Source organism: Saccostrea echinata, unplaced genomic scaffold (assembly GCF_033153115.1).
Source record: "Saccostrea echinata isolate AGI-Se365-2 ecotype Australia unplaced genomic scaffold, CSIRO_AGI_Sech_v1 ptg000030l, whole genome shotgun sequence".
Classification (NCBI taxonomy): Eukaryota; Metazoa; Mollusca; class Bivalvia; order Ostreida; family Ostreidae; genus Saccostrea; species Saccostrea echinata.
The window spans coordinates 10,049,526-10,177,524 of record NW_026889779.1 but is presented as its reverse complement, the minus strand read 5'-3'; the positions used below and the strand labels follow the sequence as shown (position 1 = coordinate 10,177,524).

The window sequence follows — 127,999 nt, the reverse complement described above, 5'->3', positions numbered from 1 at the left end:
TCAGTATTCATGGCAAAAAGTGATGTCTCTGTTATCCTATATATATTCCGATTAGTTTTGATTGGCGAATACATACCATGGTGTAAAAGCATGGATGTGCGGTGAAAGAATTTTTTTTTTTTCGTCGTCAATTTATTCAAAAAGCACTTTAATTTCGTAGTTTGACAAGCAGCTCTATTTACTTTCATTAAACATATAACAGCCTTTTGCAGAACGCATACTATATGAGAACTTGACATTTATATGCAAAATGTCCGTTGTCAGTACATATTAAGTTGATATGGTCCGGTGTCACTTATCTTAAGGGGGCTCTCTACAACGTCACAACATGGCGTACTTCCATTCGAAACGCCATTTTGGTCCGAAATGAACTGATTCTATCCTAAACAAATTCACTAAACACCGATAAATCACTGGGTAAAACACAACCTCGATATGTTTACTAGCTCTATTGTAAATGGAATCTATCCCTCGAGGCGACGAGAGTGGTCAATGTAGCCTTTCATTAAACATGAATTGATTGTCAATATATTCAATTTCGAATTATTTATTCACAAACAATATGATTTATTAAAATAAAATATGATTATAAGTAATAAAAAGTTTATATGATAAACCAAGGCCTTGTCACCATGATATTTGATCATTGCGTGTCAAATCCACTAATACGTTTCCATAAAGTCCTAAATTGATGCCTCTCTACAAAAGCATATGCTTTCCAGCGAAATATATCCAATATATATAAAGCATACTGGTATGTATCACATTCCCCTGTTCCCAACAAGTATACACCCCACAAACTTAGGGTTTCTACAAAATAAATTAAATATTTTAAATATTTCCAAAAAATAAAGTTAAATACTTTGGAGCTTTATTTTATTGGATATTGAGTCTATTATTAGAAAAAAAATGCATGAAACAAAAATCATTTATACTTCATAGGTGTAGAGATCCTCCTTAACATGTAAGTCTGTCTATGAAATGGTGCGGAAATGATCAGATTTATTTATTCTTAAGGCACATAATATCGGGGAGGGGGTGGTCCCCAACTTAAACTTATACCGTTTATTTAATAAGTATGAAAGTATTCTTTGAAAGGTCGGTTGCCCCAACCCCCCTCCCCTCGCTTTTTGTTTCAGTAGAGTCAATGCTCTCGTCCAAGAAGTTGGAAATTAAGCCACCCCCTAAATAGGATTTTTTTTATCTTTATGTAGTTTGTCAAAGAAATTTCAGGTAAATTACCAATTACTGTCCTAGCCCCTCTCCCACCTTTCAAAAGCGATGCTATATGCATGAAGAGTTAACAGATTCAAGCAAATATCATGATGATTGTAGTAATAATTTTAAATTTTCTTGGTTGGCTGAAAGCAGTTCAAAGTTCAACAATTTGAAATTAAAAGAAATGCAATAAATTAATTTCAATTCCAATTCTACTAGGTACGTGCATGTATTTTGGTGTGCATATCACCAGTACAAAAAAAATTATAATAGACATACTGAATAGTATGCGTTTTATTTTACTATTTGTGAAAAGTAAAGATAATTTTATGAGTTACAAAGTGAAATATTGAAGGATGCTTTAGATCTGTTCTCGGCACTTGTGGACATAGAACAGAAAAATATTTATTTCTTACCAACATCTGAGTACTATGATACGGGACTTATACCGGTCTCGACGTCCGCGTTGAAATTCGAACCAGTGACATGCTCCTCCACACTAGACTGAAATGCTCTAACCACTGCATGCGCTTCGTGCTGCTAAGGCGTTCACCTTTAAAAGTGTAACTTTGAAGCTCAGTAAATCTTAAATTCCTTTGTCATTAAATCGTCCACGCATTGATATATTCAATTATTTTTGTTTTATAATGAGATTGGTCCTTTGAATTTAATTTAAATTATTAAGGTTTTCTCATAGAAACAATTATAGAAGAATCAGTGCCATGTTATCGATGAAACATGCTTTTAATTTTTCTATTAATAGCACTTGTTCGAAACCTACGGCGTCGTTGGAGGGCCAGATAAAAAATATTTATTTGTTCGGACAAATAAGATATTTGTTGGGACAAATTAGAAATTTGTTTGGACAAATTACATATTCGTTCGGCGAAATGATACATACATATATGACCGGTTTTCCTTTCCAACATCTCTCCCCTCCATTTTCAGATATAATCGATAAATAGAATGCATTAAACTTGAACTTGAACTTGAACTTTATTCTCATAACTGACAAAACAGTGAAGAGAAGATATGTACAGTATAATAAACAGAAAATATTACATGCCTGAAGAAGGGGTAACAGAGTATGTCAACCAAGAGAGCCAACTCTCTCAATTATAATATCTAACAATTTACAAATTTTGCTAAGTTGATTAGTATTGGTTACATTAAAAAGCATTTCAAATTTCAAAACATTTGGATTCAAATGAAAATACTTTGACAAATACATAACTCTTGAGTTCTTTATAGACACATCAGTACATTTAAATAAATAATGAAATTCATCCCCAATTTCGTTGCTGTTACATAATTTACAAATTCTATTTTCTCTAGGGATGTTAAACCATCTACCAGTCTCAATTGGTAATTTTGTATTCCCAGTTCTAAATAAACAATATTTCTTGGATTGTTTAGGAGGCAAATTCAACAAATAGTCTTCAAAGATTAATGATTTTTTAAAAATTCTATAGTTCAAACCTTTAGGGGAAGTTTGTACATCACTAAACCATGTTTGCTTAAACTGATCTAAGAGAGTGGTATATACCTTATTTTTTAGCCAAGATATATTAATTGAATTTTCATACCACACATAAGTCAATCCACATTCATTTAAAATTTTCTGAACAAAATCACACCATGGATTCTTACATATTTTCAATGCACATAAAAGTTTTGCAGACAATTTAGAGCTCTGAGCATTAATAAGTTTACCCCAAAATGAGATCATTCTAACTTTGATATCAATTAATAAAGGGTGTCTACCAAGTTCTCCGTACACCATAAAGTTTGGTGTTGATGTTTTCAAGCTTAGAATATGTTTACAAAATTTTAGGTGTAATTTCTCTATTAGTTTAGTATTGTGAAAACCCCACATTTCACATCCATATAGAAGTAATGGTTTGATAATTTTATCAAACATGTCTAATTTACAATCCATTGATAAGTTATGTTTTCTACATCTACCAATAACACTATACATTGCTTTAGTAGCTTTGTCATATAATTCTTTGGTATTTAAATTGAAAGAATTACTTTTACAAAATGTAACACCTAAATATTTAAAGTTGTCAACTATATCAAGCTTGGAGCCTTCAAATGTAAAAGAGCTATTATTTTTACCTTTACCAAATATTACAACTTTTGTTTTCTTACTATTAACCTTAAGGTGCCATGTCTTGCAATATTTAGAAAACGTATTTAGCATGTACTGAAAATCATCTGCGTTTTCTGATAACAAAATAGTATCATCTGCATATAATAAAACAAAAAGCTGTAAGTAGAGATTTAGTTCTCTTTCGAGTTTTTCTGACAAACAAGGTAAACCCTTAGCTTTGTTTCCAGATAAAAATTCCTCAAGGTCATTCAAGTACAATGAAAATAAAAATGGTGACAAATTCTCCCCTTGCCGAACTCTTATACTACATTCAAACATTTCTGAACTTATTCCATTAACTACTACTTTTGATTTAATACCTTTATACATGTTGGTTATAATCTTAAAGCATTTTCCATCAATATTATTTTGTAAAACTTTATTCCATAGTCCGACATGCCAAACCGAATCAAATGCTTTCTCAAAATCTATAAATGCACAGTACAATTTCATTTTATGTCTTCTAAAAAGTTCTACAAGAGAATATAATGAAAAAATATGATCTATTGTACCCATACCTCTACGAAAGCCTGCTTGATTTTCTAAAATGAGTTGTACATTATCCGCATATGAGTTTAATCTTTCATTAATAATTGCAGTAAATAATTTTCCTAGACAACTCAGCAGTGTGATAGGTCTATAATTCTTAGGATCAGTATTGTCCCCTTTATTTTTGTATACTGGGATTATGTTTCCACAAGCCCACTGAGTGGGTATTACACCAGAGTCAAAAATTTTGTTGAACAATTCAGTGTATAAATTCAGCATGCAGTCACATGAATTTTTAATATATTCATTAAAGATTCTATCATCACCACAAGCCTTGTTATTTTTCAACATATTAATACTGTTGCGCACTTCATCATGTGTTATTTGTTGGTTAATTTCATGATTGAGCTGAACATCAGCTACAATATCAAGCTCTTCTTGTGTTAATACTGTGGGCTCTGACTCTTGTTCATTAAAATTTTCGTTACAGCATTCTTTATAATATGTAAAAAGGTCATTCAAATCAGCATTACATCTTTGCTTATTGCAGTTTGTGTTCAGGATTTTCCAGTACTCTTTGGGGTTTTTTGTTCTTAAATTAGTGAGTTTCTTTTTCATTTCTACTCTATGTTTAATATTAGTATTTTTTAAAATATTCTTATATATTTTTTCTTTTTCATACAAGTCAGCTTTAAAAATTCCCCCTCCAAATTTTTTATACAGTCTTTTTGCTTTCCTAAAGTTTTGTCGAGCATTTTTACAATCTTTTGTGAACCAAGGTTTCTTATATTTAAAATTTGTTTTCTTACATGTATTTGTATAAAATGTTTTCTTGCCAAAGGTCTCTTTAGCACTTGATACCAATATGTCACTTATTCTTTCGACAACGTTATCTATAAAATCTGATGTGACTTTTCCTGCTATAGTGTTCCTGATTTCATGTTCTAATAGTGTGATAGCATTTATTTTGTCTTTTATAAAGTAATGAAATGTTTCTTGCTTCTCAGGAATCCAATTTTTAGCAATCTCTTGTGTTTGTTTTTGTGGGTTATTTAATTTAGAAGCGTGTTCTTTTTCAAAGGCTAGTAAAACCTCCACAGGATTATGAACATCAGATAATAGGGTAGAGAATGTTAATATTCTAAAATCAGTAACATATCTTAAAAATTCAAAATTTGCAATACAATAGTCTACAACACTAGTTTGTTTACATGTACATTCACCATTTGGGTCACCCTTGGATCTACCATTGAGAATAAAAATGTTACAATGTTTGCAAATATCAATAAGTTTTTTCCCATACTGATTTACAATCATATCTCTTGAATTTCTTACCATTGAAAAACCATATTTTTCAAGACATCTTATATCGATTTGATCAACAGCCCAATTAAAATCAGTATCAGACACACGATCATGGGTTTGAACAAAAGGTTCATCACAATCATTAAATTCTTTCAGATTTGAGACTCTACTGTTAAAGTCACCAAGTAAGCAAATACATTTATTCTCTGTAGATAGATTAAAAATTTCATTTTCAATCTCTTCAAATATTTCATTAGATGAAAATCTGGAGTTTACAGGTGGTATATAGACTGTACCTATTAATAAATGATCATCGATCCCAAATGTTTTACCTTCTATTCGGACCCAAAGTACATTGTCACATTCATTATTAATAATATTACAGGTTTTAGCAATTGAATTTCTAATATACACAACTATTCCACCAGATTTCCGAAATGACAAATTTGTTCTATGCTTACAAAATGCACTAAAATTAGGAATGTCGATTATGTCAGCTTTATCTGTTCTTGTTTCTGTAAGGCACACTATATCATATTTATTTATAAAATCAAGAAAATCAGGAGATTGGAGTTTTGAATTTAACCCACATACATTAATGGATATCAATCTTACTCTAGATGCGTCTTCTGGTTTGAGAGAGTTACTTGAAAAGTTTTTAATTTCATTTTCTATTATTTGTTGTTGCTCTCCGTGGTTTACCTACATCGGAACGGTATCGGAACCTGGATCAGCCACAAATCTACCTGCTGGTGGAAAGATTTGTTTACCTTCTACGAAAAGTTTGTCCACAATCATCACAGCCTTCTTTCCAAGTTTTTTTGCTTTTTTGTAGTGAGGGTATAGGACTTTCCTGCGCTCGTTAATTTCCTTGGGGAATTGCTCATTCACTCCAAATGCTTTTCCCTCTAGGGTTGATGGGGCGGCCTTTCTTATTTTACCAATTTGTATACTGTACAATTCTGACAACGGACCAATGACAACGGACTGAATTTTCGTAACTTGTCATGACAACGGACATAATTTGAATTATAGCAAAAAATTTCAGTTTTACTTTGCTTTGATTTTTATTTCAGGGGCTAACAATACCTCATAATATTACCTGTACCTAGTGTTGGGTATTGTTTATTGTATAAAAGAAAAATACATGTGTATATTCATTTCAAAGAAAATTTAAACAAATCAAAATATGTTTTAAGCAGGGTGGTGTATCGCCAACGCAAACTACTGTAATATAACCTGTTAATATCTGACGTTATTGATGCACCAACCAATATATTGTCAGCTCTGTTCCCCATTGCAATTTGAAGAACTGTAATCAATTCACTTACTTGGAAGAGGAAATTAAACTAATTATTAGTTCACTGAAGTTATGACACCGGACAGATATCATCTTAACCTCACCTGTGAGGTCATGACAATTTACGTACCAATTTAAGTGCTAACTTTAAAGGTCTCTGACAACGGTACTGTAAAGGAACTTAACGTGTTCCTGGCCGTGAAAATGTACTTAAGTGTAGTGAAAAGAACGAGTGCACTTAAGGACCCCGGTAAAATGTGAAAAAATGAAGAATCAAATTAAGCATAATTTTTCATCTCAGGTCATTAATTGATATCTAAACCATAAGATTCAGCAAATTTTATCGCTGAAATTTATGAATATACAAAGAGCAAAGCCATACAATGTGGTAGGGGTCAGCCGACATTCGTGATTTTCTATAGTAAATCGAGGACGGTCATTCATTTCAAAGCTTTTGTTTACTGTCAGCCTAACGTTGTACAAACTTGTGCGGATGACAAAAAGCGCATTATACATTTATAAAACTTGTGTGAAAGTAGGAAATTTGTACAAGATTAGGCTTGTATTTAAAATATTAAAAATGTATGAAAAGTTCAATGTTTTTCCTATAGCAAGCGAAAGCTATTTACCTGTATGACCTGTGTTGAACCCACCCGTGGAATAAATTACATAAAATACCGGTAGTCACGTGAGTTCTACCCATGTAAACATTCCTCAAAGGTGCTCACTGTAAAAGATAGCCACGTTTTTTTATCATTATATCAAAGTCGTGCCGTATAGAAAAGTTTTAGGAACACGGGAGGGTAATGAGAGTTTAGTGTCGTTAAAATGTCATCATAAAAGCGTCAAACATTTTTAACATTCATGCAAGACAATGTTCCGGTATTGAAAGCCACCTAAATACACTTTTTTCATTTTGAAATTTAAAGGAACTAATGTTAATACTTATTGTATTATATCAAATGCAAGCGTGCACATTTCTTAGTTTGATCAATATGGCTACAGGCATCTATACAACTCCATTCGATTTTTTCTCAGGTAAAATACCGCAAGAAGTATCATTCGGCAAACGCGCCCGTCAATGATCCACCATCAGATTGTTCAAATGTCCGATTTAAATGTCTCCTCCCCTTGATTTAAATAAACGAAACTCAGATAGGTTCGGTACGACTTTTCCGGATTTGGGGTATCTATAGGCATTTAAAAATCTTCATTTGTTTCAAATCCGTGCTGATTTAGGTGATGTTTTAAAGTGATTTTAATTAGAAATATCCACTTGTGTTTAACTATTACCAAAAGAGAACTATTTGGTAATATATGCTAAAGTAATACGGCACTGAAATGGGCCCATTAAGCATTGCCCAAGTGCACTTGTCCTTTTAGAACACAGTGATGATTATTTTTCTCTCTAGACAACATGTCCACGATTTTTTACCGGACAACCCTCGTATATATAAAGGGCATGCGAAATATAAAAGTAATCAAAACCTCGATATATATTAAGGGATATGCGATATACTGTATAGGGTTATTTTTCGGCCCGTGTTATTTTCGCTTTTTCCCACTTGCAAATAATTTTTGTCCCATTTTAAATCCGCCCAATCTCACTTCTGTTTTGGAAATTATACAGCCTTTTTTGAATTCGCCCCGTTTTAAATTCGCCCGGCCTGTGATAAGGACAAAAAGGGCGAAAATAAAACGGGAGTGAAATTTTCCCTGTATTGAGTGTGTAAAGATAAAATTTTCCACTGGTGACCTCGCTGTATCGCTCAGCTGATATACAGACTAATTCCTGACAAGGGGAAACCATTGATAATACTTCTTATTGCGTTCTCAGAAATAGCAGAATTCTGTGTTTTTATATTTATACATCAATGAGTATTCATTTTTATATCGATGAAATTAGTGCAATATATTTTTGTATTTATTGGTTATATTTGTATTCAGATCAACTTTATTTTGACAAACTTTGTTCAGTTTTACAAAACCTTTGTCATATTTGGTCCCACAGCTGAGAAATTATGAAGAAATTTTCAAAATGGAGTCTCAACAAGTTCAGTTTTTCTTATGCCCAATATCATTCAAATTAACTTTGAAAAATAATTTAATTTAATTAAGTTGACTTAAATCAATATACGCCAATTGATAAACATTTATAATTACGCCAATTGATAAACATTTATAAGAAATTGGAATGGGAGAGAGGGGAGAGTTGATAAGGTTGCAAGTGCACGGGCTTCTCCCACGTACGTTTGAATTGAGAGAGGATCGGATTTTAAGTAGAAATAAACATGTAAATAGAAAAAAATGGACCCTCCTCCTAGCATCCTTTAGGATGTAAAGGATGAGGTCATTCTATGTAATGAGCCCAAGGCTCAAGAGGGTGTCATGTAGCATTATCCCCGAGTGCAGCGAGGTGTGTCTTAATGAAAAGAAGCTAAAAATTGACCCGTGTGACGTAAACACACCTGTGGTCTGTAGTATATAAAGTATATAAAGCACAGCTCCACGCGTCGAAGTCATTCTTTAAAGCTTGTTTGTGACAACCAACAAACATCATGTGAGTGGGTTATTTCATTCAAAATGAAATCAATTCGGGTTGGGTACATGATACCCTCTTTAGCCTCAGCCTCATCACATAGAATGACCGTCATCCTTTACATCCTAAACGATGCTTGGAAAAGGGTTCATTCCATTACATATCGCCTTTCGGCTCTACGAGTGTATCATCTTGCATATTTAAAGAGTTGGTCACAAACCAAAATTTACGAATAAAAACATATTTTCAAAGTATTCAAAAATAAGATCATTTTATTGAAATATAATGAAAAAAATAAAAACTCAAACGAAACTAAATTTTATTCAATGTCAAAGTTTATAGATAATATAACATGATAATGAGTAATTACATTTTATCAATTTAGGGATGCTCACTCCTCCATGGCACTTGATCCCACCTCTGATGTTTTGGAGGTCCGTGTTTGCTCTGCTCCTATTTTGTATTGTTTAATGGACATTTGAGCTTTAATACTTTTCGTTATATCCATATATTTCAACAGTGCTTATTGTTAAAAACAATTAATGTCACCAAACAATTTATTTTTTATCCATTTAACACTAAACGCACAAAAAGTCCATCCGTATCACACCCAGTTATATTCGACTCTTTGTAGTAAAACTTAAAAAAATTCTTTGAAGAGGACCAATTTTCTGCATCCATTATTTCTTTTATCGACACACCTGACGAATAGGCCACTGAAGCGGAAGTTTCTCGGAAAGAATGTGCAGTTAAGTTCCTGATTCCCCTGTTAGACCAAGTACTGTTTTACTCATTTTTGTAGAAGACATATCCATTCAAATCCAGAATTCCGGATTGCAAATTCCTTGGCTTCCTCAATAGGTTAAGGATCTTTGTTTCATACTACATGTAATCTTGTCTTTTCATTCAACAAACCCAACAGAAATCTAGATACTAAACCCTCTTATTTTGGAAAGGAAAGGAAAAAAAACATTTGGGTATGACAATAGTTCACCTAGGGCAGTACACAAGGCTTATGGGTAAACTCAACACTGAAGATCGTGGGGCTTTTTAAAACCATTTTAAGTATGGATTCCTCCTGAGTTAAAACTGCTCTACACTTACTCGAGGATCATGAAGCTCAAATCCATAAGTTCTGGTAGAGGCAAATGATATCATTAGTGATAATTGCCTTTTGCTGGCCAGTAAAATCCAAATAGAATACATCAGGGCCCAGCTACAACAGTGCCTTTGCAATGTAACATGGTTTCAATAAATAACAAAAGAACTTTATATAAATATTTGATTAATTATTTGGTAAACACAGGAGATATATCATTCTATAAATATTGAATAAATTTCCATATTTTTGAACGCATCTACTTGTACTAACTAATATTTCTCAAATAGAATATTTATCTGAAAAAAAACCCGTCCACTTGCATAAGGATTTTCAAAAAAGAGCGAGCTTTTTAAAATATATAAAGCAGTGACATCTGATTTTTCATTTCTCATTGGTTCTTCTTTGTATCAGTTCATATATGTTGATACCGATACAGTGTGACCTAGGCTTTTAATACATCTTGAATAATGATTTTGAACATATTTCTAAGGGCCCCTGACATTCTTTGAAGATCTCCATAGATCATTCTGCTTAAAGTATCAAACACGTTATTTTTTTATTCATGTTTATTGCTGACTCAACCTCTGTGTAAATATGATACCCTTCTATCGGTCAGTATTTTCAATGATTGATGGTCTTGATCTTGTCTTTGTATGAGACTTGCCTCTTCTATTACTGTGAGAATTTAAATGTAACTGGGCTTCTGTGACGTGTTTTGGGAGTGTGCTCTACATGTAGACGATACAGGACTTTTTGAAATAGGTTAATTGGGGAGATGATCTTCCTCGTTTTCTGTTAGGAATTCTTCATCACTTGAGTGCGTGTATTCATTGGGTTTAAGTTGTGTTATGACAATTTGATCATCCTGTGCTTCCTTTACTGTTTTATTTATTTCCATTTTATTCACCCCGATTCGTTCCTTATCTCTCGAGCCCAAAGCTACCTGACGTCGAGTAAACATGACCAGCTTTCTGTAGACCAAGTCCAGTTTGTCGACTTTTGAGCAGTTGGTGCTAGGGCTTTCATACTTCACATATGTAATCCTTGTAACAAGACCTTCCTTTGAAAACCAACAACTTTGACCCTTTGAACTTGACCTAAGAGTTTGACCTACTTTCAAAAACTTTAACCTTGGCCATAACTTTTGAACAGTTGGTGCTAGGGCTTTCATTCTTCATCTGTGTATTACTTTTGAGAAGACCTTCCTTTTGATTACCAACAATTATAGCCCATTGACCTTGGAGTTTGACCTACTTTTGGAAAACTTTAACATTGGCCATTACTTTTAAGCAGTTGGTGCTATGGCTTTCATACTTCACATATGTAATCTTTGTGACAAGACCTTCCTTTGGATACCAAAAACTTTGAAGTTTGATTACTTTTGGAAAAAAAAACCCTTTAACCTTGGCCATATCTTTTGAATGGTTGGTGCTAGGACTTTCATATTTCAAATGTGTATTTCTTGTGAAAATGCCTTTCCTTGGGCACCATTAATTTTGACATTGACCTTGACGTTTGACTTACTTTTGAAAAACTTAAACCTTTTCCATATCTTTTCAATGGTTGCTGCTAGGACTTTCATATTTCACTGGTATATTCCTCGGGACAAGACCATACTTTGGGTACCAACATATTTGATTTGCATTTGAGAAAGTTTTACATTCGCTATAAGTTGCCATACGGGGGAATCAGTGTTTCACAAACACATATTGTTTTATTTAAGAACTGTTTAAGCTCGTATATGTCACACTCTTTAAGTTATCTTGCCTTTCCTTTCTTTTTATCTTTATGCTGACTTATCGGATTGTGTCTCTGTCTGGGAACAACTGTAAAACTAGTAAATAAAGTGATTAGTATGTAAGTGTATATCTAAAATATTTTTCAAAGTACAGAGTTTTATTTATAAAAATACATATAAATTAAAACATCAAACAGTGGCAGACCGACAGCTGCTCCTCCGTGTAATGTGCTCTCATACAGTGTTTGTATTATGCTTATAAATGGGCAAAGTTGTTAGATTTAAAAGAGCTGAACTGATGAAGGGCAAAAGTGTCCAAAATGAAGGACAGTTGATGGAGAGGGAGGAGGCTTCTTTGGGGCGATTTCATGATTACATAGATTTAAACCAGTGCACCATCTAGCGTCAATTCTGACAACATTCGTTCTTTGCAAACCATCTAGCACCATGCAGTTCTGTTAATGATTGCCGGTGATCTTTTTTTTTTTTTTTTTTTTTAACAATTTTTAATTGAGTCTTGATTTTTAAGCTTGTTTATTTTGTACGTCAGTATGTTTTTTGAAATTAATTCTTGGATCGACATTAAGGTCTTTTTTTAAACACTTTCTGTCGTTTATACACTTGTATGTATAATATTTTCAATGATATTTCACACTAACATTTGTAAGAAAAAAGAGGGGGTTTACATCCCATTGCTCAACAGGTTGCATGCATCCCGGGTACAACATTCATTTTCGTCAATATCTACATACGAACTATTTTATTTCCAGACAATTTATACATAAATCAATATAGATAACATGCGTTTAACAGTAATATGAAAGTGATGCTATAGCGAATCTTTGTTCTGATATTTGAACATAAACCCAGTGTAACGTCAGTCTTGCTCTGATCTTCGGAATTGTGTTCAGGTGTTTAATTGAACTAGAAAGTGTACAGTAGATTCATAGATATCCATATACTCCTAAAATAATGCTTTCTTCCCTAAACATATGCTTTCTGGCGAAATATGTCCATAAATTGAGAAATGGTACAAAAAACGTACCCCCGCCCCCTTTTTATCGCTTCGAAATCATACACCCTGTGTATAACATAGTATACACCTCGCATGTTTGGATATACACGAAACATAGAGTGATTTATATCCATGCTTTTAGAACATTCCGGAAAGATATACTTTTGTTCAATATTGATGTAAAATTAATGCAAACGTTTCCGTGCCAACCACTGAAAAAAGATACAGTTCTATACTGTGCCAATTAGAAAATCATATATATAATTGATTCAAGTCAAACATAGGTACTTTAATTAAAGATTTAAATAGCACTAAGGAATTTCGAAAATGGAGAATATTTTGTGTTTTCATAAGAGACTGTTCAATTCATGGCGAGGTAGAGATGTGGGTTTAGCATTATTGGTTATCACGTTAAATGCAGAAACAGTGAGGCGAACTGTGTAGACGATCGGTACGTAGAACCAGGGTATGTACTAACACTGATAAACAGGGGAGAATTTGTAATTTATTAATCAAACTCTTACTAAATTGAATTTGTGATTGAATATTTCCAATTTTCTTACGTTATGTGAAAATGGGTGTTGATTCTCTAACGTTCATTTGAAAATCTCATTTGCCAAAGAGCTTATCTTATTTGGCTTTAAGCCATCATCGTTTGTTTAAACGTAAATTGGAGCCCTTTAAAATAACATAGTTAGCACAATCGTTAAATGCATATTTATTGTTGAAATATATTTGTTTTAGAGGAGAGTGCTGTACGAATTTCTATCTGAGCAATGGAGAATGTATTGGTAAGAGAGTCCTAAGACTTCACTTTTGTACCTATTTAGCGAATTACTTCATTGTACACTCTACCGTCACGGTAGCTCATTCGGTAGAGCGCTCGCTCTCTGTGATCGGGAGGTCGTGGGTTCGAGCCCCGGCCGCGACTGACCTAAGTCGATTAAAAATAGGTAGCAACTGTTCCTTTGCTAGGCGCTCAGCAATTTGAAGTGAAAGTTGCGGGTCCTTCAGATGAGACCTTAAAAACCAAGGCCCTGTGTTACGGTAGGTGTTGGCACGATAAAGAACCCTCACTCCTCAATGGCCCTGAGTGCTGAGTAAAGGTCTAAATTTGAAGCCCTTCACCGGTATATGGTGATCACGTCTCTATATGAGTGAAAAATTCCAAAACATGACGAAAAACAACATACAATCAATCAATCATTATATACTCAGAGAAAAGTACATTTCATGAAGTAAATTTAAGCAAATTCTTTGAATTGTCTGCTTGGGATCTAGAATGAATTTGAAAGCAAATCAATTACTTTGTTCTTCCAAAGCATTATCAAAACAAAGAATAAAATTAAATATACAACAGTTTTCTGCTTGATTATAGCCTGCCCCGTTGGTTCCTATGGGCACAACTGTTCGACAACTTGTCCATATCCGTCTTATGGAGAGAATTGTGGTCATCAGTGTGTTTGTAGTCCTGGGGAAGAATGTAACCCATTCAAAGGCTGTGTCAAGATAACCACTGGTAAACATAATTTATATTCTCCCTCATTCCGACCGAGTACAAGATAATTATATTCTTTGTAAAAACAACAAACACGTATTATAATATAAAGTTTCATTGATTATAAAGCTACAAAAAGTAATTTCTACGGCTGATAAAATATATACAAAACAAACTGCATCTTCATGTATATTAACTATATATAATTTGGACTCGTTAGTTCTTTTTTAACGAACCTAGACTTCTAGAAAACCCTCCCTTATACTTAGTACATTGTATGCCATGCAGAAACACCAGACCGAAAAATCTTTGACAATTTAATATCAAATAATTGTGAAAGTTTTCCTGATGAACTAAAGAAGTGATCCATCATAATACAATGTATTAAAACAAGTAAAATTTCACAATTCATATAGTAACATCAAGAAAAAGAGCTCAATCAACGGGAAAAACAGAAAAATGGACCGAAATTTCAGGTGAAGGTACATTGTAATTCATTATAAGTATCTGGAATTTTGAGAAAAATATCATGCAATCCCTTTAAAAGTGGCTAAGATTTTTTAGCATTGGAAAATTCACATAACTTTTGTATTTAATATTAGAACTGACCTTTTTCTGTAGTATTGCAGGTCACGAATGAAATTACTGACGAAAGAGATCGTTATACGCCAGGAGTGGTTAGTAGATGGATATACTCACAGACGACAAGTAAGACTTTTGGCATTGTCAAAACACCTTACAACATTTTGGCGTGCATGCTTTTTATTCAACAAAAGTAAGGCTTTATTTTCATCCACTGTCTCAATGAAGAGTTGTTCTACCAAATAATTTTATAGCTGCATTTCTACGTATACTGTTTTTTTTTTTTAATTTTGTTTTCTTTTGTTTGTTTGTTTGTTTGCTTGTTTGTTGCAGTTTTTGGTGTGTTTTTTTTTTTTTTTTTTTTTTTTTTTTTTTTTTTTTTTTGTTTGTTTGTTTGTTGTTGTTTTTTTTGCTGTTGTTCTGAACATTTTTCAAAAAATTCAAGTATTACATATATTACATCCCTTTGTTTTATCTGAACTGGGACAATGAATCAGTTGATATAGTGCAGTTTAATTCATTAATATATCGGTAAAATATGACGATAGCAGTCAGACTGCAAAATTAAGATTTCTTCATAGTTCCATGGCACGTTTAATATATTATTTAAACATTGTGAAAATATTTTGACTTATTTGGTGTTTTTGAAAAATAAAGAAAAATCAAAACAAACAAACAGGCAAACAAAACAAAAACAAATGAAATCTTATAATTAGGTTTGCTTTTCCATAATCTTTCAGAGATGTGCCGTGACCATTTTTTAAATACTGAAACTATGTAAATTCAATTGTTAAAATTGAGCATTTTGTTAGATTTTAACAAGAATTATTCCAAAATTTCATAAATTTTTACGTAAAGTTTATAGGAACCTGTCAGTGAAGCAGTGTTAAACATATGTAGTGTATTAAATATCTTCGCAAGCCAAGCACCTCTTTTCTCTGGAAAGAAGCCCTTGACTTGCAAAGATGTGTACTGACGCGTTAATGATTTTGAAACGTAAGTATTTAAACGCCACACAGGATCCGCGCCAGAATCTCGAATTGATTTCCGTTCCGTCATGTTTGTTTTAGAATTCATGGGAAAATTTTCAAAACATATTGAAAGACAAGCAAGATGTCAAAAATAAAGAATTGAATTTTATAAAAAGAACACATGGAAGACAAAGATTAATATCTCTCACGGCCTTATGTTGTGAATCCGTTTAAAACTTCCGCGTTGCGTCGACATTTGTAAACAATGCATGAGGAAGTTTTAATCTACCACTCTGCGACGGGAAATCCTGTGACATCCTAAGCTTTGGTAACAGATACTATAAAACAAAGCCATACAAACAGGTATGTTATTTACGTATTTTATTTTTTTTTTATATACACACAGTTCTCTGCTCTCTCCGCTAAGGAGACAAATAAGGGTCTTGAATACACAGTTTTAGTATAAACGATGTGAACATTCAGGTATAGTACATCGTTACGTACGTCGTTATTCGTTTTAGTAAGTTTTTGTTGCTTAGCCGAGTATTATATGATTGTATCGGAAATTATATTTATTAGGAAAACACGTCATCGATTTGAAACATTATTTATTTATTCGTGATATAAACCATGTTTTCTTCAATCAAATTACTAGCATTCATTTGATTATTGCAATATTATGAAGTTCTAAACTTGCTAGAGTCGTAAATGGGTTACCTCTCAAAAGGACGACCCTATTTCAGAAGAAAAGGGAACCACATTTATATATACAAGCAGAGGGTTACTAGGGACCAGGAATGATGCAAAATATCACTGTTGGAAAAAAGATATGAAAATTATCGAGGAATCTTAAGTGTAAAGTATATGGGAAACTAAGCATCAGAGCTTTCTTTTTAATCCGTGAATGACTATGGTCTGGCACTCACAGGTTATCTTATTGCAAACCAGTTATAATGGAATAAATCGTACTCAATTTAATGTATATTTAAGGCTAGCCGGTACATGAAGATCCTCGTATCATAAAGCTAAAGTAAATTAGAATCTTTTAACAAAGTAATTGATTGGGACTTTGTGAACTATGTGACAGTGGTAGCATGTCGACTCATGTCCACATGTCTGTATCTTTATTATTTTTAATGCCTTATATTTTTTTTTAGCCAGGAACACAACACCAATTAAGTCCCCAGATCTAGACTGTACAATTCAATTCTTTCCCTTCTCTCTCCCTTTTATCATAGATCACCTCGCTATATATAATTTAAATGCGCATAAACAGCAAAAGGAACAAGATGTGTTAGTGAAACACCGATGACCCCGTATATTAGCTTGTAGCGAAGGTTAAATTTCTTAAATGCAAGTCAAACTCCAGGTCAAGAGATAAAAAATGTTGGTACTGAAAGAAAGGTCTTGTCTAGAGGAATAAACCTGTAAAATATGAAGGTCCTAGCTCCAACCGTTGAAAAGTTAATGCAAAGGTTAAAGTTTTTCAAAAGTAAGTAAGACGTCAAGGTCAAATGGTGCCCAAGGGAAGGTCTTGTTACAAGTGATACACATGTGCGTAAAATGTGAAAGCAAAAGAACAAAACGTTCAGATGTTATCGTCAAAGTTAATTTTTTTCAAAAGTAGGTCAAACTCTAATGTCAAGATCAATGGACCAAATCTGTTGGTATTCAAAGGAAGGTCTTGTCACAAGGAATACACATGTGACGTATGAAAGCTCTAACACCAATTGTTCAAAAGTTATGGTTTTCAAAAGTAGGTCAAACTCCAAGATCAAGATCAAAGAAAGGTCTTGACTCAAAAATACACGTGAATATTGAAAGCCCTAGCACTAACTTCAAAAGTTATAGCCAAGGTTAACGTCTGATAAAATTTTGCAAAAGTAGGTAAAACTCCAAGGTCAAATATGATGGTACCCAAAGAAAGGTCTTGTCACAAGGAGTAAACATGTGAAATATGAAAGACATAGGGCCAACCAATCAAAAGTTATGGGTAAGGTTTTAACAGTTTTTGCGGACAAATAGGCAGACGGACGGACAGGGCAAAAACTATGTGCCCCCGAATCTTCGATTACGGGGGCATAAAAACTCCGTGTATTAAGTCAAATAAGAATGTTTCATAATTACAGTAATGTAATGTAAAAACAGTTTTTTTTCTAGTAGGTCCTGACAAAACAATTGATTCTGTTTATCCCTTCCTTGCTTTGACAAAGATCATTTGAATGTTTAAATGGATTCTGTTAACAGTTGACAATGCGGAAAAAATCGTTCCTTACTGTAACTTGTAGTAAAACACTTAAATTTCCTTGTATTTAAGATAAATTAATGTTTATACTTAAACATACAATAGTGTAAATAGGCCAACACTTACTGTTTAATGTTACACTTGTATATACCACTTTTTTAACACTTACATGTATCTCTAATATGAAATATTTTATTACTTCCTCAGTATTTTGTAGAGCGTCTTTTACTAGTATATTTTATATGAACAATATCTAACATTTGCACTTCCTTAGTACATGTATTTTATAGAGCGTCTTGTATAATTGTATTTTTTACAAAGTCAAAGCAGTAGTACTTATTTTTTTGCTCAGGTTCTAGTATTATAGAGTTAAAGATGGCTGCTGTTTCCACTGCAGGTGAGTATAAACTAATCTTTGTTTTCTGGGTAAACTTTCAATTAATTTCCAATTATTCTCTGTGCATATTAGTAAGTTGCAAGTATTAGAAATGTGCAATGGAATGTAAGACATCTGGTCCAAAAAATATAAAAAGAGTAATACTGCATACACTGAGAAAAACTTTCATTTGTCTCTTAGTCTGAGATTGTAATTATTTTTATAAAGTATGTATGTTAAAGATTTTAACAAGCATGTGCATAAAGATTTATGATTTTTAGGATAATCTTGAACAGCTCAATAAACTCATTTTCTTTTATCTAATAGAAAAAAGGTCTAACTTTTTTTTTCAAATTCTTCTAATAGCAAGTGTTGTCATAGATACAACTTGTCAAAAATGTGCTATCATAAATCGAATACGAAAAATTCAGGATAGGGTTTGATAAAGAAAGTTAACAATTTTTCCCAAGGAACTCTGTTTACACGAGTGATCTTCGGCCCACGCCTTTTTTTGGGGGGGGGGGAGGTATTGTGAAATACTGAAAACGCTGACTAGTTCCTAGTTATACCTGTTTCATAACATCTCGATCGGTCTTTTAATTTGTTATAACAAAATGGATGTGGACCAGCTTCGAAAAGCGTGCATATACTATATCCTTTAGCAAGTGCTGTTTACCAACAGTATCATAATTGGTGAGAATTTATAATTTGGTACCTTGAAATACCTGATATTCATTCTTTGAAATTTGTCACATTGCATTTTTTCCCCCAAAACTTAAATTACTCTTACATAACTTCATTATTGTACTTATGTATCGGCGATATTATTTCTAGAAGTAAAAGAAGGCTACTATAGAAACTGAAGCACACATTTGCCGGCTTCATTAGTTTTTCCTTGTTCAAAAATGGAGAGAGAAAAGTTATTTAAAAATTCTTGTTTAGATCAATTGAAAAAATACAGAGATACTGCAAATGTGTATTCTAAATTTGGACTGGATGGCAAAGCTGTTGCCATGGAGTCATCTGGATCTTCAGAAGAGGAGGAGGAGGCTGACCCCCCACCGCTTCCCAGGCGTAACATGAGAGTCAAGTTTCAAGAAGAGCCCCTCCCCGAGAAAGAAAAATCCAAACCTAAACAAAGAAAAGGTTTTTATCTGAAAAAAGTTCTCATTCCAGTATCACACAGTATTAGCGAAATTCCAATAAGCCATCAAACTTTTTTAAAACCCTAAATTTTTAAAGGGATTTTTTGTCATCTCATTGTACGTATGATAATTATTATCTTTTAAGAGCGAAGTATATTAAAGTGGAAAGGTAATACATGCCTAGCTTAAACTTGTAATCATAGAGCTCCGCTCGCGCGAGCTTAATACCATGATATATTACCTATTATAATTATAGGATTATTTTCATTATCAGTTTGATTCCTTTGACATCTCCTTTAAAAATAAGACAATAGCATGGAATTTTAAAAGAAAGCATGATTAGTATTATGTGTTGACGAATTTTGGTCTTTTTAAACAGTACAAGTCTTTCATTCCTGTTTCTTAATAATCTTTTTCTAACAAAAGGCTTGCATGAAAACTAATTTATTAATACTTACCAATCATTTTATATAAATTACATCCTTATTTCAACACAAAAGCCTTTTAATACGTACGTGTAAATTTAGTCCAAGAAATATTTCAGAACCAAATGGAGACTTTCGCGAATATTTACTTTCTAATGGGTTGAATGAAGCGACGGTGCAGAAATTACTGAATGAAGAAATTGAAGATTTTCAAACTTTAAAAATACTAAGCGAGGAGGACATTGAAAAGTTAGACCTAAAGACCGGACAGAAGGCAAGGGTACGAAGCCTGACCAGAAGTCAAGAAAGTACAACAGAACACCGACTGTCAGATAGGCGAAAACCTGTGAAGGTAAAAGGTCAAAGTTCAGATCACGAGGAAAAAGAGCCACAGTTTGTAAAGTGTTCACAAGATAAACGTTTTCCTGTCGAGAAATCATCCACACACTCAAAAACCAAGACGAATGTACAAGTGACTAAAAATACCACTGGTCTGGTATACGTCTCTTCTTCTTCTTCCGGTAGGTAATTTGCGCATGTTAGTGTTCATTTATAATGAGTCCCTTTGATAGTCAGTCCAAATATATATCTTTTTTCAATGAACTCGGGTGATGTAACATAAAAATCTCTTTTTATTTAACAGCGTTTATCTGTGTTGTAAGTAAACGTCTGGAACTAAATAAAAGTTATATGGCTGCTCAGTTGTTTGTATCATGTTCGATAATCCTGCAATTATATGGGAAAAAAATTACCAAGACACACAATTAATACGTATCATATTGAATATAACTGCTTTTTACCTGCCTTTCCAGTTCAAATGTAGAAACATTCACTTAAGCTTAAACTCTTTAAATATGTAAATAAAATTCTATTGCTTTATTCTGCCGATCATAATCATCAAGAGATATATTCCTTACCATCAGCAAATATTCTTTCACGACAAACTTTATCATCAATCAAAAGATATGTTTATCATTTAAGAAAATGTTAATTATATTTACACGAAAAAGAGTTTGTCGTATAAATTGAAAATAAATATTTTGACAATCGGATAATTAAACTGAGTTTTCTTCAGAGTCTGATGAGGACAAAGGAGAAGTCCATATGAAGAGGGACACACTTCGGGGGGATAGCGTGAGGGTAGCGAATAAGGGAGAAAGGGATGTGGAGCTGACTTACAAAGTGCTGCAGACAGAGGAAAAGGTATGCAATGCAAATCAGATTTATAATATATACAACGGCTGTATAGAATCTATCTTTCGACACATCGATGTCATTTCTATGCAAGTATTATCTAACCGGATTTCAAAGCAACAATGATTTCATGATGTTTAGGATACACAAGGTGTCACTTGCTCTGTTTTCTTAAACTGCAGGGAAAAGTCGTGATGGAGCTTTCTACAAGACAAGACACGGAAATACATTGCGTCAAAGCACGAATTCTGATTTTAGTTGATATAAGCGGTAGTATGGGAATAAAATACGACAAAAGACGTAAACACAGCAAACTATCACGAATGAAAAAGTTTGCCATTGAACTCGTGGATTCTCTGGACGATGGAGACTTTGCCTCTGTTGTCACATTTGGCGAAAAAACTCAAGTTTTAGTGCCTCTGCAGGAAATCAATAGAAAAACTCGAGTAAGGATTTCAAGTACTACACACTTTTGGAGAATTAAAATTCATTAAATCTCATTAAACTGATTTAAAAAAAAATCATTGTACATCTAAATATATATTTTAGAGTGAATTAAAGACCGTTTTGGAGACTTTGGACAAAACATACCTCTCAACAAAGACAAATCTTAGCGCTGGTTTATCGAGGGCTATCGACATATTTAGTGAGAAAGCCAAAGGGTAAAAGAATTTCAAGATAGAAGGAAGCATCTAATGCAGACATGTTTTTGTTCAGATTTATTTTTTTTTAAATGTCTCGACAGTTTCTATTTATAAAAAGAATAAGCCTTTAAAAAGTAAGCTGAAAATTTATATGTTTTGTACTAAAATCTCTTCAGTGGATAAGTAGAAAGTTCATCTCAAATCCCCTATTGAAGATAAGATATTCCTTTAAAATTATGTTTGCCTTTCAGACCCGAAGATCTACTGATGTATAGAAACTCAATTATAGTTTTCTCTGATGGTGAAATAAACGAAGGCACAAAGGAGCCAAACAAACTGGTACATGAAGTCCGAGAAAAAATTCGAAAAAACGCATTTGATTTGGATGATTCACAGAATCAATGGGTTAGCATCTCCACCATAGCTACAGGAAATGATATATCGGAGGCAATGTACTTACTGTCAAAATGCTGCAGCAGCGATGCTTTCTACCATCTAGACGTACAGAAATCCGAGATGGATGACCCTGACCTTTTTCTTCCGGTCATGCTTCGGAAGACAGCGGTCGTTTGGAATGTGTCTGTAGTTATTGAAGCTGTTAATGGTGCAACCATTATAAATAGCGAAACTTCACAAGACAACAAGGTCCGGTTACGTGGAAGTTCTAGAGGTCAAGACAAATCCGAAAAAGCCTTCTTTTATTACGACATTCCAGCAGCTTCGACACGGCACATTGGAGTAGCGCTAGATTTGAGCAACGTCAGTGATGACGCTAACACTGTTGTGTTGAAAGCTAAGGTAGAGTATACGAAAGCGTCAGGACTAAGAATGAAATATTTTGTAGAAATTGCCAGAGGCGAATTTACAGACCAAACGGAGGGAAGGTCTGATGCTATAAAGGCAAATCTGATGCACGATGCAAGACTGATCTCTCAGAATGTCCTTCACAAAGCTGCAGAACATGTAAAAACTGGAAACATCGAAGCCTCAACAGCACAAATAAAACAGGGACAAAGCGAGTTACAAGCTATGATGGAAAGATATGGTGCTATGGCTGCTGAGGATCCAACGTCGGAAAGAAGCCGTGGACGTCCCGGTATCGTGTCAACTGCAGATACCTTGATGAGGAGCATGCGTGATATGTTGGAAGATGTCACAGAGGAAATGAAACCTGCAGAAGAAACTAATTATGCAGAAAGCATTATGAACACTATGCAGAACCTGTTAACAGAACTGGAGGAAAGCAAAACACACGATATCCATGAACCTGACGGGAAAAGCTGGGCCAAAATCAAAGCCGTTTCCTCTGCAATTACTCGCGAGGCACCTACTATGTCCAATGACGTAGACACCGATCTTTTGGCGCCCCTTCCAAACATACGTCATATTTCTGGAAATCTACAACAACAAATGGAGAACCTCCAAAAGAAAAGAGAAGCACGAAAATCCGCCCTACCCGGTACCCTGCAGTAAAACAATTATAGTATTGTTTGTATATTCATATAATATTGTTAACATTGTTTAGTTAACATTGTTTAGCCTTAGTTGCACTTCCAAATCCTTTCAAAATATTTTCAGTATGTTTTGAATTTTGTAATTTTTTCATTCTTAAACCTTATTTCTTATTAATCTATTCATACTGTATGTCTTGAAGTTCAGCATATGATAGTATGTTTATCAGGGATGCATTCATATACATGTACATTGTATTTTTAATAATGCACTTTATAAATGCCAGACCTTGTATAATCATTTGGCTTGCTTTTTATAGAGGAAATTTAGAAGTTGATTTCAGCACTTTTTATTTGATTGATTTTTTTATTTATTGTACAATTTATCAGTATTTTCAAAATGTAAAGAAGTTTGCATTATATGCATTGCATGTATAGTATTTAATTATGAATAGCTCTGTTTGCAATGTCTCTAAGTTAGGAACCTGAAAAGATTTTCGGGTGTCCAGTAGTATTCACTTTGTTTCTGTCTGTCAGACATTTTGTCCTTCCACAAATTTCCTCACTTTTTTCTGATTGTTCTGTTATGTTCAGATGTGGTAGGCAGTTAGACATACTGGTATTGTATGTCATCCAGTTTGGAGTGAGATGTTGGGGGTTTTTCTCACCTAAACAAAGAATCAATCGACACAAAGAAAAATATTCTATAATTTACACTTGGTGTAAAAGGATGACGGCTTCAATGACCGCCGTGGGGTGAAATATCTTGCCTGTTGTAGAAGATCCAAAGCCCAGTGATTGCTATATTAAGGCTTATTTTTACTCTGCGAGTGATGTTTGAAAGTCAGGTCAAGTCTGGATAATGCATGTATTCAAAGAAGGTTAGCATTTTATAAATTCTGGTTAAAATACTTTTAGAAATAGTTAATGAAAAATAAGCACGTAATTAAATTTATGATTTTTCTTTATGACTGCTTTATGGAAATATTAGGATGTTAATTTTTTAAAGATAGCTGGATAATAACATGTTTCTTTCGTATGAATTTCATAATTAGAGTAGTTTTTTATTTTGACATTCATTATCCTTACTAAGCTATCTTATTCCCATCTTAGTAACCCCAACCTTAGATACACCTTCAGCGGGGCCCTTGCTTACTTTTCGATTTAAATATATGTCTCTAATCTTTTATGAATAGGAGAGCAGCTTAATTCCTATACATACAGTATCATTTAATCTATTGTTTTGTTCTAATCTGTTTACAATAAAAGTAAAAAAAAATGTACAACTTAATATGAAATATTCATAACATCAGATTGTGAGACCTGATATTCCAAACACTATTTCATATATACACTGGGACATTGTATATATATATATATATATATATATATATATATATATATATATATATATATATATATATATATATATATATATATATATATATATATATATAAACTGGACAAAGTCTTATGTTAACTTTTCCGATGAAAGTTTCTCGTCCGTCTGTCTAACTGTTTGTCTCACGCCCGTCATAAGTTTTCGAATTTTCTATAAAACGACTTCAACAATTTCAACCAAACAATTTCTCAAGAAAAGATGCACCTTGGATAAGGAGACTCAAATTATGTACCTTGAAATGATTTGCCCTAGGTAAGGGTAGTCTCAAATGATGTACCCTGGGTAAGGGGAGATTCAAATGATGTACCCTGGGGAAGGAAATACTTTGTGCCAAAGTAATCTGATATGCTTTTAACATATTTTAATGTTTTGAACGAATAATCCAAAGCTTTAGTTTTGCACGTTTCTTTATTGTGCCGTATAATCAGCTGTATAGCTTGATTTCAGTTTATCAGCTTCAGACGCTATCTCGGAACCAAAGGAAGCGTTCACTTTTATTACATTGTATGACATGTCATCAAGATTGTAAGTGTAGTTGTCTCTTCATCTGAGTGGCACTTTCTTTACATGTGCGAACCAAGGGAGAAAATTGTATTGTTATGAATAACACTTACTGCACCAAATGTACAATGTTCTAAGATAACACAAGCTCTTTACACGAGGTAGTGAAATAATACTTGTACTTACACAACATAATTCACTTAAACAAGTGTCTGTGTACTTGAACGATAACTGAAATGCTCCATAACGGGGACGTTTTTAACTTAACATAGTATATATTAGTAATATATACCGGTAAAAGGCGATGTTTAGCCATTTATTAAATTATGGTCTGTATTTTAAATGCTTCATGTAGATGTACTATAGAAAACATAACTGCTATATGCTTGTATCCCGTCAATAAAAACGACTGATGATTTTTTTCTTTTGCTTGTCAAGGAATTATTGGTAGTTGATAGTGCCACTTCAACTGAAAATGGTCGCCCCCTTGGCGCAGTGGTTAGAGCGTCTGCTCTAGAGTCGCGGCGTAAGGAGTTGATCCTTACGTCGTGGGTTCGAATCCACTGTGGGACATGGAGACCGGTCCTTCGGATGAGACCGTATTAACCGAGGTCCCGTGTCGCAGTAGGTACTGGCACGAGAAAGATCCCTCACTGCTCAATGGCCGTAAGTGCCGAGTATAGGACAAAATTTGCAGCTCTCCACCGGCAAGTGGTGGCATCTCCATATGAGTGAAAAATTCTCGAGAGGGACGTTAAACAACATACATACAAACAAACGAACAACTGGAAATGTATGGTTCTCCCCCCCCCCCCCAAAAAAAAAAAAAAAAAAAAAAAAAACTGAAATTGCTCCCTACGGGCCTGTGATTGGCTGGAAAAAAAAGTTATCATCGTATATCATTTGTTGCCTACGTAACAATATGACTTTCGTCAAAAAATGTATTAATCCGCTTGACGCTATATTCTTATGAAACGCTTCGCGATTTACAACGGATAGACTGTCCCAATCCAGGTAATATTCATATAACTTGGTCATCTTTTAAATTCATTCCTTAATTAAATACTTCTTTAGTCACTGAACGCAGTAAAGATTGGTATGTTTTCCTGAGGTCTCCTAATTTCAAATTCAATTAATTTGAAGATGTTAAGTTGGAAATCAAATATTTAATGTATTGTCATAATTCTCAAAGCAAGGATAAATTTAAATGCCGTAATACAAGGCACTCTTTTCATGATCTTCAAAAATATTCTTAATGTCATAGTCTTTATCTTCTACCACATTTGTTCACTTATTTCTGCTGAGTATGGACTCCACACAGGAACTGTATGATTTATAAATATTTGAAATGCAAGACGGAACCGAATGGATTTAATCATTAAAGCAGAAATACGCGAACAAATGTCTAATAGAGCAAGTGACCCCTTGTTTATCCTAACATCATTTAAATTTAATGTTATAGACTGAATTTTATTATTATTATTATTTAATTTGAATACTAGTAAACATCATACGAATACAAAAGCAAATATAAAACTCAACAATCATGCAACCTATACTGAAGCAAACAGAAAATCTGGCGAATTTTCATGTTAACGTTCGATTTCTAGGGCCAAGACAACATAATAAATTAAGATAAAACAAAACTAAATAAATTCAATCCCTATATTCATTCGTTCGTGGATCTGGGATTCCTAGTATCCAAGGGAGGGGATGAAGCTTCTGGAAAATCTTTCATACTCATACTCATAGTCATTGTAGGGACAGGCTTATCTGGATAGCGCTTAAGAATTTCATTTTCTTCCTTGCCTTCTTCAATCGTTTCGAACTTGCTTTGGATATTCTTTCTGAGGTCTACAATGGTCTGTTGTTTCAATTCACGTTTTCCAGAAAGAATCTGGAGTCCGATTCCCGCTTTAACTATTTTCCATCTCTGAGTGGCAGTTCTATTAATTCTGATATCCTCTTTTTCCTCATCAGCTATTGGTTTCTCAAATTTCTTGATCGGGATTTTCCTATCTAATTCCTTATTAAGGATTTTTGTTGAAGCTACTATATGAGAAATTGTTGATACACGATGTGTTAACATTCCAGAAAACTGAATAAAAAGCAGAATTCCAAAAACAAGAGTAAAAGCGATAGAGATTGGTTCGATCACGCCTTGAGTTTCACCAACACTGCATGGTAGAGGTATTGAAAGTGTGTTCTGATAAGTATTTACTTGAGTGAGAACATAAACAATTGTAACAAAGATGGCATTTGTTATAAAATAAAAGAAAAACACCCTGTTTCTAAGGTCAATAAGCTCGGACTGCATTTTTGCCTTCTCTTCTTCGTTCATGTTCAAAGGTTTTAGGTATTTTTTAATAAATTTTCTCCAAAAGTCCTCTTCGTCTTTTTCTATGGGATTGCACTCTTTGAAAATACCACGTTTTTGGTTTTCCTTTTGTCCTACAGAGGGAAAAAGTTCTTTCACCAGTATCTTTTTATTTTCAAAATTATGCATAAATGATTACATCAAAGATATACAGATATAAAGATATACCTTTTTTTCCCGATACTTTTGTTTTATCTTTGGATCCTTCCGCTTTTGATTTGTTTTGGTCTCCCTCGTCTACTCGTCCCTTCTCGGATTTGCCTAGACTTTTCTCATCCTGTTTATCATCAGACTCCTTCTCTGGCTGGTTTTCTTCGTCTGATTCCTTTGCTTCTTCTGACACATCAGGTCCCTTATCCTCAATTTCGTTAAAACATAAAATACATCTGTAAGGAAAAGCATTTTCATTTTTTGTTTTTCTAAATTTACATTTTCATATGATTATATATATATATATATATATATATATATATATATATATATATATATATATATATATATATATATATCTTAGCTTTAACTTTTAAGTGCGATCTCTTTCCATGATCTAAATTTGAACGAAATCCCATCTTTTTTCTTTGAATTTTATATATCTTTGCCTCTATACCTGCACCAGTCCCCAATAGAGCATGATTGACCTAGAACTCGTTTATGTAACAGTTGAGATGAGGGTTCTTCTTTTTTCGCTGTTTTACTTTCACGAGTTCCCCAATTAACGTTATGCAAATTTCCAACAGAGTAAAAGATCAAAAGCATAGACATCGATGGAACAGCCAGAAAATAAAGTAGTCCATGTAGAATACAGGCGAATTCCTTAAATAAAGAAAAGGTTAGTATGCCATAAATAAGCAAGGTATGTGAAAAATATTTATATGTAGCGCTTCACTAAACTAATTTTTTTTAATATATATATTTACAATTTTAGGGAAAAAAGCAAGAGGAACTGTTACATTGTAGCACTGAGCTCACAAAATGATATCCCTGCTCCCATATGAGTATACATGTAATGGCTTAGTCCAAGACTTGCTTTGGGAAACCCCAGATGTCTGTCCGATCGTAAAGTAAAATAGGAATGCACAATAGCACTACGTAATAAAAATTCTGTGAAAGTTCATAAATTTTTTTTTCAGTGGTATAGGAGGAGTTGTAATTAAGGGATAGATACCCCCCAATATTATAGAAATAATGTCAGTATCTATGTTTTTAGCTCACCTGAGCCGAAGGCTCAAGTGAGCTTTTCTGATCACATTTTGTCTGTAGTCCGTCTGTCCGTCTGTCTGTCTGTCCGTCCGTCTGTAAACTTTTCACATTTTCGACTTCTTCTCAAGAACCACTGGGCCAATTTCAACCAAACTTGCCACAAAGTATCCTTGGGTGAAGGGGATTCAAGTTTGTTCAAATGAAGGGCCACGCCCTCTTTCAAGGGGAGATAATGAAGAATTAGTGAAAAATTAGTAGAATCTTTTAAAAATCTTCTTCTCAAGAACCACAAAGTCAGGGAAGATGAAACTCATGTGGAAGCATCCTCAGGTAGTGTAGATTCAAGTTTGTTCAAATCATGACCCCCGGGGGTAGGGCGGGGCCACAGTGGAGGATCAAAGTTTTACATAGAAATATATAGGAAAAACCTTTAAAAATCTTCTTCTCAAGAACAGCAAAGCCATGATGAGTTATATTTATATGGAAGCATCCTCAGGTAGTGTAGATTCAAGTTTGTTCAAATCATGACCCCTGGGGGTAGGGTGGGGCCACAATGGAGGATCAAAGTTTTACATAGAAATATATAGGAAAAATCTTTAAAAATCTTCTTCTCAATAACAGCAAAGCCATGATGAGTCATATTTATATGGAAGCATCCTCAGGTAGTGTAGATTCAAGTTTGTTCAAATCAAGACCCCCGGGGGTAGGGCGGGGCCACAATGGAGGATCAAAGTTTTACATAGAAATATATAGGAAAAACCTTTAAAAATCTTCTTCTCAATAACAGCAAAGCCCTAATTGGTCATATTTATATGGAAGCATCCTCAGGTAGTGTAGATTCAAGTTTGTCCAAATCATGACCCCTGGGGGTAGGGCGGGGCCACAATGGAGGATCAAAGTTTTACATAGAAATATATAGGAAAAACCTTTAAAAATCTTCTTCTCAATAACAGCAAAGCCCTAATTGGTCATATTTATATGGAAGCATCCTCAGGTAGTGTAGATTCAAGTTTGTCCAAATCATGACCCCTGGGGGTAGGGCGGGGCCACAATGGAGGATCAAAGTTTTACATAGAAATATATAGGAAAAATCTTTAAAAATCTTCTTCTCAATAACAGCAAAGCCATGATGAGTCATATTTATATGGAAGCATCCTCAGGTAGTGTAGATTCAAGTTTGTCCAAATCATGACCCCTGGGGGTAGGGCGGGGCCACAATGGAGGATCAAAGTTTTACATAGAAATATATAGGAAAAACCTTTAAAAATCTTCTTCTCAATAACAGCAAAGCCCTAATTGGTCATATTTATATGGAAGCATCCTCAGGTAGTGTAGATTCAAGTTTGTCCAAATCATGACCCCTGGGGGTAGGGCGGGGCCACAATGGAGGATCAAAGTTTTACATAGAAATATATAGGAAAAATCTTTAAAAATCTTCTTCTCAATAACAGCAAAGCCATGATGAGTCATATTTATATGGAAGCATCCTCAGGTAGTGTAGATTCAAGTTTGTTCAAATCATGACCCCCCGGGGGTAGGGCGGGGCCACAATGGAGGATCAAAGTTTTACATAGAAATATATAGGAAGATATGTTCTGATGAAGAACTGCAAAGCCATGATTAGTCATTTTGATATGGAAGCATCCTCAGGTAGTGTAGATTCAAGTTTGTTAAAATGATGACCCCAGGGAATAGGGATGGGCCATAATGGGGGATCGAAAATTTTACATAGGAACATATAGGAAAATATCTTCTTCTCAAGAACTGAAAATCATGTTTAGTCATTTTGATATGGAAGCATCCTCAGGTAGTGTAAATTCAATTTTGTTCAAATGATGACCCCCGAGGGTAGGGTGGGGCCCAATAAGGGGATCGAAAGTTTTACATAGGAACATATAGAAAAAAATTTCTTCTCAAGAACAGAAAAGCTATGTTTAGTCATATTGATATGGAAGCATCCTCAGGTAGTGTAGATTCAAGTTTGTTCAAATGATGACCCCTGGGATAGAGAGGAGCCACAATTGGGGATCAAATTTTTACAGAGGAATATATGGGAATTTTTTTAAAAAATCTTCTCAAGTACAACAAAGCCATTTGTTAAAACAAATTATATATTGACATGGAAGCATCATCAGGTAGTTTAAAATTCAAGCCCCCCCCCCCCCCCCCAAGTAATCTTTTCAATACTTCAATACTGAACTGATTTGTGCTTTTGCCTTGCCAATGTGCTCAGGTGAGCGATGTGGCCCATGGGCCTCTTGTTGTAGTGGGAAACCCTATATGCGTCTCTGATCGGAACATAAAATAGGAGGTTCACAATGAACTACGCATTAAAAGTTCTGTGAAAGTCATTAAATTTTATTCAGTGATTTAAGAGGAGTTGCGGAGGTTCACAATAGCATTATGTAATGTAAACACAATCTGTGAAAGTCATTAAAATTTTATTTAGTAGTACTGAGGAGTAGCAGATAAGAAATGAGTAACCCCAATATTTTAAAATAGAGTGGAAGTGTCCATGTTTTGCTTATGTTTCCGATCTAAATGTAATATAGGAGATCCACAATGCAAATGTGTAGAAAGAGATTCGGTGATAGTTTCCTTAAATTGAATTCAGTGTAGTAAGGGGAGTTGCCTGTAAGGAATGCCTACCCCCAAGTGTTACGACATATGAAGGTGCGGACAGAGGGACACCCCCATTACTTTATACCCCCTTCCCATCATTTAATCAGGGACATAAAAAAAATCCAGGCATCTATGAAACGCGTCCCATCTAACTGGTGAATAATACATATGAGAGAGAAAATTAAGATATGAATACCATTGGATGCAAAAATGCAGCAATTATAAAGACTCCAGCCACGAAGCAAAAAAAGACAGTTGTAACTGAGCAGAATTGTGACTCAACGCCTTCCTTTAGCAGTCCTATCAGAACAACCAACATGACCAAACTGTAAAGCGTCGACAATATTGCCGCAAAGAAAAGCTGTAAAATAAATAAATAGTATTTCAAAATTACTTCTAAAAGCATAGATGACATGGAAAATAAGTAATGGAAGAGATCTTGTTACCTGCGTTTCTTCTTTTGCGACGTAGATTAAAATAATGAAGATGGCAACAGGTACACCGTTTAACAGTAGAGCAAGCCATGGTTCAATTTGTGGAAAAGCTGTTATGATGGCGCCGAGAATCAACAGAAAAATTGTTCCTGGAGTCAGTATGGAAGATATAAATAAGCATATGTGGTAAAGAATGTATGGTCTTGATATGTTCTGATTCGTTTTCCTGACACTGTTTCCATCAATTAAAAGATCTAAAATGTTTGCCATGGTTGATGGAGCCCAACGTCTTCTCTGGTTATAGAACTCGTAAAATCCTTCCGGAGCAAAGGTCAAAGCATCCGAAGCAGCGCAATATTCTACCCTATACTTTTGTTTTAGCAACAATGTACATAACCATCTATCTTCACCTGTGACAGAAAAAAATATAGCCTGAATTATCTCTCGAAGCAAAGACCATTAATATTATCCATATTTGCCAGCCAGAGGGCTTTAAAAATGATCACAAACATTTAATATCATTATCTTGTATAAAATTACAACATTTTGTCAAATTTATAAAAATTCAGTGCTGTTAAGTGATATGATGAAAAAAGATATGCATAGAAAAAAAATAACTCAAAATTTATACTGCCGACTATTGGTAGCTTGATTCTGTGTGGTTTGCTTATTAAATTCTCAGAGCTTGCACCAATTCCTAATTTACTTTTAAGCTTAAAAAATTTAAGTTTCATTTGAAACACACCTTGATCGTACTGCACATGATGAGCTGCTTCTGTGGGTACTCGTGTGTAGGTTTTCATAACATTATCTGATAGCAATGCTGAACCACGAAACAGACTAAAACATCCGGGGGAACATAACACACAGCCGAAAACATGTTCTGTAGCCTTCTGAAGCCAGTGGCTTATAGCATACTCAAACGTTTGATACCAAACCATAGGGCCTGAATAAAAGAAGAAGAGATATTTGGATACCACAATTCACACCAGAGCGTGTCAATTTTATTTTTAAAAAAATCATGCTTAATTCAGTAAATGTGACGTCCTCAGAAAAAAAATGCCTATAAATGTATGATTATTAATTGACTAACAATATTATTTAAAAATCTGAAAGTTCTCTTTCAGCAAAAACTTTTAGTTCTATATCGTATTAAGTCTCACCGGAACCTATGGGATGAATGCGACCACAGGCAGCCCCAACCAATGGATTCTTTTTCATGCGATCAAGCAAAAGAGTTACCGCCTCTGGCTTAAAATCCACGTCCCCATCCAAAGCTAGTATAAATGCATTGTCAGCAGTCCTCCTCATCGTTTTCTCTAAGTCCCCATCAATTTTTTCAGGATTCCTCTTTAGTGACTCTTTATACTCATTCATTTTGAACGATAGTAGATAATAGAGATACATTACCTTTAATTCAAAACAAAAGCAATAAACGCAAAGGTAAAATGGGTAACTTTATACGGTTTGTCATCGGAAGTGTGATTGATTAAGAATATGTATTAAAATTTCATTATTTATCATTATCCATTTGTAATACATCAAGCTCACTTCATATACATACACAATGATGAAGTTAGTACAAATAATCTGTGTGTGTGTGTGTGGGGGGGGGGGGGGTTACCTGGCTCCAACGTTTACGATGCCTTATTTTTGTTTTATCTTTGAGGTGAACCACAAGTTTTTGTGATGTAAGAAGCTCCCACTCGAACCTAGCTCCATAAGGCGTCTCATATCGCTGAACTTCGCCTAACTCGAATCCACCGTATATTGATCTGTGTTATCATAAAAGTAATCGGTACTGTTGATTTCTGTTTTATCTCTCACTCTAGAATTCTGAATTACATGTAAAAGTTTTTATGCCAATTCATATCAACAAACTTACTTTGCTGTCTTTGGAATCACTTCCTCCAGTGTCCTTACATAATCATTGACGTCTTTGCCTTTTAAAAATTTACCAGTTTTGGTTTTCCGGGGTTTGAAAGCGTCATCGAAGAAGACGTGTACTAGAAAAAAAATCAAAAATGGTATGAACGTCTAATATGACTCTGCAAATCTCATAGAATTCTACTGCTTATTTTTGATTACCTTATATACATGTAATTATACCTTCAAAGTGATAAACGTCTTCGTTAATATATGATTCTTTCTTCTTCTTGATTTTGTCTTCGTGGGACTTTTGAATATATTGTTCATAGTCAAGCCTACAAATGTTTAGGAATTTTATATTTGTAGTCCTAAACCATTGTAACAAGAAATTTGATTATTTCAGTTTTGTTAACTAGAAAAAGAAACTCACTTAAAGATGGATTTCAGTAGCTGTGTCATTTCAGTTTCAGTCTCGTGCCACATAGTTGCACAAAAATACACAAATGGAATATAATACTTATCACTGTCGACTGAACCTGTTGATTTTTCTGCTTCCTGAAAATATTTTTTTTTATCTTGAGAGATGTGCAATTTTTAAAAAAAAATCCTTACAAAGATATATAACGGGTTGCAGTGTTCTACAAAACCCTTTCTTTTCTTCGCACTATATTAACAACAGTGAAGGAGAAACTTCAGGAGTAGTGTACAACAATATATTCGAGAAGTGGTGTAAATCAGATGTGGATGCTCAAAAAGGAACTTTTATAGAATTTGAAATCACAAAATTTTACCACAAAATCAATAACATCAAAACGTACGACTTTTCAACACTTTATACAACCAGTCTCCACAATGAATTTAAGTCCATGCTTTTTGACATTACTGACAGCTGCTTTTTCAATAAAAAATGGAATTAGTAAATTTACGTACCTTGTTAAGTTGTTAATGGTCATTTGTAAAATTATTTTGTTAAAAAACATTCTGATTGTACACACAAGTACTCTGAAGTTGAGATTAAAAAGATACTCGAGTTTCTGATTGACAATATCTATGTAGGTTTTGGAGACCAGGTCTTCCAACAATCTCTCAGAATTCGCATGGGTACCAATTGCTCCCCATTATTGGCAGGCTTATTTTTGTATTCATATGAAGCAGAATTTATTAAAAATCTTATACATGATAAGAGGAAAACACTTGCTGTGGCTTCAACTCGACATTCAGATAAATCGAGACTTATTATCAATTAACAATAGTTACTTCCATTCATATGTCAACTCAGTATATCCCAGTGAGCTTGAAATAAAAGATACCACAGAGTCAGACACATCTGTTTCATATTCGGATATTTTACTAGAAAATGACATGTGATATGGTAACCTAACAATAAAGCTTTATGATAAACGTGATGACTTCAAATTTTCAATCGTCAAATTCCCTTACTTATGTAGCAATATACCCTTATCACCTGCATATGGGGATTATGTCTCTCAGTTGATTTGAGGCACAAGAACATGCCCTACGTACGAACAATTCCTAAAACAAGACAAGCTATTGACAAACAAGTTGATGAAACAAGAATATCAACAGTCTCGTTCATAGTCATGGACGTCTCCATATGAGTGAAAAATTCTCGAATGGGACGTAAAACAACATACAATCAATCAATCAATCATAGTCATCATTTCGCAAGTTTTATGGTCGATACAATGACCTTGTCATCAATTGCAATCTGTTTGCTCTGCTCTGATTTGTATTGTTTAAATTGACTTATGAGCTTGAATACTTTTCGTTATCCCCATATTTCATTTCTAAGACAATTGCAACTTTTATTTCAAAAGTAGCCTAAATAACAACGACCAACCTCACTGTTTTCCTCCGTTATCTGTTCTACAGAGTCTTTACATCTCGTAAGAAGCAAAGACATGTTCAGAAAAATTCCACAGTATGGCGGTTTCCTGAATAATCTGCAAAATTGCAACTAATACATTATACATTAATATTTGATACAGCCTTGTCATTGTAAACAATATTAACGAAAGAAATGAGAGGTAGATATAATTTACGTATGTCAGATTTTGCAATCTTACCTGTCGCATTTTACTAGCTTGGATCCATTGTTTGACCAAATGTACAAAGTAAGCAAAACGCAAGTGACAAAACCAAGACATCCAGACACAATCAGCTGCAATACGTCTTCAACAGACGTCCCTCTTAACTCCCATAATGGCTGCACAATGTTACAGTCCTGGGTCGTCCAGGACAAAGGAAACATCGTAATGGGTACAAACATAAAAGGGGTACCCAGCACACTAATCATCAGAGGTAGAGAAAAACAAAAATACTGAAGATTGACTCTACATGCAAATCGTGCACTTTTGAAGCTAACAAAGGCCAGAATAACACAAATGACTATAAGGTTATCTATATCATGTCTTCCACAACCGTAAGAAGAATAAGGCCTGGATTCCAGAACAACTTTACCCGTCAATGTCCTAACATTTGCAGTCCCAAGTAAAGAAATTGCTTTAACTGTGTCTAGGGGATGTGTATCATCGGTCGACATTATTGAAAAAATAATATACGGAAATGCAATAGTTAATGCCACTTTCCAGATTGTTGTCAGGATTGAAACCTTTTCTCTTTTAGACCGGATATATTCTATAAGAAACTTTTTTAGTTTCGTTGTAATATTTTCTCGTATATTTGTACTTTTTTCGAGTGTTGCAGGGAAATTACAAATAAGAAAATTTTCCCAATAAGTGACGGAAACCAGTACCAAAGATATTATCAAGAAACAAATAATTAAAACATCGTTTTCCTCTGTTGACTTTTCGTAGATATACCAACCTGCAAGACCCAATGAGATAAGTAAAAATACAAACCCGAATATTTGCGAAATCTTATAGGCATATGCTTTGGTGTCATTTTTTTCATTTTTACTTTTTGGCAACTCTTCCTCTTTTTTAGTACCCGAACTATTATCCACTTTGTGTGTCATAGCTTTCAGAATCTTTTTAGAGAATTTGAAATCACAAAACACACTTAAAACTACTGGAAAGAAAATGATGAGGTAAGAAAAAAGAGAAGCAGTTATTGGGTCAAACGCAGGCAGCACAAGAAAAACCAAAAGACAAAGGCCTGTTGTGTGAAGTGTCTCCACCACTAAACTCTGAAAGGAGAGCAAGTCAAAGAAATATTCATTATTATACTTATAATTGTGTTCGCTCTATCTGATTGAGAACAATTCTTAAAATAGTCAATGTAAGTTTCTATAAATATCACTAAAGTACTTCGTAACTTAAGTGTTTAAAACTTGCAAGTATTTGTGGAAAATAAATGATGTCTTAAAAACGCAACAAAACCTACCAATATCAACATTCTTATGTCGAATGTCTGAGTTTCCTTGAAACAGAGTCTCCATAGAGAAAGAATAATTGTGTAGATGTCCGGAACCACTATAGCAATAACGAGACCCCAAATCCACATTACGTTTACCGAGGGTGTTTCTTCCAATAATTGGCATAAATGAGGACTTGTTGGTACACATTCCCAAACTTCCGGGAAGTCCTCTTTTCTAAGATATGAAGAAGAACATTGGGTGTTATTGGGATTGTTTTGAGTGCAGTTAAACTTAAGAAAAGTTCTGTCCTCCACAAGATGAAGAAGACCACCCAATTTATTTATAGTTGTGGTTGAGTTAGCTTGTGGTGGATTCAGCTTCCAGATCATTAAATGAATGATAATCCTTGTTAATCCTGTTGATATCAGAACGATGAAAAACAGGATAAAACTGAATATGATAGCAAAAATTTTTATTAAAATGTTCCAACAGGTGTTTGAATCATCAGGACTTATTGGTGGTCTCTCAACGGCGCAGTCCCAGTATTCATTCCTACAACGTGATGGTAAAGACGAACATAATATGAATCGAAGATTTAATGTGCAGAATTTTGGAAAAACTCGTGGTTATGATTATTAAAATACACCAAAAAATATCTGCTTAAATGACTTAAATGACATCTGTTCCTTTTCTGATACTTTTCTGCATAATGCAATGCAATGTGCATAATCTTGAATTTTGATACTGATATAATAGTTTGGAAAACTACATTTCTCTTACTTAATTTGTACATGTACAAAAAAATATACTAATATGATCTTATTCATAGTGGATGTAGAGTGAGATTTTTCATTTAATGAGATGCCTTTTCAGTTGTTGTCTACATACTGTTCATTTTCAGGCTGTTTCTTTTTATCCACAGATTTCTTTTTCTTCTTTCCACTGTCAGATTTGTGAGGAACTTTACCATTACTGCTAGAACTGTGAGATATCATATCTGATAAACATGTGCTATGAAACTAATAAAAATTTAATTGTATGAATGAAACATTAATGGTTCAATGCAATCAATGTATGCTAAGATTGATTCATTGTTTATACAAATTTAAACCTACAAGCTTTGTAACCATCTTTAAATTTTTAGATTGCGTGTAGAGGCAAGACAGTGTCTTCATTGAGATTCAAAGAACGGAATTTAAATCCAAAGTTCCAAACTAATAGTCCTACATTTAAAGTTCTTGCAAACGATTGTGTTTCTTGCACCTTAAATAAATAGTCGGAAGGACTTGACGCATTGTATGATGAGCGATGTGATAATTTGAAAATTTTGTATACTGCAATTATCAGTCCATTATACTACACGCCCTTCTTAATGTTCTTTACACTGATCGCATTTGTCCCAGGACAGGAGATATTTGATTGAGTATTAAGATAATAATTAAAGACCTTTATTATATTTAAAATAATCAAGTAACTACAGAGCTATTATGAAAAAAAAACAAATATTGTCAACCGACGACCCTAAAAAATCTGTGGTGACATGCATTGTCCACAAATCTTTTTTTAAAAAAAAGGTGTAGTGTGCTAAACATATTTATCTCCTGAATTTCTTAAATTTATTTGTTATTAATGATTTACATCCAATTCTGTTTTCGAGAAAACATTTTGTATAGACTTGCAGTCTACATGTTATTCTCAAATATTAAACAAAAGAATAGATCATTTAATTTTTGACCATTCTTGACATTTAAATTAGTTTGTGGCTTATTCCAGAGAGATTCCTCTTTATTATCACCTTGGAGTTTAAGGTTATAGCTCGTGACTCTTTCTTTAAATACTGGATATCTTTATATTCAATTAACATTTCAGTACAGTTTAACATAATTGAGTTTGTAAAGTAGTGTTTATATAGTGGAACTTTTGTCCGCAAACGATACATTTACCGTGTAGAGTAACCTTTGGATTACCTGCTAGACAATTCTACTTTTTCGGTTATGACAGGTCATAGAAAAATAAAAAAAAACTCAAGATGTAAGCATCGACAATGATGTATTTTGTACAGAGGACTTATAAAGAAAAAAACATTGTTTTACACAAGTTGCTTTCAAAAACTTATTTTCTTAAGTTCAATTGGAGCACCCACCCCACATAAAACAGAAACAAAACAAAATAAATTACAGATGTCTGAAAAACAAAGTTTAGGAATTCTGGAAGTATCAAACATTATTTTCCCATCATATATTTCTTTTAAAGTATGTTATACGTCAAAGATATTTCAATAATTGAAAGCAAAAGTTACATTTTTTAAAATCTTCTCTTTTTTTTTATGGATATTTTTTTATGAAAAAAGTACATGGTAAATATATCATATCTTTATTAGTTGTATGTTTCATTTTTCTTCTTTGATTAGATTAATATGTTTTAGGAAATCTTTCAGATGAAAATTAATGAATATTTTAACTAAATAAAAAATTTTTACCTTTGCTTTTCTTGCAAGACTTGACCCGGTAGCGTTGTTTCACCATTTTCAGTCTTTTTGCCATTGCTTTCCATAATTGATTTTATTGAAACTCAAAGAACACGGTTTCATAAAGACTCTGCAGTGCACTTGTTTACTGCATAGTCGTTAGAGCGACGGAATAAAAGTCCTAATGTATGCTGGGATTTTAAACATGTGTATTCTTCAAGCTGAATTTAAATATTTGACTAGTATTGAAACTGTCCTATCATCTTTTGAAAACTTTATTTATAATAAAGTAAAAAAAAGTTCTTTCTTAGCTGATTGAGAACGTAACAAAATTTCCGTTAAGTAGTCGATTTTTTTCATTCGATATAAGAATATGGTCGATTTCAAAAATGAATTTTAACTTTATTGTATAATCCAGGAAGTTAAAAAATTCATTTCAGTAGATATTTAGGACCATTGGATAGAAAATTTGTGAGAGAACTCTATGACTTCTAATTCTTCAATGCAATCATGCTTATTCCCCAGATAATAAAATTCAATTTTTGGAGCAAAAGTAAACTATTTGTTCAAGTTTCCTTTAATTGAAATGAAAGTACAGTATGTTTTATTAAGACATTCATAATCAAATTGTAAATTGCAAATATAAAATAACTATTTTACAACCTAGATACTCTTATTCATCCAAAATATTGCCGGACTACTTAATCTCTGTATAGTTGTATTAAATACTTTGATATAGTAAACTTTAATTTACTATAGCGCTAGCATTTTTGGAGGGTATGGATAATATGTTGTTCTACATTTTCAAAACTAACTTTACAATGACAGCTTTAAACAAAAATTTAAAAAGTTGTAATTTGCTATATACAAACAATTCATTCAACATAATCATTCCATAAGGATAAAATAAATGTCAACAACAAATTGAAAACAATTATTTTAAAAAATTTAACTATTTGAATTTGCAGTTAGATACTCTTTAAAAAGCAGCTATTCCAATACAATTAAATTACTTCGAAAACGTTTAACTATTTCAATACATTCCAAATAGCTATTTAAAAAAAATAACTAGTTTTAAATGCATTACGGTTATACATTCATTACTATTCAAAGGCTTGTAAAGTTGTAATCTTATAATATGTAGTGCATGTATATAAAAATATTAGTTTTAAGAAACAATGACGTATTTGAAATAATGAACACTGAAACATATGATGGGATTTAATTACCTTGATATGTTGTTTAATTTCAATGGTAAATTTTAAAAAGCACAACACTGCTTTACAGGTGGAAAAACCATATATAGTGTCTTTAAAAGAATGAAAGATTTGAATTTTAATGATAAAATTAAATCACAATTAGGTATGTTAGAGATGGACGTGTATACAGGTATTTGTTGTGTGCTGAGTTTTCCATCTGAAATATGGGGATAGCACAAGGCCAAGGATGTAGAAAAGAACTTGTCAGAAAAAAAGAAAATCCTTAAATATTGGTGAAAACTAAGGGATATTGATAATTGCATTCTTAAGGCATGTCTCCATAAAGAATAGAAAATAAAGAAGAATTGATTGTAAATATTACAAGAGGCCCCTGGGCCACAACGCTCACCTGAGTAGCTTTGGTCCGGCTGTTCTTCACCCGATTCCCTCCCTTGTATTGCCTATAGTGGGCCCGCCCTACCCCAGAGGTCAAGATTTGAATAATTTAGAATCTATCTTACCCCAGGATGCTTCCACTTAAGTTTCAGCTTTTGAAAGAACAGTGGTTCTTGAGAAGAGGATTTTTAAAGTTTTTTTCCTATATATTTTAATGTAAAACTTAGATTCCCTAATGTTTTGAAAGAACAGGGGTTCTCGAGAAGAGGATTTTTAAAGTTTTTTTCTATATATTTTCATGTAAAACTTAGATTCCCTAATGTGGCCCACCTACCCCCAGGGGTAATGATTTGAACAATTTAAAATTTACCCTACCTAAGGATGCTTTAACTTAAGTTTCAGCTTTTCTGGCCCAGTGGTTCTTGAGAAGAAGATTTTAAAAGATATTTTCTACATATTTCGACGTAAAATTGGATTCCCTATTGTGGACCCGCCCTACCCCCGGGGGTCATGATTTGAACAATTTAGAATCTACCCTACCCAAGGATGTTTCCAAATAAGTTTCAGCTTTTCTGGCCCAGTGGTTCTTGAGAAGAAGATTTTTTAATGACCCCACCCTATTTTTGTCTTTTCTCGATTATCTCCCCTTGTAAGGGGAACTTCGCCCTTTATTATAATAAATTAAACTCCCTTTTACCCAAGGATGCTTTGTACCAATTTTGGTTCAAATTGGCGCAGTGGTTCTTGAGAAGAAGTTGAAAATGAAAAAAAAAATTACAGACAGACAGACGACGGACAACGGGTGATCAGAAAAGCTCACTTGAGCTTTCAGCTCAGGTGAGCTAAAAAGTTAATTTCATAGGCTGAGCTCAGCAAAAGTGTTTGATAGTAATTGTATAAGCAGAAACACAATTTATATTGTATATCAGAGAATGTGATGAATCCAGAATACTATGTCAAATTTATGAAAATCACCAAAATGCCTCATTTACCAAAACCTTGTCGATAATTTAACCCCCCCCCCCCCATCTAAACATGTTAATCAATACATTTAAAACATAGAGTAACAATTACCAGATAAAGTCTATTTGCATATAACTTAATGGTTGAACAAGTAAGATATATCAAAATTAAAAGAACTAATAGAATATGTAATCTTTGTGAATTACGGGACAAAGAAGATGAACTCCACTTTGTCCATATTATAATACATACAAGTTAAATTGATGCAAAGCATCAAATCAGCCACAAAAAATTATTTCATTTTGAAGAATTTCCACAAGAAAGAGTCCAAAGAAAAAATCAAAAGAGAAAAAAGTATATGATATATCTTAACACTTGCTTTATTTTTCTGTGCATTTTTTTTACACTTTAATTTTCAGTGATCAATTCTTAAATATTTATGCAAATAAATAAATTCATTGATATAAAAATCGGATAGGAATAAAGGATATGAATGCATTTCAATCAAATCAACTGATCCAATAACAATGCAACAAATATCTAAAATAATTGATTATGAATGTCTGAATGCTGATAAAAAGGACACAAGTTTCAAACGCTGATACCCTGGATTTTTGTCAATTTTTGTCACTTTATAATGCCGATCAGTCTTGTGATAGATGGGTATGTGAAGTACAGAAAAATTCCATTGTGTCGCTTGCAACTGCAGTGTAAATTCCAAAGAAAATTCAGTTCTTATTCCAATTTATTAATTATTTTAGGCACTGTAATTCATATCCGGAAACTCAATACGTTTTCTTTTTATATCTTACACACGCCCATGTTAGGGAGCAGTTAATGAAACAACTATTTGTGAAATCATTATATTAATAATATCAGACGAGAAATGAAAAAAATTGAAACAAATAAACAAATATTTAGACTTTGTATTAAGCAAATTTTTAAGGCTTTTATTCCTAACTTTTATGTTTGTTATCAATAAGGAATTATTCCAACGAAGCAATAAAAAATAACGTCTCATTTCCCCATGTGCACATTCCAACACAACCACAAATGGACCCGCGTGGCGCAGTGGTAAGAGCGTCTGCTCTAGAGTCGCGGAGTAAGGAGTTGATTCTTACGTCGCGGGTTCGAATCCCACTGCGGGACGTGGAGACCGGTCCTTCGGATGGGACCGTATTAACCTAGGTCCCGTGTCGCAGTAGGTGTTGGCACGAAAAAGATCCCTCACTGCTCAATGGCCCTAAGTGCCGAGTATAGGTCAAAATTTGTAGCCCTCTACCGGCAAGTGGTGGCGTCTCCATATGAGTGAAAAATTCTCGAGAGGGACGTTAAACAAAAAACAAACAAACAAATAGATCGGCCGCTGCTCGATAATTAACGAGGTTCACTCCGGAGCTTTTGAGCAGATTTTTGTCTTAACCTTTATCTAAAAAATTCTGCATTATATTTTAGTTCTTACAATAAATTTGGATTCTACAAAGCCAGTTAAACTATATTCAGTCAAAACTTCAGGATTAAATTCCATACCAAAAGCATTAAGTGAGGAACTATATTTTGGTGCGGAAGGTTTTTTTTTTTTAGAAGAAAATTATTTTTTTTTCTCTTTCGAAGTATTTAAAGTAATATGTTAAGTTTGGATTTCTATTTTTCCATGCAGCCTGCACATAGAGTTATTCTGTGGCGTGAACTGTTTTATGCTGGTCATAAATTATATATTAAATAAATTATCATGAATTCTATCACCATATTTAATAAATATGGCAAATATATTGTGAAAATCCAGACAAAAATGGCCTTAATTTAAGCTTAAAATTAGCACTATTTTAGTAATATCTAAAAATTAACCTCACAGACAACCACTTTTCATTTTCTTTTCTGAATATATGATACTTTTATTCATTCTTCTTAAAATCAGTAAAATGTCATTACTTTTAAATGATTTTATTGTTCTTAAATTTTGAATGCCATAAAAATGACATTTTTTTACTGCAAAAAGGTCAAATAATTGAACATGCGAAGTAATTTGAAAATTTTTGTTGTCACAAATTTTAATGTGTCTATTCAAGATAAAATAAGACTGTTTGTTCCCATAATTTTTTTGATTAAAAAATATTGGAGGAAAAACTTTAAAAATTGATTCATGTGCAAGACGTTTTAACAGTGCAATAAGGTCAAACTAAATGCTCTGTAGCACCAAAAGAAGCGCATTGACCCCCATTAAATTTTTGTGTGATGATTATTAATTATGCTATGTGTGTGAATTCTAAATATATACATGATAAAAAATTCTCACTACTTTTGAGGACAGGATCCAACCCTCTTAAGAAAAAAATAAGGATTTAGCTGAGAGAATTCAGGGCCATCAGGGCAAACAGGTTTGGTCTTATATATTTTATGTTTATTCGTTATTATAATATATACATTATTTTAAAAAAAATATTTTTTCCTTTGAACAAATTTTTATATAGAGATTTTAATGGTTGTCCGTGTCATAATGACTCAAGGTTAATTCTTAATTATATCCATGCGCAAATTTAGAGGAATTTGCAGAGTTATTAAATGCATATACTAAACCAACTAAAACTGACCATGGACCCCCCTAGAAAACGCGGATCCGTGTTAAGTTGGTATGAAAATGAATAGATATGAAGCTTTAGAAGTCAGCAACTAACAACCGCCCACACCTCCTCCCTACCCTCACGAAATAGGTTTTTCAGGTTTGGGAAGGGAGTTCACAGTTTTTTTGTTGTTGTTTTTTTTGTTGTTTTTTTTTTTTTGTTTTGTTTTGTTTTTTGTTTTTCTTTTTGCTTGCTTGTCATAAAATTTCTTTATTGGATTTTTTTTGGACTGGGGTGGACCCCCCTTCCCCCTAGAAAAAATTTCTGGATCAGCACCTGGCCCCATTAAATAGATAACAAAATTGTCGGGGCCCCTAAGATAAATACCAAGGTTTGTCATACACCTTCGAGATGTCGGACACATAACATGGTAGTTAATGATTTAAAGAAAACAAAGTTTTCATATATGCAATTAAATTTATTCTTCTAAAATTATATCTAAATACTAGTATTAGCTTTGCTTTACGTTGTAAATAAATAAAAAAAACTCGATAATAAATATCCCTTATACAGTTAACATCAACATTAATAGAAAATTACTTTTTTAGATGTTAATACTGCAATAATATACATAACAAAGTCCATTATTATTTAATGACACCATTTATTGTAGCACAACACGCACTGCATCTTCTTTGTTTCCGGGGAAAACACAAAAATCTCCTCGCTCAGATCTCCCTCTCTCATCAGTCACGGAAACTACGGGAAAAAATAAAATATTGGTAATCACTACACCCTTATGATGAATATCTTTAGTTAGTTAATCCGATATATGAGACAATTGTTTGGGTATACTCATAAGAAATACTTGTAATTCGGAGAAGTCACCTGACAAGTGTCGGTAGTAGCCTTTTTAAATGGAACACGGTCTTCAAAAGACAAGAAAAAATATCAGTAAGATTTACAAGTGGTTATACTAAAAAAAGAATGCAGACTTAATTAAACATCAATTACCATGCATACCTATCAGGTACTGTAAACCTCCCTTCATGGCATGGGTTAGGCGTCCAAATAAAGATGTGGACCAGTACCACATCTTGGATATAGCGTTACAAGCAAGTATAGCCACAGAGGAAACTCCCATCTCTACAGCCATCTGTTTAAAAAAATGTGAAAATTTTAATTATTTGAGAAAACATAAAACTGACCATTCAGTTGAAGGTCTGTGCTAATTTCTCCAAACAAGCACATACAAGCTAATTCTGTTATTCGAAGAGACAAAAGAAAGTGTAGAAAGAGGCCCGGAAAGGGTGCATGTTACATGTACCTATATAATTTATTGAACTAAACCCTGTGACGCTAAGAAAAGCCTCAGGGGCTTTACTTTTTTTACGAATTGGAGGGGGGGGGGGGGTCGTCGATGGACTCCTTTACCATAAGGACTCATTATTTTGACGTCACCAAATATCCACGAGGAAATCAATTTATCCAAATGATCATTACCACTATTATCATTATTCATTTATAGTATGGTACCTATATAAATATTACTTAAATTGGTGTTATAATTCAATGGGTCGTAATTTTATAATTAACCCCATACTCACATTGCAGAAGTCCTCCTGCCCTGGACACGGCTTTGGCTCCTCCACAAAAGCGAGCCAGATGCCAAACTTCTCAAAAGTACTTATTAGCTTTTCTTCACTATATCAATGAAAACAAACCAAATTTTAAAGGAAAAAATATTGCTTAAGAAAGTTGTTAAACATACTAGAGCTTACATTCCCCATCTTAAATATTAAACAGAGCATACGTTTCGTCAATTAAGATGTATGTTTCCTTCTGTAAGGCTTACTTACCAACAGAAATACTTTTTGTGCTTGACCGTTATGACGAGCTTCACCAAAGCCAATACTGATTGATTGATTGATTGTTTGTTGTTTTACGTCCCATTCGAGAATTTTTCACTCATATAGAGACGTCACCATATACCGGTGAACGGCTTCAAATTTTGACCTTTACTCGGCTCTCAGGGCCATTGAGCAGTGAGGATTCTTTATCGTGCCAACGTCTGCCGTGACACGGGGCCTCGGTTTTTAAGGTCTCATCCAAGGGACCCGCAACTTTCACTTCAAAGTGCCGAGCGCATGAAACAGTTGCTACCCATTTTTTATCGACTTAGGTCAGTCGCGGCCGAGATTCGAACTCACAACCTCCCGATCACGGAGCGAGCGCTCTACTGACTGAGCTACCGTTAACGGTCAAAAGCCAATACTGTCAGGATGTACTCTCGTTTAGTCCAGTTGAAAACAAAGAAGCCATGATTCAATGCTTGAAATACTATCAAACGAAACTCGCATAGAAATGTCTTTATGCGTCTCTGAGACAATGCAATGACGTCATAGTGTTTAAAAGTTATTGTTACGTCACAATCCTTATGATACTAATAGAATCATTCATTACTACGAGTGTGGGATAGTGAAATTCCACCAAGGGGACAAGATTCACGGTCTAGGACGAGGCTTTGCCGAGTCCTAGACCATGAATCTTGGCCCCGAGGTGGAATTTCACTATTCCCACACGAGTTTGTAAAGAATGATTATTTTTCTCGCATTATTTTATCCAAAATAACGGCCTGTCAATGACGTCGCCATGATAGGGCTAAAAATATATTCTTTTAATTTTCCATCTAATTAAAAATTTAAATACACCATCGGAGAGAGCGTACCTGAAAATGGTTTACACTATGTGTAAACTGATAAAATGAATTTCAGTCCATGTAAATTAATTAGATAGATAAAAACTGGGAATAAAAAAAAAATTATCTATCCGATAGCGTACACATTCATTCAAGAAGAATCCTTCCGCGATCTAAAAATAGTGCCATTTAAAAAGTGAAAATACGACAATATTTTGAATGAAAATAAGTTTATCTTAATAAGTTAAATGACAACATTTTAAGTATTTGTAATATGTTTTAACATTATTGCAATTTCTTTATGTTTATTATCGTTCGCGGCGTAGTAATACACAGTGTAAGACAGAAAAATCTCACACTGCTGTCTCACACCGGACAAGTCAATCTTACACTGGTGATTATGCGAGAAATATATGTAATCGTATTTCAAATGCACTCAGACGACCTATTCCAATGAATTATATAGTAAAATGCGCCTTTCACATCGGTATACGCATTTCAAAACCATGCTCATAATACAAAAATGAAGCAGACGAATTTTATTTTACTCGATACAATGAATGTGAAGTAAATTTAGAATCAATTTATTTAAAAAAAATTTATATGTGTTCTAACTCAATTTCTTGCCAAAAAAACTTTAAAATTTTACAATTTTTCAACAAACGTATTATATTTTCATCACGACGTTATATTACGTTAGTGCGACGTCTTTATTTTCGTATGCCTGCGCGACCAGAAAAAAAATGAATTAAGCAACAACTCATTCAAAATAAAGCATGTAATCCGTAAATTCAATTTTTATTGATTGATGATAATGCTCATGTAAAAGTTGCCATAGTTTGCCCTCAATAAACTAAAACAATGCGGAAAAATTAGAACAAATCTACATGTTTATAGCAAATAAGCATCTATAATCGGATTTGATTGCATTTGCAAACCTATCTTAAATTATTGTTACCTATAACAAAATGTGCCAGATTTTAAATCGTAAATGTTATAATTAATTCAAAGTATATACATGTATGAAGCTCATTAGCTAACTTATACGATTAAAGGTAGCATTATGAACGTATACACTTATACGTCATGGAATGAAAAGATTGTATTACTGAATTAACAGACTTCAACTTTCCCTTCAAAACGTTGTAAAGACCGTCTCTTCCACAACTCTGAAGCACCCATTTTAAATGGCTTGCCTGCAAATCATGTGCTGCCAGAGTGAAACTTTGTCTCTGTGTCAGAACGTTTGAAGTTACCAGATCATGAAAACTTCCTATACATTTGTTCTTATTTGATAGTTTTTTGTTGTTCATGATGCCATAATAAATAGAGAAGACTGACTCTCTGAGTGATTATTGATCGATCCCTTGTTTTTAATTAATATATAAATGAATAAATTGTTTTTACAGACCACGCAAGCTTTAATGTATGATTCATATTATACTGCATACTGCTGAAGATAATTATTTTTTGCTTGTTTGTAGTTTAATACTGTTAAGGCGGTAAGCTTTCTACGTCAAATCCTATTGTGACGTCAGCAAACCCGCGATCTACCTTAAGGAATGAAGCTTATTTTAACCTATGTTATACGATACATGTATAACATAACTTGGGTCAGTTTACGCTTTATAAACCGCGAAACGGTTGATAAAAAAGCGTAAACTGACCCAAGTTATGTTAAATGGTATAACATAGGTTAAAATAAGCTTCATTCCTTATAATTTAATTTCAGTGTAGACGATTTTTCCTCCAAAAATGGCTTCAAATTGAACATATTTTAAAAGTAACGTCAAGCGGAGTAATACGTTTTTGACGTAACTCATTGTGACATAGCAACTTATATTATTCGATATAAACGAAATATGTTATCCAATCAAATGACTTGTTACAACTAAAATTAAATTATGCATGAAAAAAAATCAATGAAAATGTTAAAATGGTGTTATATATATACATGTAATAATGGAAGAATTTATTTATATATTTTTTTTATAAAAGGAGAGTCATACACGCATCAGTTGAATCGATGTTACTCCTCCTAGGCATCTGATGCCATGCACGGATCTAGAGGGGGTCCGAACCAACTAAAACCGACCTCCCCCCCCCCCCCCGAAAACGCGGACGCCCCTAAAAACGCGTGTTAAGTTGGTATGAAAATCGATAGATATGAAGCTTTAGAGGTCAGCAGCTAACAACCCCCACGAAATAGTTTTTTCACGTTTGGGACAGGAGTTCACGGTTGGTTTTTTTTTTTTTGGAACCCCCCCCCCCCCCGGAAAAAAATTCCTGAATCCGCGCCTGAACTATGTAAAACTTTGATCACCCACTGTGGCCCGTCCCTACCCCCGGGGATCATGATTTGAACAAATTTTAATCTACACTGCCTAAAGTTGCTTCCAAATAAATATGACTTATATGTATCATGCCTTTGCAGTTCTTGATAAGAATATTTTTACAGATATTTCCTATGTTTTCTTAATATGTACAACTTTTATCGACTATTGTGGCCCCAGCCTACTCCGGGTGGACAAAGTTTTAGCAAACTTGAATCTACATATGTCAGGAAGTTTCACTTAAGTTTCATTTTTGTTCAACTCATGATCTCCCGCCGTAGTGAGGGGTTACAATGGGCAGTCAAAGTTTTTACATAAGAATACATAGAAAAAATCTTTAAAAATCTTCTTCTCAAGAACAGCAAAGGCATGATTAGTCATTTTTATTTTGAAGCATCCTTAGGTAGTGAACCTATTAAGTTTGTTCAAATTATAACCCCAGAGGTAGTGAGGTCAACAAGGGTGATCAAAATTTTACTTGGGAATAAATGTGATGTTTAAAAATCTTCTAAAGAACACTAAAACCATGCCTGGTCATATTTAATTTATATGGAAGCATCCTCAGGTAGTGTAGATTCATGTTTGTTCAAATCATGACCCCCGGGGCGTAGGGTGGAGCGATAATGGGCAATCAAATTTTAACGTAGGACAATGGGAAAATCTTCTGAAAACAGCAGAGCCATGATTAAATATATTTATATGGAAGCATCCTCAGGTAATGTTGATTCAATTTTTTCAAATCATGACCCCTGGGTGGGGTTGGGCCATAATGGGGGATCAAAGTTTTACACTGGAATGCATAGGAAATATCTTTAAAAATCTTCTACACAAAAACAGCAAATCCATGATTTGTCATATTAATTTAGTTCTCAGGTAGTGTAGATTTAAGTTTGTTCAAATTATGTTCCCCGGGGTAGGGCAGGGTCACATTAGAAGATCAAACATATAGAAGAAGAAAAATCTTTTTAAAGCCACGATTAGTCAAAGAAATATGGAAGCATCCTCAATTTGTGTAGATTCAAGTTCGAACCATGCCCCCCCCCCGGGGGGGGGGGGGTACTTGCGAACACTTACGTATTTAATATTTTCAATATTGAACTGATTTCTGCTTTTTCCTAGCCAATGTGCTCAGATGAGCGATAAGGCTTATGGGCTGGGCCTCTTCTTTACAAACTCGTCTTTAAATTTGTTTTCCCCACCCCCAACTCCCCTGAACAACCTCTCCACCTACTTACCTTAATCTTAATTATTTACCTCCCCTTCCTTCTTACCAACGTACTAGTATTCACTTTTCCTTCCAGACTCATTTTCATTTCACTTCTTGCAATTCAGAGAAAAGATTTAAGAAGAGATATATCAATATAACCAAAGACAATTTCCATGTTTTCAATTTTATTACATACAGTGTATGCAAAACTAGTTTAAAGAAATGTTCACATTTTGACGTTCATACAATTAATTAAAATAAAAGAGAAATAAGAAAACTTGTATTTGTAGTTTTATCTTCACAAAAAATAATTTTTGATTGTTTTCCCTCTTATTAGACATTTGACGTGCTTGGCATTTCATTTTCTTCCTTTTGAAGACTTCTGATACTCTGTATTATTACAGGCATATTGGGATATTTACTTAAAACGTCATCTTCCTCATCTTCTTGTATAGTACTCATGGGATTTTTTGTTGCGTCTTTTATCACTTTTCTAAGTTTTTCTTAAGCCTCTGGCTTTCTCCTTTTTTCTCCCGATATTGATTGCAGAGCAGAGCTTACCTGCACGCTTGCCCTTAACTTCCTCCAACCTTTCCGAGCTCCATCACCGGGCTTGTCTGGTTCCCCATCCGTTAATTCCGTATTTTTAGTCACCTCATCTATCGTTGTTGCCATTTCCCTTCCCGCTTCTCCACCAAATGTCGGGGTTTTTTTTATTTGTGTTTGCTTTTCTTGCCGGGTTGATGCAATAATGTGGGTCAGAGTTGAAACTCTGTGGTAAATCATTCCGAAGAACTGGATAAGTAGTAACAGACCAAAGGTCATTGTGAAGGCTATCGAGATAGGCTCTATAACTCCCTGCTCGCCTCCTGCCACATTACAAGGGAGCGGAATCTCAAGCGTCCCCTGGTAGACATTGACTTGTGTAAACACGTAGACGATCGTTACGAATAAAGCATTCAGTATAAAAACAAAGAAGAAAACCTTATTTCTAAGTTCTAGTAAGTCCTCCTGTACCCTCTGTTGTTCGTCTGGATTTATATCTGTTGGTTTCAGATACTTTTTTATCAAACCCCTCCAGAATTTTCTTTCCTCTTCTGGAATATCTTCAGAGTTCTTAAAATCACCGTGTCTTGTTTTATCTAAAAGAATCAAACTTATATGAACTTCTTGTTATAAACATATCATTCAAGTAAATGTTGAAAATGAACACTATCCGTAAAATTTGACAAAATGAATCAAGATTTTCTTATCGATAGAGATACTTTCTGCTTTTGTATAAAAAGATATGAATTTATTATAGTTTTTTTAAGCTTTTATCATTTCCGTTTGCAAATATATATGCTTTTATATTTGTCAAAAATTTTCCATTACGAGTTTTAATACAACAATACTTCGCATAATTAAAACTGATTATGAAATCTTTTTACATGTATCGTTGCACTTCTAATAGTAAAGTTTCTCCAAAATATATCCCTTAATAAATCTTTTTGTTATAATAACTGATGGAAGTCATGGGCTTTTTGAAAATCGTATGTTATCTACCATGAATAAATAATGCATGAGAGATAGAGAACGGATATTTGATTCTGCACTCTTTTGTTATAATAAGGCATTCTTGCCTTCTCCTTTAGGTGTATCTATGGAAGTAGGTTTCTTTTCAACTGAAGACTTTTTCTGAACATCAATTATTTGGATTGGCGTGGTCTCTACTTTGTTTTTATCCTGTGTATCTATCGTATTTTTGGATGTTTCATTCTTTGTCTCCTCCTGACTTTCTTCTTGAATCTCTCGAACGCAAAGCATACAGCTACAAAAAATATTATGCCAACATCATATACTATATTTATAAAAATGATTTGTACCAACAATCCATAAATCATAAACTTTATTATCACAATGACCTATCATATGTAATAGGGAGAAAAAAAAAAGAAAACAAAAAGTTAAAAAAAAAAACTGAATGATATGATTGTTGCTTTGAAAATACTTACCGACACCAGTCTCCAGTAGAACATGTCTGTCCTTCCAATTTATTTTTCTTTCTGATAACTACATCCTGACCCGCGGCTGTCTTGTTCTCTCTGGTTCCCCAGTTTATATTGTGCATATTTCCGAGGGAATAAAGAATCAAGAGCATTGACATAGAAGGTACTGCCAGAAAGTACAACAGGCCATGGAATACTGTAGATTCCTAAATATACGCGAGGAATAAATTATCGCGTAATTACGCGAGAAGCACCGCTCGCGAAATAAAATTACTCGCTTTTATTTTTATGGTGCTTGAATGTAAAATCTCTAGAAAAATCAACCATTCGCGAATTATTATTCTCGCGATTTGACGCCCTTGGGTCATTTCGCGATAATAAGTACTCGCGTAAAATAAGGAATCTACAGTATGCACGTAAATTCCTTCAAGTATAAAGACAGATCAGGTGCAACAGAAATTAAAATGCATATTAACAAAAAACTAGCAAGATAAATTTGTACCTGTGGATGTATTAGTGCAGCAACGACGAATACCCCCGCCATAAAACAGAAAAAGACCGTGGTGACAGAACAGAACTGTGATTCCACGCCCTCTTTTATCAAACCGATTAACACCACCATCATAACGAGGCTGTATATCGTAGAAATGATTCCCGCTAACATGAGCTGTTAAAAGGAAGTCAGAGCTACTTTCTTTTATTGTTTACACGGTCTTTGGAAATGAATGTAACAGATCATGTTTTTTTTTTATTTTTGCACTTTTGGAAAAAGAAAATTACTAATATGTCATACCTGTGTGTCTTCTTAAGCTAAGAAGATGGACATTGATAGAACAATAACAGGTACCAAGTTGAGAATCAATGCCAACCACGGTTCTATGGAAGGAAAAGCTGTAATTATGGCGCCCAAAATAAGAAGGAAAATAGTATCAGGGGTCAATATTGAAGATACAAAGAGGAATATATGGTAAATAATATACAACATTGAAATGCTGTCATTATTTTTCTTCACATATCTCCAGTCTAGAAGCAAATCTAGAATATTTGCCATGGTAGATGGGGCCCATCGTCGCCTTTGTTTATAAAATTCGTTAAATCCTTCCGGGGCAAAGGTCAATGCATCAGAAGCTGCACAGTATTCTACTCGGAATCCCTCTTTAAGCATGAGTGTACACAGCCATCTATCTTCTCCTAAAACGTACAGATAATTTACCACAAAAAGCATATTCCCTTGAAATATCCAAAAAATTACTTTATCCGGTTTATTAAATTTTTAGAAATTTATATTTTTCTGGTTATTCATTTTGACTTATAGATATACTTAACGTGCCTTGGTCAAATTGTATATGCTCCTTAGCCTCTGTTGCCGTTCTAGTATATGTTTTCATGACATTATCGGCTAAAACGGCGGATCCACGGAAAAGGCTGAAACATCCGGGCGAGCAAAGAACACAACCAATTACATGCTCTGTTGCTTTCTGCAACCAATGACTGACTGCGTATTCAAACTTCTGGTACCACACCATTGGCCCTGATGCTAAAAGCATTGCATATGAGTTGTTATTAGTTTTAAGCATTAAATGGAAATATATCTCATTTTAGATATAATAATTTCCAAACCAGATCCAATGGAATGTATTCTTCCACAAGCCGCTCCAACATCGGCATTTTTACTCATTCGGTCTAACAACACCGTCACCGCTTCCGGTTTGAAGTCGACATCACCATCCAGCGCTAGAATGAAAGTGTTCTCCGAGAGATTGTGGACCATTTCTTTCATACTTTTGGATAGTTCTTTACATTTATCTTCCAATTTTGGTTTCATCTTGTTTAATTCGAAGGACAGTAAATAATACATGTACATCACCTGAAGTTATAACACACTAATTAACATGATTCCTTTCAAGGTTTTAATGTACACTGAGATTTTTGTTGGAAATTAAACAATAACCTGACTCCATCTCTTTCTATGCCTTATTCTCATCTTATCTTTTAGATGAACAATCAATTTTGCATCTTCTGTAAGAAGCACCCATTCATACTTCATACCGTATGGGGTCTCAAACTTTCTGACAGGTTCGAGCTCGTAATTTCCATATATGGATCTACAAGAAGTATGTTAGAATATTAAAATTATTTCTAACTTCACTGAATAGTAATGAGTTTCTTCCAATTACAATAAATTAATTTAAATCGTGCTTAGCTGTTTTCGGAACACATTCTTCAAGAAGTTTTACAAAATCGTTCACTTTTCTTCCATTTCGCAGTTTACCGTTCACTTTCCGGGGTTTGAAAGCATCGTCAAAGAAAACGTGAACTACATGTACAAAAACAAATTTTAAAGTAAAAAAAAAACATGGAAAACTACTAGTAGTCATAATATATTGAAAATATATGAATCTTTTCATAACTTTTGAAATCTAATAAACACATTTTATCCCATTATCTACTTAGATGTAACAAGACACAGAAGAGTTCCACTACTCGCCCTCAAAATCATAAATATCCTCGTCATAGAAGCTTCTTCTTTGTTCTTGTCTCATGGACTGGACTTGCCTTTTCCAGCACTGATCCATATCAACCCTGTATTATAGAAATCATACTTAATTCTTAATGATGATTTACAAGAGAGAAGTTGAGGTGAGGAATGATTTTATCACTATAACATCACCTGAATATAGATTTCAGAAGTTGTGTCATTTCGTTTTCCGTTTCATTCCACATTGTTGCACAGGAATAGACCAAGGGAGAGTACACTTCTTTTGGTTTGTCATCTGCCTAGTAACATTTCCAAGATTAAAAAAAGCTTCAGTTGCAAACACAAAAACCAAGCTCATTTAAAATTCAAAATTTGGAGTGTTCTTGTTATGTTACCTTTCTGTCTGTACTATAGTCAACATCGAATAGATATCGCCGCCTTGATAACAACAGAGACAAGTCAAGAAATATTCCACAGTACGCAGGTTTCATAAACAATCTGTAATGGTAAATAAACAATATTTTCGGCTAACTCATCGAATAACTTGAGATATGATTCAACTTAATAACTTATTCGTGTATTCCTTTGATACCTTTCTACTTTCTCCATCTTCGCTCCGTCAGTTGACCAAACATATAATGTTAAAATAGCCAAAGACGTTAAATCAAAAACACCAGAAACAATCAGTGGCCATAGACGCTCATAGAATTATCATAGTCAAGTTCCCACAAAGGCTGTAGAACGTTACATCCCTCCGTTGTAAAGGCTAGTGGATATTTCATAAGTATGACAAACACAAAGGGCGTCAGCAAGAGATTTAGACCAATCGGAGGGGCAAAAGCTCTCCTTTGTAATACGATCCGACATGTATAACGAGACGCTTTGAAGAACACAAAAGTGAGAATGAAACATATTACTGTCATAAGATAAGGGTTAAAGGTCATGCACCCGTAGGTTATATATGACCTGGATTCCAAGCGGATGGTTCCACTTAAAGTATGCACTGTTGCAGCATCCTCCAAATACATTAAAGTTCGTACTGTAATCAGAGTACTTTCTTTGCATTGAATTACATAGATGATTAAAGTGGCTAGGAATGTCCACCCGATCTTTAAAAAGTAGGTCAGGATAGACACGGTATCTCGTTTAGATTTCACATATTTCGTCAAGAAAGACTTTTCTTGATTTTTGCCATCGGTTTTCTGTGTAATGTTTGATGTTATAAAGTTTTCCTACCAAATAACGGACACCATGATCACTGATACTAACAGCAATACAAGGGTAGTGACCATGTTATGGCTTTCCGAGTTGTAGTATACATATAAAGTTAAAAATCCCATCCCCATAATGAAGATGACAGCTCCTATGAAGGGAATTGTATCATACTTGAAGTCATTATGTTTCATGGCATATGGGGCCTCACGAACGTTTATTTTATTGACCCCGCCGTTCATTGTTGAGTTTGATTGTCTATTTCTATTCTTTTTCACTTTTGTGTTCTCCTCTTGTTTAACTTAGAACTTGACGCTTAAGAGAACCGGAATAACACATACAAAGTACGGAAGAATAGAGGCAGATGCTGGGTAGAAAGCTGGCATCACTAGAAATACCATGATACACAGACCAGTCGAATGAATTATTTCTATTGTCAAGCTCTGAAAAAATGAAAATCTGATGTCATACATATTCTCAGTAAAATGAAGATGTGTGCGTATGGCATTTACATCGAAATTTAATCTTTCACTAAACAAATAGGGAAAAAATAAGCCCTACTTACGAGTAAAAATACCCTCAGATCAAAATTGTTTACTTTGTTTTTCTTGAAACATGATTTCCAGAGAGACATGGCCATAATGTATAAGTACGGTACAGACATGATTATAAGCAGCCCCCAGATTCAGCCTACGTTAACAGATGGGGTGTCCTCCCACAGTAAACAGGTGGTAGCTGTCTCATTACGGCACTCCCACGACACAGGAAGTCCGTTCCTCAGAACTTGATCATTTATGCAGCCGTTAGCAATGTTGTCACAAACCTCAAGTCTCATCCTCTCAGACTTCACTTGTAAGGTTCCCCCCAGTTTGTTCAATGTGAAATCGCTGTTGGTATTGGGTGGGTTCAATTTCCATATCATGATGTGAATGATGACTTTTGACAGACAAGAAAACAACTAGGAAGAGAAATATTCCTACTATAACGAGTCCGACTTTTGTCACAGCGTCCCTTCAGGAACCATAGTCGTCGTTAGCGCCATGTATAGGTTTCTTCTCGGCGCAGTCCCACTCATTGTCATCGTCACTATCAAAAACATAACCCAAAAATTTAAACTAAATTTTATATCAAAGTTTTAATGCAAGTAATTGTTCGATGTGAAAATTTGTTGATTTGTTTTGGAGTTATGAAATACATTCACGATGACTCATTATCATTACATTACAATTCTTACATATGATCTATATATCCAGACAATTTTTCTTTGGGTTTTATGAATTTTTTGTTGTTGCTGCTGCTTTGGTTATGAGGTTTATTTGGTCTAATTAAATAGCATATATTAAATGAAGATGTGTTTAATTTTACCCTGAATTATTAGGTTCAGCCATCTCCCCTCTGAAATAAATAAGAAACAGAATCGAAAAATATATCATTTAATTTAAATTTAAAAAAAATACAACGATAGACACAGTTTGTACATAAATGGGCCAAATATACAAGTGTAAATATATATCAGAAGATACTGGCCTTTCTCATGTCATATTTATGCCACACCAAATTCACACAACAAAAAGAATAGAAAAACATATTTTAATGACTTTAGTTTAAGAACCGTAAGCTAAAGTTAACGATTCGTTAACTATAGTTTTCATCTGTAAAACTATATTAAAAAGCTGTATACTTTAGTTTACGAATTCTAGTCGACGTTTATCTGTCTGTGAATAAACGTTAACAATAAAGGACAAGATAGGCTAAGACCCCTTTTTTGCCCCTGGTTTTGGGTGTCTTTTAGAATGATGCTACAGTTTATCAATAAAAACCTGATGCCATCCCTGCCACAAAATCAGTATTGGTTCTAAGTTATGGGGTACACAGAAGTCACAGGAAGGTCAGAAAATATGTCAATTTCCGGATTTTCTCATTTTACGCAATTTTTTCATCGACTTTACAGCACATTTTGTTTCAGAAAACATAGAGCACAACCTTGCCTATCTACCAAATTTATATATTTCATACACAAGGATCAGTTGCATCTTGTGAATAGAAATCTCAGATAGGCAAGCTTGTGCTCTATGTTTCCGGAAGTGAAAAGTATCTCAAAATCGAAAAATTCCACCAGAATTGAGGAAATTCGGGAAGATGTCCTACTTCTGGACCTTTTTGAGGCCTCCATGTAAACTTTGAATCAAAATTAGTGCTATTTTTAAAACAAGCATCATTTTAAGTTCTTAACTACAAACTATCACAGTTTTAACCGTGTTCTGATTTTTACATCAAATAAGGGGCCAGATTCGGCCACTACCATACCTTGTCCTTGCTGATAAATATTGATTCTCATTTGTTAACAATAGTATAGATTTGTTAATCATAGATTCACAAATCCATAAATCATACTCTAGATGTGCTTAAATTAAAGGGTTGAAGGTTTGACGATTTCGGTAAATTAGAAATATGCCGAGTGAAAACTTTGGCGGTCTACTAGTATTTAACAAGAATGTGAAAGTTGACGGGTGCATGGAATCTTTGACGATTATTCGTGATTCGTCAATTTCGTCAATTGTTTCCACGTTTTCAAAGTTTCCTCTTTTACAGTATTTATCAGATAAATTCATTTTTAGTCGAACTTTGCTGAAAGCAAAGTCCTTGCTTAAGACACGCAAATCGCCTGCCTTATTATAAAAACAAAAAATCCAAACAGCGTCAATGCAGAAGCGTCCGATACACAAAATAATCATAGCGAGAGACGATACTTTAACAAATATATTTTATTCACTCGATCTATACAAATGATAATTGATATTTTTGTTTGAGAATAAAATTGAGGAAGGAAATAGATGACTACTTATAACATCTTTCGCATATACGCTACTGAATGCGTATGCATGCAAGCGAACTACTTTCCACAGCGAACGTTTTTTAGCAGGCGGCTATATCAAAGAAGAAAGATAAGGGAAAACAAAAGAAAAGATGACTTTTTTGAGGAATCACTGGCTAGTTTGTTGTATATGCCACAGCATCAACGATAGTTGGAAACGTCGGATAATATGCATAACAGACGAAGCCCGTTATGCATAAATTATCCCAACATTCCAACTGTCGTTGATGTCCCTGGCATACCCAACAAACCAGACATTGATTCCTTATATTTACATTTATATATGAAATAAAATTGTAAATATAAATTCAAAAAATGTTGTAAAATAGATTTTTAAGGAATCACTGTCTAGTTTGTAGGGTATGCCCACGGGCACTGGAAGTTAATGTAAATATTGAGTATTTGCATGTATAAAAAAGGAAGGGCAGGACATTCTTTTTGAGGCAAATTCGGGTTTGGGGTATTGTGGTTGCTTTTTAAACGGCCTGACGCGATAAATCATTTCTATATACTTATAATATAACTTGCTTCGTTTCGCTCCAATGCATTTTACTTGAAGAAATAGATGTTTTTATACCTCCAAGTGCCTAAGAATTTTGCTAAACTGCTCTACTTACGGTTACAATCACAACCGAATCTAAAGCTTAATTCTGATTGGTCTTCATATATTTGAAAAAAAGAAATTCTTGAAATACAAAAATGCAATTTGGAAAATTTGTCAATTGAGCCATCTCCTACTGGATTTACGAGACGATGAATTTTCTTTGGACGATGTTTTATTTTTGATTTTAATTTTCTACAGTTTGACTGACAAACGTTCATCTTAATTAATTAAATTTAACTGCTCACGATCAAAACATCTACATGTACATTGACAATTAATTTAGAAAGTTTATCATGCTTTTTAACTCTGACCTACATTTTTTCATCGTAAATCTTTTTTATATATTAACGAAAGCCGGAATAGGCTTTTTAAAGGTTTTGTATCATAAATCAAATGGAGACACCAAACTTCGAGGAACATTTAATTTCGTGGATCAACTCAACAAGGAAATCCACGAAAATTGGTGTTTCACGAATAATTAAGAAACCACAGTAATGTACATGTACAATATAAGGTGACCTCTGGTCCCCCTAATGACGAACAATAGAAGTCCCCCTAATGATGTACAGTATAAGGTGGCCTCTTGTCTCCCTAATGATGTTCAATATAAGGTGACCTCTAATACCCCAGATGATTTACAATATAAGGTGCCCTCTGGTTCCCCTAATAATGTACAAAATAAGGTGACCTCTGGTCACCGTATTCATAAACAACTTTATGTGACCTCTGGTCCCAATCATGATGTACAATTTAAGGTGACCTCTGGTCTCCGTATTCATATATGACTTTTTGTGATCTCTTGTTGTACAATATAAGGTGACCATGGTCTCCGTATTCATATACAACTTTATGTGATCTGATGCCCCCCTAATGATGTACAATACAAGGTAACCTCTGGTCTCCCTAATGATCAACAATATAAGGTAACCTCTGGTCCCCCTAATGATGTACAATATAAAGTAACCTCTGGCCCCCGTAATGGTGAACAATATAAGGTGACCTCTGGTCTCAGTATTCATATACAACTTGTATAGTTCTGTATTTTAATAAATTTGATTCCTCTTTACCAAAGGATGCTTTGTGGCATATTTGGTCATACTTGGTCACATGGTTCTTGAGAAGTCGAAAATGTGGAAAGATGGACACCAGTCTTTCAGTTCAGGTGAGCTAATAATTTGAAGCAAGAAGAAAACTAAATGCCGTAATACAAGGCATTTTTTAAATCTTCAAAATATTCTCATTGACATGTATACGTGTTGTTCTTTTATTGATTATGGAGTGCATGCAGGAATTGTATGAATTATAAAGTTTTAAAATGCAAGACGAAACAATGTTATGAATTTTAATTACCAATGAATATGATTAAAATCGTATGTATACAAATGCGAGTATAAAAACAGTAATCTTGTATCCTAAATTAAAGCCGAGAAAGAAAACAAAAAACAAAACAAAACAAAATGAATATTAAAAAAGCAAAAACCCCAAAGCAAACAAGAGATCCATGGGCCACACGCTTACCGAGTAACTATACCCCTTCTGATCTTCGCAGAATTTCATGCTCCCGTAATCGAAGATTCAGGGTATGTAGTTTTTGTCCTGTCCGTCTGTCTGTTAATCTGTTTGTCTAATTTTTCCCCAAAACTTTAACCTTAGTCGTAACTTTTGATTAATTGGATCTAGGACTTTAATATTTCATTTGTGTATTCCTTGTGACAAGTCCTTTCTTTGGGTATGAATAAATTTATACTCTTGATCAACTACAGTTGATGCTAGGGCTTTTATATTTCAAATGTATATTTCTTGTGACAGTCCTTTCCCTGGGTATCGATTTTGACCCTTTGACCTTGGAGTTTGGCCCACTTTTTAAAAACTTTAACCTTGGCAATAACTTTTGAACTGTTGGTTATTGGGCTCTCAAATTTCACGGGTATACTCATTGCAACAAGTCCCTTCTTTGGAAAAACAACATTTTGGGATTTCTTGACCTTGACCTTTGAGTTTAACTTACATTTCAGAAACTTTAACCTTCTCCAAATGACTGTCGTACGGGGGCATCAGTGTTTCACAAAAACATCTTGTTTCCAATATACTAGTATTCTTATGTTAAATTAAGAAAATATATTGTGACCCGCCTGTCCAAACCCATCCCCATGTATCATGATTTATCAAACTTGAATCTGAGGATGCTTCGATATATGACTGAGATTTTTCCTATGTATGACTTTACTGTTCTGGAGAAGAAGCTTTTAAAAGGAATTCTCCTATATATTCTTATGTAAAACTCTGCTTGGCCATCGTGGCCTCATCCTATATCTGGACGTCATGATTTGAACAAATTAGAATCTATATTACCTGAAAATGCTTCAGTATAAATATAACTAATCGTGGCTTTGCTGTTCTTGAGGATAAGAATTTTTAAGATTATCCTCGAGTATTTCTATGAAAAACTTTGATCGCCCATAATGCCCCTGCGAGAGTATCAAGAATAATTCTTGAACTTTTAAGAAAAGTTCATGAAATATATTCTTGAATCTGCTCATGAAATATTCATGAAGATCCTATGAAGTTATAATTGGACACTCATGATTTCATGAATTTCATTCATGAAAACCAAGTTCAAGAATATTCAAGAATAGTGGGTTGTTCATGAATTACTTACTACTCTTGAAAATTCATGAACTTCCTTATAGAATTCATGAAATCATAGTGTCCTGTGAATTTTAGCTTCATTAGATCTTTCATGAACATTTCAGGAACTTTTTAAGAATATCATTCTTGAATTACGTAATTTGACAGAAGGCCAAATTGGCAAAACCACTGTGAGTACCCTCAAAATACATGTACATAAACATTCTATTTAAAAATTTGATAATATATAAATAATGACTACAATATTCTAAACTAAATGCTCTGTATTAAATTAATTCATTGAATTTATAAATGTATACAGCCTTTAGCCAACACACTCTTAAACAATTACATATACAGTCTGGATCAGTTTCAGAATCTTAAACAACGCTTGTGTTCTTCTTATGGCACGTTCAAGTAAGTCAGATGCCTGTGGTGCATTTGTTATCCCTGGAACAGGATACTTTTAAATAATATGGGAATTGTGGTGATGCTGCAACTGGAGGCCAGAAAAAAATGTAGGAATTACCTGTCTTTTATACAGAATACTTGGTCTTTAATTTATAAAGAGTCAGGAATCCTCAGAGACGAGTCAAAGTCAATTTGTTCTAATCAGTAAAGAAAATTTAAATATGATTTTAGTTTCAATTTAGATTCAAGTTTCCTTTTTCTTCAATCTGAGCTAGTCCATGGGCACACGGGGGTGGGGGGTGGGGGGGGGTTGTATGCCCCCCTTCCATTTTTTATTATAAAATATATAAAAAAAATTCTGAGACCAAAACACAAGTTTTTTAAAATAAATTTTTAAAAAATATTTCATTAAAATCCATTTCATTTAACAATAACTGAAATTATATTTCTCTCCGAGTTATTTTTTTTTTAAATCACGTTTGTTTGGCATGCGTGTAACAAGTGTGCTAATCAACAAATTTGGAACCAAAATAATTAAAGAATTATGTTCTTACCACATGCTTTCTGTATTGCAGTCCTTCCTTTCGATGAATATAATAGTTAACACTCCATTAAAAAAATGTTGACAGAATCTAGATCTATCGACAATCTTCTGACAATGCAATGCACATCCTCCTTCCTTTCAATATATTGAAAATTTGGCGCTCGCGTAACTGCTTAACTAATCAGTAATGATGTTATAAATCAGCTACCAGAAGCGTCCAATCAAACGACGTTTTCTAAAAACGATTGAGGTTGCGATTCAAATCATACCCGTAATATTAATTGGCCGCCAATGTATTCTTGTTTGGGGTACCTTGATAAAAAATGGTAAATAAATAGGCCTAGTTAATCGTGGACTGGTACTATTAAATAAAGTTTTACTTTTTTATTATATTTATGCCAACGTTTCTACAAACTTTAAAAAAATCTTTGAATAAAAAGGGTGTGAAAAATTATTGATACGAATTGCCTCGCCATCCGCTAAAAAGATGGCGGCCTTTTTGTTTTTCGGTGGGCGATAGAAGTTTGTAAACTTGAGAATTTACAATATAGACTGCATTGGAGGTTATATTTTAAATGCACACCATCCAAACAACAGAAAGACCAGCACTGTTCCGCCTGCATTCATCAGCTCACAACATGAGTAAGTTTTCATCTGTTTTATACATGTTACATCGGGGGATGGATATCGTGTGCACAACCTGCAAGGTTGTTGTTTCATATGTTCTTAAATTAATTATATTTTTATGGCCCTATTTATTGTTTGGTTTGTTCGAATTTCAAAATGAGATTGGCAAGGCATTTGCTTTTTTCTCAAGAATGAAACAAGAGGGAGATAAAATACGATTTAAAATTATGTATACAGTGTTATTAGTTGACAGAGTTTGACACAATCCGTGTCCTCACAGATTACTTAGTAGGCAAAAAGTACCGATATTATGTGGAAATATTTTTATGAAGTATTTAAACTTAATATTTTTTTTAAAATTATCTAGCTTATTGAATTCAGGGAAAACGATTGTGTTTCTATTTATACATCAAAATTATTCACATAAATTGAAACTTAAGTCATCACAGGCATATTAGACGTATAGATTACCTACTTTGAAACTATGCAGATAGTTGCTGAATGTTTTGTTTGTTTTTGTTTTTGTTTTTTTGTCAATGCCTATTCATTTAAAATGTAACTTTCATTAAGAGCGTACAATTTTTACAGGTCTAACAAAGAAACAACTAGAACTGAAATATCCCAAAAGACTGAAGAATCAGCGGCAAGAATCAGCTATGTTTATCAGTGAAGGAGAATTGACAGGAGTATGATTCTTATGGAACCAAGTTGTTTTGGATCTTCTCATGCAAGCACACAATTTGAAACTGACATCATAGACAAGACTAATATGATATCTTTTCAGATGATCGGCAACATGTTTATTAACCACACAATTTTTATTTTCTACTTTAAGATGTTACCTTATAAAAAAATAAATATATATGTTGTAAATTTTAGAACCATTTATGCCCATGAACAAAAATGTTGCAATAGGCATGGAGGCTTTTTTTAAATAATAAATTATAAGTTTTAGGGATCAAATAGTATTTTTTTTAACATACTGGACTGTGAGTGATGGTTATCATTACTTGAAAACATTGATGATTCATGTATTTCTTAAATGGACATGAGAAAATACAATTCATGTTGATGTGTATGTGTATAATCATGAATAATCATGAAACTTGTGCTGCTGTGTCAATGTTGAAGATTTTCGAATTTCATAAAGGTTCATCATTGTTCATGAAGTATAAATTTTTTTCAGTATGAATGTGTTCATGAATTAAATTCATGAACTACTTTTATGAAACTATTATGAATCTTTTATGAGCATTCATGAACAATGATGAACAACTATAAGTCATGAATATCATCTCGCAGGAGTGGTCCTACCTTAACCTCTAGGGTCATTGTTTAAAAAAAAATGTACATATTTTGTCTACTTACTGCTAAAATATGAATAAATGAATGTGCATTTTGAAAAGAAAAAAAAAACAAATATTCTTCCTATATTTTCCTATGAAAAAGTTCGATCGCCCACAGTGACCCCACCCCATCCCCGGGGGTCATGATTGACAAACTTGATTCTACCTACCTGAGTATGCTTCGATCTAGATATGATATCATGACCTTCCTGTTCTTGAGAAAAAAAATTTTAAATATTTTTCCTAAATATTCATATTTAAAACTTTGATTGCCCATAGTTGCCACAACGTACCCCCTGGGGACATGATATGTACAACCCTGAATTTATACTACCTGAGGGTGTCTTTGACAAGAAGAACTTTTAAAGATATTTCTATGTAAAATTTTTGATCGCTTATAGTGGTCCCATCCTTCTCCGGGGGCATGAATTGAACAAATTTGAATATACAATACCCCAGAGAGCTTTCAGATAAATTTCATCTTTTCTTGCTTAGTGGTTCTTGAGAAGATTTTTATATTAAAGAACCATATGTTCACTATTCCTTTATAATCTATCCTTGGAAGAGTGTGTGACCCTTAATTTGAACAAACTTGAATCCCCTTTACCGAAGGATTATTGTGCCAAGTGTGGTTCAATTGGCCCAGTGGTTTTGGAGAAAATTATGAAAGTTCACAACGACGATGACAACAGACAGATTTCAATCAAAAAGCTCACTTGTACCTTCGGTTCAGGAGAGGAAAAATTGAAAAATAAAACTTGCGAAAATTTATGTTAACGTTCGATTTTTAAGGCAAATATCGCTATATATCTTCAAACAACACTATTTATAAAAACAAAACAAGAGGCCCGTGGGCCCATCGTTATCTTAGCTTTTTGGCTAAGGAAAAGTAAAAATCAGTTTAATATTGAAAAAGTTTAATATAACAGTAGGGGAGGGACATGATTTGAACAAACTTGCATCTAAACAATCTCATGATGCTTCTGAATTTATATGACTGATCATGTCTTTGCTGTTCTGGAAAAGAAAAAAAAAATTTCCTATAATTTTTAAGTGTAACTTTGATTGTCAATTGTAGTCCCTGCCTACCCTGGGGGTCATGATTTGAACAAACGTGAATTTACACTACCTGAGAATGCTTCATGTAATATTAATGGAAATAAATTGGAAATAATATGTTTAGCTATCTGTATATTATGTAATGTGTTAACTTAGGCTACATAAACTACTTGCATGTAATGTTATGAATAGTCTCAGGTTTTAGGGACCTTGCGGTGTTTAGCTAATAGTTACAGTGTGATCACGTGATCAGTATCAATGTTAGATACTCAAGCTGCAAGTGTCTGTGCACGCTGAAATCTGTAAAGGAAAACATGTGATTATTTATCACTGATCAACACCTAATAATTATCCAGCGGATTGTCAGTACATAAGGACTTATATGCACAATCGGTTTAATATGTTAGTGTTGATGTTATTTCCTCTCCATCGGAGCCTGTGAACAGTGAAAGGTCAAAGTTCACTGTAATGGCGGGTCGGACGATTGTAATTTTTTCCCCCACAGCCCCAGGCATTTGTTTCTTAGTTACAAATCAGGGGTAACGATGTGTCTTTCAACACCCCGGGAAAATTGTTCGGAATATCATTTAATAACTCTTTTATTCACGGTACGGATACCCTACTGGAATCTCACAAGAATCGCTGCCAGTATAATTATGGCGTATTGAAATAAATCGCCCTTTGAACACTTTTTTTATAACTCCGTACCAAATGCGACATTCTGAAGACACCGAGGAATGTCATCGGACCGTCAGTACTACAGGCTAAATGGAGTTCATCCAGGGCTACAAAATTATTCAGTACTGATCCAGTACACATGGTGGCATGGTCAATACATCTACAGTGAACAACACTTGCAGAAGTCTAAGGCCAGTATATAAAACTTAATATTGAAGCAAAAGATATATTTAATATATATGTAATGTATAGGAAATAAGTCTGAGAGTAAGATATAAAGCAACAAAGAAAAGAAAAGTATTAATATTGCATCTAACATTGTGTCGAAGTTTACTCTCTGTCAGACTAATATGATTTTTCAAGAAATTTTTGCACACCGTGCTATAAGGTTTGTAAGTACATGAACTTTCATACATCATGTCTAAGTACATGTAAATCAAGTCACATCCTCTAAGTTATTTATTCGCAATGTGAACTCGCAGTATGCATGATGTCTAAGTTTTCCATGTTACTGCCTCTAAGTTATTGATTTACTGCCTCTAAGTTATTGATTTGCTATGTGAACTAGCAGTATACATGATGTCTAAGTTTTCCATGTTACTGCCTCTAAGTTATTGGTTCGCAGTTGAACTTGCAGTATACATGAAGTCTAAGTTTTCCATGTTACTGTCTCTAAGTTATTTATTCGCAATGTGAACTAGCAGTATACATGATGTCTAAGTTTTCCATGTTACTGCCTCTAAGTTAATGGGTTCTCAATGTCAACTTGCAGTATATGATGGTGAAGAAATTCATGCTACTGTCTTAAAGATTTTGGTTCTCAATGTGAACTAGCAGTACATAATGTCTAAGTAGAATTAGTTGTGTCACTGCATCTATTCTAAGTTATTGGTTCTCAATGAGATCTAGGAGTACATGATGTATAGGTAAGTCATGTTACTGTCTCAATGATTTTGGTTTTCAATGTGAACTAGCTGTACATGATGTCAAAGTAATTCATGTTAATGTCTCAAAGATTTTAAGTCTTAATGTGAACTAACCGTACACATGGACGATGGTACTTGATGTCTTAGAACTCAAAGTTCGTCTTTGTTACTGTCTCAAAGATTTATTTCTCAATGCGAAATAGCAGTATATGATGACTAAGTAAGTTTAGTTCATTGTCTCTTAGTTATTGGTTCTCAACATGAAATAACAATACATGATGTCTAGGTAAAGTTAGTCATGTCACAGTCTCTAGGTATTGCAATTGGTTCTCAATATTGAACTAGCAGTACATAATGTCTAAAATCTAGGTCAGGTCACATTTTCTAAGATATTGGTTCTTAAGATGAACTAGCAATACATAATCAATGTCTAAATTACTTGTGTCTTGGTTGCTAAATTAGTGGTGCTCAATATTAACAAGCAGTACATAATGTCTAAGTAAAGTGAGTCAAGTTACTGTCTCAAAGTTATTACTTAGTTACTTATGTGCACTACTATTCACATATGTCACCCCTTCTAGTGTTATTGTGATTTAAATTCAAGACACGTGGTGTAGGTTGACCCATTCAAAGGTTATAGGGTAGAACCGTTTTTATAAATAAAATTGGCAGTAAACAGGAAATTGCTATAATCCGTTTCTTTTAAAAAACTTTCTGATAATTTTTTTTACAAATTTTAAACATAAATGGTTGGGATGTAAAAAAAAAAATCACAATCTACTCAATTAATCTTCGCTTTTGTGATAATTTACGGCGAAAATTCGATCTTAGTAGTGTTATTTTTTACAAAATCGCCCGATACGCTGGTAGAAAAAAATATATATGTGACAAACCTTTGTTTACCTTATATGGCTTTTGTTATTAATGCGCACAGAGGATCTTACCACCAACAATTGACCAATCATTGAATGAATAGCAACGTTAACTTGACACCTATGTGTTTACATTTTACTTCGAACATGTGGCTCAACTCATTCCATGGATTGCCAAAAAAAAAAACCAAACTGAAAAAAAACTGTTTATATGAAAAAATACGAAGAGTAGAAACTATGAAAGATGCCATGGGCGTTTGTAATTTGTTGTTACGTTGTTTACTAGAAAATGCATATAAAAAAATGTAGTCTGTGCCACGTATAGAACACTAGCGCTTCAACAGCTGTTCAAGGTTAAGGAAGACAAGCAGCATCTCTTAGGTATTTAAACAGTTAAATGGACAACAAAGTTTTTTTTTCATATTACAATACCCGTCACCATCTGTGCTTTTTGGTCAGGGAACCCACCTGACAATTGTATTCATTCACCGATAGTACAACAAAGGAATGCAGACGAAAATCACCTTACAGTATGACTTTGAGAAACCTAGAATTCCACGTTAATTTAACATGTTAAAAATGAATTGTTTGTAATTGTGAGCATGGAAATAAGAGAGTTAAAATGGACAGCATGAAAATGCATGGAAAAAATGTTCTATGTGCCTTTCCGATCGCCTTGTTTTTGTTTGTTTTTTTTTTCACGCGTAAAATTCCTGTTGTATCCGTAGTAACCCACAATGCAATTTAACTCATTCAGATCAAGGTATATTGGTACCCCATTTGCTAATTTAACGCCAAAAAATATAGTCCCAGTTCCCATGCATGCAAGCATGTTGGTTCAAAAAGAAATTTTGATACATAAGTGCAGAAAATAATGTCATGAAGAATACTTATTGACGTTTGAATGAATTCAAGAGAGATAATTGAAGTACATTTCTACAGATATTATTCGGTGGTGAAAAATGAAACGCAAGATAACTTTTCTGTTTACCATGTTTCCACGTGCTAGTCACTTCTTAGCCACATTTCCGCGAATAATTTACCTTATCTCTTTGTAGTCTCGCTAGATCTCGCCAGAGCTACTGTGAGAGCTACTGGGAACTCCTCGGATTTTATAATTTGCAGAACACCGAAAAATAAAATGTTCCGAACACATTAGAAGGGGTGTATGTATATTGAAGTAAGACGTCTCTCTCTCTTTTACAAGAAGTAAACAAGAACAAAGTTAGCAGTACTTGAATCTCAAGATCACTTCAACATGTTCAAGTCAAACATCAATACAGTATCACAAACAAAGCATGACTTTTAATTTTATTTTAATTTTTATAAATCACCATGAAGTGATAGATTTATTTACCACATTGTTTCTTATGTCTAAGAATAAGTGTCTTATGCTTTTAAGCCACCATCATGATATTATCATAGTATATGTATAATTGTGAAGGGCCAATATAAAATTTTTTTTGATGAGGCATTTCAATCTAAAATGGAAAAGTACCAAATGGTGTTTTCCTAGTTAGATAATAAGTTTAATATAGAGAGAAAGTAATATATATACATTTGTAACATATAAAATTAGAATTTGCCCTTTCAGTTTCATCTGTCAAAGAAATGACTAGACACAGATGATTCCCCAGTAAGTAGAAAGAGAGTAATTTGGCAGTCGAGAATTGGAAACAGCAGATGTCAAGTCTCTCGACTCTCAAAGTGCCATCACCAATGCCGAACCTATACAAGTGGATTTCAAGAGTCATCGAATACACTTTCCACTGAACCCAGTGATCAAGTTGCCCATCATCCTGGACATTCTTCAGATTCTACTATATATCTGCTTTGCTTAATCATTGGTCACATTGAAGGGGTTATTGGATAATGTTATGTTTTATGTATATCTAAAATTTGATACTACCCTTCCATACAGCTATGAATCATTTCATTCTTTGTTTTCCAATCAATGATATTTAAATCTAGGAATGTGTTTGTTGCTTCTTGGTTAGAGGTACATGTATGCCCTCCAACTCAATCAAAACAAATGAATCTTTCAAAGATACATTAATTCCATGATTTGGTAGATAAGCAATAGTCTATCTAGCTTTAGCAATTTTAGAAAAGAAGAAGTTAGATTGCAATTAATTTTACATATAAACCATTTTTTATGAATCTTGTATCTGAGCAGGCAGAAAAAGTTAAATACAAGTATTATAATGTATAAAGTTAAGAAATGTTCAATTTTATTAGCAAATTAATATGTCCAGGTTACCTACAATTGAATATTATTTCAAGTAGATCAGTTGTGACTCATTTACTCTATATAATATGTTCAGGTTACCTACAATTGAATATAACTAGAAGTGGATCAGTTGTGACTCATTTACTCTAATTTAAAGGCAGAGATTTTAAGCACCGCCTTCAAAAATACCTGGTATGTGTACCCCTGTCAATCAAGTACGTTAAGGTACATCATTGGGTGCTAGAACTTGATTGACATTTACTTACTATTATCCCTGTGTATACCCTGTACACATTGTTTGACACTCGTGGTGTCCATCAAATTAACTTTTGATTCTTTGATATTTACCACACATGGTATAAACAATAGAGAAGCTGTATTACTATGGAATTTTTAGCTTGATAATATATATATATATACACACCTTTAATATTTGAAATAATTATGATTTTGTTTACGATAATATATATCAAAATTTGGTATAACTTTTTTTCATAGCTCAAAAAATACTTTGAATAATAATATTTTTTAATGGGCGGGGATACTTTGACACATATTCAATTACAAATTAATAAAAATTATTGAGATTAAACTTTATTTACAACTTTTTATTTCTATTTTAAAATCATCTCAAAATCCCAACACAGGTAAAGTTTGACTTCTTGGGTACTCTGCTGTGTATTAAATCACTTCCTGTGTATAGGGATTAGGAGACAAACAACCAAAGGTAGACAGCTAGCCCTCAAGGCATTCACACCTGTACAAAATAAGCCCCTCCCTCACCTGGAATTTACCACCCGGTAAAAAATCTCTGCCTTTAATATGTTCAGGTTACCTACAATTGAATATTACTTGAAGTGGATTAGTTGTGACTCATTTACTCTAAATACATAATTTAAATCACATTTCATGAGGCATGTAATTTAATTCTGTACATGCAGGTTTTGTTTAGAGAAATCTACCCAAACTGATCAGGAATTATTCTTAAAGTTTTTTTAACAATAGTTACAAAATACCTACAGCATGTACAGTAAAATATTTTTTTTAAAATTACGCTTGACATATTGTTTGTGCAGAGATGAGCATATTCAATGATGATCTGTATTTATAATGAGTACAAGAATAAAAAAAAAAGGTAATGGTAATTTTTATTAATTACTTTAGAAAAGTAGTTGTACTTTAATTAATAAAATGTAATTTAAATGTAACTTAATAGGGGAAAAAGTCAAATTGATAGTGATTGTAATGTTTTTGCTAATCTTTTTGAAAACTAATATTCATTAAGCAATTAGGCATCATTTGTTTGGCCAGTTCATTCCTTCATAAATTATGAATTTGCCAGAGCCATCCAAGGATTTTCTTTAAAAGACAGTCAACATGGTCAAAAGTCATGTCAGACAGCAGGCTCCCATCAAATGAGGGAAATCTGTCAATTTGGAGACCATTAGTCATACATGTTCTATTGGGAATCACTGAAGTGAGGGTAGTCTTCAAAGAGTGTTGTTTCTTTGGATTTTATTAGGAGAATTAATTATAGGGATACCCCAATCTATAGATCAGGTGTTGTAAAGTTCAGACATTATAGATTTCGAAAATGGTGAAAGGGATTGAAAACTGAAAGTTTATTTTCGCATCATACTAAACTATGCAATCCGGTCAGTTAAATCTTTTAGAGGCCCAGTCTGAGTAAAAGTCCTCTCCATTGTTTTTATTACTTTTACCAATTTTAACACATAAAAGGCCCCTCTTTTTTTTCTTTTTATAAAAGACACTCCAGTTTCACATTCATTTGTTTCAATACACTTAGAAGTAGCTTTTGCAGTCATATTTTAAATCCAACACAACACAAAGAACATAGTTTTTATATTAGGGCAGCATCACAAGCAGCTGGGTTAGGTTTCTCTGAAAATGACATTCAATGTATGGGTATATGGAAATCTAATGCAGTCAAGAGATATATAAGGACAGGATCTTTTACTCTTTTTCTCCAATACATTGTCCATTTTCAGAATTATTTTAGTCAGATAAGTTTTCCCATCTTCCCTCAAGTATATTGAGCATAATACCAATCATCCTCTTACATAGGTGTTTATGAAAATAGTCTTAGATGGGTCAGATTATGTCTGCTATCCCTTTGTAGGCTATTCCTAGATCAGCTTTTGGTGACCCAGATTATGTCTGCCACCCTCATGCAGGTTGCCCCTAGATTAGCTTTAGGTGGTTCAGATTATGTCTGCCACCCTTATGCAGGCTGTCCCTAGATCACTTTAGGTGGTTCAGATTATGTCTGCCATCCTCACGCAGGTTGTCCCTAGATCAGTTTTAGATGGTTCAGATTATGTCTGCCATTCTCCATATACATTATCAGTTTCAGATGGGTCAGGTTATCATATAACTTTGTTGCCTACTAATAATTATTAGGTAGTATGAATTGAATGCATGAAGTTTTGTGTGTGAATAATTTGTTTAGGTCAGAATAGTGTCAGTTATTCAATTAAGTTGTCAGAAAAGTTTCACTTACTTAAATCTTTGCTGTTATTATGCAAATAATGCCAGCCTTGATACTGAAAATTAATGCTCATCATTTATTCAATCCTAATATGGTAGGATTAAGGATGTGTATAGAACTATTTGTCATTATTTCTTAGATACAATATTGTATTTAGAAAATTCCCTATGGTGTAAAATAGATGTATGTGAGTTGTTTCCCTTGGGTGGCGGAAAATCCAACGTAGTTGGATTTTGGTGGCCTATTGTTGGTTGCCACCTTATTTTTCACCATAAGTGTTTGATAAAATTGTATTTTTGACTACTATCATGCTGTACCTTTAAGTTTTGGGAGATCCAAATCCTGGTGTATACAAATTGTAGAAAAACATAGGATCTCCCAATTTTCATGTCTTTGTTACAACGCGAAATGCAATAACAACGCGAAATGTAATAAACCGGGATTATTGCATTTTGCGTTATTACATTTTGCGTCGATATCAACGCAGAATGTAATAACGCAAAATGTAACAACACTATTTTTAGGATTATTACATTTTGCTTTATTACATTTTGCGTCCAGATAAACGCAAAATGTAATAACGAAAAATGTAATAACACGATTTTTGGATTATTATATTTTGCGTCGTTACATTTTGCGTCGAGATTAAGCAAAATACAAAAACGCAAAATGTAATAACACATTTTTGGTCAGATTGAGAATAATTTTCAATTGAGTAGTAGGAAAATAAAACAATATGCATATTCTTACAATAGATCTGATTTCATCATATATTGATATCATTAGCCATCTCAAATCAGATGATATTCAAATCATAGGTGTTGCAAATTAGAAACGTGCGTGCACATGTGTGTATGGGGATGGGGGGGGGGAGGGCTTTTGCGTTTATCACTGTATCAGTTTGCTTTTTCTTTTTGCCAATAGGCACATGCACGAAATTTAGAAAAGAAATCTATTTATTTTTACTAGCAAGTGTAAATATAGCGGGAAGGGGGTTTCTTGACAATTAAGATATCACACTGTTTTACAAATCATGTGCATTGCAGACCAGCAAAAATAAAATTCCCTCTTTCTCTAATAATAAAATGGATTGTTTCTGCATGTGCATAAAAATACAAAGATCAACATACGAAGTAAACCCTACCCCCGCTTCTCCTCACCAGACACGCACACACACATGCACTTCTAATTTGTTAACCAATTTACACAAGCATGTGGTACATGCATATCAAGAGCTTTTAATGGACCCATGGTCAACCTTTAGTAATCAAGAATGTCAGTAATGGATATATAATACAGACTGATTTATAAACAGACATCTCATGTTAGAAATAGAGTTTAAAAATATACGATTAGATTTAGTGATGTCCGTTAAGGCCGTAATGTTTGTCTAATATTCTTAGGTCTGTCTGTTTCCCCATTGTTATATGTTTAAATCAATATTGTGATGTTTCGCAATGAAAACAATACAGAAAAAATAATCATATTTGTTTTATAACATTTTGTTTTATTACATTTTGCGTTGTCTTCGACGCAAAAAATAAATAACGCAAAATGTAACAACCAAAAAGTGCATTATTAAATTTTGTGTTAATCCCAACTCAAAATGTAATAACGCATAATGTAATAATCCAAAAATCGTGTTATTACATTTTGCGTTATTACATTTTGCGTTGATCTCGACGCAAAATGTAAAAACGCAAAATGTAAGAATCCCAGTTTATTACATTTGCGTTGTTATTACATTTCGCGTTGTAACATGTCTTACCTTTGTGTCATTAATATTCTGGCTGAAAAATAACAAAGCTGCGGGAAACAATATGTTTAATAATTTTCATTCTGAGCATATGGAAGGCATAAATATAAATATGACTATTCAGGATCTGCTCGTCTTAAAAAAAGATGATTTTTTAAATTATTTTTTTATGTATTCCTTTGTAAAACTTTGATGCCCCGTTGTGGCCACTCTCTATTCCTAAGGAGAAGATTTGAACAAAATCAAATCTACACTATCTGAGAATGCTTTATATCAATATGACTAATCAAGGCTTTTGCTGTTCTTGAGGAGAAGATTTTTAAAGAGTGTTCCTATGTAAAACTTTGATCACCCATTGCGACCCCTTTCTATCCCCAGGGGTCATGATTTGAACAAAACTGAATCAAAATCAACTGAGGATTCTTCCATATCAATATGATCAATCATTACCTGAGGATGCTTCCACATAAGTTTCATATTTTTGGACCCAGTTGTTTTTTAAAAAAAAGATTTTAAAAAGTTGTCGTTCATTTTTTTACTAATTTGTAATTATCTCCCCTGGAAGCAGGTGTGGCCCTTCATTTTAATAAACTACAATCCCCTTTACCCAAGGATACTTTGTAGCAAGTTTAGTTGAAATTGGCCCAGTGTTTCTTTAGAAGAATTTGAAAATATGAAAAGTTTACATATGGAAAGACAGACACCTAACAAAATTTGATTAGAAAAGCTTGAGCCTTCGGCTCAGGTGAACTAATAAAACTAACTCAAAAATATCCCATCCTCATATTCATTGGTTTGAAGATTCAGGACTCCTTGTATCTAAAGGTGGACATGAAGTTCTAATACTCATTGTAGGAACAGGCATATCTGGGTAAAGACGGAGAATCTCATCTTCCTCACTGCTCACATTAATCGTTTCTAACTTCTTTTGGATGGACTGTCTAAGGTCTACAATGGTTTGATGTTTCATTTCAGGTTTTCCGGAAATGTTCTGGAGCCAGATTCCTGTTTGGAGTATTTTCCATTTGGAGTGTCCAGTAGTACTGATATTCTCTTTTTCCTTCTTTTCCTCTTTTACCTCATCGGCTATTGGTTTCTCAAACTTCTTGATCGGGATTTTTCTATCTAATTCTTTATTAAAGATTTTTGTTGTAGCTACTATATGAGAAATTGTTGACACACGGTGTGTCAACATTCCAAAAAACTGAATTAAAAGCAGAATTCCAAATACAAGCGTAAAAGCGATAGAGATTGGTTCGATCACGCCTTGAGTTTCACCAACACTGCATGGTAGATGGATGGAAAGTGTGTTCTGATAAGCATTTACTTGAGTGAGAACAAAAAAAATTGTAACAAAGATGGCATTTGTTATAAAATAAAAGAAAAACACCTTGTTTCTAAGTTCAATAAGTTCAGCTTGCATTTTTGCCTTTTCCCCTTCATTCATTTTCAGAGGTTTTAGATATTTTTTGATAAATTTTCTCCAAAAGTCCTCTTCATCCTTTTCAATGGGATTGCATTCTTTGAAAATACCACGTTTTTGGTTTCCCTTTTGTCCTGAAGAGGAAAAATAATATTTTATCACCTGTATCTTCTTTATTTTATGATAAAGATACACACACATGTACACTTAAAAGGTGTATACATGTACCTTTCTTATCCGTAACTTTTGCTCTATCTTTGGAGTCTTCATTCTTCATGGTTTCGGATCCCTGAACTTTTGATTTGTTTTCGTCTCCCTCGTCTATCTGTTCTTTCTTCTTTAATTTCCCTTGACTTTTTTCACGTTCTTTAACATCAGACTCTTTTTCTGGCTGCTTCTCTTCCTCTGATTTCCTTTCTTCTTCTGACACAACAGGTCCTATATCCTCAATTTCGTTAAAACATAAAATACATCTGTAAGGAATAAAATTTTCATTTTATATTAAAATAAACCAAAATTGTAATATAGCCTATATCTTAGCGATAACTGAATTTCCATTAAATGATTTTAATACAAAACCTTTTTGAAAGAAAGGCCTTTTTCATCGAAATGATTATATCTTTGCATATTGACATGTACCTGCACCAGTCCCCAATAGAAAACGATTGGCCTAGAACTCGTTTCTTTATCATTTGAGAAGAGTGTTCTGTTTTCGCTGTTTTACTTTCTCGAGTTCCCCAGTTAACGTTATGCAGATTGCCAACAGAGTAAAAAATCAGAAGCATAGACATCGAGGGAACAGCCAGAAAATAAAGCAGTCCGTGCAGAATGCAGGTAAATTCCTAACAAAAAAAGGCTAGAATGTTATGCATAGGCAAAGTGATTGAAAAACAAAAACATCTAGCACTACAAATTAATTACTTAAATCTTATGTATTAACGTCTTTTTCGTTTTAGAATAAAGTACTGAAATAAATCCGGGGCTCTATATGACACGTACGATCTATCTTGTGAACACTAGTGAAATATACATATGCCTGTGATAATTAGTTTATAAATACCTTTGGGTGTAAGAATGCAGCAATCATAAAGACTCCAGCCACGAAACAAAAAAAGACAGTTGTAACTGAGCAAAACTGTGCCTCGACGCCCTCTTTCAGCAACCCTATCAGAACAACCAACATGACCAAGCTGTAAAGCGTCGACAATATTGCCGCAATCATAAGCTGTAATACAAATCAATAATAATTCAAAATAACTTATAAAAGCATAACGTTATGTGGAAAGAGTGATGGAAGAGGCCTATTTACCTGCGTTTCCTCTTTGGCGACGTAAATCGAGATTATGAAAATGGCCACAGGAACACCATTTAACAGAAGAGCAAGCCATGGTTCAATTTGTGGAAAAGCTGTTATGATGGCTCCAAGAATCAACAGAAAAATTGTTCCTGGGGTCAGTATTGAGGAAATGAATAGACATATGTGGTAAAAAATGTACGGTCTTGATATGTTCTGATTCATTTTTCTGACACTGTTTCCATTCATTAAAAGATCCAAAATGTTTGCCATAGTCGATGGAGCCCAACGTCTTCTCTGGTTATAAAATTCGTAAAATCCTTCCGGGGCAAAGGTCAAAGCATCTGAGGCAGCACAATATTCTACCCTATACTTTTGTTTCAACAATAAGGTACATAACCATCTGTCTTCACCTGTAATAGAAAAACACCTGGATTATCTTGTGATACATAGACCATTAATTTCTTCACCTGTAATAGAAAAACATATTACCTGGATTATCTTGCGATACATACATGTAGACCGTTAATTTCCTCCCATATTTGCAAGCCAGCAGACATTTTCAAATGAAGAATGTACAAAATTAAATATTCATAATCTGCTATGAAAATTATAGCATTTTGTCAAAATTTTTAAAAAGTCAATGCACATAAGTGATATGAAGAAAAAAAGATATGTTATATTGTTGAAATTCATACTGTCAACAGTTGGTAGGGCTTGATCATTCTTAGAGCCTGCATCAACTCTATTTCTGTAAAGCTTTGATATTTTCTATGTTTTATTAAAATGTACCTTGATCGTACTGCACATGATGAGCAGCTTCAGTTGGCACTCTAGTGTAGGTTTTCATAACATTATCTGCTAGCAATGCTGAACCTCGGAACAGACTGAAGCATCCAGGAGAACATAATACACAACCAAAAACATGCTCTGTGGCCTTCTGAAGCCAGTGGCTTACAGCATACTCAAACGTTTGATACCAAACCATAGGGCCTAGTAAAGATTATCAAAGCATTATCACATTTAACACTGCAGTGTGTCAACTGTTTAGGCCACCTAAGTCACTCAGACGACATATTGCTGTGTTTTGTCAGACGTCGTCTCCGTCGTGCGCCGGTCGTTAGACAAAATTGAACATTTTCAGCTTCATCTCTTGAACTGCTGAACAACATGTCAACAACATATTTGCATATAGCATCATTAAGTAAATGGCTAAAAAATAATTATTTCCATGGTGCCTGCCTCCATGGGTCCTGAGGAGTAGGGATAAAAACCATAAAATTAAAGCTATCTTTTAAAATCTTCTTTACTCCTGGACATCAAACAGTCAAACTGTTGGCATGAATGTAATAAGCACTGAGTCCTCGACCAAAACTGTGAAGTTCATGGACCCAGAATCAGGGGTTCTGGAATTAGGCTGGGGGTTTAATGATCATAGAGTGGAAAAGCATAGATTCTTGAAAATTCTTCTCTCCACCACCGCTGTATATGTTATATTTAGAGTAAGAGTTTCCTACTGTATCGGAGATACATGCCGGGGCTTAAGGCAAGAGCAATACCTCTAGCCATGCGCCGCCCAGTAGGAAACGAGTTTTCTAAATGACTTGTGACATGACCTTTTTCATGACCTCACTAATTTACATGTGTATTTGGGAACAAATCTCAACCAATCAGATGATAGTGCAGAAAGTTGATTTAGTACCCCATTTTTAGCAATTGCAACTGAAATACTGAGTGAGGTGGACGTGCAGGTATCTATCGATTTAAATAATTATTATGAGATGCATTATATTATGTGTTTTCCTAAAATTTAAATAAATCTAAATTTTATTGCACAGGGTTTTTATTTCCTTTCTTTTTTAGCTAGTGCTGACAATTTTTTTTTTAAATTTTATGCTACAAATTTAGTGTAGAACATTTTGATACATAGGAATCATGTTGGAATGTATTTGAAACAAAAATGTTTCGGGGAGGTTGTATTTTGAGAGAAATGTCCGACAATGTCATCGACCGGTAGTCACACATGTGTATACAGAATTATTGACTCCAAAATGAAATAAACAGTTGAAAGAAAGGGGGTATATTACCTTCATGTTTGAAACAAAATGTAGAGTAACCAAAGGCGGATCCAGCACTCACTCGCTCGCGTCGGTATCCGCCTCCCTATTCGATGTTTTTTTCTCTTTTTGGTTTTCGTAAATTATGTTTCCTAAATATTTATACACTTCTAATTTATAAACACGTAACTATCACGCAGATAGCGTCGGGCCTGATTATGAATCTCCTCCACGAAATCCCCGATTTACCAGTTGAGACATTTTGTTCGAAGAAAACCATTTGTGTACTGCCCCCACTCAATCCTTTCTAAAATTTTTAAATCCGCCACTGGCAATTTAACGTTGTAAAATTCTATTCTTAAATTATCTGATTTTGAATACCTAAATACTAACAGCGCTATAATGCAATTTAAATGATTCTTATGTCTATATCATTTAAGATACGGATTCAGTTTGCCTGTTTCGCTAAAAATAAACCGTACTGTAACGTTGATATTTTGCAGATAATGTACAGTTTCTGCTCATTTGCATAGGAAACACCCACAAAAAGTGTTCTGTATTTATAACGCAGTTATTGTACGGTTGACGTCATAGGAAATTTCGCCGGGTCATGTCACAATTTCATATGGAGAAATGGTGTTCATTCTGCTGATTTGCATAACGGCCATTTTGGAACTATAATGGCGGCCGAATTTATTAAGGCTTATATAGAGAAAATACAAAAATTGTGAATTTTAATATCCTAACTATTTCGGATAAAGTTCAATCTAGATTGTAACACCACGCACGTAAAATAACTAAAATAACTAAAAAAAATTTAAAAATAGATTAGATTTAGTTTACCCACGGCGTATTTGCAAGATGTTTTCTGGACTAAATATTTCTTATTAAACAGGCTAGGCTTGACTTTCTAATATCTGAAGAGCTTGTCAATCTTAAACACTGCATGTATTCTCTCCGTATATAGACAGATCATTCAATAATTGAACTTCAACTAAGATTTGATTATTTTTCAAAAGAAAGAGGGTTTTGGCGCTTTAATAATTCTTTGTTGAAATATCTAGACTATGTGAAGAAGGTCAAAGTATATCTGATACTGATGTAGAATACTTGATGGTGCATACTCTTACAATATTGCAATATGCAGTTAATTCAGTCATCTTTTTAGATGGTAAAAAATCCCCTCGCATATGTGTTCTATCACTTGTCAATCAATTGTCTGGTCTCAAACTAAATAAAAAAACTCCTTGTGTAAAAATTGGTTCTTTGATTCAACAAAAGTTGGCATTCGTTCAGATTCTAATTTTCAATGGTCATAGGAACCATTTACTGTATCAGTTGTAGCCTATTCTGTAGATTTGAAACCTAATGTTATGGACTCAGTTTCTAGTTTCCAAACTAAGCTTGTTGAATGAAAAAAAATAGACTCTTGGTAAAAAATTACAGTGGTAATGTCATATAATTTTCCAAAATATGCAACCTGTTAATTTGTTTGTCCAATCCATCATATAAATTTATGCAAGATCTAGAGAAAATGTTTTTCAATCTTATTTGGAGCAACAAACCACCTAGAATAGAAAAGAACTGCATTACAGAGACATGAAAATGGTGGCTTAAATGTAAGAATGATAAGTTTAAAAGATTTTTGTAAAGGGTTAAAAATTGCACGGAATCGCAGACTTTTTTAGTAATCTTAATGTACTGTACAGTATAACTCCAGAAGTGGAATTTCTTCCTTGCAAGGGTAACAGTTTTACAATGGTTCTTACCATTTTGGAAAGAGTTTTAATGTTTTTTTTCTTATGAATTAAGAATGACGATAGAGTCTCAATGCTTGTCTATTTTAGATCCACTTTGGTATAATTTCAATATTCAGATATTAAATAACTATATTTTACTATCCCAATTTATTTAGAACAATTTTTAAGAGTCAAAAGGGATCCGGAGATTTTTATGACATATTAATTTCATCAAAATGGTATAAACCTAAATATAAAAGAAAATGGGAAAATATTTTGGATTTGAAAGTAAACAAAATGAAGTGCAAAAACACAATAAATTGATTTTAGTATCACTGAAGGTGTATACCTTACATATAGATGGTTTCAATACCAAATTACACTTTAAATTCTTCATGTATAAAAAAATTACTTGGCTATATTTGAAAAGAAATCGGATCATTTTTCTTCACTGTTTTTTATGTTTGTTAAAATTGTTTTTTTTTTAAAAATCATTTTACGTTACCTTATATATGATAACTTTCTGTTAGATACATAGACCTATTAGATGAATGGAACGTGAAAGGATTTGTTTACCTTTTTTTTGTATATTTGTTTGTTAATCAATGAAAAATTGTCCTGACTGATTAAACATGTGTATAAAAACTTAAGTTTGTAAATGTGAAACCAGGGCTCCACAACCTTGGCACCATTCAATGAACCCTATATATATATATATATATATATATATATATATATATATATATATATATATATATATATATATATATATATATATATATATATATATTGCTGGGACAATAAAAAATATATCATTCAAAAATGAAAGCACTATTTCAGAAACAAGTTTAATAATCTATATCGTTTTATATCTCACCGGAACCTTTGGGATGAATACGACCACAGGCAGCCCCAACCAATGGATCCTTTTTCATGCGATCAAGCAGAAGTGATACTGCCTCCGGCTCAAAATCTACGTCCCCATCCAATGCTAGTATAAATGTATTATTAGCAAAGCTCTTCATTTTTTCCTCTAAGTCTCCATCACCGTTTTGCAGTTCCTCTTTTTGTCTTTCTTTAGTCTTATTCATTTTAAATAATAGAAGATAGTAAAGGTACATCACCTTAAATTCAAATCAAAATAATAAATTTCCAAATAAGTTACATGACAAGGTAATTGATTCACAGTATGTACTTAAAATGAAATGGCTGAAGATAAGGAACAGCAATCGATCTACAAACTAACAAACAATATAAATCTGCTTACATGGCATAAAATACGGAACCCTGGCAAATCCAGATATCGGATCAGGTGCCTGGGAGGAGTAAGAATCCTTGTCAATCGGTTATATCCAACTTGGACCCTATGTATTGATCATGTGGACAAAGTATAAAAACAATGTCTTAAGAATTGGTATGAAATATTTCAGTCAGAGTACGACCCAATGATAGGTTTTGCTAACTAATAAAGTAATTAAAACGACTAAAGAAAGTAAACTTTAAATGAAGTTAGTGAAACCTTTACACCCATCAATAATTTGACAGATAAACATTGATTGTACTCAATGCATACTCTTGAGTATCAAATTGGACTTTTGCGAGGAGCGCTGACTTTTACAGTTGACGACTTACTTTTACACTAGGACAATGTACGGAAGCTCTTCTACAATATAAATATTTAGGTCAACATTTAATTAAACGAAAATGACGGGTTATTTCAAAGCACAAATAAACTGCCTTTGAAGAAAACGACAACCACCCTACCCTTAACTTCCGGCCTTCACATGTTAGTGCCCCTAACACCATACCTATGACCACTAGAAATATTATCCCATCTATTATCAATTCTGTACCTCCATACATGATACAGGTTTAAATGTCAAAGTAAACAGTCAACTGTAAAAGTCAGTGCTTCTCGCAAAAGTCCATTAGTTGGAAAACAAACACCATAAGCAGGTGAAAGAGGAATTTCATACATAAATACGGAAAGTTGACGATGAGAAAACTGACGTCATCTAGCTTGTCATACATACATTTTAATTGTTGGTTGGCCATTACCGTCTATAGCAAGTAAAACTTTCAAATATGAATCAGAATTATCAGATTGACAGAATCTTTGGTGATTCTCGAATTGAAGGTCACTCAAGTGTTTTAATTTCATCTTTTCATGTAGTTTTTTTTTAAAGCGAGGCAGGATACTGACCATTTAGTCGATGTTACAGGGATTCCAATAACATATTTTAGCTGATTTGTTTCATACTTATTGTTAAAACTTTGTTTTCATACTAAATTTGACTAGAAGATGATCTATCTACTAGTCCGTGATCAATACATGGGGCTCACAGCGGGTGTGACTGGTCAACAGGGGATTCTTACTCCTCCTAGTCACCTGATCCCACCTCTCGAATTTCCAGGGGTCCGTATTTTGTGGCTTCTCACAGATTTGTTTATAGATTTCTTGAGCTCGATCACTGTTCGTTATCTTCACCTTTTTTATTTCAAATTCTCTCTCTCTCTCTCTCTCTCTCTCTCTCTCTCTCTCTCTCTCTCTCTGTATGTGTGTGTGTGTGTGTGTGTGTGTTGTGTGTTGTACCTGGCTCCAACGTTTCCGATGCCTTATTTTCGTTTTGTCTTTTAGGTGCACAACAAGTTTCTGTGATGATAGTAGCTCCCACTCGAATCTAGCTCCATAAGGGGTCTCATATCGCTGAACTTCGCCTAACTCGAATCCGCCGTATATTGATCTGTATAATTATTAAAATAAATTTATCGGTACGTTGTCATTCTCATTTTTTGCTGTAGAGTTTTTAAGTTGTTTGGTTTTATATCAATTCAAATCAATAAGCTTACTTAGCTGTTTTTGGAATCACATCCTCAAGTGTCTTGACATAATTATTAACGTTTCTGCCTTTCATTAGTTTACCAGTTTTGTTTTTCCTCGGTTTAAATGCGTCATCGAAAAAGACGTGCACTAGAACAGATTTCAAGCGGTATGAACTTCAAATATGGTTGGATTATTTTCATTTCATGTACTGCTAATTTAATTTTTCTAAACATATAAATATAAATGTAATTTTACCTTCAAATTGATAAACGTCTTCGTTAATATATGACTTTTTCTTTGCTTTGATTTTTTCTTCGTGCTCTTTTTGAATGAATTGTTCATAATCAACCCTGCAATCATTTATAAATTTCATGTCTGTAGACCTGCTCCACCTTAACACTAAATTTGATCATTTAATCTGTATTACCTGGACGAAAAACTCACTTAAAGATGGATTTCAGTAGCTGTGTCATTTCAGTTTCAGTCTCGTGCCACATAGTTGCACAAAAATACACAAATGGCCTATAGTATTTATCACTGTCGATTGATCCCGTATATTTTTCTGCTTCCTGCAAATAGTATTTTTTTTTTATGAAAAATAAACTTCTCATCTGGAAGAAAGGCATTTTTGAAGCAGCCTTAAAAAATGAAGACTTACCTCATTATTTTCCTCCATTTTCTATTCCGTCGTGTCTTTACATCTCGTTAGAAGTAAAGAAATATTTAGAAAAATTCCACAGTATGGCGGTTGCCGGAATAATCTGCAAATAAATTACAAATAACATTAATTTTTTCCATCCCTAATAGGACCTTATTCTCTATCCTTAAATGTCCATCACGTATATAATACTCTGATATTAATTCAAAGCATTTTACAGTAGAAAAGGATTTACCAAAAAAAAGTTTCAAAAATGTAATTAATTAAGCAGTAATTAATTAACAGAAATTGTATTGAAGTCTACGGAGACAAGCCATTTTTTTAAAATAAAAATTCAAATAATAAGGATATCAATAAATACTGTGGTGGAAAGATGCATTAAATCATTAGAAATACAATGACATTTGAAAACATTTTTTTACCGTATAGATTTTTTAGAATTGATTTTTATTACTTAAAAAAAAGAGGGAGATAACTCTTCAACAAAGGTCAAGGTCATAAATTAGGACACATTCCATTCTTTCATGCTAATAGTAATAAATGGGAATTATGTCTAAAAAATACCAAGTATTCCATCCACAAGTATTCAAATTCATTGAATCTGAGGCTATTAGGGATGGAATACCTTAATAATATATATATATTCAATAAGGTAATATTATCGTATTTAAACAAAATGAACGAAAGAAATTAATACTCCAGATATAATTTTCATACATCTTATTTTGCAGCCTTACCTGTCGCACTTTACCAGCTTGGATCCATTGTTTGTCCAAACGTATAAAGTTAGCAGAATGCACGCAACAAATCCAAAACATCCAGATGCAATCACCTGCCATATGTCTTCAGTGGACGTCAGTCTTAACTTCCATAAAGGTTGCACAATGTTACAGTCCTGAGCCGTCCAGAACAACGGAAACATCATAACGGGTATAATCAAAAGAGGAGTACCCAGCAAACTTAAAACGAGAGGTAAAGAAAAACAAAAGTACTGAAGATTGACTCTACATGCAAATCGTGCACTCTTAAATCCAACAAACCCAAGAACAACACAAATTATTATAAGAATATCCAAATCATGTCTTCCACAGCCGTAAGAAAAATAAGTCCTGGATTCAAGAACAACTTTACCCGTCAATGTTTTTACTTTTGAAGTCCCAAGTAAAGAAATTGCTTTAACTGTGTCTAGGGCAATTGAATCATCGGTCGACATTATTGAAAAAATGATATATGGAAACAAAATAGACAAAGCCACTTTCCAGAGAGCTGTAAACAGTGAAACCTTTTCTCTTTTAGATCGGATAAATTCCATGAGAAATTTTTTTAGCCTTGTTTTTATACTTTCTAGCTGATTTGTATCCTTTTCGAGAGTTATAGGGGAACTAAACATTAGGAAATTTTCCCAGTAAGTTACGGAAACCAGTAGCAAAGATATTAATAAGAAACAAAGAATCAAAGCAACATTTTCCTTTCCTGATTTTTCGTAAATATACCAACCTGCAAGAGCCAATGAGATAAGAAAAAATAAAAGTCCAACTATTTGTGTAATATTGAAGACATTGGCAGATGCCTTGGTGTTATTTTCATTTTTACTTACTGGCAATTCGTTTTCTTTTTCATTACCAGAACCTTTTGTACCTTCTGGCAACTCGTTTTCTTTTTCAATACCAGAACCATTTTTACTTTCTGACAACTCTTTTTCTTTTTCAATACCAGAACCATTTCCACTTTCTGGTAACTCCTTTTCAATATCAGTATCATTTTTACTTTCAGGCAACTCTCTTTTTTCAATACAAGAACCATTGACCACTTTGTGTGTCATGGCTTTTATAGCCCTTTCAGAGAATTTGAAGTCACAAAACACACTAAAAACTACTGGAAAGAAAATGATTAAGTAAGACAAAAGAGAAGCAGTGATTGGGTCAAACGCTGGCAGCACAAGGAAAACCAGAAGACAAAGGCCTGTTGTGTGAAGTGTCTCCACCACTAGATTCTGAAAGAAGGTATTAAGAGAACAAGTAAAAAAATATTCATTTTACCTATTATTGTGTTTGTTCTTTCTGTTTTGGAGCAACTCGGACAACTATATTTACAAGTGTTTGTGGAAAATAGAATGCAAATAAATATGACTTAAGGGGATGAAGGACACATGGTCACATGACTCTGTTTAACTACGTCTCCGTTTATATAAGTGCAAAACGTGTAAACCATCAGTTCTTGTATTAATTTTTGACAATTTGTTTACTTTGATTACCATCTTATGTATAAAAAATAAAAAGTTTTAACATTCTTGTAAACATTAACAAATTATGAAATTGTTTGATCAACTCCTCTGTTTCCCTAAACTGCGCGTCCAACAAGTCGGTGACGTCATACACGATCTGTTAGTACAGCAAGATCATACTCGGTGAATACAGGGGCGGTATTTTTATGTAAAAACAGGTCATAATCAGTATTTGATGAAATATTCTGAGAAACGGGGAACGCAAAAATTATTTTTGCATTGCTGATGACGGAAATCTTATGTAGGCATATCTTATTTCGCTTATTTAGCTTACGCGTGACGTCATAGTTGGTTTTTCCCGTACTCGGGAAATGTAAACATTACACGGTTTTGTCATGCTTATGCCTTCTTTTACGATGTCCTGTGCAATATTGAGGTCAGCTTCACCATTCGAAATTTTTACAGTTAATCAATAATACGAAGGACTTGCATTTCAAGGTAAATTTAAAAATATTGAATGATAGAATTTTTTGTAAATTACGTTTTATGTTGTTTAAGTTGTCTTAAAAAGTACGTAATTTTCCCTATCCAGATGCAGAGTGATAGAAGAAACTTGCTTTTTCGAATTTTAAACCCTATTCTACTCAAAAATATTTTAAAAGATACATGTCCACTTACATATTTTTTTTTATAAATGCTTAAAAAATCCCATTGTGGACAGAGTAATGAGCCCGGAAACATGGAGAATTAAAACTCCACTTAGATACTGTAGGACATAGTATTTGTTAATCAATCTCTCGAAAATAAGGTCAGAAACCTAATGATATTTCTGCTTTAAGATATGTGGGACATAGTTAATTAGAAATATACAAAATATAAAAAAAATTGAATGACAAGTAATTTTTCAGCTCAAGGTCCTTCTTCCCCTTAAAAACGGAACGAAACCTACCAATATCATCATTCTTAAGTCAAATTTTTGAGTTTCCTTAAAACAGAGTCTCCATAGTGAAAGAATAATTGTACAGATGTCCGGAACCACTATAGCAATAATGAGACCCCAAATCCACATCACATTTACCGAGGGTGTTTCTTCCAATAATTGGCATAAATGAGGACTTGTTGGTACACATTCCCAAACCGCCGGGAAATCCTCTTTTCTAAGATATGAAGAAGCACATTGGGTGTTATTTGAATTGTTTTGAGTGCAGTTAAACTTAAGAAATGTTTTGTCTTCCACAAGATGAAGAAGACCTCCCAATTTATCTATTGTTGTGGTTGAGTTAGCTTGCGGTGGATTCAGCTTCCAGATCATTAAATGAATGATAATCCTCGTTAATCCTGTTGATACAAGAACGCTTAAAAACAGGATGATACTGAATATATTCACACAAATTTTTGTTAAAACATTCCAACAGGTGTTTGAATCATCAGAGCTTATTGGTGGTGTTTCAGCGACTAAATCCCAGTATTCATTCCTACAACAATATTTTAAAAACAAACTTAATTGAAGGAATCGAATATTTAATTTGCAGAATGTTGGAAAAAACTCATGGACATTATTCAAGAAAATTTTCTACTTAGAAATAATCCCTTAAAAAATGCAATGTATATAAACCTTGAATATTAAAACATGTACAGTACTTAAGAATAGTTTGAAACAAGAAGTCTGTGAGCTAATGCTCACTAGTAATACCCTCACTCTGATGTGAATATACGCTCAAATGTGAATATACACAATTTTAGATAAAGAAATATTGGTACTTAAGGTGGTAGGAATAAACAGGATGTTGACATCGGATTCGTAGAAAAATGAATTCCACCATTTGGAATGCCTAAACAAAGAGTGTGCTTAAAATTTCAAGCATCTGCCTTGAGCAGTTGATGAGAAAATTACGACGAAAATTTGTTATGGACGGATGCACGGATAAACAGGAAGTTGACATTGAATTTTTACAAAGTAGAATCCCACCATATGGCATGCCAAAGAAAAGAGTGTTCTAAAATTTCAAGCACCTATAGAAACTAGTTGCTGAGAAAAATGCGACGAAAATTTGTTACAGTTGGACAAGCACACATAGAGAGAGAAAGAGAGAGAGAGAGACGGAGGACAGACAGACTCACAAGGGTAAAACAGTATACCCCCCTCTTCTTCATAGCGGGGGTATAAAAATACATTTTGCTTTTTTTTTTATCTGTACATGCATTAAATAAATAATTGGATTCGATCTTTTTTATGGTGGATGTAGAGGCAGATTCCTCATTGAATGAGGTTTTTTCAGTTGTTATCTACATACTGTTCGCTTTCAGGCTGTTTCTTTGTATCTCCTGATTTCTTTTTCTTCTTTCCACTGTCAGATTTGTGAGGAACTTTACCATTACTGCTGGAATTGTGAGATATTATACTGTATCTGATACACATTGCTATGAAACAAGTAAATATCGAATGAAATATTTATTTGCGGTTCAGAACCATCAATTTATGCTAAGATTGACCTATTATATGAGTACATTAAAAAAATACATTAATTAAAATATGCAAGCTTTGTAACCATCTTTGAATAGTAAAAGCAAGACCGTGTCTTCAATGGGATTCAAAAAACGGAAGTTTAAATCCAAAATTCCCCACTTATTGTCCTTCATTTAAAGTTCTTGTAAACAATCATTTCTCCTAGGTTCACTTGGCGCATTGAATATAATGATCTGATAATTTGACAATTTGTATACTGCAATTATCTGTCTATTTTGCATATTTACATTGATCGAATTTGTTCCAGGATAGGAGATACACATATGTGATTGAGTATCACGGTTACTTTCTTTTCTATAATACCTATTTCAATAATAAAGTAAATACAGATTTATTATTTATAAAAATATAATCAACCGATAAAAAATCGGAAAATGAGCGGGTAGATATTCTCCACATAGGTTTTTAAAAAAGTGTAGTGTGCAAAACATGTTTTTCTCTTGAATTTCTTAAAATATTTCTAAAAGATTTGCATCCGTTAGACACAAAAGCACCTGTTTTGAGAACACATTTTGTATAGAGTTGCAGTCTAATGTACGTTATTCCTAACTATTAACAAAAGAATATTAAATCATTTAATTTTGTTCATTCTTGACAAAGAATGTAATTCATATCCGGAAACCCAATAGGTTTCCTTTTTATATCTTACGCACGCCAATATTAGGGAGCAGTTCATGACAACTTTTTGTAAAATTATTAAATTAATAAATATCTGACGAGAAATGAAAAACAAATCGAAACATAATAACAAATATTTAGACTTAGTTTTAAGCAATTTTTTAAGACTTTTATTCGTAAATTTTATGTTTGTTTTATTCCAACGAAGCAATAAAAAAAAATAGCGTCTCATTTCCCCATGTGCACATTCTAACACAACCACAAATATATTGGCCGCTGCTGTGGTCGATAATGAAGTCATGAAAACAAAGAAAATAGAAAAAAAAAAACTAGCACCACAACTAAACTACCAAACACTAAATATTTACAATGTTACATGTTTAAATTGAAAGTTTATAACCAATTGTTAAAGGGGCTTGGACACAGATTTGAAGTTGATAGTTTCTCAAATTTTCTATATATTATCAAGACTTATATGTTGCTTGAGCATTTTATACGGAAATGTAATAAAATCATGTTTAGAAACTTCTTTTATCTAGAAATTATTATAACTACGAATTTCGGGATGCATTTGATTAACACAAATACTTGCTCTGCACAAAGTAAACTTTATCATTAATAATTAAGTATAGTAGAAATTTTGTTGTGTATTAATAAAAAAATATTAAAACTATAATCCAGAAAATTCAGAGTAGAAATGTGAGAAAGCAAAGCAAGCTCACCAGTATTGTCAGTCCGTGCTCAGTGATGTGTGCAGAGTTAAACAAATTGAACACACCAGGTAAAACGTAAACATTTACAATAACAGAGCTCGTGCCCTGTGTACAAAAACAAATGTTTTACGTGATGTAAAGAAGAATGTCATTGAATTCTAAGAATATTCATGTTAGTTCAATTCATTTAACTGGTTTAATGTTTTGAATAACCAACGAAATTTAAGATATAAACAATGCAACTAACTGTGTCTAGGCCCCTTTAAGAAAGAAATCCGGACCGCTATGAAATACGTCCAGTCTGTCGGGTATACTGTGGTGACATAATGGAACGGATTAATTATCGCTAATATATTACGACCAAGTAGTAAATCGTACACTTTCTTATTCTCTCAAAATAGCGTAACTATACATGACTGATTGATTGATTAATTGTATGTTGTTTTACGTCCCATTCGAGAATTTTTCACTCATGTAGATTATTATTAAGTAATAATCTATTGATGAGATGGCAACAGGGTTCCACTGGTTACCACATACTATCCCGTCCTTAAGAAACTCAACGATATTCTTTTAAAAAAATCTCATTCTTTATTACAACAAAAGAATGACTGATGTCTTTAACGAACATCCATTGGCTCCCTATAGGCGCCCTAGGAACTTGAAGGATATCGTACTAAGAACCAGATTGGGCAACCTAATACCTAATAATGGTTTTAAAACTTGTTATGACAGATGATTCTTCTCTGTAAGCAAGCACTGACACAGACAGTTTTAACAGTCCGGTAACAAGCCGCAGTTACAGAATATTAGGGAACTTGTCCTGCCAAACAGATAACTGCATATATCTCATCAGCTGCGAGGTATGTCAAAGCTGTATTTTGGGGAAACGGGAGATCTCCGTAGCCGTAGAAGAATCAATAATCACCGCTCGACCATTAAGACCAAGTAAATCAATGAACCAGTTGGGGAACATTTCAACCTCTGAATGAATTCACCAGGATGAACGTGAACTAGATCTGATTCCTGATTAAGACAAACAAGACCATTCTCTCCATATAGTATAAACTTTAAAGTTAATTCGCATTATCAATTCTGGAACGACACACAAATTAACATATTTATTTCTTAAATTTTTGTTTATTATTTCTTTTATCCGATAAACAGTTTAAAAATATTTCCAAATTTATAAAAGATCCAAATTCATGTTTTAAAATTTCCCCTCTATATTTTCTTTCTTTGGTTTCTTTTACATGTTTCATGTATGGTTACGCTAGTTTGAGAGAATAGGACAATGTTCGATTTACTACATAGTCGTAATTAATTAGCAATAATTAATCCGTTCATTTACGTAAATCGGACTTCATCAGAGTATACTCGAAAGACCGGACGTATTTCATAGCGGTTCGTATTTCTTTCTTAACAATTGGTTATAAACTTTCGAATTAAACATGTAACAATGTAAATATATTATAGTGTTTTCTAGGTTAGTTGTGGTGCAAGTTGGTATTTTTCTTGTTGTTTCTCTGTTTCCCTTGTTTTTATGACTTTATAAGTTTTTACTTTTTTCTTTGTCCCGAGGAAGGGACGGGGCGTCCCAAAAATATGACAATTTTTAATTGTTCGTGTCATTGGTCATTTTTAGTGCTTTATATATATATATATATATATATACAAAATTAAATACATATACATATTATATTTATACCGTATACGTTAATATCTAGAAATTTTATTTTTCTTTGTTAATTAGTTATAATATGTTGTATAAAATCAATGAACTATATTACTAAATCAAAAGATCTACCTCTTATTTTCGTGCACGACTTGACCTGGTATCGTTGTTTCACCATTTTCAGTCTTTTTGCCAATGCTCTCCATAATTGATTAAAATAAAACATTGAAGTTGCGCGGATCTATAGGCTCTGCACTGCACTTGTTTACTGCATAATTGTTAGACCGACGTAATAATATATGCTTGGATTTTAAACAAGTGTATTCTTTAAATTAAATTCAAATATTTGACTAGTAATGGCACTGTTTTGTAATATGGTCTTTTGAACACTTTGTTTATAATTAAGTGAAAAAAGATCTCCCTTTGTTGATGTATTTCAATATATATTTGGAACCAGTAGGGTTGAAAATTTACAAGAGAACTGGAACAAAAGTAAACTTTTTTATTCAATTTTCCTTTAAGTGAAACGAAAGTACAGTATGTTTTATTTGCCATTCGAAATCAACTTGTTGATCGCAAGAAATTACTAATTTAATATTGAAAACTGAAATATAAAAAAAAAACCTATTAAACAAACTTATAGCTCCCTAGAGGCTCCTTTCATTCAAAATATTCCCAATTTTTTTAATGTCTGTGCAGTTATAAAATGGTGTGATAAATACTTTAATATGTTCATTTACTATAATAAACTCTTTTTTATTTTAGCAATGTGGGTTATGGATAATATGTTATCTTAAATAACTCTCTAAACTTACTTTACTATGACTGCATATGTATAAAAGAAAAATAACTTAACTCGACCTTTCCTTTAATGACTACTTAAAACAAAAAAAAGATACATGTACCGGTAATAATGATAATAACGAGAATTCGTAATTTCCTTTATACAAACAATTCATCTAATCATTAGGATTTTAAAAAATGAGAACAACAAATCCATTATTTTAAAATATTGGAACTATTTCAATTTGCAGTTAAATACTCTTTAAAAACTTAAAAGAGCCTTATTTAATATGTTTCTATTTATATATTTATTTTTATATTTATCCACATGAGAGAGAACGTTTCTTATACTACATGTTTTACCACCTAATACCTAGGTCAATCTTACAAACCAGTACAAATGTTCAATCAGTCTACTGAAGGACTTTGGTTGACAGTATTCGGGATAAACAGGGTTGGTCTTGATATGATTTATGTCTTGTTTTTATTGTAATGTACACATTATTTTAAAAATTATTTTTCCTTCGAACAATTTTTAGATACACCAAGATTTCAATAGTTGTCCGTGTCATAATAACTCAAGGTTAATTCTTTTCAATTACATAAGTGTCATAACCATGTCTCAACGATAAATGTAAGCAAACGAGAAAAAAATGATAGGTGCCATTTTTATGTTAATACCTCATTTTTGATTTTATAATACAAAGGTTTATTTAATCGTAAAATATTACTTGCAAAAGTTCAATTATCAATACTTGGTATTTTTAAGCGTCGTACTAACAAAAGGGACATAACCATCATTTAAAACTTTCCAATGAGTCTAAATAAAATCAAAAGGAAAGTATGGTGCTAAAATAATTTTCAAGATGCATGAAAAAAAATTGCATCAATTTTAGATATGGTAAAATATCGGCAAATGATTTCAAAAGCAAGGTAATATTATGCATTGCAGGTCAAAAAAGAAAGAAATAATTGTGTTGACTATTCATACTGCATGTATTTTTTATAATGCCATATTATTACAATAGAATTCCCCTCCCCCATCCCACCCCCACCCGCACATACTAATCTATGTTCGACTAAGATTAAATTGTACCAACTAAATATGTACGTTGTATACAACTGACTTTAACGTGATTCAATATACTTTTTCTGTTGGTGGAATTTAAAAAAAAAAGACACATGTCCATACAAGATTATGCAACCCAAGACTTGTGTGATCATTGTTACAAAATGTTTATCACTTCTCCAATTTTTTGGTCTCTGTCCTTCTATCATTATTCCTAAAACGCTTTTAAAAGTTAGCTTACCTGAAGGCAAGTTTTTAATATGACTTTTTTGTTTTCATAAAAACGACTTTAAATGAAACTTACCTTTTCATCTTTAGTTACATGTACCTCCTCATTCCTTTTAACAAGGTATTCACTTATCATCCTAGGCTCATTTTCATTTTACTTTTTTTGCAATTCAGAGAAAAATTACATGAACAGAATATTAACTTAGGCGATTTCCATTTTTCACTCTTTTTATTACATGCACAAAACAAGTTATAAGAAATGTTAACATTTTGATGCTGTTACATTAATTGAAATTCAAAGAGAAATAATAGAACTTGCGTTTATAAAAATTTTATCCTAAATAGAGATTTTTTATTGTTTTCCTCTCCATATTAGACGTTTGAAGTACTTGGCATTTCATTTTCTTCCTTTTGAAGACTTCTGATACTCTGTATTATTACAGGTGTGTTGGGATATTTACTTAAAACGTCATCATCTTCCTCATCTTCTTGTATAGTATTTATGGGATTTTTTGTTGCGTCTTTTATCACTTTTCTAAGTTTTTCTAAAGCCTCCGGCTTTCTCCTTCTTTCTCCTGATATTGATCGCAGAGCAGAGCTTACCTGCACGCTTGCCCTTAACTTGCTCCAACCTTTCCGAGCTCCATCTCCGGGCTTGTCTGGTTCCCCACCCGTTAATTCCGCATTTTTAGGCGCCTCATCTATCGTTGTTGCCATTTCCCTTCCCGCTTCTCCACCAAACGTCGGTCTTTTTATTTGTGTTTGCTTTTCTAGCCGGGTTGATGCAATAATGTGGGTCAGAGTTGACACTCTGTGGTAAATCATTCCGAAGAACTGGATAAGTAGTAACAGACCAAAGGTCATTGTGAAGGCTATCGAGATAGGCTCTATAACTCCCTGCTCGCCTCCTGCCACATTACAAGGGAGCGGAATCTCAAGCGTCCCCTGGTAGGCATTGACTTGTGTAAGCACATAGACGATCGTTACGAATAAAGCATTCAGTATAAAAACAAAGAAGAAAACCTTATTTCTAAGTTCTAGTAAGTCTTCCTGTACCCTCTGTTGTTCGTCTGGATTTATATCTGTTGGTTTCAGATACTTTTTTATCAAACCCCTCCAGAATTTTCTTTCCTCTTCTGGAATATCTTCAGAGTTCTTGAAATCACCGTGCTTTGTTTTATCTAAAAGAATCAAACTTATATGAACTTCTTGGTATAAACATATCATTCAAGTAAATGTTGAAAATGAACACTATCCGTAAAAATTTGACAAAATGAATCAAGATTTTCTTATCGATAGAGATACTTTCTGCTTTTGTATAAAAAGATATGAATTTATTATAGTTTTTTAAGCTTTTATCATTTCCGTTTGCAAATATATATGCTTTTATATTTGTCAAAATTTTCCATTACGAGTTTTAATACAACAATACATAAAAAAGCATAATTAAAACTGATTATGAAATCTTTTTACATGTATCGTTGCACTTCTAATAGTAAAGTTTCTCCAAAATATATCCCTTAATAAATCTTTTTGTTATAATAACTGATGGAAGTCATGGGCTTTTTGAAAATCGTATGTTATCTACCATGAATAAATAATGCATGAGAGATAGAGAACGGATATTTGATTCTGCACTCTATTGATATAATAAGGCATTCTTGCCTTCTCCTTTAGGTGTATCTATGGAAGTAGGTTTCTTTTCAACTGAAGACTTTTTCTGAACATCAATTGTTTGGATTGGCGTGGTCTCTACTTTGTTTTTATCCTGTATATCTATCGTATTTTTGGATGTTTCATTCTTTGTCTCCTCCTGACTTTCTTCTTGAATCTCTCGAACGCAAAGCATACAGCTACAAAAAATATTATGCCAACATCATATACTATATTTATAAAACTGATTTGTACCAACAATCCATAAATCATAAACTTTATTATCACAATGACCTATCATATGTAATAGGGAGAAAAAAAGGAAACAAAAAGTTAAAAAAAAAAATAAACTGAATGATATGATTGTTGCTTTGAAAATACTTACCGACACCAGTCCCCAATAGAACATGTCTGTCCTTCCAATTTATTTTTCTTTCTGATAACTACATCCTGACCCGCGGCTGTCTTGTTCTCTCTAGTTCCCCAGTTTATATTGTGCATATTTCCGAGGGAATAAAGAATCAAGAGCATTGACATAGAAGGTACTGCCAGAAAGTACAACAGGCCATGGAATATGCACGTAAATTCCTTCAAGTATAAAGACAGATCAGGTGCAACAGAAATTAAAACGCATATTAAAAGCCAGAAAGATAAATTTGTACCTGTGGATGTATTAGCGCAGCAACGACGAATACCCCCGCCACAAAACAGAAAAAGACCGTGGTGACAGAACAGAACTGTGATTCCACGCCCTCTTTTATCAAACCGATTAACACCACCATCATAACGAGGCTGTATATCGTAGAAATGATTCCCGCTAACATGAGCTGTTAAAAGGAAATCAGAGCTACTTTCTTTTATTGTTGACACGGTCTTTGGAAATGAATGTAACAAGATTATGTTTTTTTATTCATTTTTGCACTTTTGCAAAAAGAAAATTACTAATATGTCATACCTGTGTGTCTTCTTTAGCTAAGAAGATGGACATTGATAGAACAATAACAGGTACCAAGTTGAGAATCAATGCCAACCACGGTTCTATGGAAGGAAAAGCTGTAATTATAGCGCCCAAAATAAGAAGGAAAATAGTGCCAGGGGTCAATATTGAAGATACAAAGAGGAATATATGGTAAATAATATACAACATTGAAATGCTGTCATTATTTTTCTTCACATATCTCCAGTCTAGAAGCAAATCTAGAATATTTGCCATGGTAGATGGGGCCCATCGTCGCCTTTGTTTATAAAATTCGTTAAATCCTTCCGGGGCAAAGGTCAATGCATCAGAAGCTGCACAGTATTCTACTCGGAATCCCTCTTTAAGCATGAGTGTACACAGCCATCTATCTTCACCTAAAACGTACAGATAATTTACCACAAAAAGCATACTAGTATTCCCTTGATATATCCAAAAAATTACTTTATCCGGTTTATTAAATTTTTAGAACTTTATATTTTTCTTGTTATTCATTTTGACTTATAGATATACTTAACGTGCCTTGGTCATATTGTATATGCTCCTTAGCCTCTGTTGCCGTTCTAGTATATGTTTTCATGACATTATCGGCTAAAACGGCGGATCCACGGAAAAGGCTGAAACATCCGGGCGAGCAAAGAACACAACCAATTACATGCTCTGTTGCTTTCTGCAACCAATGACTGACTGCGTATTCAAACTTCTGGTACCACACCATTGGCCCTGATGTTAAAAGCATTGCATATGAGTTGTTATTATTTTTAAGCATTAAATGGAAATATATCTCATTTTAGATATAATAATTTCCAAACCAGATCCAATGGGATGTATTCTTCCACAAGCTGCTCCAACATCTGCATTTTTTCTCATTCGGTCTAACAACAGCGTCACCGCTTCCGGTTTGAAGTCGACATCACCATCCAGCGCTAGAATGAAAGTGTTCTCCGAGAGATTGTGGACCATTTCTTTCATACTTTTGGATAGTTCTTTACATTTATCTTCCAATTTTGGTTTCATCTTGTTTAACTCGAAGGACAGTAAATAATACATGTACATCACCTGAAGTTATAACACACTAATTAACATGATTCCTTTCAAGGTTTTAATTTAAACTGAGATTTTTGTTGGAAATTAAACAATAACCTGACTCCATCTCTTTCTATGCCTTATTCTCATCTTATCTTTTAGATGAACAATTAATTTGGCATCTTCTGTAAGAAGCATCCATTCATACTTCATACCGTATGGGGTCTCAAACTTTCTGACAGGTTCGAGCTCGTAATTTCCATATATGGATCTACAAGAAGTATGTTAGAATATTAAAATTATTTCTAACTTTACTGAATGAGTTTCTTCCAATTACAATAAATTAATTTGAAATCGTACTTAGCTGTTTTCGGGACACATTCTTCAAGAAGTTTTACAAAATCGTTCACTTTCCTTCCATTTCGCAGTTTACCGTTCACTTTCCGGGGTTTGAAAGCATCGTCAAAGAAAACGTGAACTACATGTACAAAAACAATTTTTAAAGTGAAAAAACATGGAAAACTACTAGTAGTCATAATATATTGAAAACTATATAAATCTTTTCATAACTTTTGAAATCTAATAAACACATTTTATCCAATTATCTACTTAGGTGTAACAAGACACAGAAGAGTTTCACTACTCGCCCTCAAAATCATAAATATCCTCGTCATAGAAGCTTCTTCTTTGTTCTTGTCTCATGGACTGGACTTGCCTTTTCCAGCACTGATCCATATCAACCCTGTAATATAGAAATCATACTTAATTCTTAATGATGATTTACAAGAGAGAAGTTGATGTGAGGAATGATTTTATCGCTATAACGTCACCTGAATATAGATTTCAGAAGTTGTGTCATTTCGTTTTCCGTTTCATGCCACATTGTTGCACAGAAATAGACCAAGGGAGAGTACACTTCTTTTGGCTTGTCGTCTGCCTAGTAGCATTTCCAAGATTTAAAAAAGCATCAATTGCAAACAAAAACCAAGTTCAATTAAAATTCAAAATTCGGAATGCTCTTGTTATGTTACCTTTCTGTTTGTACTATAGTCAACATCATATAGATATCGCCGCCTTGATAACAACAGAGACAAGTCAAGAAATATTCCACAGTACGCAGGTTTCATAAACAATCTGTAATGGTAAATAAACAACATTTTCGGCTAACTCAGCGAATAACTTGAGATATGATTCAACTTAATAACTTGTTCGTGTATTCCATTAATACCTTTCTACTTTCTCCATCTTCGCTCCGTCAGTTGACCAAACATATAATGTTAAAATAGCCAAAGACGTTAAACCAAGAACACCAGAAACAATCAGTGGCCATAGACGCTCCACAGAATTACCATAGTCAAGTTCCCACAAAGGCTGTAGAACGTTACATCCCTCCGTTGTAAAGGCTAGTGGGTACTTCATAAGTATGACAAACACAAAGGGCATCAACAAGAGATTTAGACCAATCGGAGGGGCAAAAGATCTCCTTTGTAATACAATCCGACATGTATAACGAGACGCTTTGAAGAACACAAAAGTGAGAATGAAACATACTACTGTCATAAGATAAGGGTTAAAGGTCATGCACCCGAACGTTATATATGACCTGGATTCCAAGCGGATGGTTCCACTTAAAGTATGCACTGTTGCAGCATCCTCCAAATACAGTAAAGTTCGTACTGTAATCAGAGTACTTTCTTTGGATTGAATTACATAGATGATTAAAGTGGCTAGGAATGTCCACCCGATCTTTAAAAAGTAGGTCAGGATAGACACTGTATCTCGTTTAGATTTCACATATTTCGTCAAGAAAGACTTTTCTTGATTTTTGCCATCGGTCTTCTGTGTAATGTTTGATGTTACAAAGTTTTCCCACCAAATAACGGACACCATGATCACTGATACTAACAGCAATACAAGGGTAGTAACCATGTTATGGCTTTGCGAGTTGTAGTATACATATAAAGTTAAAAATCCCATCCCCATAATGAAGATGACAGCTCCTATGAAGGGAATTGTATCATACTTGAAGTCATTATGTTTCATGGCATCTGGGGCCTCGCGAACGTTTATTTTATTGACCCCGCCGTTCATTGTTGAGCTTGATTGTCTATTTCTATTCTTTTTCACTTTTGTGTTCTCCTCTTGTTTAACTTGGAACTTGACGCTTAAGAGAACCGGAATAACACATACAAAGTACGGAAGAACAGAGGCAGATGCTGGGTCGAAAGCTGGCATCACAAGAAATACCATGATACACAGACCAGTCGAATGAATTATTTCTATTGTCAAGCTCTGAAAAAATGAAAATCTGATGTCATACATATTCTCAGTAAAATGAAGATGTGTGCTTAGGGCATTTATGTACATCGAAATTTAATCTTTCACTAAACAAATAGGGAAAAAATAAGGCATACTTACGAGTAAAAATACCCTCATATCAAAATTGTCTACTTTGTTTTTCTTGAAGCATGATTTCCAGAGAGACATGGCCATAGTGTATAAGTACGGTACAGACATGATTATAAGCAGCCCCCAGATCCAGCCTACGTTAACAGAGGGGATGTCCTCCAACAACAAACAAGTGGTAGCTGTCTTGTCACGGCACTCCCACGACACCGGCAGTCCATTCCTCAGAACTTGACCTTTTATGCAACCGTTAGCAATGTTGTCACAAACCTTAAGTTCCATCCTCTCAGACTGCACTTGTAAGGTTCCCCCCAATTTGTTCAATGTGAAGTTGCTGTTGGTATAGGGTGGGTTCAGTTTCCATATCATGATGTGAATGATGACTCTTGACAGACAAGCCGACCAGAAAACAACTATGAAGAGGAATATTCCTACTATAACGAGTCCGACTTTTGTCACAGCGTCCCAGCAGGAATCGTAGTCATCGTTAGCGCCATGCATAGGTTTCTCCTCGGCGCAGTCCCACTCATTGTCATCGTCACTATCAAAAAGATGCCGAAAACAGAAAAAAAAAATAATCAAACTAGAGTTTATATTAAAGTTTTAAAGCTCACTGACTTTAAAATTAACTATTCGATGTGAAAATATGTTGATCTGTGTTTGAGTTATGAAATACATTTATGGTGACTCATTATCATTATGTAACAAATCTTCCATATGCTATATATCTAGAAAATTTATGATTTCTTTTTTTTATGGGGGGGTTGGGGGGGGGGGTTTGTTGCTGTTGCTTTAGTTATAAGGTTTAATAGGTTTAATTATATAGCATATATTATATACGAAGGTGTGTTTAATTTTACCCTGAATTATTAGGTTCAGCCATCTCCCCTCTGAAATAGATTAGAAACAGAATCGAAAATACATAATTTGATTGTAAATTTAAAAAATATTATACATCGATGGAATCAGTTTGTATATATATGGGCCAAACATACAAGTGTACAGATATATCAGAAGATACTGGCCTTTCAGATGTCATATTTATGCCACGCCAAATTCACAAAAATTAGAAAAAAAACATATTTTAAAGATTGATGAACTAGGTTTTAGTTTAAGAACTATAAACTATTGTTAACGATTCTTTACCTATAGTTTTTATCTGTAAAACTATATTAAACGGTTGTATACTTTAGTTCGCGAATGCTAATTAACGTTTATCTGTCTGTAAATAACAGTTAACAAATTTTGTTGATAAATATAGATTCTCAATTGTAAAATATAGTTTTCATTCGTTAACCATAATTAACATTTGTTAATCATAGTGTCAAAAAATCCGTAAACCATACTCTAAACGTGGTTATATTAAAGGGCTGAAGGTTTGACGATTTCGGTATAGTAGAAATATGTCGAGTGAAAACTTTGGCGGTCTGCTAGTATTTAACAAGAATGTGAAAGTAGACGGATGCATGGAAACTAAGACGATTATTTGTAATGCGTCAATTGTTTCCACTTCGTGAAGGTTTCCTCTTTTACAGATTTTATCAGATAAAATCATTTGATGTCCCTGGCATACCCAACAAACTAGACAGGTATATATATATATATATATATATATATATATATATATATATATATATATATATATATATATATATATATATATATATATATATATCAGAATTATTTAATCAAACGATATTGATTTCCTGAATAATGTTTTCTTCATTTCTCTGTACCTATATGTTTAGTGCATACTTACGAGAAACTTGCCGAAGTTTCCGTGTCTCTAGCTCTAGATGCCACAGGCGTGCTCTGAATTGAAGACCTATTTACAGAATTTTATAATGTTAATCAGTCGATGTATATGAGGAGAGCATGTTACAATCTTTTTTTGTATTGTCAAGGGCCTCTTCACACTATTCAAGGGCTATCCACGATCTTGAGTAACATACAACGTACCTGTAACGCTTTCTTTAAACTGTTTTCTTTTTTCCTCCCCCCCCCCTTTTTTTTGTTTTTTGAATGAACTCTGATTTTTTAGAAACGTTGTGTAATTAGTAGGTTTTTTTAACCAAAAAAAAAAGTATTATACTTGAATTAACATTGATTTTACTCTTGGTAGCTAAGAATAGAAAAGTTATCGATGATCTTTAAAAAAAGTTCAGATTTCCTTATCGTGCTGTTTAACTAATATTTACACAATTTTAAGAGACCGCACTGGTAGTATATATATATATATATATATATAAAATAGCATGCAAGATTATGCAGACTGTTATCGCTAAATACCTAGGAATACTGATATACTATATTTGACTTTTTTCTGTTTATTGTGCTAACACTTCCGGGTACCAATAGTTCTAGCGTAATACCTATTTCATGACTCTATAAACCCACATATGTAATCTCCTATATCACAATGAAAAGTACGTTTCAAAGAAAACTCTAACTGAAACAGAAAATATTCATTTTCAATGTTAAAGTAAGAAACAAATTAAAAAAAAAAAACTACACTGAGAGATAAAACTGATCGCCCATTGTGGCCCCACCCTAGACCCAGGGGTCATGATTTGAAGAAACTTTAATCTACGCTACCTGGGGATGCTTCCATATAATCATATATGTCTATCCTCTCTCTCTCTCTCTCTCTCTCTCTCTCTCTCTCTCTCTCTGTATGTGTGTGTGTGTCAATCTCTCAAATCTTCATGACCTTAGTAAATAATCTTTAACAAAAAAAAAAAAAAAAAAAAAAAATCGGCGACAATATGTGCAAATGTTCACAGTATATTGTCGCCAACGACAAAATGTGCGGATGCGTGACTGTACATTTTGTCGTCCATTATGCAGGAGGAAAAAAAGGTTCGTCTTGGTACATATTGTCGCCAGCTACAATATGTACCGATGGACGACAATATGTGCAGTGAGGGTAAGTACATATTGTCGCTGACGACAATATGTACAAAACGACAATATGTACCGTCACACATCCGTTTTAGCGACTTATCAGACGTTTAGTCGACTTGTCAGATAATGATGTTAACTTGTCGGATGATTTGTCAACTTGTCAGATAAATATGTTGTTTTGTTGTGTATTTATGTCGACTTGTCTGATAATTAAGACGACTTGTCAGATCCTCTTGTCGACTTGTCAGGAAAATATGCTGTCATCTGGATGGCACATACATGGATGCGTTTTCATATTGAATTTTTTAATACGTGAATAAATGGTAAGTTGACAAAAAGATCTGATAAGTCAATATAATAATTATCTGACAAGTCGACGTAATGATCTGATAAGTCAACATAGTTAACTGAAAAGTGGTGACAGAACTATGCCACCATACTCAAAACCAATCTAACAAACATCTAAAAAAGAAAAAAAAAAAAGAAAAGGCAGCCAAACAAACGAAAAAAGATACAGTTTATGCTGTGAATTTGATGCCAGTATCTGTATTTTATTTTAGTGTACACGCTGACATTCATTAAAAAAAGAATGTTTTTTCCCTTTGATTACAATGAAGAAAATTAATTTGTTTTGAATTACGAAACTAAAAAAATTATTGAAATTCAATCTAGAGTACATATATATATATAAAACTGATGTTTTGCCTAATTTAACTTACGTGTTTGGTTGGGGTCTCACTTGGCCAGGTAAAGTCCTGCTGCCATCCAATTCCTGCTCTGGCTTGTCCATTATTGTGATAAATATTCATTAATATATGTTTTTTTCTATCAACAAAAATCAGATTCCTTGCTTTTCAAAAAAATAAGACAGTCTTTCCCAAAGTGTTGTTCATTCTTATCAATTGTTAGTAGAACAGGCGAAAATCTTTAAATGCCTTGAGATATAGAAGTGAATTATTTGCGACGATAATCGATATTCCTTATCAATCGGTTATCGAATTATTGGTTTTATTTCCAGTTTCCTGTGGTTGGTTTCTTTTCTTCGTTGAGCTACAGAAGTCTTTGAGAACTTCTAGATTTCTCAACATTTATTCCATCTTTATTCAGCAGAAATCTGTAGTACCTAACATCTTTCTACCATTTCCACTTATAAGTAGATAAATATCCTTGTCAAAGGTGCATCGAAGTTTGCCCTTTCCCGAAAGATTAAGATTGTAAATCTGTAGAGAGGAGTGTAAATCTTTTTGATGTTTACTTTTCACATAATATAAATTCATGCATATTCTTTGTTTCTGCAAAAGGGAATGGCATCCAGGTATAGTTTTATAAAATGTCTTTCTTTCATAATAGGGCCTTAGAGTGGGTGATAAAAAATGTCATAGCTTTTATAAGCCTTGCTTACATAATGTCGCAAATAATGGAAACAGTATGATTAAATCCTTACTGGTCCCCCGGGTTCCCGTCCTATGAAATTTGATGCATTGTCATATGCATAACCTTGATATGACATCGTGACTTCGATATGAAGGTGTTGGATTCGTTTGTTTTGTTAGATTATCTCCAACCTTTCTTTGGCTTTGAGATGTGAGAGTCTTATCTGACACTGAGAGCTGTAATATTGAATTCTTCATCCAATGATCCTTCATTTTAAATTCAGCTCATATACGAAATCTTCATGTCCTTTACAACAGAAACGCGACATCGTCATGAAATTTGACATTTTGTAACGTTTTTCTAAATTTAAATCAAATATGGCGTGTTCTGTATTAGGTATCTATAAGATAATAGAGATAGAAAAATAGTTACCTTAGATTTAAAATATATATGTGTAACATGCAAAAGAGTATCGTTGCAAGACAATGCAAATATTCAGTCGATCTTTGTCCCTACACTACTCTATACAGATTGAATTTGCCATGCGATCAAAGGTGAGTTTTTTTTACAGGTTTATTTACTTGTCAATACCCCTCTCAACATCTAATCTCAACACCTGTCTCTTTTTAAAAAAATTATTTCATTTTACCTTGCAGTTACGTTTTTGGTAGCGTTCCGAGATTGGATTGAATAATTCAAAGAGTGTAGAATAATTTAAGCAGTGACCGTTTCGATATACTTTATAAAAAGGACCATCGTGTTAATATATTAGGCAGTGACTTTTTTTTTTTATTTTATGCCTTATCGAAACGTCCATAGTGATTGCGATTATTTAATATCCATTAGAAACTATCTACACTGTACACTGCATGAAGCAATAAGGAAGTTAATTTTGAGGACTGTTTATCCTATGAATGTGCTTAAGATAGTCACGTACTCCTAAGATAAAACTCCTCGGATATAAAACATAAATTATTATCTGAGTTGAAGCAATGATTTCTACTTGCTAAGGTCTACACTGTGTACATGAAACAAAAGTATCCCCTCCCCAAATGTTGTTACTATCAAACACAAAAATGTATAAATTTACAATGCTTTTAATGCAACAACAAAATGTGGCAAGCCACCGCTGGTTTTTGCCACGGGTATATTAAAAACAAAGTTTACTTTTTCTTTTACCCTGGAGATAATACAAACCGATGTACTAGTCAGATATACGGGTTCTAGTTAATCTAGATCATCGGATTTTCGCAACATCTTATTTTGGCGAGATAGATATGAGGCATTTATAAGCGAGACAAAATATTCACGTATTAATACAAATATACGCGAGAATGAAATTTTCGCGAGCAGATATGGTCTCGCATAATTACGTTAAAATATATGTGTTAGATCTGTACATAGGGTCAGTTTCTCAATGGAATTTTTGACGTGAACTTAAAGATGCAGCTTCCAGTGCTAAAATTATGCTAGATATGTGACAATAATATGTTTTCCAGTATAAATTACGATTCCATCTACATATATACAGTTGTACCTGTGTCAAAAATTGAACTACATAGATGATTATGGTAGCTTGCAATAGAATGACCATTGCAGCACAGCATGATGACATTGTGCCTATCATATATCAAGTTATTTGCTTTGGTCAAAAATCCTTTGTTCGAGTTGAAAAGCATGCCTAAAACTGTCTTCTTGCTTTGTTTACAAAAAAGGCATAGACGGGTATTAAATCTGCGAAATCAATGCAAAATAGCAAAAGGAGATGGATTTGACTAACAGACTTAGGTTATCTGACTTTATTTATTTATTTATTGGGGGAGGGGGGTACAAGCTTGTGGGTAAGACTGAAGATGTTTATCAAAGTTTGCTTACTTCTTTTGCATTGCAATAGGTCATGTCCTATTAAATTTCAAGGTCTTTGAAATGGTACACCAATTAATTCTAAGAAAATCGCGAAATTTCAGCTCGAATTTTATGAGTGAGTTACACAGTATGCAATTATAAGTCCCCTACTATAGGTTTGCCACAAAAAAACTGATTTTTTGGTATGTGAATCTATCGTGATGATTAAGTTTGCATTATGTTCCGCCTCAGTGATTTTTGGTGGAATTACGTCATTTTAATTTTAAGTGGAACCAGACTACATGTGCCGATAGGGGACTAGTATTGCTAATACACTTGTTTCTTGAAAACGAAAGTGTCCAATATGTAATCGATCACGAGCTTTGAGTAATTAACATAATTAGGGAAATCCCTTTGTCATTACAGCTCGAAGGTGTTGAGGCATTATGCACAATTTTTGAAAATGAAAGTGAATTTTTGATGAGACATCTCCATTTTGTTTCATTTCGCATTAATCCCGTACTGAAATAACATAACTCATATCCATATTCTTAAAAAAATGTTTCCAGTCGCGAGGGTATGTTCTGCTTGGCGGTGGTCTTATTTATTATTTTATTCATTTTGTCATAGCTTCTTTTCTAAATGAATTCTTTAGAAATTTCAGTACAGAGATACTTATTTTTCTGATTTGAATATGTCTACTTATCCGAGAAGATGATATTATGTGGCAAAATTTTTGTGATAAACACAAGGGGATGACATGCACTCTTGATAATATTTCCTCATCATATGAATATAATTGTTTTCACGGATGTTGTAAAAGCCGGAAATGAGTAGGGGATCTTAGCCTATAAATAAAGCAGAAAGTTCTTTCATATTAGATGCCATTTTCACTACAAACCAGCAGAATGATAGTCGCTTTTTTGACTTGCGCCGCCATTGCGTCTATAGCATACGGTGAGTTTCTTAATTGTTTAAAGCGGCTTTATTATGTAAAAGCCTTTGAGATATATTTAATTTAGTATGGTTAATGATGGCATAAAAACTGGGTACGGTAAATCTATGGGGTTAAATATGGTACGTTAAGTACAGCTGAACTTCGGTATCTCGAATACCGATATCTCGAATACCATGGATATGTCAAAGTGATTTGGAAGTCCCAAACTCTTTTTCTTTAAGTATTTTACCCTTGATATATAGACTCCTATATCTTGAAGTTTTTTGTCGGTCGTATCGAGTTCGAGATAACGAGGTTTGACTGTATATAATATGGGGGTACTGCAAATACATGTATATGGCAATGTAATGAGTACAGTAAATATACAAGTAGAGCTTTTTCAAAAAGCTTACCGTCTTTAGCAACAACCTTTAAAAGTAAACTGACCTAAACCTATCAGGCCGTATAATTCTTGAAAATTTCTTGGCTTTGTATATTCTTCATTGTTTTTTTTTTCTGACATAAGCCCTACCAAGTGAAAGGTTAACAGATGCTCAGCTGTCTGAGTAAACTTCGACTCTGCTGCCGAGATCATTCGGCAAACCTCGACTGATTCCGTCACCTTTGTGATATGTAGATGAGGTGCGAATCGGCCGAGGTGTGCCGAGTGTTGCAGAAATATTAGAAAGACAGTGCAAACAAGGGAAAAAGAATACATACAAGCTGTAAAGCTTGTATGCAATAGAGATCAATTCTGTTAACAAAGAAAATATAGAAACGTTTTGGGTTTTTTTTTTTTGGTAATTGTTATAAAAAAAAAAAACTAGCACGATATTTCGAATTAATTACAGCCAATTTCCACTGTTCGTTTTGTCATATTTTTTTACGATTGAAAATCTTGAAAAATTGTTAAGTCGTACGAAAATTAGATCATCAGAAAATTATCTCCCTTGCCTTGAACAGCATTTCAACCAATGAAAAAATTGAAAATTTTCTTATCAAACAATTTCTACCAATCACAAAAGAGAGGAAGTGCACAGTCCGAAGACTGTAAAATACTTCATCTCTGTATACCGTCTTCCAAGGAAGACGTTAATGATATAAAGTGCAAGAAATATGCGATATTAGAATGAATAAATTTGGTATTGAATGCGGTACATCAAATGTTTGGCATTAAATTAGCTGCTGTAAATGTATGGTATGAAATGTGGGTACGGCAAATGTATGGTATGAAATTTGGTTACGGTATACGTATGACATGAAATTAGTTCTGTGAATGTATTAAATGGGTGCAGCAAATTATATGGCAATTGAAATAGGTACAGGAAATATATGAAACACAACTTAACTGCTTTATTAGATGGAGATAGATTCAGTAAATGGTGGGCATCATATTGGGTACAGCAAATCTATTGCATTTAGTCTATAAATGTAGCGAAAACGTATGGCATAGATTCCTTAGGTATTCTAATGCAATTACTGGGTATTGTTATACCCTTATAAATATCTTCCTATATATTTATTTCTAATAAAAAGTCCAACAAAAGAAATGTTTATTGCATCGGTCTAACAATTTTATTGTTGACTGGCCTGCCAATCCAACATGAGAATTGTTAGACCGCAGCGTCACTGCTACGTCACAAAAAATTAATAGTCGTTCAATATCGGCGACACGGAAATAGCCGAAGTTTAGAGCTGCAAGAGTTGTTTGCTATATGAAAGATTGTTTTGATAAATAATTTTTGTGATATAATAATTTTATTTTTGATTTTTTTTCATTCTCTCCTATTGTTTATTTTTATTGATCAAGCCAAACTTTTCCAAAGAAAGTAATTGATTATAATAATATATTGATTAAATCTGTTCAAATATGTTTTCATTTTAATTGTTCTATCTGAAGTGAAGGGTATAACAAAACAATTACTGACTGGGTATGAGGGCAACATATTATTTGTTTGTTTGACCTGAAGGTGCGGCCTCGGGCAACATTTTCACCTTCAGGTCAAACAAATCATATATTGCCCTCATACCCAGTCAATAACTGTATACTGTAATCGTATGGAAAATAAATAAGGTACAAAAATGTTTTGCATTTTTGAGGATAAGGCATATAGGCCTATAGAGCGTTAAATTGAAAACAAAAGTTGTTGGCATTGCATTTGAAACAGCCAATATGTTAAGTGAAATTTTATTCTAGGTTACGTAATTGCCGGAAACTTGAAATCCTGATGGTACGATTTTACTGTATTTTATTAGTTTGGTACAAATATAAAATACTTCTTTTTAAAAATGTGTAAGAAGGAAGATCTTTCGACTGTATAACCTGACCTTTTACCAGAAAGGAAGTAAAACTCTTTCCAAAAAAGCTCAATACTAGTTAACAAAATTCATTTTAAAATATCGTCTTTTAAACAGGTGGCATTTCTGACAAGTGTCTGGGATGTATTTGTAGGGTGAGTAGATTATATTTGCTACTATGTTATTCACTAAATAGCATTTAATACACGTAAATACGGATGAATTGTCAAAGTGTATAAAATTTACCATTTTCTTACTACAATACTTTGAGGAAAACATTTTCTTAAACGCATATAAAACACTGAGATGGGCACCAAACGAGGTTTAGTTGTTCAATCATGTCTGAGTATATATACGATGTATATGCACGGGATACATCCCATACAAAATTATCCCGAGGTTTCTTCTACTTTGGTTATCCTACTAAAACTTTTCAAATCCTTAGAAAACATTCCCTACCATTCCATTCAATAGGCCTTACAGAAATTGTAGCCAGTATCAAGCTTGCTCAGTAATCACTTGTAAGATATATCATTATAAACATTAATATACATGTTCCTATACAGGTTGAATCTGGCTGCCGACCAGTTGGCTGTAAGTGGGACGTCACCTCGTATTCCTGTGGATATTTTCAAATCAAATACGGTTACTGGCAGGACTGCGGCCGACCTGGGAGTGGTAAAGAGAGAGAGAGAGAGAATTTCTTTAATACAATGTAAGCAAATGCAATTATTTCATGTGAATTGTTTCTTGTAAACTGACCGATTTTCATGACAGGTTGGAAAGAATGTGCCAATGATTACAACTGCGCCGCTGGATGTGTGCGCGCCTACATGAATCGCTACATTGGTAGCAGTGGTTGTCCTGCCAACTGCGAGAGTTATGCGAGAATTCATAACGGCGGACCAAGGGGATGTAGAAATCCTAATACCGTATCCTACTGGAACCGTGTCCAGCAGCAAGGATGTACGCCCTACAGCCAAAGTCTTGACTTTGTTCCGCGTCGATTGGCATCATATGTTTCATGGAAATACCTGTATACAAAAAAGTAAATACAATGTATACCTGAACAGATGGGTTCAATAACAAAAATAAAGAAATATTATTTGAAAATGTGACTCTATTTTTTTTGGTCTCTTTTCCCGTTGTTGTGATGTTCCTCGATATCAAACATCCGACTGAAAAGTATGTTAGCTTACCTACAAAAAAAATTTATGAAACATAACAGAGCTCAGAATCTGTAAACACATCAAAAATGTCCTGAAAACAGCGAATTCGAATTTTTCAGAGTCTAAGGACAACAACTTTTATAAAAATAGGTTTTTCATCACAAAACTTAAGCTTAACATCAATGAATATCAAGAAACAGATCAAAATCAGCTCGTTATCTACAAGCACAGCCAAAAAAGTCATGAAAAACTGAATAAGAAGAAAGAGTCTAAGGATTATATGTAAGCTGGAAAAATGGGCTAATCAAAAAATCAAATCTTGGTCTTTGTCATCAATATCAAGAGACATACTAAGAATCGGCTCTTTATCTACAAGCATAGCCAAAATAAAGTCAGGAATACTAACTATCACGGAATAACACAGAATGACGGACGGAAAGGGGTGACAATATATGCCTGGCCATTCAGGGGCATAAAAAATTACCATGCAAGAAGAAAAACAAGAAGTTCCAAGTTAAAAGCTTCTTTGGTGTTTACAGCCATCAAGTAATATCAACAATATAACATAAGTTGCAGATTAAAGGATGAATAATTTAATATTATGTACACTCTCTGAGTGTCATCCTAAGAGGGTTCTCATAGCAAAATGTTCCTCCAAAATTGTTTAGATCATTTATTTTTAAAGCAACTTGAAACTTTGGACAACAGAAAGGATACAGACTATTGCATTTTGCACTGTCCGTCAGTTGGGAACAAATTTTAAATCCTCTATTGACCCAAACGTATAGTGAAATGTTTACCACGGGTCATTTTTTCACCGATTTTTTAAAGATAAAAAAACTTAAAAGTTTGAACCAATCTCAACCTGATGAATTTTGTTCTCCCAATAAATGCAACCAGATGGTTTTATCGCATACTGAAATTTAATCTCCCTTGATCATTTTTATGTTCAAACCTTTTTTTAATTTAACGTTCAAGTTTCTTTTTTTTAAAAGGAATAACGATTTTTGAAAAGTGGAGGACACCATTTCAAACATTATTTATAATAAAAGCATTTGATGAAAAGAGAAGGTAGTCTTTCCTGACAAGAGTGCACATACATTGATAATAATGCGTACAATATAGTTCTGCGCTTTTCTCCTTATCATTCTGTAATCGTTTCTTATCACAATGCCCTACAAGAAATTTGTTTTATTCTTTGGAGTTATCCTTGTGTCATTTAACGGTTAGTGTGCTTTTTTACGTATTCCGCATTATTTTTATTCCATTGTATACGATAATACGTAAATAAACTAGATTTGTGGTCCTTTGTTAAGGTGGCTGTACCACCGGATGTGAACCAGGCTGGGTCCACTTCCAGGCCTCTTGTTACCTTTTTAAAGATGAGACGGAGAACTGGGCATCAGCAGGGGTCAGTCAATTTCCGTGATAAAAAAAAAATCAGTTTTTGCTAACAATTTGTGAATCTGTTTTCTAATATTGATGTCTATATACATTGCACAATCATATTTCCTTAAACACGCACAAACACACCCTCACACACACACACACACACAAATGTTGCTGACAATTTAATTAATACTCATCTTTGTCTCTATATTAGATCTTTAAAAAATTAAAATACAAGTATTAAATATACAAGTACCTCTTATTTTAATCACACACAAGCAATTCACATGTTAATAGTATTCCTAATAGTATCCTATTGATGTTTTGAAACCTGAAACCTTGACTTTTGTACAAACAGTCAATATGCACTGCTTTACAAGGAAAACTGGTCGAGATTGAATCTTCTGTGGAGAATAAGTTCTTGAAAAACCGGATATCACATCTTCATCCAAACCGTAAGTTGGTACTTGGTAAAAATATATCTGATAAAGTGATTTTTTCGTATATTTTAAAAAATGAATTCGATTCCACATTGATGGAAACAAGATGGCGTTACATTACCTATACTGTATTCCGAAAGTTCCTTACAACCATGACTAATTACAATGTAATTGTTCTAGAAGCTCACTCATCATAAAAATATTAACTAAAGTGAAGGAGAAAATTTGGACATATTGCGCCACAACATACACAAGAAGTTGTGGTGTAAATCAAATGCGTATTCTCAAAAACTACAAAGAGCCTTTTAAAAATCTTAAATCACATTTTCTACCAAAATTAATAGCATCAAACATATTATTGATCAAACTTAATATAATCATTCTTCACATTGAATTAAAGACAATTAGGCTTTTTGATATTATAGCAACTGCTTTTCTACAATAAAAATGGATTCAAAAATATTCCTTTCTTATAATTATTCATCTACAAAGATAATTTATTTTGCAAAAAAATATTCTGATCCAACACACAATATTCTAAAAATGATATTAAAATATGTTGGAGTTCCTCATTGACAATGTCTTTGAATCTTTAGAAACCAGGTATTCAAAATTCTATTGGAACATCCTAGGGCACAAATTGTGCCCCTCTACAAGCCGGCTTGTTTTTGTATTATAATAAAGCATTTCCTTTTTTCAAAAGCTTCAACATGAGAAGAAGAAAAATTGCTCGGGCCTTTAACTCAACATTAAAATTTATGGAATACGTATTATCAATTCACGATGCATATGTACATATACAATCATGTATAATGTTCATTCATATGTAGAATCGAAATATCCCAGTAAAGTCGAATGAAAGCACAAACTCTTCATACTTTTCATGTTCTTTTTAAATTGGTGAGATGAGTATTTGAATTCGATTTGGTTATTTTACTTATCAGAAATGAATTGGGAATACCAGCTATTCAAGATTTAAGAGACATTTTCAAATAATAAAACCTTCTCTGTCATCATGGAATGATAAGATTAAAAATCTGACAATATAAATACTAGACTAAGTATTAAACCAGGTTTAAATTTTTCTCCATTATTTTTATGTTTAATATTCTCGACCAGTATGTTTGAGAGTGTACAATTTCTTTAACAAGATGCTATAATATTACATATAATAACCTTTAAAAAAATATATTTATACTATTAAATCAAACACATATGAATGAAGTATGTTTTAAATATGCATATACTCATAATGACAGATACTTTTGACAACGTAAATTATTGGACTGGGGGTAATGACCTAGAAAGAGAAGGTTCCTACATTTGGATAAAAAGTAGAGCATCTTTTACCTTTACTGACTGGCATGCTAGTCAACCAAACGGTGGCAGTGAGGATTGTGTCGCGTACAACTGTTTCACGGACTCTTCGATTCAATGGCACGATTTCGCCTGTCACCAATTGCTCTATTATATTTGTGAAAAGGAGTAAGTTGCCTTAATTTACTTTTTGTCGAATTTTCAAAAAATATATACAATGTGAGTCATACATACATTTTACTTGTATTGAGGACGATTTATTCTCTTGTAGATTGAGTGATGATGAATTGATGAACATCATTGGCTAATGAGAAGAAAACTGAGTGTCAAATAAATTTTAATTCTTGTTTGGTTGATATATGAATCTTTATCATCATAGGAAGACATTTCAGTTTGAGACGGGGGGGGGGGGGGTAATGCAAACAGAAACAAGAATTCCAAGACCAATAAAGGTTACTAGAATTATTGAAAGGGCACAATGAAGCGATACCGCGATGGCGCCATGGTGCAATAGCGATGACACAATGAAGCGGTGGTGCGATGGCGATCACATTCTTTAGTATAGTAACAAATATCTTTGGCCTATTATATAACCCTCTTGATGGAAAAAACACAATACACATAAAGCATAAAATCAGTTACATTTTTTTATTTTAAAAAGTGTTTCTTCAAGGAAGAGTACCTATCCACTTCTTTTCTAGAAAAGATAATAAATTCTTTATTCGTCTGTTTTTGTTTGTTAGATGATATCTAAAGATGACTTTCAAAGGAACCCAGCAAATTTTTCCTTTGTATAAAAAAAGAAACTTAGAGGAAAGGGTACTCCTCGAATAACCCTTTCACATGATCCCCTTTTCAGAAACATCGCTACGACCCTGAAATTGATTCAAGGACATAAAAAATTATAAGAAAGGGATAAGAATTTTCTATTTTCAAAAATATTTGTTCCAAGATGAATAAGACAAATGTAATAGTGTTTCACATGCCAAAAGTTACCAGAGCAATATCTTTACCAGCGGGAGTTTTAAAAGCGCCCCCCCCCCCCCCCAAAAAAAAAAAATTGTCAAAGTTAGCGTAAATCATAGTTTCGTCAAGAAAATGTAAAAAAAAGTTCACTCGGTAGACCACATTTTTACCCTACAAAATCTCTAGAATATATGTAGTAGAAATATGAGATTTTTGGTGGATTTCTATAGCTAAGATACTTTTTGGAGAATTGCAAAATTTTTGTCTTAGTCGTAAGATATTTTGTGAAAAGGTCCACAGAAGCTTCCGGAGGCTTCGCCCCCTGGGCCTCTCACAGGGCTTCGCCCTGGACCCACTGGGAGCCTCAATGTGGCCCCCACACCCCCTGCCTACTTTTTGCACCCCCCTAACTTCAACTCCTGGATCTGCGCCTGTTCAGTTTCGAACAAAGGTAAGGGAAAAATCACGGAGGCAGACAAAGACGCATATGGAGCAGAAGAAAAGCGTGCATTGCCAGAGCGTGCTCAGTGCTCACATCAATTTGATTTGTCAGGGGTACAAGAAGGGACATCAAAATGATAAATATGTTAATTTGTTGAAAACGCAAATCAATCGATTCTGCAGTAAAATAATAATAGTAATATAATAAAAATAAATTATAAATCATGTTTTCATTATCGATACCGTTTGCAGGATCGAGTTCACTGATCAAAGAGGAATAACTCTAAAAATGTACAAGATGGTTGTTTCCCTCCCTTTAGTTGAGTTATTCCTCCCGTTTTCCAAATAAATACAGCGTACATTTTCCCCACGAATACGCAGAACCGTTTACTTATGTTATAATGAATACATGAACTGAAAGCTAAAATGTATATAAAGTAAGTATGGAAAGTTAAAAGAATATTGTTTTACTGAAATACAGTATTATTGCGGTAATCATTCACTGTAAACGATTTCAGTTCGCATTTCCTCCAACAAAATACAAAAAACAAAACAGTTGATACCATTGTACTCGATTATTCAGACACATGGATGATTTTTTTTTAAAAAAAGATGAAGAATGTTCAGTTTTCTACATTAAAGTTAATATGGACGAAAACAGAATTTCTATTTTCTTTACTGAAACACCAGAAGATGCATGTTTGAAATAAGAAACTTTATGTATGTGGCGGTCAGACGGGTTCGATTGCCGGTGGTCAGATAGCTCATTTGGTAGATCACTTGACTGGAGATTCAGGGGGCCCGGGTTCGAATCCCGGTCTGTCCGCTGCATTTTTCGTCTCTCCCGTGACATTTGGTGCCGTGCCATGCCCTGGAAGTGACAGGTGAAAGACCTGCCAGGGAAGAGCCTGGGTTTGTGTCTTCGGGGGCCGAAGACCTTTAAGGAGGGAGGAATGTGGCGGTCAGACGGGTTCGATCGCCGGTGGCCAGATAGCTCAGTTTGTAGAGCACCTGACTGGAGATTCAGGGGGCCCGGGTTCGAATCCCGGTCTGGTCCGCTGCATTTTTCTCCTCTCACGTTACATGTAAATGTAGCGTTCACTTAAAAAATAATATAATCAAAATTCAATGCATTTATCGATTTCACCAGTCGCTAAAGTAACTTTTGGAAATTCCTGTTCAAAATGCTCGAACGATTTTGTCCAAATGTTCATACACATAGTAGATATAGTCATGTATAAAAATAATAAAATATACAAAATAACGAAAATTACACAACAGGAATTATTGGTTATGGCGTGTCAAGTAAATGACTTTAGACTTTTGGTGCTAGATCCAATATGACGTCATAATCAATTTTAACTTTCTTTTTCCCGTACTTGACAGTTCTAATATAATTATTTAGAAAATAACGTATTTTCATGGATTCAATTTGAAATCATATGAAAAGTAATCCCGATACCTATATTCAATTTAATATTATTTTAAAGAAGAGGCCAAGAACATAAAAATTATCGTTTTGTGAGAGAGTGTAGGCAATTTGGATACATTTCCTTTGTCTGATATGGAAAAAAAATTCCCGTATCCATGACTGGTTTTCTTAATTTTTCATTGAAAATGACAGTTTAAAATATGATTTTTCGTCTTCTTTATCTAGAAAGTATGCCCCGAAACACCTTATTTGACCAAGCTAAAGTTATAAAGCATCATTAAAGAAATTTATTTCAATCTCAAATTTGAGAAATCTGTAGGCACCTTTCGTTTACTATATCTTGACCTTAACAGCAGTCAAGCCCAAAAAATTTTACGATGAAAAAATTGTAGGTCAGAGTTGTTCGATTGGAGGACAGATCTATATGCACACTGAATTAAGAATGTGCGTGTGTTTTTACAAATCGGTTTTGTGGCATGGACTTTTTAAAAAGAAAAAAGAAGAAGAAGATCTATTAAAGCTATAAAATTGCACTTTTTCCTCGAGAAATAGGAAAGTTTTCCAAAAAATTGTACTGAATGGTAGGAAGGATAACTCTTTAATTTATAATTTAATTCAAAAAGTTAAAAGTGAAGCTTAAAATTACAATCTTTTCATGCAACAAATTTCATTTCATCCATCTCAATATGATTCAAGGTTCTTTGAAGACTTAGAAACGGTCTAATAAAAAGTTGATGTTTGTATCCCACGAAAGTATTTTAAAAATTACATATTTTAAAAAAAAATCGAATTTCTTTTAATATAACCTTAGATACCAATGTTTATTAGCATAATATAAAATAAGAGGTGAAGTACGGTGTTTTGCAATGATAGGTAATGCTTTATACTCTATGCATTATAAATTAATTCATGTAAACAGAAGAAATTATTGTACAGGATAAGTATGAAAATTATGAAATTTTCTTCAAATGCCTGGATGCATTTAGTTTTCAACCTAAAATATATTTGTTTACCAATTTTCAATTTAAAAAAATCATAGTAGGTGTTTCTAATCACATTTCCTAAAATATTATTTGAGATTTACTATGTAATATGATTTACTCAAATGGTGAAGTTAGAAGAATTACTGTAAGTAAATACACATTACTTTGAGAATTCAGAGGCATTTTTGTGTGCATTTTCAATTATTCAATGTCTGGTTTTCAGAACCTGAGGAACGGACTACCTTACAGTTAAAGTAGTGAATTATCTAATAATTTAGTAAAAATATACAATTGATGTAGATTAAGTCATGAAATGAAACCTGTGGATAAGAAAATGATTCAGAAGTTCAAGTCGATTCTTTGAAATTAATGTCCATGCTGCTCAAGGGGTAGAAATGCATTTTTAGAAGAGAACCTGTAAATCGTTGTTTTGCATAATTTGAACTAGGTTTAGGACAAACTCGATCTAATTTTAGAGAATTAGGACTGCAGCCTAGATTTAATTTTAGAGGATTATGACTTTAAGACTGAGTCTATTTTAAAGGCCCGTAGAAACTTGCGGGGTTGGGGGACCCTGTCGCTCCCCCACTTTATTCAGAGTATACATGTAGTCTTTAGCTTTAGTTTTAATAAAGAATTGTTCATTTGGATGTTAGTTAGCCCCCATTTTGTTGTTGTAAGGTCAAACATTGGTAAATTCTAACATCAGGGAAAAAAGTACCGAAAATTTAGCTTCATAGTCACAGGCACTTGTTTCGTATACGGGTCACCCCCTATTTATTTAATTTTTACCATTAGGTACCTAACTCAATTTCAGGCACTCCCGCTTCAAGCTCATATTTTGTCAATATATCAATCATTAATCTACTTTAAAATGACTTCGTTCGCTTTTTCTTGTCAAATTAATCGTTTCAGTCGTATCTGGTCGAGCCTCTTTATTGTAAACCACTCATTTATTCCTCGAAAATTACCTCGATTCGTATTAAAACTTTGAATGGGATACAAAAGCTTCCGATTGGGGTTATAAATGTAAGATAAAACCTGAGACTTCCGAGTATTCCATTCCGAGGTCCTTTGCGAAATTTTAATTTTAATATAAACTTGTAAAAAGAAAAAAAAAGAAAAAAAGAGGAGAAATTCGTGTTATTAGCAAGTAGCAAGTATCCATAATATAAACTGTTTTTGAATGTGAAATATAGATTGAAACTTGAAACTGGGGGGGGGGGGGGGGTGGCTAGAGGCAATGGTAAGGTTAAACGAACACTGATGTTCAATGGTATGTGGAAAGAGACGTGGCGCAATTGATGGACATTTCCGTCTACTGTAGTAGTGAATTGTTCAATACTTCTTTAACCAATTTTTGTTATACAAGTTTAGTTTATACATGATTTAACTCAAATTAAATACAATTTTAGTTTATACATTATTAAACTCATATTACACTTTGATGATATTTAAATGTTTAAATTAATTCCCTTGTATGATTAAATGAAAATCGAATTACACTGTAATGATATTCAAATACTAATGATTCCCTCATACCATTAATATGATAATAATTCTGCCCCCACTTTTTTTCCAAAGAAACATTTTATTATTGAAATGTTTATTTAAAGGCTGCTTACCTCCCTTTTTTGTTGTATGATAATTTAGTCATGGTAACTTGGTGCAATATTTTAGAAAAAAAAAATACGTTGGAAAAAAGTTGGAACCTCCCCCCCCCCCATTCCCCAACCCTCCTCCTCCCACCCTCCGCGAAAGTTTTTCTTTTCTTTTCTTGTCAAAGTTTTTTTTTTCAGGTAAGTTAGATTTTTTTCCTGGTACCCCTCTCCCCCCACTTTCAAAAACGATACTACGTCTCTGACTATAAAATCAGTTGTTAAAGACCACTCTTAACCAGTAAAAAAATCTTTAATTATTTTAATTATTTTATTTGTGTATGACTGCACCTCATTACATATAGATAATTTTGGTTAAAGGTAGTCCTCTTCATATTGAAAATGATATGAAAATATATATTCAGTTTTCAAGCTCCTATCTCTGTAAGATTTAGCAATCTGTTTGAAATTATCATTTCAACATCAGTGATCTCGTGGAGCAGTGGTTTGATTGCTGGACTGAAAAATTTTATGTTTCCGAGATTGAAAGGAGTATTTTCCACTCATTTTTAGTTTTTTTTTTCTTTCTTTTCTGTGGTTTTTAATGTTTCATAATGAATACAATTTCAAAAAAAAGTCTTATATATACGATACACTTTGAAAGTATCTCGGTAAGAGAAAGTTCAATTATTTTATTTAATTTGGCAAATTGATAGCACCCTGGTTACAGATTTTCTAATTCTCATGTCTCCAATTAAATTGGAGTAATGAACATGTAAATTGATTGTTATACGTATATTATATTTTATCAGAAAGTGAAAAACAAATTCTGACCAGAAGCTTGCTATGTACCTTAACTAGGGTATAAAATTTAATCAGTGACTACGTTTGATCTTTGTAGATATACGATTTGTTGGTATTCAACCATAAAATGTTTGAATCTACTTCAGGAGGTTTTTCAAATATAGCATTGCTTAAATTTACAAATTTTCAGTGTATCGCACAGTGCTAGTAAATCAAAACAAACGTTGATCATATTTTCATGAAGACATTTATATATATACATATACATGTACATGTATATAATTGAGAATTGTTGGTTTAGAATATAAACAATAGAAGGATGTACATGTATTTCTCTCTCTCTCTCTCTCTCATCACAATATCAAATAATATATTTTTTAAAGAAAAACAAATACGTTTATTATTATTATTATTATTATTATTATTATTATTATTATTTCTTAGATAAAATGGACTTTTTTTTCAAAATATTAAAACCACATTTCTTAACCGTAGAGTATCGAGAGATTAAAACACACAGTAAACACCCCTGTACTGTGAACAGTTTTCACCAGCTGTTCACTGTGTAATGGCGTGTAGTCCACTGGCTCTGAAGATTTCATATACAAACTACTCATAAAGGGGATAAATAATGTCGCATGTGAGTATTTATAATATCAATTGTTGTTTGTAGATGTAAAATATGTTTTTGTTGGCTTAACGGTAGAGTTAAACTAACCACATTATCGGATATGGCTATTCGTAAAAAACACAACAACAATCTTGGGTACCCGGCGATTTCAGAACGAGGGTCAGTGCAAATTTATGTAAAGAAAGAACTGAGATTTCCCCAAAATTATATCTTTAGCTTTTTTATAGCAGCAATATTTGAACTATCTTTGCTTTGAGTTGTTTTGTTAAAAGTTCATATGGTACTAATATGAGTATACTCCCGAATTTATCTTTGTTTTTCTTTACGTAAAAAGCTTACTTTTGAAGAACTGTATTAAGGAGGAATGCCACACCAAAATGTTATTTCATAGATCTTTAAGACATTCCTGTTATGATTTCAGCATTGAAAGGCCGATATTAGCTCTTAATTATTTTATAATTTTCCACCCAAATTTCACAGAAAATTAAAAAAATGTTTTATTTTCAAATAAAATGCCTTAGGGTTAAAATTTTTCTGTTCAGAAATGCATAATATGAATATCTAATAAAATATGTAAAGAAAAGCCAGATAGACATTCTAATTTTTAAATTAAAAAAAAAATATTTATGAAAATAAAACACATTATTTGTGAATATTATCAAAACCTTTGGATAATATTTTCATTAAACAAGTCACAGCTACAAAGGATATGTAAGAGAATCGTATTTTAAAAAGAAATTGAAATGAAATTGCGAAATTTAAGAGAAATTTTTTTTTTGAATTTTGGCCAATCCCGATCGAAATTAAACTGATCCCAACCAGAATTTTATAATAATTGGAAATATATAACATATTCACTAGAGAGCTAATTTGTTTAGGTTTAATACGGGTTAAAAAGTAATTGATCTTGACAATCAAATACATTTCTTAGTGGTGAATACATGAAGAAAGCAATAAATTATTATTTTATTTATTTTATGTTAATTTTGGGACCAGTTTGATTTTGATTGGGATTGGTCCAAATAATAATATAATTATTTTCCCTAAAATTTCGCAATTTCATTTCAATTTCTTTTTAAAATATCATCGACTAAAATATTTTCTCTAGTTGTGACTAGTTTTATGAAGATTTTATCAATAGATTTAAAAAAATATTCACAAACAATGTGTTTAATTTTCTTAATAATTTTTTTATTTAAAAAAATTAAAAATGTATATCCAGCCTTTCTTTTTCTGAGGAAAATTTTCTCCGTAAATTTTTTTCTATTATTAAAAAAATAATGTGCTATTATTGGGGTTCGAACCCTAGCAATAACAGTCTTTAGTATCTTTTTTTTTTTCGAGACTAGCACGCTAACCACTAGACTACACAAGTCCTGATAAATAGTGGCATTTAAATCATCATGCGCGGATCTAGAGGGGGGGGGGGGTCGGGGGTGCCCTCTTTAGTGAGTGTATAATATTTCATAAGCTATTAATTTTAATCTTTGTGAGATTTTTGCAAGTTGTAGAGATTTTACATAAAGTATATTTTAATGTTAGATGAAATATCAAGGAAAATTTTGATATAATTGAGATTTATTTTTCACCTTCATGTTTGTCACACTATAGGCTCAAGACGTTCACCCATCTTCTTTCAAGATAAATTATTTTATAAATAAATTTATTAAATAAATTTCAAGATTTTAGGGCTAAATCTAATGGCTTTACCGAACCAATAAAATATGATCTGCTAGTCGATAGCGTACAGTCATTTTTTAAAACTTGAGTCATGGGGTCACTCAAGTGTATAATGTTTCTTTTTACAAGTAAGTTATCTGATTTGATTTCAGTTTACTGCAGTGCCAGGAAATCAAACTAAACGTTCTAATTTTGCTTCGGTTATTTATATTCATATTTAATTGAAAGATAAAAAGAACATGACATCAAAAAAAGTTATATTAAGTTAAAATTGACTTGTCAATTTAAACATCACCTAAAAAAAGTGCGCACTTGTTCACTACCGGTACCGTGAACAGTATTATCAGTAAATTGACAGAGGCCTTTACCTGTTATTTCACTGATTCTGAAGATATAAAGATACGATTTACTCATAAAGAAGAGAAATAGGTTGTTTGTGAGTCGTCATAATATAAATTGTTTTTATATAGTGTATGCGATAGGTGTCCGTCGTCTGTTCACCCTTCCAAAAGACCCGTAGAAAGGGGGTGGGGTGGGTGGGGGTGTCCCCTTCATTCTTTTTGTTCGTCAAAGAGATTCTGTTAGGTCCCCCTGAATCCTTTCAATTGCTTTTGAATTTATTTAAATAAATCTTATACATAAGTATTACAGCAAGATAAATAATTTTGTACAGGTTCTTCAAAATATATATATATAAAAAAAAATTACTGAGTATGTGATTTTTAGCTCTACTAATCAGAGACCATAAGAACTAATGTGATAGAAAGAAGTCCATCTGTCTGTCCGTCTGTCCATCTGTAAACGTGTTTCAAAATGCTACAGTAGACTGTTACATAATTCTGTGTAACAATTTTGATTTTACAAACTGTGTAACCACATTTACCATAAGTAGAAATGTCTTTGAAATTCTTTCAAACTCTATTCCTACAGTTTTTGTCCAATTTCAATATATAAGACTTGGTTCGCAAGAGCACTATTCTTAGAAACAATTCTTTTTATCATTTTTTACAGTGTTTTCATGATTTCTAGAAATAGAAATTTCTATGAAATTCTTTCAAAGACCTACTCCTCTTACAGTTTTGGTCCAATTTCAATAAGACATTGTACATAAGTACACTTTATTTAGATGAATAATTCTTTTATCAGTTTTTGACTTCAATACCTGTGTTGCCAAGGTACTAAAAATAGAAATAGAAATTTCTGTGAAATTCTACTCCTACAGTTTTGGTCAAGTTTCAATATGACTTGGTACATAAGTAAACTATACTAAGATACATAATTCTGTTTATTGGTATTTGATTTCACAGTGTTGTCATGGTTTCTAAAAATAGAAAATTATGTGAAATATTCTTCATAAATTCTCCAGTGTAAAAAAAGACTTGGTACATAAATACACTATACTAAGATACAGATGGTACCCCCTTGTAGAGACCCAGAGTCTATTCTTATGCCTCGCCTTGAATACGGTCAGGGCATTTAGAGTTTGTTATGGCCGTCTTCCGTCCTTCCATCCTTCTGTCGCGCTTTGAGTTTAGCTCAGTTCAAAGCTCAGTACATATTGATGAGAGGTATTCAACTGCATCAACATTTTTGACCTTGAACTTTCTTTTGACCTTGACCTCATTTTTCTTACATTAGTGTTTAGCTCAGTTTTAAAGAATGCAAGGTATTTTTATCAATCTTCATATGCTGATACATACTGATGAAAGTTATACAACCGCATCAACATTTTGACCCTTCTTTTGACCTTGACCTCTTTTTTCTTGGATTGGGTTTAGCTCAGTTTTAAAGAAACCATTTATGATATTTTTATCAAACTTCATATGCTAATACATTCTGATGTAAGCTTTTCCATAGCATTAACATTTTTTTTACCTTGACCTTCCTTTTCTAAAATTAGTGTTTTCTTAAATTAGTGTTTAGCTCAGTTTTGAATAAACAATTCTAGATATTTTATCAAAATTATTATGCTGTAACGTATTAGTGATAGCTATTCAACTGCTTCAAAAAATTTAGAACTTTCCTGTGACATTGACCTCACTTTTCTTAAATTTGCATTTTGCTTAGTTTTAAAGAAACTATATATGCGTATGCACTTATACAATGTCATAATTTGGTAAGGATTTGTCATTTTTATCCAAGAATTGAGGCGTACAAGACGAGGACAACCCCCCGCTTTGAAAAAAGACATTTCTCAATTCTTAAAGTTCATGAAAAGTAACATTTTCCAAAAATGTTATTGTCAATATCATCTTTTACACATTTGCTTCCTTGATTTTTTGAATAGCTTATTGATAAATAATTTATTTTTATGCCCCCGGATCGAAAGGGGTATATTGTTTTTGTCCTGTTTGTCTGTTTGTCTGTCTGTTGTTAACTTAAAACCTAGCCCATAACTATTGCGCTGTCAAGGGTAAGGCTTTAATATTTGACATGAGTGTTCATTATGACAACGACCTTTCCATTGGTACAGAAATTTTTGATCATGTGACCTCAACTGTGACATTTGACCTACATTTAAAAAACTTTAATATTGGCCATAACTATTGCACTGTAGTCTACGTCCCAATCCAGAATTGTGTTACCATCGGGGGCATAGCGTTTCACAAACACGTCTTGTTTATATATGTTTTTAAGGTCTATGTGAAAAGAAATAAAAGCTCCACACGTGAATCGAACTCTCTTCAAAGCTCATGGATAAGAGTAAGCCTGAACGCGTTAACCACTAGGCCACGAAGTCTTGTTGACAATGTTGTGAGTCCGTGTGATTTAAATAAACGAGTTTGTTCAAGCGTAATTTTTTTTCAGAAATGTTTGATTTTCATATACAATCGGTTCAGACTCCATTTTTTGGAAACATAAAATATATTTTACATTTACTTTTTGGTCATCTAAAAGATAATGTAGAATAGAGGCATGACCCATTCATATTAAAAAAAATATATGGCTTAAAATTGGCCTTATTTTTCACTAAATATGCCTAATTGGCAACTTTAAAAGCAAATTATCAACCAAATTAGTCATTCATAAAATAGATGAATCAAATGTTTTTAAGATGCCAGTACAGAAAAACTAATTTTCGAAAAAAATGTAATTTTTCAGTGAACTTTGAAAATTGAGAAAATATTGTCTCAGAGCGGGGAATCGTCCTCGCCTTGTACGTCCTCCTTCTTTTTAGAGTTAAATTTACAATTTTAAAGAGACTATTCAGTATATTTTCCCCAAACTTCATACACTTATACAAATTTTCATGTTGCATAATTTATATACCCAACATGGGGCATTCATGTTTTATAGACATATTTCTAGTTTCAAATGCAACTTATACCACAATTCTATTTTGATTTCAACTAATCTTAGTCCACTAATAGACAACATATAGGTACACACACTATATATAAGTTTATGGTTATAATGAATGGTGTTACCAAAGTAAATATCAATTTAAAAAAAACTGTGTTATTAATTCAAAAGGCAACAATAGGGTATTTCTTGAATATCCTGACTCTCTGTGTTCATAGGAGGATGCCTGGATCCCAATGTTAGGAACAAGTTCCTTGTTTGTCAGGAAGAGGGTGGGGAGCAGGGTGGGGAATTAATTGCAGAAAAGGAGAGAAGAAAAGGTAAGATTCGTGTAATGAAGTCTATCTTGTGTGGATTTCTTGGGCTATTGTTCAGTTAATATCAAGTTTGAAAAATTCATTTGACATCTTGAATTTTGTTTTATTTTAGCAGTAGGCGGTTAGGATGATCTGGAGCCCCTGGTGTGGACGAATGTTGCCTCCCAATCAACTGCAGTCATCGTTGGAAGATGCGGTAAGATTTGAGATCTGCTCGCTGCAAACTTTCCCCATCTTTTACTTGTCAATTGATGTTGACCTGGTTTGGCCTTGACTTCTTGACTTCCATTGACAGGATGCAGAAGAGAGGGACCCATCCCAAGGAGCAGAAGAGGACCCAGCCAGAGAGCCTGATAGAGAAGCTTTTTGATTTATCCCTCTGTCTCTCTTTCTGTCCCCTCCTTACTCTAACATTATTAACCATCTCCCTTTCCCTTCCTCTACTCTCACCTCTCCTATGCCCTTTCCCAAAATAACAGTCCCCTTTTGCTAACTTATTTTTCAAATAATTTCGTAATTTTTGCTTATAATTTGTTCGAATTGTTGCAATTGTTTTGTGAATTTCTTTTTACT

General features: G+C 33.4%; 5 protein-coding genes and 1 pseudogene across 7 annotated transcripts; 3 read left to right on the top strand and 3 right to left on the bottom strand.

Annotated features, from left to right (window-relative positions):
* Positions 1–18,509: 18,509 nt before the first annotated feature.
* Positions 18,510–24,678, top strand: LOC133197254 (uncharacterized). 3 transcript variants are annotated; one of them, XM_061333209.1, is made up of 8 exons: positions 18,510–18,554; positions 19,476–19,679; positions 19,824–19,847; positions 20,223–20,624; positions 21,179–21,306; positions 21,480–21,743; positions 21,847–21,959; positions 22,193–24,678. In XM_061333209.1, the coding sequence occupies exons 1-8, from the start codon at positions 18,533–18,535 to the stop codon at positions 23,412–23,414; spliced, it is 2,379 nt and encodes a 792-aa protein (XP_061189193.1). In that variant the 5' UTR covers positions 18,510–18,532; the 3' UTR covers positions 23,415–24,678. The 3 variants fall into 3 exon arrangements, with proteins under 3 accessions (XP_061189193.1, XP_061189194.1, XP_061189195.1); XM_061333210.1 differs by lacking the exon at positions 19,824–19,847; XM_061333211.1 differs by lacking the exons at positions 19,476–19,679; positions 19,824–19,847 and having other exon boundaries at positions 18,515–18,554.
* Positions 24,679–26,847: 2,169 nt separating this feature from the next.
* Positions 26,848–90,343, bottom strand: LOC133196178 (chitin synthase chs-2-like). The gene is given in 15 exon segments (XM_061332107.1): positions 26,848–27,746; positions 27,841–28,058; positions 77,768–77,970; positions 78,189–78,353; positions 78,438–78,835; positions 79,215–79,415; positions 83,096–83,342; positions 84,812–84,962; positions 85,069–85,189; positions 85,298–85,392; positions 85,487–85,611; positions 85,701–85,803; positions 86,438–87,693; positions 88,874–89,399; positions 90,219–90,343. Coding segments are annotated over 15 exon segments (4,716 nt in total). The 3' UTR covers positions 26,848–26,964.
* On the bottom strand, positions 51,295–58,028 carry LOC133196045 (chitin synthase chs-2-like; annotated as a pseudogene).
* A 5,474-nt stretch (positions 90,344–95,817) lies between the features above and the next one.
* LOC133197253 (chitin synthase-like) lies at positions 95,818–105,302 on the bottom strand. The gene is made up of 16 exons (XM_061333208.1): positions 105,222–105,302; positions 102,459–102,488; positions 101,611–102,139; positions 100,421–101,484; positions 100,224–100,326; positions 100,023–100,129; positions 99,840–99,934; positions 99,553–99,670; positions 99,310–99,463; positions 98,979–99,225; positions 98,689–98,889; positions 98,146–98,543; positions 97,853–98,017; positions 97,576–97,778; positions 97,203–97,390; positions 95,818–96,718 (listed from the first exon to the last, which is right to left on the bottom strand). The coding sequence occupies exons 1-16, from the start codon at positions 105,290–105,292 to the stop codon at positions 95,910–95,912; spliced, it is 4,482 nt and encodes a 1,493-aa protein (XP_061189192.1). The 5' UTR covers positions 105,293–105,302; the 3' UTR covers positions 95,818–95,909.
* Positions 105,303–108,581: 3,279 nt separating this feature from the next.
* Positions 108,582–112,069, top strand: LOC133196313 (lysozyme-like). The gene is made up of 4 exons (XM_061332221.1): positions 108,582–108,678; positions 111,074–111,111; positions 111,523–111,634; positions 111,734–112,069. Exons 1-4 carry the CDS (start codon positions 108,603–108,605, stop codon positions 112,006–112,008), a joined length of 501 nt encoding a protein of 166 aa, XP_061188205.1. The 5' UTR covers positions 108,582–108,602; the 3' UTR covers positions 112,009–112,069.
* A 1,226-nt stretch (positions 112,070–113,295) lies between these two features.
* LOC133196177 (perlucin-like protein) lies at positions 113,296–115,600 on the top strand. Its single transcript, XM_061332106.1, has 5 exons — positions 113,296–113,350; positions 113,442–113,536; positions 113,873–113,969; positions 115,214–115,439; positions 115,543–115,600. The coding sequence occupies exons 1-5, from the start codon at positions 113,296–113,298 to the stop codon at positions 115,577–115,579; spliced, it is 510 nt and encodes a 169-aa protein (XP_061188090.1). The 3' UTR covers positions 115,580–115,600.
* Positions 115,601–127,999: the final 12,399 nt, after the last annotated feature.

What these genes read in the sequence shown, in the direction of transcription:
- LOC133197253 (XM_061333208.1), bottom strand. Translation starts at nt 105,292, where the DNA reads ATGGACAAGCCAGAGCAGGAATTGGATGGCAGCAGGACTTTACCTGGC. An exon ending in ACTATAGTACAAACAGAAAG is followed by an intron (nt 100,130 to 100,223) that starts GTAACATAACAA and finishes AAATGCTACTAG; the next exon opens with GCAGACGACAAGCCAAAAGA. An exon ending in GCATATACAATATGACCAAG is followed by an intron (nt 98,544 to 98,688) that starts GCACGTTAAGTA and finishes TGTACGTTTTAG; the next exon opens with GTGAAGATAGATGGCTGTGT.
- LOC133196313 (XM_061332221.1), top strand. Translation starts at nt 108,603, where the DNA reads ATGCCATTTTCACTACAAACCAGCAGAATGATAGTCGCTTTTTTGACT. An exon ending in GTCTGGGATGTATTTGTAGG is followed by an intron (nt 111,112 to 111,522) that starts GTGAGTAGATTA and finishes GTTCCTATACAG; the next exon opens with GTTGAATCTGGCTGCCGACC. An exon ending in CTGCGGCCGACCTGGGAGTG is followed by an intron (nt 111,635 to 111,733) that starts GTAAAGAGAGAG and finishes TTTTCATGACAG; the next exon opens with GTTGGAAAGAATGTGCCAAT.
- LOC133197254 (XM_061333209.1), top strand. Translation starts at nt 18,533, where the DNA reads ATGGCTGCTGTTTCCACTGCAG. An exon ending in CAAACCTAAACAAAGAAAAG is followed by an intron (nt 19,680 to 19,823) that starts GTTTTTATCTGA and finishes TTATCTTTTAAG; the next exon opens with AGCGAAGTATATTAAAGTGG. An exon ending in AAGTATATTAAAGTGGAAAG is followed by an intron (nt 19,848 to 20,222) that starts GTAATACATGCC and finishes GAAATATTTCAG; the next exon opens with AACCAAATGGAGACTTTCGC.
- LOC133196177 (XM_061332106.1), top strand. Translation starts at nt 113,296, where the DNA reads ATGCCCTACAAGAAATTTGTTTTATTCTTTGGAGTTATCCTTGTGTCA. An exon ending in AGAACTGGGCATCAGCAGGG is followed by an intron (nt 113,537 to 113,872) that starts GTCAGTCAATTT and finishes TTGTACAAACAG; the next exon opens with TCAATATGCACTGCTTTACA. An exon ending in ATCACATCTTCATCCAAACC is followed by an intron (nt 113,970 to 115,213) that starts GTAAGTTGGTAC and finishes TCATAATGACAG; the next exon opens with ATACTTTTGACAACGTAAAT.